The 144,179-nt window shown below is 33.7% G+C and overlaps 1 protein-coding gene across 2 annotated transcripts; it reads left to right on the top strand.

Annotated features, from left to right (window-relative positions):
* Positions 1 to 530: 530 nt before the first annotated feature.
* Positions 531 to 92,520, top strand: LOC149411552 (potassium channel subfamily K member 18). Of its 2 annotated transcripts, none has more exons than XM_089646964.1 (5): positions 531 to 1,773; positions 33,583 to 33,680; positions 34,794 to 34,950; positions 86,608 to 86,810; positions 89,009 to 92,520. In XM_089646964.1, exons 1-5 carry the CDS (start codon positions 1,326 to 1,328, stop codon positions 89,660 to 89,662), a joined length of 1,560 nt encoding a protein of 519 aa, XP_089503090.1. In that variant the 5' UTR covers positions 531 to 1,325; the 3' UTR covers positions 89,663 to 92,520. The 2 variants fall into 2 exon arrangements, with proteins under 2 accessions (XP_089503090.1, XP_089503089.1); XM_089646963.1 differs by lacking the exons at positions 531 to 1,773; positions 33,583 to 33,680; positions 34,794 to 34,950 and adding exons at positions 81,383 to 81,703; positions 82,075 to 83,099; positions 83,236 to 84,364.
* Positions 92,521 to 144,179: the final 51,659 nt, after the last annotated feature.

Genomic DNA, 144,179 nt, shown 5'->3' on the forward strand with positions numbered 1-144,179 from the left:
CCTAACACTTAAAAAATATTACAGACCGTTGGGAGTATTTCCTTATTTTTTACAGATTGAAGGCTATTTCTTGGCTCCATAGCTTATTATGGAATTGACGTTGCGAGCAGAGTTGCGTTCGAACTATATTTATTTAATTTTAGAAAATTAGAAAAAAGGTTGGCACTAGGATTTTATGTATCTGTTTCTTATAATGAGGCAGTTTGAAAAGTTTTATGCCTAAGCCGGAAGATGCCGTCTCTTGTAAAAATTTCTAGCACCGTATTTTGGTTTGTAAGATACCTCTTGAAATGTTAGTCTTTTTAGTTCCAGTTAGACATAAGTATTAAAAAAAAGTAAAAAATATTGAATATTTCGAGCATAGCAGCCAGCACTGAGTAAAATAATAATTAGTCAATTAAAAAAAATTGGCTGAGAATAAAATTCGCCAATCGCACTAATACGCCCCTGGCAAAAGCTACTGGCGGGAGACAGTACGTTCTTTTTTTAAATTCTCACGTTCAGTCGTCTTCCCTAACCGCACGCAATCTCATATGGGGAATATTTGAATATCGAACGCGCTCCAAGTTCCTTAGAAAATACCGCGATAGATTATTTAATTGTCGATTTGTGGTGGTTGTGTGTAAATTTAAAGTGCCTACTTTAGAAGAGCGGTTTTTAATCATTTAATGGGTAAACTGTGGAAAATCATTCCAATATAGTTTTAAAAAGGTGTTTTATGACGTAAGTTGTACCTAATTGAATTGATTAATAAAGATAAAGTAGTTTTATAAACAAAAACAGTGTAATTTTTCGACAAATAATAAGTTTATAAATAAACAGTTTTGAGATATTTAAAGATAAAATTATTGACTTTGTTATAAGAGCAAAAGTGGCACAGAAATAGAAATAAGTGTTTAAAAACATTTCATCTGGGAATCGTATGAATAGACAAATGTTTAAACTGTGAACATTTTATCTGTAAACAATCGTTGATTTGGAATATCATTCATTTCTGCAAAAAAACATACTTGTAATAGTTTATTTTTACTTTTAAAACCAGTATTTAAGTGATTCCATGATAATATGTGCGATTTGTACACGAGGAAAAGTTGTTTTAACACCAAGAGCAAAAAACACATTTTAATTATAACAGAAGGAAGAGCTATCAACAATTTATTGATTTTAGTACTACAGCTAATGAATAACCACTCATACTCTACGAATATTTAAAATAAAGTTCGGCGGAAGAAAGACGCTACATTCCAAAAGATATTTTTTTATTTAATTTGAAAAAATTTGAAAAATTTGAATTTGAAAAATTCTAAAATTGAGATACTTTTAAAATGGAGACAGCGCCGAGGGTACCACCAAAACCGAAGATCACACTGCAAATGCCACCTCCCCAAGCACCAGGAGTCATGTATTATGGACATCAAAGGCCTCCATCGACAGCTGGAACCAACAGCATGCACAGCAATCCAATGTACCCTCCAAACTTCCAATTTAACATGCAACCAATGACCCCTGCTGCAGCAAATAGCCAATACTACAACCCTTTGGCCAATATGTACCAAAGCAAGGCTTCTGAATACATGTTCAAGCAGTTTGAAGGGTTCAAAGACTTCACCATGAATACGGCCACTAGTGGACTCAGCGTTGGGCAGAAGTCGGCTTTTTGGATGTACAACAAAGTTAGCAAATGGTCCAAGAAATGGTTCACACATATTTTCTTGTTTATTGTCATTGTTGCCTACACAGCTGCTGGGGCTGCAATATTCGTGGCTGTAGAAGGTAAGATGTTGGAATCACGAATATTTTGATTGGACCTCTTCTACACCTGCAATTTTATTCCTTCCTGATCCTTCATCCGCATACTCCAAAAAAGGTATATATACTCAACTAACCTTACCTAAACTGGTTACGACACTAAAATAATAATATTAAAAAATATATAAATATATATATATATTTAATAAAAAGGCAAAAGCTTCGTCAATGTTGTAGCCATATAACTATATTTCTTGTTGTTAAAAGCCTCGCCAATGTTGTAGCACAATAATTATATTTCTTGTTGTTAAAAGCCTCGCCAATATTGTAGCACAATAATTATATTTCTTGTTGTTAAAAGCCTCGCCAATGTTGTTGCACAATAATTATATTTCCTGTTGTTAAAAGCCTCGCTAATGTGGAAGTACTAGTAATATTTCTTGTTGTTAAAAGCCTCGCCAATGTTTTAGCACAATAATTATATTTCTTGTTTTTAAAAGCCTCGCCAATGTTATAGCGCAAAAATTATATTTCTTTTTGTTAAATTACAATATAAAATATATTTTTTAAAAAATTCCACACGAATTGAATTTGTTGAATTTACTCTAAAAATGTGAAGAATGAAAGAACCACAACATGTTAAAAGCCTTTACATTTAATATTTTGATTGCTGTAAATATAAAATAATATGTGAAGTAATTAAATTATTTTTTATAATAAATACCGCGCAAGAGTTCCAACAGCTCCCAAACGTCTGGAACAAGTAAGACAATGGCATTCACAAGGAAATGGTAAAAAAGGTAATTCTGATGTGGTCACCAAACACGGAAAAAGTCAGTTCAAGCTACGTTTCAATCCTGAATGGTGGTCTTTCACAAGGGCAATACTATATTGCAGAGTATCTTCCACTCTCGTTAGTAGAAAATACGCCCATCTTGGATTTTTCATAAACTATAAAAGACACATAAAATAAAATAGAATTTTTTATTTTTTTTATATTAACTCCACACAGGAGGCCCTGAAGAAAATAATTTCCCTCAGGGCCTATGTCATCTTTGGGGATGCTGTGTGGAGGGTCTTTTTGTGGAGAGGAAGGAGTGAACATGGGTCTTGAAGAGTCCCATGTTGTAGGAGGGAGGAAACACAGAGGCCGGCAGTTCGTTCCACAGCCGAGCTGTTGAACTTAAGAACGAATCGTAGAAGCGACCCGTTCTCATGTGACAAATGTCAACTGTGTACAAATGTTGGGCGCGCGTTTGGCGTGTATCCCGACTACACACCGGTGCCGAAGGTTGCCGAATTTATTGAATAGAAATAATATTTATTGAATAGAAACAATATTTATTGATTGGAAACAATATTTATTTATTTGTAAGAAAAAAACAGCTTTTACATAATATACAATGATAGATATAAATATACAAGTTAACTAAAGTCAAGCCACAGAAGTTTCTTATGCTAAAATTCATAGGAAATGAAATTTTAATATCTTGAATTTAATTTAATTTATTGAATAGAAACAATATTTATTGAATAGGAATAATATTTATTGAATAGAAACAGAATTTATTGAATACAAACAATATTTATTGAATATTTATGAATAATATTTATTGAATAGAAACAATATTTATTGAATAAAAACTATATTTTTTTAATAGAAACAATATTGGTGGCAGTAAAAATATAGTAATACTGGAAGATTATTATTACCTACTAAATGACACGTACCCGGCGTTGGTTTGGGTTATGAATGCTTTAAAATAAAGGTTTGAAGTTGTGAATTCTAGTGTACCTGAAAACTGGGTCTATTTTAAGGTGGATATAATATTATTCTAAAGAAGTGAGAGGTTTACTTTTATGTTTTTTTTTGTTTCTGTTTAGTATTGAAACAGTTTTGGATAATACCTACTATCATTTCCCATTCATATACTATCATATCTACTATATATTCCCTTCCTTAAAACAGCCTTACCCACATTGGAAAGTATAAGATGATTTATGATGAATTGTAAATTGTCGCTCGTCAGTCGAAGTCGTGTTGTATAACAAGAAGGTACAATCTTAGTATCCTCGTTGTATTATTCACATGCTTTGTACTAAATATCAAAATCACATCCATTTTCCCGTGATTTATTCAAAACCAATTGAATGAGCTCTTTACTGTCGTATTTTATTGTGGATGTGATTTAGGGTTCATTTTACGTGTAATTGAACACGTTACAGTTTCACTTGATCGTGTCACGTATTCCGCCATTCACTACTATATACCACATTGGTACTAATAAAAAACTACATTATATCGAATTTTATTCGACTCCGTATCTCATTCTAGTGCAGAGATGATGTGTTAAGTCTTTCTCGGGCATTCCCGACTTTTTATACCATTCAAACCACTCTCCAAAAAACTCTTTGCAATATAAAAACAATCTGAAATTTTCAGCAAAATCAGTCCAGTAGTTTAGAGTCTATAGGGGACAAATAAACGAAAAAACATTTTGATATATTTTTAAAGATTTGGCTTTATTTAAATATTAAAGGGATTCTTAAAAGCTCTTTCATAGATGGCGCTAATTAGATTGTGTTGAATGCAAATATATTGGTGATTCAATAAGAAACTAATTTATTCATATTCATGTTGAGCATTTGCACGCGCATGCACATGTATAGGCCATAGGCATACGAATAAATTTTATTAATAACTTGTAAATACAGATAAGTAAATTAGTAGAATCAAGTAAAAAAGATAAATAATGCAACACTGAAGAATATAAACCGATAGAAGTGTGTTGTGAACGTGTCCGTGGGGCAGAAGTGATGTAAATTTATTTTTTACTTTCACAAATAATCATTTGAATAGAAATAAATTATAGTGCACAAATATTTAGAAGTAAATAAATATAGTTTTGAAACTTTATCAGAAATTTATCATAACCAGAATTAAAGTTCACGACGCAAAACCTTAAAAAAACGCCTCTCAAACACTCCTGACCCCGAAAAACGCGAACCGAGTTGTTATTGATGGAATATATCCTAAATTTAAATTAAATATATCAATCTTTGTTTACATACTACGTAAGCTAAATATCCACATCTCTAGATCAGATGTATAGTTTTTGTACTTACGCCAATGATTCCGTCAGTACCTACTCATTGATGATCCCACGCAAGAAAAATAAGTTCTTAACGACGTTAATTTCCTAGCACCAGCGCCATGCGGTGTTAGAAACATGCAACAGTTTGACAATTTGACAGTTCGCAAAGCAACTTATTTTTAACATTCAATCTAAACTAATCCTAAATATATATAAAGAACACAATTTTAAACTTTTTTCCACTTGTTTTTTATTTGACCGTGACCGGTTTCAGCCTGTTAGGGCCATCTTCAGACTGGTACAATTTTGTCTTAAACTAGGGTTTATATACATAGGCAAATTACATTGAGGGGAGGGGTTAACATAGTAGGTTGATTTGAATTATGAGGGGTTTTTTGTGAAATATGATATTTCCCAAATAAGTATTGTTATTAAAATCAAATGAATTTATCTGTAGAACTATGATAATTATGCCTATTAGGACTATCAATTTAAGGATTTACCCAACATAAAGCTATCGGTAATCTATTGTGTGGTTAGGAAACATATTTTAATGGATTTTATATAATTCAAATACATATTTAGGATAGGTGACACACTGATTATAATGGGTATAGCAACGGAGATTTAGCAACTGATTCTAATTTTGTGTTCATAACATTGTTGGAGTTTACTTTTTTAGTTAGGCGGGTTATCTCTAATGACTCTAGCCTATCTAATTTATGACCTTTGTCGCAGGTATGTAAAAATTTTACATCTCTATCCTTGTCAAACGAGTGTTTATTCTCAAGTAAGTGTGCCGCAACATTCGACATTTCTCCTTTGTCATTTACCCAGCTTGAAAAATGTTCTTTTATGCGGGTTTTGAATGATCTACCTGTTTGGCCTATATAGTAAGACGGGCAATTGGCACAGTTGATTTGGTAAACTCCTGAGTTTTCCATTTTATCCCTTTTATCTTTATTATTTATTAGGATTTTACCTAATGAATTTACATTATAGAATGCTGTTTTAAAATTGTCTTTATTGGTTATCCTAGATATTTTGTTGGATATATTACCAATAAAAGGTATTTTAACCCATTGTTTTTTTGTGACATCCTTTTCATTGTTGATTGTAAGACCTTGTGATATGATTGCCAGTGTGAGTTTTTTATTCTTTTTCTTTAATAAACTATCTATAAGTTCACTACTATATCCATTATTATTTGCTATGGTTTTAATAACATTGAGTTCATTATTATAATTTATACAATTCAGGGGTATATGTAAGAGTCTGTGAATGAGTGAGTTAAATACTGATAACTTGTGAGAAATGTGGTGTCTAGATGTGTTATGTATAATGTTGTCGCTGTATGTTGGTTTTCTGTAAATTGTAAATTCTAATTTATTATTAATTATTTCAATACCTATGTCTAAAAAATTAATTTTATTTCCCCCCATTTCCATTGTAAATTGGATGGCTTTGTTGATTTTATTAATTTCTTCTAGAAAATTATCTAATTGTCTGTGAGTTCCCGTCCAGATAATTAAAATGTCATCTACGTATCTACGATAGAAGGTAACATTTTTAAATGATTTTAATTTTTCTATCTGTTCTTCCATGTGATCCATGAAAAATTCGGCCAGCACCGGTGATATCGGGCTGCCCATGGCTAGTCCATTAGATTGAATATAAAAATTATCATTAAATCTAAAGAAGTTTTGTTCTATACATGTATTTAGTATTTCAGTTATTTCTTTCCGTTCTATCAAATTAGTATTACGTTTTTCCATGTAGTTGTTAATAATTATCTTTAATTCGTTTGTCGGTATGTTAGAAAATAGGCTGACAACATCAAACGAAACCAGAGTGGCATTGTTAGGTATGTTTATGTCTTTGATGAGGTCTATAAGTTGTAGGGAATTTATTATGCCGTATTTTGATTTAAAATTGAGAGTGTTTTTGATGATTCTATTTCCAAATTTTGCTAATTTATAGGCAGGAGCTGAATTGTATGATACTACTGGTCTTACTGGCATGTTATTTTTATGTACTTTAGGTTGTCCATAAAGGCGTGGGCATTGGGGGTTCATAACAGATAGACTATTTTTATGGAATTTGTTCTTAATAAGGACTTTGCTAGAGTTTAAGATTGAGTTTACATCAGATGCGAATTCCACCACGAAATAACAGTTTCAAATATTAAAATATTAAACTAATCCTATTAAACAAATAGATTACGTGATAATTTTTTAAATTTTCTACTACAGTTCATCTTATGATTATCCAAGACCTAAGAAAAATGGCAGATAATATAATGACTCTCATAAAAAAGCATAAGGTTTTTAAGCCCATACTTTAATTATTTCTAAAGTTTTCAAAACATTTAACAAAAATGACCATGTTTACATGCAGAAAAAAAGCACGAGCTTTCATCGAAGTTCACTTTAAGGAATAATTAAGAGAACCTGGGCGGCACAGAACTTGATGGGCTAGCTGAATAAAACAGAACCTTTTCAATTCTTTTGTTAAGGAACAAAAAAAGCGAAGAATCTTTTCAAGTTTACCTAAAAACCTAGAAAAATGTCTTAGAATTTGACGGAAAATTGAAATATTTTCGGGACTCTCAAATATGGCTAATATTTGATTATATATAAGAACCCAAGCGCTCTTCAAATATAGCTAATATTTGATTATGTAGAAGAACCCAAGCACTCTGCGTAATCATGTCTGAAAAGGAAAGCGAGTTTCACCATGTGAAACATATGGCTGCGTTACGAATGCATGCAGGTCTAACTGCATTTGAACATTGGGTGTTTTGGCTATACCACAAGATGACATTTCTCTCGAGGAAGGCTGAAACCCACGTATTCTTATTTGTGATGATGATGACATATACAGCCATAGGTGCGGGTATCTTTATGGGCGTTGAAGGGAAAGAGGAAAGTAAGATTGCCAATTCTATTCATATTTTCCATATCAAATTCATATTCATTCTACTGCATTAACTTAAGGCTCCGTAGTAGGCATTCAAAAAGAAGAAGAATATTTGAAGGGGACGTATGTAAATAAGAATTTTACATTGAGCGCGCTAAAATTAAGAGTAAGCAAAAATATTTCAAAAAAGCATCTTGTCATCAGTAGCATAAAGAAACACAGTAATTTTTTTCATACCTATGGTATGTTTTAGAACCGAACCAAATGTATTTTTTGTTTCTGAGTACACTTTGCGATTTTTTTCCACCGAGGGAATTTCAGATAATTACTTTTTCAACTCATCAAATGTTAAGAAATTATTTTCAAAAACAGAATTTTTTTAAATAGCTTAAAACTGAAAGTGCTCAGTGGACATTCGGAATTTTCAATAAAAAAATAATTTTGTATTCGTGGCCAAAATAAACATCGAAACTTGATGACCTTTTTTGTAAATCAAAATCAATAATCATTGAGGAATAATATAGTATAGCAAATATCTAGTAGGCCTCATTAGTATTTTTTTATTTAGGTTGTTTTAAATTATGGAATAAAATTTAAAATATTATCAGAGACTCGGAATCAGAATTCGGTTGCATCATCCAATTTCTGAAACAAGTTTCCAAATAGTTGTAATCACAAAAACTACTTGAAAGCAGATTAAGACATAAAATTAGAAAAAAAATACGCTCTTCAAATGACACAGTATACTATTTTTTCTGTATTTTAATACAATTTTTCGACATTTCGACATTGAGTTTGACTAAATATTCATTTAAAAATAATCAATTAAATTTATAATTTTAATGGAAGAAAGTTGTCACTGCTAGAAGATATTTCATTTACCGAGAGATATTTTTTTACTGTACTGTACTCGTATGTATATCGAAATCAACGTATTTACGGATTGATTTACGTCAATCGTTATCAACCCCCAACCATCTCATATTCTTGTATCCCCTCTCTATAATTCACACTAATCTGGTTTGTTCTGGATATAATAGGGTTGTCAAAAAAGGTGTACCACATTTTAAGTTAAATTTCACTAAATGTTTATTAAAGGTGTAAAATTTATTGATTCACCAAAACACGCAGAAAATCTTATTTTTTTACATTACTTGACAATTTCGATAGAGTTCCCCCGGTTGCACGGTCAACTAAGAGAGAGTCGACCTCCCTCTAGGGCATCGATTCTCCAATCTAGGCCGCTCGCAATCGCCGTCGAAAGTACATAAATTGGTCGAAACTCTTATTCTTGAGTCTCGTTGAAGGTACATAATTACAAACGCCAAACGTTAAAAGTCATTCCACTTGTTGTTCTAGTGGAATGACTTTGTCAAGTATCGAGGCCCTGGTACACTGTATCATATCAGGGGTCACATTCGCAATTGCCGCATGGATTCTCTCACCTACAAGCATTGATGTAACTTCTATTGAATTTTTCATGTGTAGTAATCTTAAGAGCTTATTTTTACTTAAAATTATCTATCCTCTAATTGACAGCCCTGAATTATCGACATTCATTTATATGAATGTACCTGCCAGACTAACTCGAAGCAAAGACACTTTTAAATGTAACAATAACCTCAATACTAACTACTGATATTTATTCACCAATTCCAAGAATTCATCACCTTGCAAACCAAAGCTGTGAACTTATTGATATGTTTTGTGTTAATAATATAGTGGGTTTCAAAAGGCAACTAATTTCAGACCTATTGGCCCGTTATTAACTTTCATCATTTTTAAATGTTGTCTCTATACCTTCCTACGAGTACATTGCATAATCCTATTTAGTTTGATTTTGTTTTTAACACACATATTAATAACTGTATGCATGTATGAACATACTTAATTTATAAATTGCTTTTTTTTGTTGTTGTTTTAAAAATAAAATTTTCTGTTGGCACTGTATTATGCAGTAAAATATGTATCGTTTAAAATCCCATCAGGGCGTTTAAATAAATAAATAAATTAATTATTTACGCAAACAAAAATCCGGGATCTGCAACTTAAGAGAGAGAATCCGCGTGGCATTTGCCATATGATTCGTCGTACTTGTAGGGAGGTCGAACATCGTTTGGATGTTTTGTCATGCAACGTGCAGGCGGAACTCATATCGAAATTTTAAAAGTAGTTTAAAAAAATAAGATTTTTTGCGTGTTTTAGTGTAATAATTAGCGTACCTTTAATATACACTAGGTTATTTCATATTAAAATCACGGACACTTTTTTATTCGGACTGTAACAAAACATTTCAATGTCAAGTTGTCGTAAAATCGTTACTTTTCGTTTCAATATTTCTCGAGGGAAGAGAGCGCATTTTTTACATTCCGAAAGTATTTCATAATACGAGTGTTATTTTTGCGTACAATTTTTTTGCAAGTCGCACGTAATATTATAGGCCATTTCCGTACTCTTCGACACGATTGCCAGCAGCTCCGCAAATCATAGGTTAAATAGACTCGAATAAAGATGAATATCTGTACACTTTCTACTTTACTCTAAGTTACTTCGTATCTTTTGTAATGACTAATTGGTTTTTGAAAAATCATGTTCATGATCTCTTTTATTTCAAGGTTATTTGGACTGGTTTGAAAGTCAGCAAAATAGATATATTTCATGTAGTAGAAGATTATGCATGATAAAGTTGCTAAAATTTCACGCAAAAAACTTTTATCCTCTGAAAATAATGATTAAGGCGATGCACTAAGTCGTGTAATATTTTAAATTGAGCCGCTATCAATAACAACCCTTACGTAGATGGCGATAAGGTATAAATTCCCGCTTAACACCATCCGCCTGTTTTGATTTATGCATGAAAAAAACATGGCCTAAAAGTGCCTTTTATTTTATTTTGTCGATGTTCAGGCATTAATTTTTTTTTCGATCATTTTATAAATAACTTAATTTGCCACATTATACAATAAAATCATAACCGAAAATGGGTTCGTAAATAGGAGATTTTGAACTTTAAATCAGTTTTCATAGGTCTTTACACTATTTTTTTCTGGGCTTATAAAAAGATTTATTTAAAAATTACTCGATTATTTCAAAGGCCACGCTGTATTCTAATCGCAGTATTTACTTAAAGCATCTGAAACATTTCTAGGCGACCAAATTTTCAATACAAAAACACATGATTTTGCATTACTACGTATAGCATCGCCTTAAATGAAATTAAAAAAATATACATCATTGGTTTTGATTATATTCGTGTGGTTGTTTTTATCATCGATAATGATTATTTTCAGAAACAATTTAAGTTTATCGTATAGTTCTGGCGGTAAATACAACCCGCAATTTGATCGCTTTGCAGGAAATAGTTGGCTTTTAAAAACAATTTTATTGTGTCCTGACCGCGTGGTCATCATTATGAACGCCTATGTTTTAACTACCGTCATAAGCAGTTATCGTAGAATGCATAAGTTGTTTTAGAAACAGTGTTTTACCTGTGTCCGTTAAAATATTTGTAATATTTGATTTGAAGTTTGTGTCACTGCGAGGAATATTCCATTTTTGGTATTTAGCTAACATCAAGTAAAAAAATCTAACATTAAACATAATACAACGTAATATACATAGCTTCTAACAGTAAATGTAAATAATTTTACTCCCTCGATATTGTTTTCATAGATTGCTGTTCATAGCTGCGATACACCCAAAGTTTAAAGTTAATGTGAGATGTAATTTTCACATTAATTAAATATTTTATAGTAGGGCAGACCCGTGAAAAACCATAGGAGAACTATTATAAACGTCTAAGAACACCCGTTTCCTATATCGCTGAATTTAAGTGTTTTTTATGTGCCATTCTGGAAGTTAAAAAAAGAATATAATATACATCCTAATTCTTTGGACGTATTATTGACAAGCTTGAATACGCTTATACGATGGAATGTTGGCAACTTTACATCTAAAACGCCTTAAATTCGTTATTTTTGCGACTACACCAAAAATAACAATCCCACAGCATTCACAAAATACCAACAAGTGTTCATAACATCGCATTTATTGCAAAATTCCACCGCTTTCGCTAAAAAAAAAACAGAGTTTTTCCCAAAAACAAAGCGACTTTTTCAGGTCCTTGTAAATGTTTTTAATTCTTGCCAAGACTAGCTCGTGCTGTCCGAACCCCAATTTTCACAGATTTATTGACAACTGAATGAAAACATTTAAAATCTTCAGGCCGCCTCAAGAAAGGAAGCCCCAGTGAGGAGGGCTGTTAACACTGCGACATTATTACTATACGTACTGCTTCTGCTTATGCTAACTTAAGTCATGATCATTTAGAAGCTTTGATTAAATATAAACTATTTAAAAAAGTCATAATAACACAAAGTTCCATAAAAAAATCACTAGAATTTTATTCCCCACCAAACGATGATGTTGAAAAATATGTAATTTTAGAAAAGCGACGTTTTGTTTGATGTCGCACAGTCATGAGGAGGTAGCTTTGTAATAAATCAAATCCATGGCTGTTTCAGTGAGAAATATTTCAGGTGAAAAGATTAATAGTTTCAGCCAATGAAGCGAATAGGAATGGATAGTCCTGTCACAGAGATCGGTCGGGAACAAGACAAACCCATTTATCCATTTCAAGTCTGCCCGACACATATAATAAATACAAATATTTTTCTATTATTTCATAGTGTTGAGAATCGTGATGACGTTTTAATTTATTTTTATATGTGACTATTAGTTTCTACCTTTCTTCTCCCAGGTGTCAACACTCGTTTTGTCATTGAACCTCATTTGCCACTAGCTGTACCCCGCCACGCGTTGCTGTAGCCCATTCAGTCTGTACAGATATATTAACAATAGCGCGTGTCGCTTTACGTCCAACAGTATTAAATTTTAATTATATTTTTTTAATTTCAAAAGATTAAAATTTTGCTGATTTTCTCAACTCGTACATGATTTATGTAAGAATGACAAAATAATATTTTGTAATACAATAATAAAACATAAGGGAAAAGGAAATTTTATATGCAAAACAAAAATAAAAAAAAAAAAAAAATTGTAAAAAAAAAAATTAGAAATAATAATAAAACTGATTCATAGAAAGATATTTCGGAGTAAATAGAAATAAAAATATCAAAAGTAAGGTTAAAATAGATTCAAAATTAATTTTCGACTTTATGTCCGGGTTAAATCTTCCCCATAGGAAAAACTGAACCCTTCCACACCCTTTTCCACAAATGATCATCTTGTCAATCCACATTATGCAAGTGCATTATATAAGAAAAATAAATTAATACAAGAACAACATGTCATGTCAACTCACCAGAGATCAAATGGGAAAATAATTCACATAACAGAGGGTTCGGCTCGGTAGAACTCCTAACAGGGACTATAAAACCTACTGATCCCTCAACATAAATATTTAAAAAATCTTTCGTAATCCTACATGTATTTAAAATGACTGAAAATTCATCATGAATTTATCTATACAAAAAAAATGTTTATACAGTGTTAGGAACTAATTTATTCTTTAAAGAAGGTTCGTCCCCTTTCAAATACCCAACAGATGGCGCTGTTTAAAAAATACATGTTTTTTACTGTTACAGGTGACATCTATATAAATTAGGTATATAAAAAACACGCGTATCTTGAATATACAAGATCTGTGAATATTCTATCCAAGTTCTGTTATTATTTCATAATTATGTTTTGCAGTAAATGGAAAAATTCGCGTTATGGCTGAAATCCCCTTTTTTCACATAAATATGAGGAATTTTTCGCCAACGTCTACTTTTCATGTATCCACTCATATGTAATTAAATCCAAAAAAATGATTCTATTATCAGTAAAATTTACGGAAATGTAAATGCAATGTTGTGGAAGAATGCGTGGGAGAATAATGAATGGAACGGATGATGTTAAGATACCCAGAAATATTCGTGTTCGAAGAATTTGGCAAATTGTCACAGTACCTACTCGGCATGAGTCGTACTGACTGATTCTAAATTTTTGTAATTGCAATACATATATATACTACAGGGTTTTCCAATAAGAGGTGTTATTTTGATATTCAAAGAAAAATACCAGTTTTTAATGTAAATGATCGAATGTTTATTTCATTAAAAAGAAGAAGGAAAAATAACATCATTCAAATGACCACCACGACCACGCCTACAGGACCATATCCTTTTCATGAAATTTTCCATAACCAAATCGCAAAGTGGCTGCCTTATGTCCTCGATGGCCTCACGAATTCCATCTTTGAGGTCTTGAAATGACGCTGGGCTATTGGCGTAGACCTTCTCTTTCATGTGGCCCCAAAGGAAGAAGTCGCAAGGTGTTAAATCACAAGATCTCGGTGGCCAATTGTGATCACCTATTCGAGAGATAACACGGTCCGGAATCTTTTCCTGTAAAAGCTCAATGGTTTCGTTACTTGCGTGACACGTAGCACCGTCTTGTTGAAAGTAAACGTTGTCCAGATCAATACCATCCAATTCCGGCCATAAAAAAATCATTAATTCTTTAATTAATATTCAAAATAACACCTCTTATTGGAAAACCCGATACTATCTACACTACTTACTATCTACTGGCAGAGCTTCTGGTTTGAAAACCTCCTTGATTATGCCAATGCGCTTCACAAACAACACAATCCGTACGCGTCGTTCCTGAGACCCGCGTCGCCATCAACCATTGTCGAATTCTCGAAACGCCAAAACCAGAACGCTCTCATAAACTCACTCATAACCAAACAGTTGCTGTTACGCTATAATTTTTTACATCCTATCATTATTTAATAATTGTATTGTTTCTAGCATTGATCTAAAGCACAACACCCACTGTTACAAAATATCGTAAGTTTGCAAAATTTTAGCAACGTTTGACTGTGTATAAGCTTCCGCACGGATGTATGGCGGCAGTCGTCAAGATACTTGAATCGTCATGTATCGGATATTTTCGTATCCCTGTGAAAGAAGGGCCTTAGGTTATGATGTTTTATAGACATTCAAACTTGTCATCAAATGGCCAATCAGAACCTTTTTGTTTTTTCGACCGCCATTTCTAGGTTTGTTTCGGCTTCGAAATTCAAAATTGGAAAAGTGATTGTGTCGGTACAAACTACCAACCAATAATCAGAAAATAATTTTACTTTTATTTCATTATTATTCTGTGTTCGAAATGTGTAATTGTTTTTATTTAAATATTTGACTTAACTAATTATTCCTAAAAGTTTGTCAGGAAACAGCCAGCAATCCCGTTTTTAAACGGATTACCAATAATTTGAAGAGATTTTTAATAAATTACATTTTTTTTCATTTTCCATTCGGTAATAAACACATTTTACAATTTCCGACTTTATGTCCGGGTTAAATCTTCCCCATAGGAAAAACTAAACCCTTCCACACACTTTTCCACAAATGATCATCTAGTCAATCAACATTATGCAAGTGCATTATATAAGCAAAATAAATACAAAACAATACAAGAACAATTCAACCCACCAGAGATCAAATGGGAAAATAATTCACCGACTCCAGATACTTTCATATCAGAGGGTTCGGCTCGGTAGAACTCCCAACAGGGCCTATAAATCCTACTGATCCCTCAACATAAATATTTAAAAAATCTTTCGTAATCCTAAATGTATTTGAAATTACTGATTTTTGCATTTTTATATATAATTTTTTTGATAGATCTAATACGCCTAAATTTTGCATGAGAGAGCTAGGTATAATGCCAGTAGTAAATAACAAATGGTTATATTTTTATAGTCTGAGAATGCCAAATTCTTTTTATCTCATTTCCTAAATCTTCTTATATTTTCACTAACAGATTTTTGAATATTGCACGAATTTGGAATAGCGACATCATTAATTTTATTATTAACAGTTAGCATATTATTATTTTCGAAATAGAAGACACGCAGATTTTTCGCCACCCTGTACTTTATGTGACTACTAGTTTGAAATGGTATTATACGATTTTACATACGTTATGTAGGCTTTACAGACTTCCGTTGCAGCGCTAAAATAATTGGCATGAATTTTTCATTCATTTTTCACGAACGCTGCCAGTGTTATAATGGTGACTTTTATGTTTAATGGATATAAAAAATGGTTTTTCAACTATTAAATAAATAAACAAGAACAATTTTCTCAAATTAAGATAACTCTAGCTCTTCCTTTGACGTCAGACATTACATAAAAATGCACGAGCAATGTATGTATTTTGCGTCAACGTTTTCAATAATAATAACTGCTCGGTGGTCGAGTGGGTAGCGTTTTTGCTTACCATACCTAATATTACGTGGTGAATTCCCAAGGGCTGTATCCAGATTCTTAAAGGAAATTTTTTTGACCATTTTGTGAAAACGTAATCATTATTGTATGCTCTGTTTTAAATATAGGGTTTTCCAATAAGAGGTGTTATTTTAAATGACCCGCTATTTCGGTAGGTGTTACTTTTGAAGCTGTCATTTTTTGACATTTGGCAAGTAAAAACTAAGCCATTAATAAAAATGGAACGATACATGCTTCAACAACGCATTGAAATTATTAAAATCAAATGAAAATCATCTTGAGTGATGAGGCCCATTTCCACCTCGGTGGCTTCGTCAACAAGCAAAATTGTCGCATCTGGGGCTCGGAAAACCAAAGAATTATTGTTAAAAAGCCTCTTTATTCTCAACGTGTGACAATTTGGTGCGGTTTATGGCCCGGCGGAGTCATTGGACCTTACTTTTTCGAAAATGAGGCTAGAGCAACAGTTACGGTGAATAGATTGCGCTATAGAGAGATGATTAATGATTTTTTATGGCCGGAATTGGATGGTATTAATCTGGACAACGTTTACTTTCAACAAGACGGCGATACGTGCCACACAAGCAACGAAACCATTGATCTTTTACGATTGAATATCAAAATAACACCTCTTATTGGACACCCTGTAGTACAGTTAATCGAACCAAAGTATCTGGGTGATTTTTTAAAAGTTTGCATACTGTTGGAAAATGACCCATTCTTTTTTTGTTGTTTGATCAAATTGAGCAGTATTTAGTACAAGTGGAATTCACAACGTATAAATATAATAAAATTGACAAAAAATAATTCAACGGAAATATTAAATGTGATTCGTAAAATTTTATAAAACATTTCCGATTTAACCTGTTTGTATAAAATAATTAATTTAATGTTTGATACCCCTGACTTATTATATGTAATCTCTTTTAATACTCCAAGCAGGTCAGTTACAAGACAGTAGCTACCATATTATTGTAGCAATTCTATATCAACGTCCCAATATTACACTCCTATGCGACGGATTCAACAGCTAGGAAACAAAACACTCCGATGTTGTTGATTAATTTAGTACATCAATTTCATTATATAAGCACACCTTATTGAAGTTTTTTTCATCAAGTAGGGGACATTTTGATAAAGCTATTTAAATTGACAGTATTACAGTATTTTGCACATTAACAGTATTTTGTCGTCTGAAACAAAATTAAATATTTTGAATTTTTTATTTTTATATTTTGAACCTACATACTGTGTGGATCAAATTTAACAATATTTTTATTTATATATGTGTTTTAAACAGTCATTTCCTGCTCTATTTACGAGTATAATTTCGTAAATATTGTGATATATGTATGTAAAAGTCGGCGTTAAATAAAATAAATAAATAAATAACAACCTAAAACAGTTCACTTTGGGAGGCGGGTTTAGGTACCGCCGCCTCGGAAACCATTGCTTGGATAACCAACACTTCTGCCATTAGTCACCGCAAGTGGTTCGTTACGTTTGGTGATTTAGCTGGGTGCCCGGGTTCATCGGGTGAGGAGTGTTCACGATGCGCCTGCCCATAAGTTACTTGACCAACTTGATACTTGCCTTGACCCATCGTCTTGAACCGCAGCGTGAGAGATAGATCATATGTCCGTCACTCCTGGATACACTGATCCCTAGATTCTTACCCATCCCTCATACCCTTTTCCTTCCCAGAACTTCCTCTTCTTCTTTTCTTTAAAAATACATCACCCCCACCCAAAAAACAGAAACGAAATAAGCAAACTTCATAAAATTTCATATTTATTTATTTATTTTATTTAAGCGCCCATAAGGCTTTTACATATAATAATGTACAACTTTATTTTTCTTAGTTATACAGATTACATAAAAAATCTGTGTTAACAAAATATATGTTACATAAAAATTATCAGAGTTAACAAAATATAGGTTACATAAAATATAAGAGTTTAAAAAATAAAGGTATTATAGAATACAAATAAGTTTGAAAAAAAATAGAAAATCTGCCGAAATCCTCCAAATCAACGATAATGATAATAAGAAGGTATAAAATTAGTTGATAACAATAGTTTACAAAGTAGGTAGAAATAGTTCTCACATACTCCGTTTAAAGTTTGCCAAGTTCAAATTATTGTCAAATTCATTTATATTGTTTAAGTATTTTTCACCAAGACTGTGTAAACGTTGTATTGGAGAATGAAAACGATAGTTGGAATGAGATGTATGTACATAAAATGTTGATATTTACCTAGTTGTTCGTGTAGGTATGTGTAGATTTATTAAATGCAGGAGTTCACAACAATTGAATTTAGAGTTCAATAATTTTAATAAAAAGGTTAGGTCGTTTATTTTACGGTAGGATTGCTTGGTTTAAAAAAATAATGCACATTGTAGATTTTTGTTCGCAATAACACAATTATCGTAGCTGAGCGGAATGGGAATTTTTTAATGATCAAGTATAAAATTAGCAATTTAATTTTTATTTATTATCTAAGTCAAAGTGGACAACATAAATAGAAAGTACATTTTGAAACCTTGCATTAACACCAAAATCTATGGTAGCCATCTATAGCTAGTTGGTAGTTTTTAAAAACTTTTTTAATGAATCTGAAAATACAGGGTTGAGAAACGCCTAAAATGCAGGAATGCCGATTATATTTTTCAGTTTTTGAATAAAATAACCAAAAACTATTAAAATGATGCATATTTCTAAAACGTGTATTTTTCTGGCTTTAACACATAAACACGCTACAAGGTTCACAGGAAACTTATTAATCCCAAAAGCAAACAAAATTGTATTTCAAAAAGGATCACACTACACGGCCATTAAAGTATATAACAACCTTCCACGTAGCATCAAACAAATAACCGACGTACTTAAATTTAAATCATCACTAAAAACATTTCTTTTAAACAAATGTCACTACACTTTAAATGAATACCTTACATAAATTAAATACCTCTGTTTTTTTTTATTTATTATTTACATACATTTGTTAACATGTAATTGTTGGGTTATGTATTATAATATGTATTTGTTGGGTTAGCTGGAAGAAATAGGATGTAACCTATAAACTATACCCTTTGTACTCTGTATTTTTGTGCAATAAATATTTTTTTGAATTTGAATTTTGAATTTGAACTTTAAAATTTCAAAAAGCATTGCTAACAGAGAAGCTAATATTTAACTTTATTATTATTTTTATACTGAGGAAAATGTGAAATTAAATTATGCGAATTTAAAAAAAATCACCAATCTTTCTATTTTGTAAATAATCTTGTATGTACATATCATTCTTCTGTTAATTATTACATTAATAATTAATAAAAATATTAATAAAAATGTACATGTTCGTTTGTTCAAAATCTTAAATCTCTAATGCTCCTCTCCGATTGCATTGAAATTTCGACACAACGTTACATTTGAATAGGCGTGTATTTTTATTTACCTATATTATATAGGGTTCCATGATAACTCAACACAGTGACAATTCAACACACTTTAAAAAGTGATATAAAGTCATTAGAAACGTTGAAAAGATTTTTTTTAACCTAACCTAACCTCACCTAACCTAACCTAACCTAACCTAACCTAACCTAACCTAACCTAACCTAACCTAACCTTACCTAACCTAACCTACTTAACACAGTTAATAAAGTTTTTGTTTCATAACTTTCCATGACTTTATATAACTTTAAGATGTGATGAATTATCATTGTGATGATTTATCCGGCCACCATTATATAGATGTCACCTGTGACAGGTGAAATGTGTAGGCGGGGTACAGCTAGTTTTCCATTCCATTCTGTGCAGTAAAACGGGTATTATTATGCCCTCTAACAAATATGAATGTTTATTGCACTAATATAAATTCACATGTATTCTCCTATTAATTCTAAGCCACCATAAAAATAATTTATATTAAGTACCTGACGGCCATTTCGTTTGCTATAAAATAACAATTTTCGCGAGAAGTAAACACGCGCATAACTTTAACATTAAAACACATAGGAGTTGTCAATGTCCAGAGCATTCTGCAACCATTAGATGCCCACAATATTCGGTCAGTTATCTCAATGAACCGCTGGCTGGCAGCATCTTCAGACGAATTATAATCAGATGCAGATTTTAGCTTTGAGATAAAATTATTATTAGATGTTTGCTTAGACTTTCGTCTGGAGTGCTGCAGGTGCACTGAATCTGTGATTTTCAACTCTTAGAAGCAAATGAAACATTTTTGTTAAATAACTAATTAAATTGAGTTTTTGACCATTTTCTGAAAACGTAGGTAATCATTATTGTATGCTCTGTTTTAAATAGTACAGTTAATCGAAACAAAGTATCTGTGTGATTTTTAAAAAGTTTGCATACTGTTGGAAAATGATCCACTCTTTTTTTGTTGTTCAAAATTGAGCAGTATTTGGTACAAGTGGAATTCACAATGTATGAATTTAATAAAATTGACAAAAAAAAAATTCAACGGAAATATGGAATGTGATTCGAAATTTTTTTATATAAAAATGCAGAAATTATATTAAATAAATATGATTGATTTTTTAATACACTTGAAGGCCAAGGGTATAGTTCAAATCCATATTTCACAATGTATTCACTTAAAATAATCAATAGTCTATGTACTGCAAAAAAAGAAAGTCACAAAATTTTTTTGCATATTGCAAGCATACTGTGGTGAATTTTTTTTTGAGGTACAAAAGTTGGGTCAAATCTGACCGAGAGAGGACGTAACTCCAAAAAATTACACTAAACACGCGCGCACCAACATTGTAATGTTCTTTGGGATTCTGTGTGACTAAGGGCCAGTTGTTTAATAGATTTAAAAAAATCATCAAAATTCAAAATTAAGTTCTGTGAAACACTGGTACATAATGAAATAATAACAGAATATGAATGAAAATTTGGTCGCCTAGAAATGTTTCAGATGCTTTAATTAAAACTGCGAGTAGAATACATCCCGACCTTTGAAATAATCGAGTATTTTTTAGATTAGTCTTTTTATAAGCCCAGAAAAAAATAATGTATAGGCTATGAACACTGCTTTTAAGTTCAAAATCTCCTACTTACGAACCCATTTTCGGTTATAGTTTTATTGTATAATGTGACAAATTACGTTATTTATAAAATGATCGAAAAACATTTAAATATTTGTGCCTGAAAATCCACAAAATAAAATAAAAAGCACTTTTTGGCCATGTTTTTTTCTTGCATAAATGAAAACAGGTGGATGGTGTGAAGCGGGAGTTTAAGCCTTATCGCCATCTACGTAAAGCATGTTATTGATAGTGGCACGATTAAAAATATTACACGACGTAGTGCATCACCTTAAGTGTAAAAAAAAACTCAATTTGTAAAAATGTTAGTTAGCCACTTCTTGCTCTTAACCGACGATATTGGCATTTTAATGTCAGAGAAAGTTCTATCAAAATAATTACGTACTACGTTTTATAGGTAAATTTTATGGTTTTCAAAATGTGTCTTGTTAAAATCGTCCGCCTTCGTTGAACGCTTGTTGTTCATAAATCTTACAGCCCGTTGTTTAGTGACAAGACGGTTAGGGGAGCTTATTATTTTTTTTCTTTTGTCAGCTGTTTACTTCAAGTTGATCGGCGCGATTCCTCGTAAACAGTTCACAAATTAATGGATTCGTCGTGTTAAGTGTTTACCAAGCCGTCTCAAAAACCGTTCACTTTTTTATAAATTGGCGTCCTTACTTTCATATGATTTGTAAGTTTTTAAAAATTTAATAATATCTAGTTTTATTCATAAGTCACTCAAAGCAATTGCGCATGGTTTTGACCATAACCAACACCTCTGTCATAAGTCACTCAAAGCAATTGCGCATGGTTTTGACCATAACCAACACCTCTGTCATAAGTCACTCAAAAAAATTGCGCATGTGCGCATGGTTTTGCCCATAACAAACACCTCTGTCATAAGTCACTCAAAACAATTGCGCATGGTTTTGACCATAACCAACACCTCTGTCGTAAGACACTCAAAGCAATTGCGCATGGTTTTGACCATTACTAACACCTCTGTCATAAGTCACTCAAAACAATTGCGCATGGTTTTGACCATAACCAACACCTCTGTCATAAGACACTCAAAGCAATTGCGCATGGTTTTGACCATAACCAACACCTCTGTCATAAGACACTCAAAGCAATTGCGCATGGTTTTGACCATAACCAACACCTCTGTCATAAGACACTCAAAGCAATTGCGCATGGTTTTGACCATAACCAACACCTCTGTCATAAGACACTCAAAGCAATTGCGCATGGTTTTGACCATAACCAACACCTCTGTCATAAGTCACTCAAAGTGGTTCACTACTTTAGGTGATTTACCAAGGGTTCCCGGGTTTATCGGATGAGGTGTGTCCAGGATACGTCTGTCCACCAGTAGCGTAGTATGCCAGATCGGGAGAGGTTGGTTTGGGGAGACCCTTTGACCTCTTCAACTGATCTCTTGACCCATCCCCTCACGCCGCAGCTCGAACGATAGATCATACGTTCGTCACTCCTGGACACACTCCTGATCCCTAGATTCCTACCCATCTCTCATAGCTTTTTCCTTCCCAGGACTACTTCTTCTTTCTTTCCTTAAAACCTCCCTAGTAACGCCATAGACCCTTACTTAAAACCTATTAAATAAAATAGGAATCAACCCAAAACGTCTTCTCATTTAAAAAATATTTTATTTAAACATCCCAACTATTGACTGTGGGCCTTCGGTGACTTTGAAAAAATGCCGAGCAGAAAAATCATACATAAATATTTAAAAACCGTCAGAGACGTTGCGTACTTCAGTTAAGTAGTTTCCAGACTGATATTTACCTCAAGCGATTGTCTATAGAGCCTTTAACGGTTAACGGTTAAAAACCTTTAAAAAATCCTGTATTTAGTGAGAGGACACTGGTATCCAATTGATAACTTTTCTATGAGTCACAATAAACATTCTAACATGATATTGTCATGAGATACATAATATATATACCAATGAAAATAATCTACTAAAAATTATTATTATTTTTTAATGATAAACTAAGGTTTATAAGACAAGGTTTCTTATGCATAGCACAAAGAATAACAAATGATTATAAGCAATAATTAGTCAATAATTATAAGTAATAATTAGCTTTGCTGTCCTTTATGCTATGCAAAAGAAACCTTGTCTTATAAACCTTAGTGTATCATTAAAAAAATAATAATATTTGAAATTTCAAAATATTTCACCAACGAATGTAGATAAAATATATCTCGACGCCATCTAGTGGGAAATTTAGCACTAACAAAGCCTTTCACCAAAAATAAAGTTAGTTGTTTACAGATGAAAAAAATATAAGCAGTAATTGTTGATTGAAGTACTAGTACATATTGAATTATTTGGCGTGATGGAAATAAGCCGACGTAGCTCAGTGATCCAGAGCACCTGATCGGACATCAGAAGGTGCGGGTTCAAATCCCGTCGGCGGCATTTATTTTTACTCGGGAGATATTTTCAATTTGTGGATATTTCAGGCGACTAATTATTGCTTATAATAATTTGTTACTAAAAATTAGGTGGAAGAATAATTTTTCACTTTGTTGTTAAATAAATTATAGGCAATGCACTACGTCGTATAATATTTTAAATTGAACCGCTATCAATAACAACCCTTACGTAGATGGCGATAAGGTTTAAATTCCCGCTTAACACCATCCGCCTGTTTTGATTTATGCAAGAAAATAAATGGCCAAAAAGTTCCTTTTATTTTATTTTGTGGATGTTCAGGCATAAATATTTAATTTTTTTTCAATCATTTTATAAATAACTTAATTTGCCACATTACACAATAAAATCGTAACCGAAAATTGGTTCGTAAGTAGGAGATTTTGAACTTTAAAGCAGTTTTCATAGGCCTTTACATTATTTTTTCTGGGCCTATAAAAAGACTTATCTATAAAATACTCGATCAATTCAAAGGCTAAGATGTATTCTACTCGCAGTATTTAATTAAAGCATCTGAAACATTTCTAGGCGACCAAATTTTCAAACCAAAAACACATGATTTTGCATTGCTACGTAGTGCATCGCCTTCATACATATGTAAATAGAAGAAAAAAAATCATAAAAACAAATAAAGTGAAGAGATTTTTGTTTTCATTATAAAATAATATATAAAGTAATATTGTATTACTACGTATGGCATCGCCTTAAAGATCCGATGAGCGACATGGTCTGGCCAAAACTCTTCGATTTTTAGAGTTGTGTAACCAATTGAAACATTTTCATTACAATTGTAAAAACATATTTAGCAAATTTTCCGCTCTAGTAAGAAATCTTTCGGTAAACGTAGTTAAACTAGAGACATTAACGTGTGTTATTTCAATATAGTGTCGTAAAGATATCGTTGAGGTTTGTGTTTTCTTTGGACCCTGAACAAAGATGTTACATTCTCCGCATGTTGTTTTAGTTTCCGGTCCAGTAGGAGACAATAACACGGATTTCTTTGACACTTTATTTCTGCTAAAAAATTAAAGCGCTTTTTTATTGTCACATTTTCCGAACACGTAGGTACTCGTACTATATCAGAATTTAAAGGATTAAAAAAAATCATAAAAATAAGTGACTACATTGAAACTTCGAGCATCTGCGGAAAAACTATTACTTTCTACAATCATTATAAGTTCTAAAAAAAAGTAAAAATGTTTAGGAGACATCTCAAAATTATTTATTTATCTGTATACACGGTGTCCGGAAACTCGTAGTACAAGCGGGAAACTGGAGAATCTACACCACATGGGGAACCCAAAAAAACATAAAGTTTTTTGATTTGAGCATTTTCAAAAAAAAAAAAAAAAAAACCAAATATAAAAAAACAAAACCAGAAATATTTTATGATTACACCGGGTTAAATGAAGGGTGATTTCAAAATAATGCTTCAAATCCGAGTTTCTTCATTTGTTTTACTTTCAAATAGTTTTAATTAGTTGGGTACTTTGATCTTCAGTAATAATTTATAAGAATTTGATTAAAAAAAAAAAAAAAAAAAAAAAAATCAACTTCAAACTCGATTTACTCGATAACGAAAGCTCAAATAAAAAAAATATATACTACAAAATCGACTCCAAATGCGATGTAGATTCACCAGTTTTCCGCTTGTACTACGAGTTTCCGGACACCCTGTATATTATTCGTCAAACTTTACAAACATGGAAAAAATAATTCAATGGAAAAGTAATCAAAAGTAAAATGTTGTTATTTTTGTCTTCTTGTAACCATATTCTGTGCAGTGAAACACATCTACAATTTATGCGAAAGAATTGACAAATGCACGCAATCTAGGTACAAGCGAGTATCTAAATGACTCGGTCCTGATATTATTGTTGCGAATAAAAATAATTTTCGATCGAGTAGTTCTAGTTGGTATGCTGAATAAATCAGGTCTGTCTATAATTCTGAGTCAGACACAAGTCTTCTATCCGATAAAAGTATGCAAAAAACATTGTAAAACTCGACATATCCACCAAACTAAATAGAAGTCCATGTAACTAACAGTTCCGTTTCTCCCGGATATACGTTTCATGTTCCATTTTGTCCGTACTTTTCCTAATTTATTTATTTATTTATTTTGTAAGAAACAAACAGCTTTTACATAATATACAATGATAGATATAAATATACAAGTTAACTGAAGTCAAGCCACAGAAGTTTCTTATGTTAAAGTTCATTGGAAATGATGTTTTAATACCTTAAAATTAATTTTGTGTTAAAGGAAGGGGAGAGGAAGAGGTAAATAGGAAGAGGATAGGAGATGCTCCCGATACATTCCATACTCTCATATTAATAATCGATCGTACGCATTACTACATATCCATATTTCTTTAGGTTATTACCAAAAATGTCAATTCTGTAAAAATTTGGATTATATTGTGCACATATACGAGGAATTGGTTAATTTTTTCGAATGTTTGTTCTGCACGAGGGTAGATAAAATAAATCAGATTGTCGGGTTGATCTAGACGGAATATAAAGATTTATTAAATTGGTAAGTTCCGGTGAGTCCAGACCATTATTTAGGATTTTAAACAATAAGATTTGATCAAAAATTAGACGTCGTGTTTGAAGGGAGATAAAATTATGAAATTTAATGGATTCGGTATAATTTGAGAAATGTAATAAAAGACCTAATTATTTTCATATAATATTATGCAAAAATACAATTTAAAAAATGTGCTTTTATGAATTCAATTTCAGATTTCCAAAATTATCAAACAGATACATATTGACACAATGAATAACTTTTTGAATACCGTAAAACGTTCCTACTTTGCTCCTGCGAGGTAACTGTGCTCCAGTAAAATAAAAAGATTTGACTTTTTCTAGATGGAAGCACTCGCGTATTTTAGTCATTTAAAAAGTGAAATCGGTAAATACTATTCTTCCTTTGGCAAAACTAATATGACAGATTGCCGGAAGTCGAACTTTTTTTGACATTCTCTGTCATGACCTCTGAGTGTGAGCTTGCTGTGGTTTACGTTCTCCGTCAAAATCCATTTGCATCTGAGAATTTTTTGAACGAATAGAGGTGAGTGTTATCTCATTTTATAAGGAATTTCATAAACTAATTGTGGACAAAATATTTTTTTAATTTGGTGTATATTTTTGGAAAAATAGGATATTTTCGAGATTGGGTATTCTTTGCACATACTTTTGGGGATACAATGCTCCTGGAGCAATGTACCCCAATGGAGGAATTTATCCCCTAAATATGCAACCTCTCTTAGATCGACTTCCCTGTACTGGTCCTATAGATAAAGAGGCCATAAACAGTTCTTTCTTAGAGAACCTTCATAACAAAAGAGTCGAATGGACTAACGGCATCAGCCAGAAAGGACGTAAAAAGCTAAAGTTAGTGCCAGGAATGAGCGTTGCGGAGCAATTACTAACAGAACCAGAAGAAAATATTGTGCAACAGATTTTATCGGAAACGACTGGGGAAATGGTAAACATCATGCCCAGCACGAGTTCCAGAAAAACTCGTAGCAATCATAGCTGTAGTGAGGCTAGTGATAAAATGTCATTTAGAGATTCGTCTGAAGGACTTTCTGATTTGGAAAATGAACCACCTAATGCTTTCGAAGGCCAAAATCAACTAGATTTGCAACCGTTAGTGAGAGAGGTGGGCCGGTATGTCGTGTTTTTTATACGAAGGAGAAATGTTTCCAGGGGTAATAACAAAATTCGATGGGAATGGTCCCACTATTTCGGCAATGGCCCGTTCATTAACAAATTGGAAGTGGCCAAAAGCTAAAGACGAAATTATATATAAATGGAGCGACATCCTGGGATGCATAAATCCACCAAAAAAAATGGGAAGACGCGAGTTTTACTCTGTACCCGAGTTAAACCACTTATGGGGGGTTTAACTCATAAATTTGCAATGTTAAATGTTATTTTTTGGAAATTTTATTGCGTTTTCTACTTGATTACCAAAGGACCATGTCTTGCTTTGTTGAAAATTACATTGAAAGTTATTTTTGAATTTAACCAAGCATTTTTTTTTACTATGAACCAAAGTTATGTTGATGAATCTCTCAAAAATATGTGATTTTCATTTATAATTGCATTTTTCTTAATCCTGGGTCATCTTCCGATAGCGCAAAGTAAAAAAGTAACATATTTTATTGCTCCATAGCATAAATAAACGTAAAACTTAAGGAAAGACAAAGTGGAGCAAAGTTACCCTTATCAAAGGAACTACTTTGCTCCAAAAACAAAGTTTTAAAAAATCAAAACAAACCATTAAACTTAAAAAATTTTCCTGTCTTGCTAAAGCTTAAATGTGCTTCTGATCGGTCAAACCAATAGAAGAGATGTACAATACGCCTTTCTCAATTTACAATAAAATTTATGAAAGTGGAGCCAAAATTGGTGCAAAGTAGGAACGGTTTACGGTAACTATGTTTAAATCACTGTGGAACAATAAAAACTTCAATGACAGAACTCAATGAGATATTAAATATGGTAATGTTAAAGTTAACACAGAAGGTAAATTCGTTTATGGTTATTTATAAATGCCACAATAAATAACTAAACTTGGATAAGTACCGCCGTGTGTATAAATTAAAATTTAACAAAAAAAAAAATTTAAAAAAAACATTGAAAATTCACCAGACCAAAATTTTATTTAAATTTTTTACTCCAAAGATTGTCCGGAATATCTGGTTAAAGTAAGTCAAGTTCGTCCCTTGACAATCTGTTTATGAAATTTTTACCAAATACATTTTTCTTTTTTCTGCTGCGATCTAATTAAATCATTTGAGATGTAAATGTATATTTACAAAAATCAATTCGTGTTTTAATATCGCTAATAAAAATTAAGATATCGAAACATCTGATCAAAGATGATTTTTTTTAAAGCTGCTTGATGTTGTTTTGGATTTTATAGCTACGCCTTGACAAATCGTTTATTCGTACGAATCGTAAAAGTATTCTACAGCCCAATATAAATAAACACGTTTGGAATATCTTAACCTCGATGACGAATAGCTTTATTATTTATGCTGTCTTCTAACCAGACAGTTCGTCTTGGAGTAAAACTATTTGAAGACCATTGGGGAAAAACAGGGAATGTCAATTCACGATAAATTAACATAAATCAAGTTTGTATATTGTCAGTGACGTCCATTGTTAATGTCCTTTTCCCATAATCGTCAGTATTAAGTACGCGCATGATTCTTGCTTGCCATAAATAACCAAATAAACCGCTTAGGTTTTGACAGCAATGGTTGTTGTTAAAACAAATTTGCAGCGTGAAATATACATAGCAATGCTACTAGGTGGCACTGTTACTTCAATTTGGAATTTTGCTGCCATTCCTTATTTCCCCCGTGACTGTAGACCGGTTATTAGCTGAGTGTACACTAGGGTGTATCGATTTTTAACTTTTTTTTTGTTTTCAAATTCCAAGTTGAAATAAAGTTGCTACTAGGTACCACAACTTACCACAATTTTTTTTGGATTTTTAAAAAAATGTTTAGGTCTCCCGCACAAGGCCTAAAGTTTTAATTTTTTTCAAAAAATATCAATTTTTTTTTTAATTTAAAAAAATAAATTCATAACTTTTTTGTTTATTCCAAGTTAAAAAACAGTAATATTAGGGCATAAAAATAAGTACGAAACGGTTTTTTTTAATAAAATATGGTATTTTGGTCTCCCGCACAAGCCCTAAAGTTTGTTAATTTTGATGAAATTTTGTAATTTTGTGTACATATATGAACCATGTTTTTTTTAAGTTTAAGCCACCGGAATTAATTATACTTTTCTTACAGAAGGCATAAAATGAGACAATATATATATACATAATTCTTATATACATACAGTAAAAATATATACCACATATATACTATATATATATATAATATGTTTTATACCTGAAAAAAGATAGTTGGACGGTGTAAATTGTATGAGAAAGGTGTTGAAAGAAACTAATGTTATTTGCTATTACTGTTGTTTTTTACAAAAGTATAAAAGGTTATAACATGTCATAAAATGTAGTATAAAAACTAAGTACAAAATGTTGCTGATTACTTTCCATACGACATGAGTGGCAGTTTTCTTGTTCTACTGCAAATTTACTGACTTGTTTAAGTATTCGTCCTTTCATCTTGGCTTCAAAACCTTAAATCAAAGTTATGTATAGTTTTTACATAGGCCTAGTGAAAATTTTATAAATGTTATTACAGTTCCCAAATGAAATTTCAATTTAATATGGAAGACAATTCTATTGCTGAAGAGTTGGCCAAACGAAACCCCGGCAACATCTCGCACGCCAGGTGGCTTACTCTGGCAAATCGAGTCCTTCGTTTGTATGTAGCCACCGATGATCCGACCCCTCAGCTAAGAAAGCTTGCAGAGTTCATAATGAAGGTCTACATACCATCATGGTTCTCAATTAAGTGCAATCCCCAAATCCCGCAAGCTTCCATTCATTTTTTAAAAAGGATTCTTTTCCGCAATTACTTGGAAGATGAGCTAAGAAAAGTCGCCCATGCAACGTTACAGAGAAATGCTTTCATGGCTCATCCAGAGCATGTTTTGATAGCTATGCTGTTCGATGAACGAAAACATATCAGAGCCTTGGCTTATAAGGGAATCCAGAAAGCTCGCGCAACCGAAAGGAAAGGGGTAAGGGTATTTAAACCCCCTCAGATCAATTTTGATGCCGAAGACTATATAGATATGATTGACTGGCGATCCACTTCAGTAACCGAACCCCTTCTTGTTACTGATATGAGCCTAGAAGAGTTGGAGTCAATTGCGGAAACTGGCAAAAGTGGAAGGGTTGAATTTAGAATTCCTTCTCACACTCAAGCGGTGGAACGAATTGTCAAGAAAGTCACAGAAGCTTTAAAGCGAGTATGTGGGCTGATCGAAAGAGATGGTTTTATCCGTGCCAGACTGGAAGACCGTAAAGAGCTACCAACGTTCGAGACCAAGAGCCAGTACAAAACCTCTGCAAAGGATTAGAATTTAAGTAAGTTTTTTCGACTATTTTGTAGTTATAATGTTTCTAAATAACGTCTTTATCATACTGTCTTCTATATTAAATTGAAATTTCATTTGGGAACTGTAATAACATTTATAAAATTTTCACTAGGCCTATGTAAAAACTATACATAATTTTGATTTAAGGTTTTGAAGCCAAGATGAAAGGACGAATACTTAAACAAGTCAGTAAATTTGCAGTAGAACAAGAAAACTGCCACTCATGTCGTATGGAAAGTAATCAGCAACATTTTGTACTTAGTTTTTATACTACATTTTATGACATGTTATAACCTTTTATACTTTTGTAAAAAACAACAGTAATAGCAAATAACATTAGTTTCTTTCAACACCTTTCTCATACAATTTACACCGTCCAACTATCTTTTTTCAGGTATAAAACATATTATATATATATATAGTATATATGTGGTATATATTTTTACTGTATGTATATAAGAATTATGTATATATATATATATTGTCTCATTTTATGCCTTCTGTAAGAAAAGTACAATTAATTCCGGTGGCTTAAACTTAAAAAAAACATGGTTCATATATGTACACAAAATTACAAAATTTCATCAAAATTAACAAACTTTAGGGCTTGTGCGGGAGACCAAAATACCATATTTTATTAAAAAAAACCGTTTCGTACTTATTTTTATGCCCTAATATTACTGTTTTTTAACTTGGAATAAACAAAAAAGTTATGAATTTATTTTTTTAAATTAAAAAAAAAAAGATATTTTTTGAAAAAAATTAAAACTTTAGGCCTTGTGCGGGAGACCTAAACATTTTTTTAAAAATTAAAAAAAAATTGTGGTAAGTTGTGGTACCTAGTAGCAACTTTATTTCAACTTGGAATTTGAAAACAAAAAAAAAGTTAAAAATCGATACACCCTAGTGTACACATGCGTTGGGTTCCAACCCAGGCGTCGCGGTTTCAATCCTTTGCTAGCCTGCCTTGTTCATTCAATTTGGGATTTTAACTGACATTACTTGTTTTCCCGTCATCTTCATTTGTAGATCGGTTAGTAACCGAGTGTACAAATGCATAGGGTTCCAACCAAGGCGTCGCGGGTTCAATAATTTGCTAGCTAAGTTCTACATCATTACAGGAGGAACATATTCTGCAAAATGTGAATGTTTGTCTTTCTTTTAAAAGCAGTGGAAATAGCATTTTTTATTTTAAATTAAAAAAAGAAGTTATTCACCCACAATAACTCTCTGCAACTATATCCGAAAAAGTTGTACACCTACAATAACTTAATCTCAGCAACTAAATCTGAAAAATGTTTGATCTTCCAGACTGCATCAGAATGGTTGCTTAGGATTTTTTCTAAGAAATTGAACTAAATGTATTTCAAATCTATTTAATTGAAGCAAGACTTCGCTCCCAGATTTATTTTTATTGGATCAAAGCAATGTTCCGCCATAACATAAAATTAATGATACGGAAAATTTCACGCCCCTTTGAGATGACTCGTCACAAATCATTTGAATTCTGTAATACACGCTCTTTGGACCAAATTCAACGTTTTATTACTCAATATAAGTGATTTAAAGCTTTTAATTTTGAGATAATTATGCAGTTGATGTTATAATCTAATCCAAAAATTTCCAATGATGATTGAAATCTTATTAATATACCTTTTTATACATTAACCCCACACTTGTCTTCTTTTGGGATGTTGTGTGAAGGATCTTTTTTAAGGAAAGGAAGGAGAGAAAGTTCCTTGAGAGTGTTGGGTAGTGTGATCTAGGAATCAGCGTGTTCAGGAGTGACGGACACATTAATATATCCCTCCCATTGCAGTGCAAGGCAATGGGTCGAGAGACAAGTTGGAGACGTAAAAGGGTCTCCCCAAACTAGCCTCCCAAATTAAAGATCTACGACGGACACATTTTATATTACTAATAGCAATACTAATTATCTTGAAATGTATTTATTAGAAAAAGCTGTAGCACTTTTAATAGATTAAGCTCAGACATTGATTTTTTTAGTAACCCCACTAAATTCATATTATTCTTAAAATTATTTAACTAATACAAATATATGTTTTTTTCACAATTCCTCATTTTTTCTTGTTCTGCTTTCAGTTTGAATTGAAAAAAAAGTTTGAATAGCAGATAACAGTACAATTGAATAACAGCAGTTTTGATTGAACAACATCACTTTCTCTCATTGTCATTATTGATACCCACTCGATGTTTATATGTGAACCTAGAAAATTAAAAAAAAAAAACACTTATTGCAAATTTAAGTATTTGCATTTTATCAGAACTGCATATATTATATTGTTATGTATTTTTCTATAAACACAAATATGAACCCTTTTGTTTCACGCTGACAATATAAACACAAATATGAATCCCTTTGTTTCACGGTGTAAATGTAAACACCAATATGAACCCTTTTGTTTCATTGTGTCAATGTAAACACAAATATGAACCCTTTTGTTTCATGGTGACAATACAAACACAAATATGAATCCTTTTTTTTCATGGTGTTATTAAAAACACGAATATGAACCCTTTTGTTTCATGGTGTCAACGTAAACACAAATATTAACCATTTTGTTTTATGGTGTCGATGTAAACACAAATATGAACCCGTTGGTTTCATGGTGTCAACATAAACACAAATATGAACCCTTTTGTTTCATGGTGTCAATATAAACACAATATAAAACTTTTAATTTTGAAAAGAGGAGCGTGAGGGGAGAAAATGGTAGTTAAAATAATCCATTTGCACTTTTTAAAGGTACATAATCTGAATTAACTATTTTATCCTTATAAATAATATTACATGACTTTTACGGAAGTTTAAAAATTGGAAAACATAAAAAGTTCACATGGATAAAATTTGTTTAAATTTCAATTTAACATGCAACCATCGACTTAATTAACATAATTAATTTATCTAATACATGAATTCCTTTTATTTCAGGGGTGAACGAAAAGATTACATCAAAAGATATCAAATTAAGAGAAATGGAACTGGTAGAAGAATTGCGAGTTATGACGAAGAATCCAGTGTTAATGGAGGTGAGTGCCTAAAATGTTCTCATTCGTAAGTTAAAGTTAAAACCCATGACATTGAAATCGTTTGAATCGTTTCAAGCAACTTCTACATAAATTTTAATAAAGTTAAATTATTGAGTTGGATTGTTATTTACCTTAGTAATATGGTGCTTAGCATAAAAATTAATTCTGTACAATATTATATATATGAGGCCACGAGTGGGGTTCCTCAAGGGTCCCACCTCGGCCCCATATTTTTCTTATTATTCATCAAAGATATTATTAACCAATTAAAATATGTTGAATTTCCTACTTCAAGCAATAAGTAAGTACTACTATTTGCAGACATCTTAATATAAATATATATAAAAAAATACAAAATGTTTACAATTGCCAAATTTTACAGACTAAGATCAACTTCATCAATGGTTTGAACAAAATGTTTATTTTTGAACATTCAGAAATGTCAAGTAATATGATTTTCCAAAACTAATAATATCTTACATGAGTATACATTAAATTAATATTAAAAATTATATTAATTTTAATAATTTATATTTATTTTATCAAAACAAATTTATTTATTTTCGTTTATTACAACCTTTGAATACTGTAACATTTCACACTGTTTTACTGCATTTGTAGTTATTGTAACGAACGTACGACTGAATTCATGTACAAGAGAGAAAACGATAAAATCTTGCAAGGTTTTCCAATATATCTTCAATATCGTCCATCACCCAAGACAATGTGTCGTGTTAATTACAGCCTATTGGCTTTTTTCCGCCATTACAGATTCATCTTAAATCTAGAAGGCCATGTTAACAAAAGCAATGAAAAGTTCATTGTTCATATACGTATAACAAATTCAAGGAGCTATCGTAGTTTGTTCTGATCCATTCTGTGTTATTTTACTGTGTACTAATATAGATATCAAAAGAAAAAAAAAACTGAAAAGATAAAGGACAAAAAATATATTTCCCCACAGGAAATTTTTACGATAATTCACTGGACTCTGTACAGACTCTTATACGTCTTATACGTAGAGTAACCTAAAATTGGCTGAACACCCAAAATGTAATTTTTAGGTTGTTCATAGTATCTTTATCATAATCAAATAATCTCGTTTACTCTTAGGACCCGGAGATGTGGAGTGGCGAAGCCCTGAAACGGTTGGAGGCCTACAAGGCGCAGATCACGGAATGGGTGAAGCAGGGCTCCACGGACAAGGGCAAGAAGGTTTGGTCCTTCTGGAACGCCATGTTCTACTGCGGCACTATCTACACTACTATAGGTGAGTGTTTTTGAAAATATTACACTTTAGTCCCAGCACTCCTGGAGGTGTCTAGTTGCAGCGATGGGTACCCAAACCATGTAGGATAATGGGAAAGAAGATGATGTTGAATCCTGTATGTATAAGTTTATTACATTTTATTTTATTTTGTGAGAAACAGCTGATGTAATAAAGAGATATTCATAATATTCATGAGCCTTAATAAGATTGAGTTGCATAAATGTTCGCGATTTATTATGCCTAAAAACTGCTCCCTATACACTTTGGACTCATACATTAAGTTATGATCTTGCGCGTTACTGAAGGTTATTGCTAAGAATATCTACATCAGGAAATTTTGTGTAATGCTGCACACATATACGGGGAATTGGGGATTTTTTTCTAACGTTTGTTCTGCTCACTGCACGTGTCCAAATGAAAAAATCGGTTTGATCTTGAAAGTATGTGATTTTTTATAAGATTGATAAACTCAGACCATTTAGGCTATTATTTAGAAGTTCGGATAATAAGTATTATCAAATTTTTTCTTAAAGTCGTGCTTGAAAGGAGTTGAAGTTATAGAATTTAGGTGTAATTTATAAAAGGCTAGTTTAGTTAATACTGCATGTATTTATATATGGGCTTACTAGAAAGGTGTCCAGATCGGTGTAGAGTGGGCGGATATATGCGATGTAAAGGGAGTGCAGAGTATTTGAGCTCTATGTTGCTACAATGAATCAGTTTCGATTAAAATCCCACGGTTCTATAGTCATGATTCTAACTCCGCACCTTTTTCAAATCCCGCGGGATAGAATTTAGTAATACCGCGGGATTTGTCACAGTAGATTTGGTATAAGATTCGTGATAGGATCTGTAATTTTTTAAAGTGGTTTGATGTGAGATTAGTGATAGGGTTGCGTTTTGGTGTGAAATAGGTGATAGTGTCCATGATTTGTGATCATGGAATAATATTCTATGTTTGTGATAGTGGGTATGGTGTGAGGTTGGTGGAAGGGTCTATGATGTGTTATACCTTGATCTTCTGCAATTTTACCACTTTACCACAATTTGGCCATCAGTAAAATTAGAATGTGGAGGAAGGAAGGGTACCAGACTTGCGTAATGATGATTGAGAGACATGTTACGTTGCGCTGAAGCTGACCAAGCCGTTAATTCCACCTGCTAGTGAAACGTGATTTACTCAAATAAGATTGGCGGGGAGTCAAAATTTTAGGTGAAAAATAACAATGTCACAAATAACTAACTAGATAAAGTTCTCAAATATGTAAATTACGTAGTTAAATATAATTGAAAAATGAAGAAGAGTGACAAATAAGATCCATTAAGTACATAAAAAATTAACAAATTCTTATTTATAAAACTCTGACTAATTTACAAAAGTTTCCAGTGATAACTATTGACGAGAGATATATTTTAAAAATTAGTGGTTCATAAAACGAAAACACGCTAACACCTTCAGTATGGCTAGACGGAAGGAAAATGGATGTTAGTCGTAGCGTCAAATACCTGGGAACATATCATCACAGATGACGTGAAAGACGTCGAGGATATGGAAAGGCAAAGAAGAGCGATATCCGATAGGGCAGGTATGCAGGCAAGGCGTTTTCACTTTTGTAGTACAAACGTGAAAAAGATACTATGTAATGCATTCTGCACTTAGCTGTATACGTCAGAACTATGGATGGATTACACTGCATCACAATGGCATAACCTAAAAGCAGCTTACAATAATGCTTATCGCCAACTATTCCGCCTACCGAGATACTTCAGCGCTACGGAAATGTTTCTGGAGGGACAAGTGCACTCTTTTAGAGCGCTTTTCCGCAACCACAAGCTTATGGCGCAGACTACGCTAATCAAGTAATATAATCATCACTGCCATGGTTGCCTGGATGGAGTCCCCCCTGATGACCTTCTGAAGATGGGAGATGTCCAAATATCCTCCATAAACGGCTGCTTGCACACATTTTTGTGTTTATCTTTTTTCACTCAAATTCCGCAATTTTTTTGCCTATCTATGTAGTATTATTTTTCTTATTCTAATTATTTTATATATTATTTCAAAATATGGAATGTATTGCATTGCACTATCCCTGGATACATTCTAAAATAAATTCTTATTATTATACAAAGCCATTATTATTATTTTAAGTTTGTAATAATTGTCGAACATTAAAGTGATAATACAGAGTTTTCCAATAAGAGGTGTTATTTTGATATTCAATTGTAAAAGATCAATGGTTTCGTTGCTTGTGTGGCACGTAGGGCCGTCTTGTTGAAAGCAAATGTTGTCCAGATTAATACCATCTAATTTTGGCCATGAAAAATCATTAATCATCTCTCGATAGCGCAATCCATTCACCGTAACTGTTGCTCCAGCCTCATTTTCAAAAAAGTAAGGTCCAATGACTCCGCCGGGCCATAAACCGCACCAAACAGTCACACGTTGAGAAAAAAGAGGCTTTTTAACAATAATTCTTGGGTTTTACGAGCCCCAGATGCGACAATTTTGCTTGTTGACGAAGCCAGCGAGGTGGAAATGGGCCTCATCACTCAAGATGATTTGCATTTGATTCACTCAAGTGAATTTTAATAATTTCAATGCGTTGTTGAAGCATGTATCGTTCCATTTTTATTAATGACGTAGTTTCTACTTGTCAAATGTCAAAAAATGACAGCTTCAAAAGTAATATCTACCGAAATAGCGGGCTATTCAAAATAACACCTCTTATTGGAAAACCCTGTATTAATATTAGGGTAGAGCTGTGTTTTAAAGTGGATGAAAGATGTAAAAAAACTTCCGGTGAACTAAATTTTGACTATAAATGGGCTTAGATTTTGTCCTACTGAACTTAAATAGAATTTTCAGAGAACTAAAATTTTAACATTGAAATTTGTTCAAATTCTGTAAAACAACTCATCTTTAGAATTTTTCATCGACCATAGTCATGACAATGCTTTTAATTTGCGAAAATTTATTTAAATATTAGTTTCTAGTCGTAAAAGTCAGTCATCCATAAGCGCCTCATAAATCTTCTTTTCATTTAACATACTTCTGCACGGATGGTGCTCCGCATCTCATCGCGGTTTGCGAGAATTAATATGTGCGAATTGAAATAGTGCTAAATCCATCAACAGCTCTTAGTTCCATGGCTCTAAAATGATAGGTGCTATGAAGGATGAGTGTATGAAGCCAAATTTCTTAGAGCAGTAAGACCTGGTCGTTTAATTCGTGGATCAAAATCTGTGCCGTCTATTAAAATTGGTTAAGTTATCATAATATAATCACTGCTTTAGTTATACCAGGGTTGAAACAACCAACCCTAAGTCATATGGAATCATTAAGTACCTACTTATTGTTGTTCTACTTGAAAAGACGTAAATTATCATTTTTGTATTCATTCATGTATCAATAACTATTGTTTTTATAGGGTACTAACTGAAGTCCCCGGCGCTGTTCGTACTCTGCGCAGAGTTTTTCGAAATCAGATTTACACAGTCATTTTCCTCTTATTTTGAACGTCAAGTGTGCAAAATTCCATCATGAAGTATCAAAATTCTGCTTTAAAGGGTGGGAAAATTCGTATGACGAAGTTTTAACATCATGTTTTTAAAGATTCCATTTATCTTAAGATGTGAAATGAGAAATGGCCTCGACACCTCGTATTTAAAAACTAGATAATGTGAAGTTAGAAGTCTGTCAACCTAAAGTAACGATATGTCAATATTTTGACAGTGTATATAATTCTAAACTTCGACACCTCATGTTTCAAAACAAGGTTTACCTTGTTACACTTTAGTGTAGTTCGAACCCTGTCCAACTAAATGACGAAATATCACTATTTTGATAGTGTATATAATTCGATATTTACTTATTATGTACTATGAAAATGTTTAGTGCCTACTCAAAAAATAATCGATTGTCAAAACTAGTGACGTGATCTACTTTCTGGAAGCTTCGCTGTAATTTACGGAAGATGTCGTCAAACAAAAACGTCTGTAAGCTATTTTCGTTTGTGCAGGCGACATCTACGATAATAATAATTTAATCTGTCGGTAAATATAGTTCTGTGGGGAATATATTTAAACCTCGGGCGAAAGAAGAATTCTTAGAATACTTGAGGTGACGAACATACTATATTTAAGATTTTTTGTTGTTGTGCTTTCAATTTTACACTTGTAATTTGTTTAGTGTCAAGAAGAAAACTAGTTTGGTTTTTTTTATTAAGGACGTTATTATTAATTTGCAAAATGATAAAGGTTTTAGTCAAAAGCTTTACTTGTAGCCAAATATCAAAGGTAACTAACCCAATACTAGTAAACCAATAGATAGTAATGAAAAAAAAGGCAGACGTACATAGAATACTTCGTTATCTATATATAAAAAAATCTGTTTTGAGCGCCACGTATAAGTGACACTTTTTAAAAACATCTTTTTTAATTTCAAACTCGGCAGATGGACTCGTTGTCGATGAAAGCGCATTAAAATTTGATGTCAGTCACGCGGACATCGGATGACATTACAACAGGTAAATAAATATCGGTCCTACGCAATCGGCATTTGGCAAGGTCAGTAGCGCAGTTGACTCTGGTCCCTGGGTAGGAAGTACAATCCTCAGTCAAACCAAAAAAACATTTTTTTGTTATTAAATTATTATAAGCAATAATTAGTCACCTATAATATCAATATAAATTGAAAATATCTCCCGAGTAAAAATAAATGCCGCCGACGAGAATTGAACCCGCGCCTTCTGATGTCCGGTCAGACGCTCTGAACCACTGAGCCACGTCGGATTATTTCTAACCCGCCAAATAATGTACTAGTACTTCAATCAACAATTACTACTTATTATATTTTTTCCACCTGTAAACAACCAACTTTATTTTTTATATGTATTATTCTTTGAGCTATGCATAAAAAAACTTGTCTTATAAACATTAGTTTATCACAAAAATTTTTTTTCCTTAGTTTTAAAAGACATTTTAAAATAGACGTATTAGAGTAACAAAACTTTTTTAACGGGTTATTTTTTATCTGTCACCTAATTTTCTATGGATATTTTTATATGAATCAATATTTTCTATCAAGATGTTTGTTCCAGTGATGTGTCAATTCATTGAGAGTATATTGGGTCACGAATTATTTCTCTCATTACTATGAAATCAGCTAACTTTAATAGCCGGTTCGATAGGGATTTAGATCAAAAACAAGGATATACAGCACTCGTCTTGCTTTTCAAAAATAAAGATGCTAGGATCTTAGTTTATACTACTGAATATCGGTTAAAATTCTGTAAAATTTTACACAGAGCTAGTTTTAATAGATATATACGATATTTTTTATGTTTCGAGCAGTATTTAATAACGTGATTTGACCCTAAAAAAAGCTTTGTTTGAAAAAATTCACTAATTTCTGTACTCAGTTTCGAACATACAGGGTTTTCCAATAAGAGGTGTTATTTTGAATAGCCCGCTATTTCGGTAGATGTTACTTTTGAATCTCAGTCATTTTTCGACATTTGACAAGTAAAAACTACGCCATTAATATAAACGGAACGACACGCTTCAACTTAAAAATTAAATTATTAAAATTCACTTGAGTGAATCAAATGCAAATCATCTTGAGTGATGAGGTCCATTTCCACCTCAGTGGCTTCGTCAACAAGCAAAATTGTCGCATCTGGGGCTCGGAAAACCCAAGAGTTATTGTTGAAAAGCCTCTTTATCTTCAACGTGTGACTGTTTGGTGCGGTTTATGGTCCGGCGGAGTCATTGGACCTTACTTTTTCGAAAATGTGTCTGGAGCAACAGTTACGGTGAATGGATTGCGTTATCGACAGATGATTAATGATTTTTTTATGGCTGGAATCGCTGGAATGGACAACGTTTAATTTCAACAATATGGCGCTACGTGCCACACAAGCAACGAAACTATTGATCTTTTACGATTGAATTTCAACATAACACCTCTTATTGGAAAACCCTACAGAATAGATTCTCGAGCGAAAATACACAGTACAATATGTTTAAATTACCGTTATTACTGTTAAAAACGGGAGTGCAGGCCTTTAACGAATAAATTGAAAGGTTTCTTAAAAAAATCGATAAAACACAAATATGTTATTAGGATGTCGGAACACGTGCAAAAAATCATCAAGAAAAGCGCAGCTCCACGAAAACTTGTTCTGATATATTATGAATTGATTGCAATAACGTTTTTAACAGGTTTTTAATAAATCAGCTATGCTCATTTATCATCGTGTAGGCGTTTTAGGATAACAATTTAGCTATGTCTGCTCTCTATTTATATAAATACGTAATAGTAATAACATTGGGATTCTCTGATCTGTGTGAATTAAACACAACATTTAGTTGAATTAACATCACTTTTGAAATGTTTATTCGCAAGACGGCGTTGCGTCTGGTCCTGCTCTCTGTTTATAACTTAGGTGGAAGTAGATACAACTAGTTTAAATGTCATAAATACAAGTGAAATCTTTCTTCAGAAAACTGGAGCGATTGAAAATGTTCAAAGACTGTGTTGTGGCTATGAAAAAGCAATAATATCGTACAGGTTTATGACTAGCAGCAGTTTTACTGCTAAAATTGTGCAAAAAAAAATCGTAAATAATAATATCAAATGATGCAATAATAACAATGATGTGATCGTACAAACAGATCTCCTACTCGTCTTGGAAGGAGTTTAATAACAAAATGGTTCATTTATATTAATCAGGGATTTATTAATACTCCACGTACATTATAATGGTGAAACGAAGGTCGACCTAACTAAGGTTCTAGTTAGGCTAATTGAAATTTAGGCCAGTGAGATTCTCTGAGAGCCTTCCCACTGGCCCTGGCGACTACTGGCCACTGGCTCCATCTTGCGGACTTCCACGCAAGCTCTATGCACTGCCATCTGTGCGCGCATCTACAAAGCTTCCTAACACTCGACTGAAAAGATCTTTTCTGTTCTATAGTATCAATATTTTGAATAATGATTTTGGTATGTTGTAAAAGGGAAAGGAGGAGGGAGAGTTTTTTTAACAATTTTTTTAACACAGGAGGTTCTAAAATAATTTTTCTCAGGCCTTATGTAATTTTTTGGGATGCTGTGGGGAGGGTCGTTTTTAAGGAAGGGAAGGAGAGAAAGTTCTCGGAACGTAAAATGTATGAGGGTTTGGTAGGAATCTAGGGGTGAGTGTGTCCATGCAAACAAGCCTCCCTCGATCTGGCACGCCACGCAGTTGGTGGGCAGGCGCATCCTGTACCCACCACACCCGATGAATTCGGGCACTCCTGTTAAATCACCAATCGTTGCGAACCACATGGCGTGATTTATGGCCGAGGTGTTGGTAATCAAATAAACGGTTCCCGGGGCAGCGGTACCCAAACTCACCTCCCAAATTGAAAAAAGACAGCTAGAGGACATGGCTATTCAGATTAGGTCGCCATTTGCCACATATAATCAAATGTCATTTTAGTTTTTTTTTTAATTTGTTAAAAATGTACGAACCATTAGCAAAGTTCACCACCAGTTACTTTACAGGCTCCTGCCTAGCACCTAGCGGTCAGAGGTAAAACTAGGGCTAACAGATAAAACAGATGTTTTGCCTTATCAATTGGCTTTCTTTGACAGTGTTTGTTTACAATTAGCTTGTCAATGTATTTTACTTGGTTAGATTATAAAAAGCCTCGCCGACTGGATTCCTTCTTCTTCTCTCCTATAAAATAGTAACAAGCAGTCATTATGGTCTACAGACCATTAGTAAAAGTGTTTTGTCCGGGTCGGGAATAATTTAACTCTTTGTAACATTACATAAAGTGAAATGCAGTTTTGTGCAGTAAAAACAACAACAAAAAACATGCGTCTGTTATTGAAGACTTTATCAAGCCCAAACAAATCTTAATAACACAGGTCTTCAACGTTTTTTTTTTCTTTGAAATAATAGGTAATTCCCATGTATTTTTGGTTGCTGAATTCGGGAAAATTATCAAAAAAATTCCATCACGTAAGGTTTTTCCGCAAAACGCAAAATATTGTGGGATTGCCTATCTTAAGGCGCAAAACGGGGTTAATTGCCGAAATATATATTTTTTATTATTTACAACTTATTATAAGATAATATTAAGTTTTATGGACTGAAACAAAACATTTAGTAACTCGAAAAGAAGTATAAAAGCTGTTTTACTTCACAACGGGAATAGGTACGCATCAATACCCGTTGGTCACTCAGTGCATTTGAAGTAAACTTATGGTAACTTGGCATTGATCTTGGAAAAGTTAAATTACAAGGAATTCGAGTGGACAGTGTGTGGGGATCTTAAAGTAATTTCTATGATACTTGGACAGCTTGGTGGTTACACAAAATTTCCCTGTTTTCTTTGTGAATGGGATAGCCGTACCAAAGCTAAACACTGGAACCAGAAAGTGTGGGCGAAAAGAACATTGAAGGTCGGAGAGAAAAACGTGCACTTTGAATCTTTGGTTGATCCTAAAAAGGTTCTTCTACCACCGCTCCATATCAAACTTGGGATGATGAAGCAGTTTGTGAAGGCATTGTCAAAAGATGGCGAGACATTTAAATACCTTTCAAGCAAGTTTCCTGGTCTGTCTGAAGCAAAGCTGAAGGAGGGAGTTTTTGTTGGTCCTGACATTTATAAGCTGATGAAAGATAACAACTTTGAAAATGTGATGAACGATGTTGAGAGGTCAGCATGGAATTCTTTTAAAGATGTAGTTACGAAGTTTCTAGGGAATCAGAAGGACCCAGACTTTGAAAATATCGTAGAAAATATGTTGTTCAATTTAAAAAATCTGGGATGCTCAATGAGGTTAAAACTACATTTTTTGAACTCCCATTTGGATTACTTCCCGGAAAATTTTGGTGCAGTTAGTGAAGAGCAAGGTGAGAGGTTTCACCAAGATATCAAGGAAATGGAGAGAAGGTATCAAGGTCGATGGGATACAAATATGATGGGCGTCTACTGCTGGATGCTGCATAGGGAAAATATAACGTCCCACAAACGAAAAAGCACAAAACGAAGCTTCCAAACTAAAAAAGCAGATTTTATAAAGATTCATAATTGTATATAATGTAAATAAAATATATTTTGCCTTAAAATTAATTAAATTTGTATAATTTTATGATTTTTTTCTTTTGAACATTCCCTACAGAGGTAGTGTAAGGCGGGTTTTGCCTATATTTTAATTTCCACTTTGCGGAAAATCCTTACGTGATGGGTCAAAATGGATGGCATTCTCGAATTCAGCATACCGAAATATATATAATTCAACCATTACCATTTAAAAAAAAAATTAAAAATGTCAATTTGCAGACCTGTGTAATTAATGACCACTTGAAAATAAAAAGTGAAGTAGATTATTCACAGTCCTCCTCACTAGGGATTCCTGTTCCGAGGCGGTTTGCAGGTAGTTGTTTTGGTGTTACATCATGATTTCCTCATCTTCATGATTGTTGACTATGTTTGTTAATTTCCTCACCTTCATGTCTGTTGGTTTCCACATCTTGATGTTTGCTGACTGTAGGTTGTGTTACGTCATAATTTTGATGATTTTCTCATCTTCATGTTTGTTAATGTCCTCACCTTCATGTTTATCGGTTTCCACAACTACGCGTTTCTTGACTGTAGGTTGTGTTAGTGTTTCGTCATATTTTTGATGATTTCCTAATCTTCATGATTGTTGACTTTGTTTTTTAATTACCTCACTTTTACGTTTATCGGTTTCCACAACTACGCGTTTCTTGACTGTAGGTTGTGTTAGTGTAACGTCATATTTTTGATGATTTCCTAATCTTCATGATTGTTGACTTTGTTTATTAATTACCTCACTTTTACGTTTATTGGTTTTCACATCTTCATGTTTGTTGACTGTACGTTGTATTAGTGTTACGTCATATTTTTGATGATTTCCTCGTCTTTATGTTTACTAAGCCTCATTTTGCTGTTGTTTAAAAACTTTACTAAGTATTTAATGCTTGGAATGCTGTGGGAATGAGATACCTGATGCAGTTGTCAGGATTCGAAAATAATGCGAGTTGGATTAAGAATGAAAGAAATAACGAAGAAAGGATCTTATACAGAGTATATAATTCGAATGTTAGAAGAAGTCTGGGACTCCCGAGGAAGACATGGCACGATCAAGTGTTCAGATCCTTGAGTCAGGCCATATCAAGAGTCAGAATAATATAAGAGTACGTAAACATGTGAAAGACGCAAGGAGTGTGTGTCAAGACAGAGTTGTTTGGCGGTCCGTCCTCTCTGTCTACCCCTGCGGAAAAACGACATGATGGTTAGTTAGTTAAGCTATTTTATTATCAGTAGGTAAGTGAAGTTAGAAAACTTTTAAAAGCTTTTAAGTAGGCCACCACACGGGATTATAAATAAGAACCTGTACAGAAATTCCACTTAAGAAAGTAGTTTTCCCTTCAAGAGCCAATATATATATTTTTAAATCTTGTACAGAAAGCGAGAATTTTTAATTTTTAAAAGTTTTACAGCCCTTAACCGGAAAATAATCCTAGCTGGATAGCCAACACTTTTCTTAAAATTGAATTTTGTTGTTTTCATTTGTATTAGTATCAATTTTCATTTCACTTACAAAAAACAAAACAAAAAATTACGTTACATCAGCAGGGTAATTTTTTTCGTCTAAATTAAAGGTATGTATGTGTTTTAAATTTAATACATCCATCTCCGCTTAAAACCATCTTCAAACATACTTATTTCAGTTGTCTCTGATGTGCCTTAGTTAGTTCTGCGTGAAATCTCGTTTAATGAACTCAAACTTGTTTTGAATTTAAGTGTCAATTTTAGAAATTGTAATTGATTCTTTGAAAAATTCAGACAAACGATAAAATACCTAACTATAACATAATATTTTTTATCAAAAATCATTTTAGCTGCCATTTCCAAAATTAAACCGATTTTTAGAAAACTCAGCCTATTCCGTGATTTTTCACGGGTCTGCGTTGGTTGTTATATACTAGGCATAGTATATAACATATAATATATTGCGGTTTTTGCATAATTGGAGTGTGCATTGTTTTTAGTGTCTTTAAAAAAAAAATAATAAGCATGCTTAAAAAATGTTATCCATTTTATATTACACAAGATAACCACAATATGACAGGTAGAATTTCTCGGCTGTCACCTTAAAAATGTCGAAATTGAAAGTGAAAATTTACCAAGAATTCAAAAAATTATTTTAGACTGAAGCATGATTTATAATTCTAACAGTAAAATAATTTTCGTAAACAAAGTAGATATAAAAATTCCTCAGGATAACGAAATTTTCTGAGAATATTTTGAAGCAATAATTATTAGTCTGAAACACCTATATAAATTGGAAAAAATCTTCCGAGAAAACATACAAGCCGCCAACGGGAATTGAACTCGTAGCCTTTTGATTGACGGTCAGAATTTAAGCAAAAAAAATAGTGATATTCTGAGTCACTGGGTAATTATTTTTGGTCCCATTACACATTTTTAAATAACTCTACCCGGTAGGCCTCGAGGAAAATAATTTCCCCCAGGGCATACGTCACCATTGGCTATGTTGTGAGGAGGGCATACGTCATCTTTGGCTATGTTGTGAGGAGGGAATACGTCATCTTTGGCTATGTTAAACCACTTGGAGGGTGACCTACGGCACAGGTGTTGGTAATCCAATTAATGGTTCACAAGAGAGCGCTCGGCGATATCCTTACACGCCTCCCAATTGATATTTAACTATTTTAATTATTATTAAAGTTATTTACGCAATTCCCTGGAATTTCAATTGACACAGTGAATTTCACATGCGTGAGCCAAATGAAGATTACTTTCTCGAAAGTTTAAAATACACATTAAAAAAACAATAATTTATCAATTTTCGCATCATAAGTCAAAGTTTTAATAGCATTTCTCTTGTATTCGTGACGTACCTACGAATAATAATCAGACTGTTAATAGTTTGTTACGTAGTTTTCGGAATGTAGTTCTATATAATTATTTTATTATTTATTAAGCACAATCAAACCACCTGCTTCGTGAGGAACGAATTTTTAATTTTTTTAAGAATCAAACTACTATTGTCTTTAAGATTGTTCTTTCATCACTAAATAATTTTCTATTCCGTAGCTTGTTTTTATATTGATATTGCATATTTGAATGTTGTTTACCTTTTCAGCAATTTGCTAGACACTAACACATTAAAGATATCTAAGTTTTGTCACAGTGTTGCCAGAGATATAACTGATGCAAGTAAAACTGAATTTAATATTAGATGTCATATTAAAGTATTAATTTATTAAAAAAATTAATGGCAACGTTGGAAAGATATTGAATTCTGGAACAATAAACATTTTGGGAGGCGGGTTTGGGTACCGCCGCTCCGGGAACCATTTATTGGATAACCAAAACCTCTGTCAGAGGTCACCCCAAGTAGTTGGCTACGTTTGTTGATTTAGCAGAGGTGCCCGGGTTCATCGGGTGAGGTGTGTTCAGTGTGCGGCTATCCACCAGCTATGTGGCGTGCCGGATCGGGAGGGGTTGGTTTGGGGGATACCCTTTAAACTCTCCAACTGATCTCTCTGGACCCATTGCCTTGTGCTGCAGCAGGAAGGAAAGATCATACATCCGTCACTCCTGGACCCACTAATCCCTAGATTCCTACCCATCAATTATACCCTTTTCCTTCCCAGAACTTCGCTTCCTTAAAAAAAACCCTCAAAGATGACATAGGCCTGGGGGAAAATTATTTTCCTCAGGGCCTCCTGCGTAGGGTTAAAGAAAAAAAAATCAAATGATTCATATTTAATTCACAGGCTTAATTAGATATTGATATCTAGGTAAACCTTTTTTAAAAGTAAGTCTCTATTTTGAAAGAGGTTCGCTTATTGCCTAATAAGTACACTTGTGGGAGATCCCATACACTTTTTATGCTCCAAAAGCGAGAACTTCTGCCTATCAGCATGCGCCAATCAACAGAGCGACTCATTGACAGTCGATATTTTCAATTTCACTTACAGACAGTTCAGCAACTATCTTGCTGGTGCATCGCCCTCATGATTTTTTTATACTTATATGTACCTCAAATTTGTAATCGTCTCAGTAATATATTGGTTTAACACATTGAGGAATATAGATAGAGTCAGCTTTGGCGTTCGGAGTATGGACAACGCATATCGGATCATTGTCCGATGTGAGATATCAAGGGCATCAGTCGGTATCAAGCGCTTGCCGGGCACAGGTCTCTGGCGATAACTTCAAAATGGCGACATGCACGCTGAGATATCGTACAAGTCATATTGGAAAATAAACGGAGAGCAATGAAATAACCTTTCATCGGCAAGTAAGGTTTAGCCATAATCATTAGTCGTGTAAATTGACTTAATACTGAAAAAAATTTCGTGGAGCATTTGTACCTTCGACTCGTTCGTTGATTCGGGCGACATCGACAGCCGCCACACCCCCTTCCTACTTCCCGCACTGAAACAATATTTCACACTGATATTGAAAGAAATGTCGTCTCAATTTATATATAACTCAATGGTATAAAACCGTTTTATGGTGAACACGAAGACGTAAATAAATAATATATTTTAAACGTTTGCCGTTGAGCTTGATGATTGGTTTGTTGTTAAGCTTAATATGAGGTTTTTACACGACCTTATATTCCCAAGGAACATTTTTGTACTATTTGTTATTGCTATTCATGTGTTTACTATCCTTTTTATGTATTTTTCTCTTTTTTATCTCAATTCGTGGGACGCCACATTATCAATGAAATAAAACGCTTTTTTATTTATTTATTAATCTTCGGGAAATATCATTTTTTGCTTGACGTGTAGTATAGAAAAAATAAATAAAAATACAACCAATTTTAATTACACCCCTAATAAGAATTTAAATTATTGTTCACGAAAACACGTCATGGACACACCAAAAAATGTTATTATTCATTAAAATTTACTGTCACAATTCCACTGCAAGTTATTTGAACATGTAATTTATGATTTACAAATTTAAACGGTACGCTAAAATACTTCAGAAGAATCTTCTCAAGATATTATCTAGGAATACACTGAGAGGAAATGTATTTGCTAAATGTGTACATTCTATTACTGTGGGGGCAATAACCCTTAAGTATGCACATTCCCCAGTGTTGAATATTTACCCAAGAGAAATTTACTAAAATACTGTAGGTACTCTCACACGAAACATATAAACAAAACGCAATGTGGCTGTCGTAGAATGGCTTAATATTATTGCTTACGTAGTTTTAACGGTTCCATGATAACTCAACGCAGTGATAATTCAACACACTTTTAAAAAGTGATATAAAGTCATTAAAACAATGATTTTATTTAAATTTAAACCTAACCTAACCAAACCTAACCTAACCTACTTAACCCAGTTAATAAAGTTTTTGTTTCATCACTTTCCATGACTTTATATAACTTTTTAAATATGTGATGAATTATCATTTTGACGAGTTATCCGGTCACCAGTTTTAACACCCCAATATATATTAGTTTTTCGAAATGAATACTTAAAATAAGCACAAACAATAATTATGGCGTCGTTTTTATTTACCCTTGTTTTGGACCGAATTCAAGGATTATTATGGAAATAAAAAATGATGTTGGGAAATGACATAGTTTTCAGTAATAGCAATGGAGTCAGAGCTCACCATTTGAGAGTTTATTAGAAACCATATTTCTGCTTAACATTAAGACAACTAAAAAGGTGAGATTCATATTTGTTAAAAAAAATGTGGATGTGAACTATTTTATGTTATTAACTCTTGACAGGCCAAAAGCCAAAACAAAACGTCTGTAACCAAGTGGGTCTTCCGACGACCCCATGAATTTTTCTATCTTATGGGCTTTTAAACTAAAGAAATCTCAATTATTCAGTAAATTATTAATGATAACTTATTAGTCCAGTCAGTGGGGAGTTTTACCTTGCAAAAGGTTAGGTAGTAGCGATTTTGATATATGTTGTTAAGATTGGGACTCTAAGGAAAAAAAAAAGTTTTCGACCTTGGGAGGGTCGAGCTCGACCCGCCATCTTGGATTGAAGGTGCCAAAATTTGTTTTTTTCAAAATAATTGTGAAGTGGTCGTTTTTACAACAAAATTGTTGAATGCAAACTTAAAGACAACTGAATTACCTACATTTTTTGTGGAATTTTTTTTTTGTTAGTCTAAGGCTAGCATTACACTTGTAAGTTTTTTCGTAAATTTACGACTTCTAGCCAATGGGCATCTTGCATTTTGAAAATCCAATGCGCCCATTGGCTAGAAGTCGTAAATTTACGAAAAAACTTTCAAATGTAATGCTAGCCTAATAGGTAACGAGTTACAGTGGCGGAAATGTGAATATTTTTCTGAAAAATGATGAAATTCCCAACTTTGTAATTTTTTCGGGTTATTCATTACATAATTATAATAATTTTGTTAATTCATTTCCACACCACCATAAGGTAGAGAACATGGCGCATATTTTTATTGTGGTATCCCCAGTAGGTCTACTTCACAGATATACCAGCGATGGTAGATTTCGAAATTATGTTACATTACTATGAATTATGTTACTATAAATTATGTTACTTAATAACAGTCTTCGTCATCATCTAACTCACTGCCTATGATACTGAGATTCTGGGCTTCCATTGACAAAATCTCTTCTTCTTCGTCCTCGACATCGATGTGAACCTTTGGCGAATTTCGGCATGTTTGACCATTACAGCACCCACATACAATAGAACACTTCAATCCAGTTTTCCTGCAGCTACATGCAACGCCGCATCCCTTTTTACAATTGCATGAAATAAATTTTAATAAAGTCTCGGGTGCTGGTTTCTTTGTCATTCTTATTGGAACAAGCCCGTTGGTGTCACGTTTCCAGCCCCAGTTTCTGGATTTTTTTGGATTCCATACCATTTTTGGACTTGATGGTACGTTCTAAATGCATGGTACCGTGCAGCGTCGTTCGTTGGTGGCAAAGAGGCAAGATTGAATTTGCTTTTTGTTGTCGACTTTGCGAAACGTTTGTAGCGGACTTCTTCCAAGGTTTCCTTATCCATGTCACCCCCTTACAAGCAACAAGAAAGCGTGTTCCTGCAACTGCTATGTCTTCTGGTGTTGCATCATGTTGTTTGAATATTCCTATCATGGCATTGAGTCTTGTGTCGTTTTGCACAAGCGAACAAAATTTTGTTTTTCCTTGGTTGAAGAAGGACGATTTTGTATCGCAGCCGCTAAAGGCATGAAGAAACAGAATATTCTCAGCCGCCTCTTTGTATTTCACACTATTCGCGGAATACAGTCTTTCAAAAGTTTTGCCTCTCCCGGGTTTGCGAAGATATATATACTACTTTTGGGTGGTGCTAATGCTGTCAGCAGAACTAGGAGATCAACGTCTTCGCCAATAATGAAAACAGCGTCATATGATGAACACAAGGAAATCGCAGTATTGACAATCAACTCATCAGCATCTTCTTCAGCCTGCTTAACTGTAAAATCATCCTGTATAAATTGCTTTGTAAGCATCGAAATCAGACGGACTTTGTTATTTTCATTGGCTAAAAATCGTTCTTGTGAAACTTGAACTGGCATTGTTTCACCGAAAAGAACATCTGCAGACATGAGCATCCAGGCAACGTCCTGTAACCAGGACTCAATCAGTGTTGCCAAGTCAGCTGTAGACTAGGATCCCACTATAACAAATCAACGTCATCGAGCACACGGATGATGCTATATAAGTATATTGTAACGTAGAAATACGTTAAAATGATATTGTGTAATATGTTCGTACAAAATTTATAAAGAAAACTGGGGGTTTTACAATTTTTTGTCGAAATTTTCGTCTTTCAACCGCTGTAACTCGTTACCTATTAGACTTACAAAAAAAAACTTTCTATAAAAAATGAGGGTAATTTAGTTGTCTTTAAGTTTGTCTTCAACAATTTGGTTTTAAAATCAACCACTTCATAATTATTTTGAAAAAACCAAATTTTGGCACCTTCAATCCAAGATGGCGGATCGAGCTCGACCCCCCCAAGGTCGAAAACTTTTTTTTTTACTTAAGTGTGCCAATCTTAACAAAATATGTGAAAATCGCTACTACCTAACCTTTTGCAAGGTGGAGCCCTTTTTTATCCCCCACTGACTGGACTATATGTATTTGCTCAGAAATAAGTAAAATACTAAAATGATATGTCAAGTATTTAAGCTAATATTAAGAGGATTGTAATTTTCGGTACTATCTACTTCCCCACTTAGCTGCGGGATAATTAATATCCTCTTGTATTTTTTTAAAACCATAAAGTAGTGTAGCAAGCTCTGTGAAAGGGTGTTGTAATTTTAATAGTAAATAATTGGTGTGAAACTTCGCTAAGAGCTTTCAGAAAACGTTTAAAAACGACCCGCGCCATCTGTGTGCTTTCAGGAAAAATATTATTTACGTCTCAACGCCAGACTCCCAACTACGTGTCACACTACCAAATAGGTTCTGTTTCAATATTTGGAACACAGGGGTATTCTAATTATTGACTATTCTTAGGTTTGAAAAATATTTTTCCCTGTCTTTGTTCCTGTTTTGTGTAATATTAAAATTACTATAACTGATTTCATTTGTTTTCCCACAATTCAACAAATTTATTATGGACTATATGTATATAATGTTAAACAATCGATTACTAAATTCATATTCCCTTATTTTTTATAAGATTTTCCTTTGTCTGTTGCGTGCTTTCCTTAACATTTGTTTTGAATAAGGTAGAAAACAAACCAACATGGTAACATTCTACTAACCTAGTACATATTAAATGGACAACCGTCATTGATTGGAAACATGATTTTTTCAAACGTGAACAATTTTGTGTTGATGAATTCTGTGTTTCCTCGTTCCTATAACAAAGTATTATCTTTAAAATCTAAAATTTAAAGGCGTACCTTTTCCTCAAAAAGATCTGCTACACAGTATAAGAAGGTTCCCCTATAATTAATCTTAAAAAAACGTGTGCATAATATAGACCGGTTCTAGGAATTGAATAAATTAAAAAAAAATATAGGTATTTGTTTTACATGACAAAATTAAAAAAAAAACTTATATCATTGATGTAGCTATTTCAAATTACTGTTATATTAAAAAATCTGTTTCTGAAAAAATAAGAAAATACATAGATTTAGGAAATGAGATTAAAAGAATTTGGCCTTCTCAGAATATGACCATTTGTTATTTTGGCTACTGGCATTATTCCTAGCTATCTCATTCAAAATTAAGGCGTATTAGATCTGTTAAAGAAATTATATATCAATGCAAAAATCAGTAATTTTAAATACATGTAGGATTACGAAAGATTTTTTAAATATTTATATTGAGGGATCAGTAGGATTTATCGGTCAAATTAGAAGTTCTACCGAGCCGAACCCTCTGATATGAAAATATCTGGAGTCGGTGAATTATTTTCCCATTTGATCTCTGGTGATTTGACGTGTTGTTTTTGTATTTATTATGCTTATATAATATACTTGCATAGTGTGGATTTACTAGGTGATCATTTGTGGAAGAGTGTGAGGAGGGGTTTAGTTTTTTCTGTGGGGAAGATTTAACCCGGACATAAAGTCGGAAAAAATATTATAACTGCTTTAATTAAAAAAAACCTAACCCAACCCAACCTAACCTAACATAAGCTAACCTAACATAAACTAACCCAACCTAACGTAACCTCACCTAACCTAACCATGTTGGAAATATATCAATAAAACTTCAATTGTTAATAATTTCTCTTTTCCTATATTATCATTCTATTTTTATCGTTGTTTTAAGTGTGAATTCCGCACAAGAGTTCCAACTGCTCCTAACCGTCTGTAGCCAGTAAAACTATGGCACCCAGCAGCGGCTCGTGGCATTTGGGTATGATAGAGTGCTAAAGTTTGAAAAATTCGACATTATTGATGTTGTTTAGTCCAAAACGATTTTATTTAGAAAGTTAAAATTTTTGTATGAAGAGTTTCAGTAAATTTCAGTTTGGCCGCACGAATTTCCTGAAAATCTTAATAAAAAAAAAATATTAAAAAAATGACGTTTTGGGCCACAAGAACATCAATAATGTCATTTTTGTAATATTAGCATTCTACTATACCCAAAAGTCAGGAGTCGCCACAGATGGCATCCCCAATTGGGGTTCGTTGTGAGGCTGAAGATAGTGGGGAGGGGTATGAGATAGGGAAGAAGTAGGTGGAGAAGTACATGGCTATTCAGACCTGGTCACCAAATACAGTGAAAGTCATTTAAAGCTACGAAATTTTCAATTATAATAGTCGATTGAATTTAGAAAGAAACTTAACCTAAACTAATTTAACTTAACTTAATCCAAATCTTCACCTTACCCAATTCTGTAGTTTGTTGAAAGAAGTTTTCGAAAACAAGAAAATTATACCCGGACAATGGGTTATATTGTATGTTACGATTTATACTGTTCTTCAATTAAAAGCCTTTGATTGTGGACGGAAGAGGAGTGTACATTTGGGAAAAAAATATCATTTTAATATTTTATTATAGTACACGAGTACATTTAGTGAAAATCTCTGTTCGAAGGATTAAAAAAAATGGTTACATCGTAATCATAATTATGAAATTAAAATATTAACATGTTACGTATTAAGAGAGAAAAAATATTTCGTGCAGGATAAATAGAACAATACAGGATTGTTTGTGCGATTTTCAGGTTGGAATACAAGAAGCAGTATTTTTTATGATTTTTCTAAAATATTTTTTGATAGATTTTACAATTTATATTTCATCATTAATGCTTCTTCTTCATCATTATGCAGTAATTTTCTAAAATTTTTTTCCTTGGTGTGTATAGTGCTGTTAGGCAAAAAAAGTGTTTATCGCATTCACATACGTATTTAAGTTTAGTACAATTTGTTTTCTTTATTTTGAATAATTGATTTTTTACAAATAATTTTTAGATGTAGGAGGTTTGAATTCTTCGAATACGCGTTCAGTGAGGAAGTCTGTAGGTTTTATAAAAAAAACTTTTTATACATTTCACTTTCAATTCCCATCTCGTATTTTATTGGACCATTGACCATCAATATAAAATAATATATAAGAAAAAATATATTATATTATTGTATTGCATCGTGTTTAATGAGGCGGCCAATTGAAGTAGTAATAAAATTATGTCAAATAACGGAGGTCAAACCTTGGAGCCATGCCACAAATCAATCAGTTATTAAATAGGTACACCTTCTTATTCAATGACAGGTTTATAATGTTAACGTACGTGTTATTCGCATTCATACGTATTTATTTGACAGTTCAGGATTAGACACAAGAAGAAATTAGCTTTGTGGATGCTGGATCGAAAAAAATAAACAAAACTCATTTTTTTCACTCTCCCATTGTCCGGAACCAATGGGACTGGGGAAGAAAAGGGGAAGGGGAGGAGGACATTTGTGAAGTACCTGCAAATGCAGATCTAGTTACCAAACAGGGCTAAAACCGATTCGATTCTAATTATTGGTATTTCATCAGAGCAATATTAAGGGTTAAAAAAAGTTTAATTTGTAGAACTCCATTTTAATTTGAAGTTTTTCTTTTATGTACTTATTCAATAATTTTATCATTCAATAAAAAAAAAATATATATATTTTTGAATAAGTTTTGCTCTGTAATTATTAATTTGCGTAACAGCTGTTTCGCCTCCTGAAGGCATTTGATAATGTCAGTTTGATAATGCCTTTAATTTTTTTTTTAATAATATTATTAATAAATAAAAGAAAACTTTATAAATTACACATGTATTACTTAGTGAATGTGATTTAACCTTAAATAAAAATAACACTTAATAGTGGAACAATATAATTTTGGCTGTGATGTATACCTTTATAAAATGAAATATTTTTTTTGTAATTTTTTATTTTCAGTGAGTACAATTATTTTTAACGTTTTTTTGTGAAAAATCGTGAATTCAATTAAATTTCACAAAAATTACAATTATTAATAACATACATACACGGATAAAACTTACTGATCTAAAATATTGTAAATTAATTAAAAATCTGGTCAAATCATTAGTTTTTCTGTTAAAAATGGGACTTGAGGTCTATAAAGAATGATTTGACAAACTATCAGTAAAGCGCGAATGTGCTATGAGGAAATCGGAACACGTGTACCTCGGCAAGTTACTAATTTTATAGTTGAAATTTTAAAATCGTTTTACCTCAAATATTATAATGGTAAGGTCCTGTTTTTAATGTTAAATATAAATAACTTACATCCGCAGAGATCCATCTAGAAATATTTGAGATTTTAGTAATATGTTCATCAAAAATAATTAAATTGTTAGCGTCGAGCAAACTCTCGTTGTTAGACTCTTATGTTGCCTTAACATTATTAACCGTTTGGAGTTACAGTTGAGAATGAGAATTTATGTAAGTTTAACATTGTTGGTTGCTTATTCTTGTTTATTACATGTGCGGTAAATTTCCCCTAGACTAAACGACAAAATCTTTATACCTGTAGTTCTGTGAATAGTAGATGTCGCATCAAAAAAAGAAAATAATTTCTCTCATTTAATAAATCATTAATTAAATTTCCTCTGAAATCATAAGATAAGTAAATAAGTACTTAAATACCTACCTACTGGGTACCAATCATAATTTTTTTTTTTATTGGTGCCCTTTTTTACTCATTTAAAGTACGCTCTAGCGTGTTTAAATCGCACTTTATGGAACGCGCGTTTTTTAAAGTTACCATGGCAACATCAACAAATCAACAAAATGTGAAGTCTAAGGACGGGTTGTTTCGGAGAATTTGAACAATTCATCAAATTTCAACTTTCATTTTCGGGTTCTGTGAAAGCCTTATTCAAGGTTCTGATATGATATTATTATAGGGTAGTTGCTTGACAGGACTGAAATAATAACAGAACTTTAAAAAATCTTACACAGAACATGAAAATCAACTTTGAAATGTGAAGAATTGTTCAAATTCTCCGACACAAGGGGTCCTAAATGTCAACTTTTAACTATAAATCTGACAGGAATATTAAATACGAAAAATCGCGCGTGTTTTAAAGACCTGTTTATCCACTTATACTTTAATATACTATTATTGAACATTTATTTTCATTTGTTTCCAAAGAAATGTAACTTATTTACTATCTCAGTGACTATTCTTTTTCTAAATACGTCTATTTGAATTTCACTTTTCTTTTCTTGAATGAATGAATGGATGAGGAATTCTAAAGTGGAAATTAACCTATTTCCGGACATCCGATAGAGTTGAAGCGCATTATCATCGTTGTCGATGACAATGCGTATCAATCAATTTTTGTGGCAATCACGCATACACAGGGAACATATACGCATTTTCTCACTAAAATTGTATAATACTACAGCGGTTAATAGACGAAATAAATGTCAGTCCTACCCAATCGGGATTTGGCTCAGTTGTTAGCGCGATTAACTCAGTCCCTGGAGAGGGAGATTGAATCCTCAGCCGAACCAATGCAAATATATAATATATGTAATTATTAAAGACAATATTAGCGATTCGAAAATTTACTCTGAAAAAATTTCTGCGTCAATTTTTTTCTGATTTTTGTATTGTAAAAGCCCGGCCCGAATTGAAGTTTAAAAAAAAAAAAAAATTGTCTTTAATAATTAAATATTACAATTTGAGGTTTAACACATTACGTTATTCCAAAAAATAAGTATAATATATATATAATATAACCTAATTTTATTATACAGAGTCATGAACAACCTTATTGACAGCCCTGCCATCGTTGCTGCTATTAAACTCTATGTACCGACAAGAAATACTAGACAAAATACAACATTCTTTTGCGACACATATAAAACCAACTATCAGTCAAACTCACTTACCAATAGGATGCATGATTTGGGCAACAAGTTTGGTGGTATTATAGATATATTCCATGATTCCCTTTATAATCTTAAATTCAAATTAAACCAACACTTTGTGGAATCATACAAATTATTGTAATAGATTTAACGATTAGATATGTTATTGTAATGTTTTATATTATATTTTGTTCTTTGTTATTGTTAAATATTATGTTGTTTAAAATGTTTCTTTACGCCATATTCTTCAAAAACTACTTGTATATTTTTTTAAAATTCTTCACTTTTATAACTCTTAGTATAAATTCTAACTCGATAACTTATGTAAAACTTATTTATAATCTATGTAAAACCCCCTATGGGCGTATAACAACAACAATAATAGCTATTGTGTAGTTCTACACCGTTGTCGGAATTTTTTGTAATCGTAATTTTTAGAATAGACTAAAAAAAATTAAATAAAAAATTATCAAATTAAAAAATTCTTTCTTGATCCGAAAATCAAATTCATTGACCTGTTTGTAGCGTAGGAAGGGGATGAAAGGTTTATGTGAATTGGTGACATCTGTTTTCTTTCCAATTGGCATATATCACACTTCAAGGGACAGCCAATTTCAGAGCCGAAAAATTCACAAAAGAAAAAAATATTTTTGAAATTTTCCAAAAATAACTACATTTGTTCAAAAACTACCCTCTGTGTCATCTCTGGATGCTGTACGAAAGTTTTCTTAGAAGGAAAAGAGTGAACCCAGATATTAAAACTAACGTTGAAGAGAAAGATACATAAAATCTGACAAGTGGTTCTGGAACCAATCTGTTTAGCATAAGAACGAGTCCTTAAAACGACCCGACCCAGATCTAGATTTATTTAAGATGAATAATATTGTACGTATTTCCATGTAGATTGATTGGGCGTATATTTCTGTCAAAGTTGTTCATTTCTCATGCTCATTCGGGCGTCGCGATGCTTGTCACGTAGGTATCGTCACACACATTATTCAAAATTAGAACGTTTAAAAAAAGACTACTTTTTATGTCGTGTCACTCTTAACCTAAATTGAATTTGATGGTGTAACATTCGGAAACACTTATTTATTTAAGGCCAGGCGTACACGAGCAACTTGTGTCGCGGCGACAGTTGCGTCGCTATCTTCCCAATGAGCAACTACTGTACCGTGTCACCCTTCATTCCGGCAAATGATTTCAAAGATACAGCAGTGTTTTATGCTCTTATAAAATGCACGAAAGAGAGATTACTGGGTAAATCCTATTAGTGGTGAGAGGCTCCTCAAGAGAAAGTTTTACACTTTATGCGAGAACTTCCGAGCCTGTCTTGAAATGTTTTTTTCATATCTTTGCATGAGTGCCAAAAGTTTTGACGGGCCATCACATCGGTGAAGTTTTGGAGGATTGGTTATGGACTGAATGTGATTGTTAGCTAAATGATTCTGCGGTTCTCCAAATCCGCAGAATCCGAGGTTGCGTGATTACCTTCAGTGTGAAATAACGAGAATTTGGATAATTCTAATTTAGTTTTTTATTTTTACAAAACTCACTTATGAACTTACGAACAAATAAATCGCATACGCTAGAATAGGTTTAGGGTCAACCCAACGGCAAGACTGCTGCAGACAGAATAATATTATTTACCGCGCAAGGTATCGCGCGCAGGTTTACAATGATACCAGCCTCACAAGAATGTGGGTAAAAATAATATTGTAGTTATTTTCGGGAGATGCAAACTCCCTATAATTTACCCTACAAAGTTATTAAATATATTAACGCTGAGTTTTTGTATGATACAGAGATATTTTTAAAAATTTTAAACGGAAAATAAACAATGGCTCCCACACAATGCTCCTAAATTATCTTTGCTACGTCATAGAAAAATATCACTTAATTATTTATGAAAAATGAAAATCTATCAAAATTTAAACATAGGTCAGTATTTTGTCCTCACGCCACGGCGTCTTACCGGAGTTATACCAACTACCCTATAATATTAATAATAACTTTTGAAATTTCCCATACATTCTGATGTCAAATGCTACAGTAGCGCCTCCTAGCGGCATGAGTTGAGCGCCTTGGTTTTCTTTCATGCGTTTTAATCGATTTTATTTGATATATATTCTTTATTTTACGTTAATATATTACAGAAATAAAAAAAAGTTTAGGTAACCTACATAAGACGTTACTGCTGGTTTTGTTCATACAAAAAACTATTAAAACAGCCATTAACTCTGTCTTTTATGGTTTAGAAATGTAATAATTTTTGTTGGTTTGTTAAAAATCTTAAATCTCCGAAAGTTCTACACAGATTGCTTTAAAATTTTGACATAACCTTTCAAAACTCGCTATTATTTCTCTATCTACACAGGCAGACTGAGCCACAGCAATGCTTAGCAGGATACGGCTAGTTACTTATATTTATGTAAACTTGAATGAGGACTTATATAATTTGATATTTTCACGGCCAAAAGTACTATAGTGATTTATTATTACAGTATTATGCCATGTTGCGCTACGTCTTTCTATAGTTAACGTTTCGGACAGCATGCCCGAAACATTGGCTAAAAAAGAAGGTAGAACAACACGAAATAATACCCAAAAATAAATAATAGGTCCAAAAACAAACTAAACATCGCCCTATTGTCACGTCGCCATGTGGATTTGAGTGATGCAACCGTTGCCGCGACACAAGTTGCTCGTGTGTGCTTGGACTAGTAAATATATTATGCAAACGACAATAAAGTGGATTTAAGAAAAAATAATTCAAACATAATATGTTTGTAGAGTAGTCTATGGTATTTTCAGCCTTCCAATAGGTACATAAAATGATTACTCCGACCTTCAACAATAAACTCAGCGTGTCGTTCGATGGTTATCAGGATACTTATAATTTTATTGTACTTAGATAAAGTTCATCTTTACTTAACGGGGTTAACTTTTCTATAAAACGGAAAATCTTTTTCACGATTTAAGATGTAACAAAATCTATTGAACGATGATCCAAAAAATTCACAGCTTTTCACGTTAGGTCAACTATTTTCAATTTGCAAGACTCTTTCCAATAACTTCAATATTTATTTAGTTTAAAAAAATAGACACGATGTAGTATGGTTATTGTTTATCAATTTTACAACTATCCAATTGGTATAATAATTCCGAAAAAATAACTCAAGGCAATGGCGGTAACTACTAGTTTTATCAAAAAATCATGTTATTTTCTGACTAAAAGCTGTCTTGTGATGATATTTCATAACAAGCGTATTGTAGACATAAGCAAAGTAGTAAAATTATAATGCTGCGTCGAAAACGTGGCATCACTAATAAACACCGTTCAAATTTGATTGAAACACTGCGCCCGTTTTAAAACAGCGCCCTTGGCACCGCTATTAATCGGACATGCGCTAATCCACTCCTGACCTTGGCTGAAGTACCGCTATAATAATATTAATATTGAAGGAATCCTAAGTGTTTTAGAGAAGGAAGATAGTGCCAACATCCGCAGCATCTCAGTGTCCGCAGATTATGTACCTAACAGATCACTACGATTTTTGAAACTGTTCCAAGTGTATTTTCTCCGCCCGGTTTGTTTTGATAGTGTTTTTTCGTATTTAAAAATAATTAATGGACATTTTACTGGAGTCGGTCCGTCATTTTGAATTGGTTCGTGTTCTAACCAAAATCGTTTGGATATATATTTTTATACAAATAAAAGCCACGAGATTTATCTCCATAAACCATTCTTTTGAAATAAACGAAGTTAAAAGTTGGGTTACGATAAAAATTTCTTTCCGGTGTATTCTGATAATATTACTATTTCGAAATAATAAAACTTTAATATCATACGTGAAAAATGCTGTCAAAGACGCTAACCACATTTTTACTTAATTTTTTTTCAAATCATAGAAAAATTGAGAGTTCTCGAAACTTCGAAAACACGTTTGTTTTGTTTGGGGATTTGTAAGATAGCTGATTATTTTTCTTTCCAACGCCAAAAATGTTATACTTTTTTGCATGATAGAAAAAATATAAAAATACTTTTATAAAATATGGAAGCCCGGTCATATATGACCATCAAACCCTGGAGGGGTTAAATGGCTTAAATTAAAATGTTTATATGTATTTCAATGGTGTTAGTCAAAAATACCATATTTTTACACATAAACATTTGAGTTCTCTCTAGTACAGTCTGTAATGGTTCCACCCTTCTTACATTTATACCTATATTGAAATGATGGTTATTTCTCCTGTCTGATCTGCAAAATGTTGTAACATCCTGGTCATTGCCCTTCGATTTTCCTAAGCTGTTGGTGGCGCCCTTAGAGGACTACCTTAAGAAGAAACCCTAGCTAAGTCTTTCGACCCCCGTATGGAACATACGGCAGAAGATCTTAAGATTTAATTCGCAATAATGCCCCTTTTTCAGCGTTGTGTATTTTTTGGTTTTGAAATTCATATGAGATATGAACGGGCTATTAATGCATATATTTGTGGTAATCCTGGTTCGTTTAAATTAGAGTGAATGATCCCTTTACCATTGAAATTTTAAAAACTTTCTTATAAGACCGCGCGTTTAGCCTACTCTCGTCTCCTACAGTACCCCTAACTCTAATACAGTAGTAATCAATTGTAAACCTTTCCTTTTAAGCTCTTTCCTACCTTAAATAAATCCGAGGACATGAAATAGTTTCGTTATTGCACAAATTAGTTTAGTATGGTATTGACATGCATAGTGCGACGGTTTTCACCATCTCAGCTCCGGGGTCGCCTCCATTCTGTTTTACAAATATTAATTTTGTTATTCGACACTTAATCTTATATAGGGAAGGGACGAGAGGGGGGGGGGGGGGGGAGAGGAAGGGTAAACTATGTGATCGAAATGTTTTTTTTTTTGCAAATTACGTTGTAACACGGCTTCGATCGAGCCCAAAGCGCGGTAGCAAGATACTTAGGTATATAGATTTCAGTTATAATTTGACTTTAATCCGAGGCTCCATTGAAGCTCCCAATTAAAGATTTATCACTTTCGTTTAATTTTTTCCGAGAAGAATATTTTTGGTTTATTATCTTTTGACCACAATCTTTTGTTTATGATCCGTGACTCTAATTGAATCCATAGCAATCGCGCTCAACTTTATTCGAGAAGAAATTTTAACGCTTATTAATTTTAATACAATTCATTTATAATCCGTGACTTTATTTGAATCCATAACAATCGCGTTCAACTTTATTCGAGAAGGAATTTTAACGTTTATTAATTTTAATTACAACTCGTTTATAATCCGTGGCTTTATTTAAAACATAAAAGAATCGCGTTCAACTTTATTCGAGGAGGAATTTTTAGCGTTTATTAATTTTAATTACGACTCGTTTATAATCCGTGGCTTTATTTAAAACATAAAAGAATCGCGTTCAACTTTATTCGAGAAGGAATTTTTAGCGTCTATTAATTTTAATACAATTCATTTATAATCCGTGACTTTATTTGAATCCATAGCAATCGCGCTCAACTTTATTCGAGAAGAAATTTTAACGTTTATTAATTTTAATACAATTCATTTATAATCCGTGACTTTATTTGAAACATAAAATCGCGTTCAACTTTATCCGATAAGGAATTTTTAGCGATTATTAATTTTAATTACGATTCATTTAGACCAATTAAACTTTTCAACCTGAATTTAATTATTACGTCAAGGACACTGAGTCTAATTTCTTCAAACACTGAATTGAACTGTATGTTTTTTTTTTGACCAGAAAATCTCTAAGTCCAGGATAATGACCAAAGTGATAATTCCTCTTAGCGTGGCGCGTATACTCCCTTAAAAGGTCCTCCGCGACTTGTGACGAACTATCTCGATTTGTGCCCGCGCATGATGTCTTATAGCAGTAATTAACTACGCTTGTCATTGCGATCCAACCTTTATTGAAGCGTTACGGTCTTATATTTCTCGCACAATATCCTCTGTGTGACTTAAAACTTATCAGACTTACCCTTCTGCGTTTCTCAGAAAAAATGGGCATCTGCCGTCTCACAACACAGGCCCGTACTGGTGAAATTCTGAAGTTTGCCCCATCCTGCAGGTGCCTTATAATCCGTCAAAATTGACCTGTTTTTCTAATTTAAATTTTTCGCGTTCCTATTTGGTCCGTGATGTGTGTTCTGATGACCTTTCCTTTAGTGCGCTAAGACGTCCCCTTACGCGTAACTAATCAAAATTTTCCTCTTAACTTTCCGTTTTCGTGGATATATCCTACAGCCTACCTTTAATCTTCTTTCTCCCGTGTGGAAATAGAACTCGCAACTCGCCTTTTGTCGAATTGAATGCTGTACACGTCCGTTCCTCCCTTTACATCCCGAATCGATCACTTCTGACAACCATTCCCCTTCCTCCGTATGATAAGTCCCTTGCGTAAGGTCGCCTCCTACATTGCACATTTATTCACCTTCCCCTTTCGTAGTTTAGTATAATAATCACACTTTTCACTGATTATTCCAAGTTCCTAAGGCCTTTTCGGTACTTGTTCTAGTTGAAATGTCCCAGTACACATCATGTCGCTCACCCTTTGCCTTTCGTCCGAGATCGCATCGGTTTGATAACCTGTTTATTTCTTTGGCCAGTTTCATTTTAAGAACTATTACTGAATTTTCACGATTCCTCCCTGCAATTATGGGTGTTGGCCCAAATGATTTTGTCACACGCCTATCTTCTCTCTCCGTCCCTCAACTCGTTTCGCATCAATCAGAGGTCTCAAGTTCCCTTCATAACAAACCCGTATGTACTCGGTCATAATTCCTCTGCCAAGCGTCTATACATTAATTTTAATGTATTTTCGTCTTCCATAAGCCACGTATAAAATTAAGTACTTTCGATAATGGTTATTACCGACTAAATGACGCAGAACCATGTTCGAAATTTTCCCAAAAATCAACTCTCTCAAGTGTCTGAAATTGGCAACCCTCTTACTTCTTTTAACCTCGAGTAACAGGCCTGTCGCTACCAAATCTCGCTCCGTCCGAGTGAAGTTATGCGTTCAAAAAAGGTTGTGAACTCCTAGAATGTCAAGTGATTTAACCTTGATCCTAGCCCCGTTCGTTCACCTATTCATTTTGTGGGAATATTTCCAAGGTCGATGCTATATAAATCAAAACCTAAACACGCCCCCTATCTGTAATCCCCTTTGTCCTGTCAGAAAGTCACGCCTTCTCCTTTCGTCGCAACCCTAAAGGAAACTCCCCCACCTTTGTATGCAGTTCCCTGTAATTCATATGCGACTGTGCCGACAGATAGCGCTACTATGACGGATTATATCATCTACCTCGGGAGAGACCTTGATTCATCACAGCCTCCCTATAGGTCTAAATCCAGCGGGTAAGACTACAGGTGTTAGTCGGTGGGATTAGACCTAAACATAGGTAACTTTTCTTCATCTGTTTTTTTTTTCAATCTTCCGTTACTTTTTTGCTTATTTTCTTCTCACGAAGTCCGCCCCTGTACGTGTCTTGACTCAAATGCTTTTAAACAAACGTAAGGTACAATGCCACTCACACATCTGTCTTTTCCTACCACTCGTGATTTCATTAAGGCGAAACACGGTCTCATTTGTCACCAAACCCGTAACTTTGCATTCATTTCTAGGCGCTCCGTTAATAACCGAGTTTCCTCTTAAATACACATGGGACCCTGTCATTCCTTATCTCTCCGGGAGATTTATGACTAATTTTGTTGCACCCTCAAAGGCCTAAGCAAAGTTCTATGGGTACCTGACTGAAGTTTGGTTGTATGTGTTTTTTTCATGATGATACATGCACGCAACTTGAATCTATTTAAAACGCGTAGCTATTTTGCATGTGGGTTTTTTTCCTGTTTTTTTTTTTCAAGCGTTCCTCCCTAAAACCTGAAACAACTGTTCTTCACCTTTACCTGTTAATTGTTTCTACCGAAAAGTACGCAATCTTTGATTTGTCCACCATTTTGAATCTTCGCGTGACTTTAACCTTTTTTCTTTTCTTTAATAAATATTAGTCCTTATGTGTGGCTGGTTATCAATAAAGCCTTAATGAAATCTGAATAGGGTTAAATCTGGTTTATTGTATTGGACACGCCCCTCGACTCGCGTGTCCCAGTGGTTCTCAACCTAGTTGGACCAGAACCTCCTTTACATATGATCAAATCAAAGATTGTTTAAATCTCGCGGTCCTACTTGACCATATGGCTCACGGAAGGTTGGTGTATGTGATTTGAGTGTCGTCTAGGCTTATTGCGACCTCCTTATGAATACGTGAGTGTCTCACAAATGTTTTTATATAAATTTATTGATTTAGAAGAAAATTATATATACATATCTATGTATATATTTCCAACCTGCCCGTATTCCATTTGGTATACATGTTTTTAAATTTTTTTTTTCTTAAATATTTCTATCATTCCTTTCTTTCAGCCCTCCCCTTGTGGTCCTTGTTCATGATTTCTTTCACCATTTCTTCCTCTTTCACCTCCCCCCTTCTAGTGACATTTAGCTAGATTGTTCGCGAAGTGTTTCTCCTCCCTTTTCCGCATAATCCCTTAAACGAAAATTAATGTAACAAGATTGCCTAAATTTTAACGTATCATCTCAAAGCCCCTTTATCCTTTACTAACTCCTACGCAGCCTAGAAAAGTTGAGGAAAGACAACTCAGAATTTTTCTCCTCTCCCTATATGTACCTTAAATCTCAGCGTTGGTGTAGTAAAATATTCTAAACATGATCATAAGAATATAACCTCAGAGTCCGACCATAAAACTAAACCTCACCAAGACACTATTCTCTAACATGATATATTAATTACCTTACACTTATAATGCGATTACAAGAAACCTAAATTAGTAAAATGAACTATTTTCTAACATAACATGCCTATCCCCTGTCAGTCGACCTCAATCAAATCTATTTGTTTCGGTTGCTTTTCTGCCTCGCTAAGGTAATATCTTGCCAGGTGTAAGGCGCTATAATCCCCCCTTATCTCCCGCGTCTTGGGGTCGACCAGCGTATAGGTGTTATTATATGGGACGGCAGCAATTACATAAGGTCCTTCATATATTAACGCGAACTTCTTTATTTCCTTTCTCAATAAGTTTGACTGCGTGCACCGTTTGAGCTTTACCAAGGTGCCTATCTCGTATGTAACTAACCTTTTGCCTATATTATAAAATTGTTGCCTCTTCTCGGCGCTATTGACAATATTTTTTCGTACCGCACCTCTTACCTCTTCAGCTGTCAATTTCGGTATAATGCTTTCGCGCATGTATTTGTCTAAACTATACTTCGGTGGTTTCCCAAAAGCTACCTCGTTCGGTGAAAATCCGGTCGTACAATGCACTGTATTATTATATGTTTTCTCTATGTCGTTGAGGATCATCGGCCACTTGGTATGTTTCTCATGACAATATATTCTGAAAATCCGTCCCATCTCCTTATTCACCCTCTCCGTGATATTTGGACCGGGGTTCCGTACTGATGTATGCATAACTTTTATACCTAACCGTTCTAAACCCTGATCCCATTTTCTAGATGTGAATTGAGACCCATTGTCCGTTAATAGCGCATCCACCCTTAATTTCTTTATGAACCGCTCTACGCAATTCAATACCGTCCTGGTACTCGCTACTTTAAGTTTATATAATTGAATGTACCTACTGAATGAGTCTTGTATTACGAAGATAAATCGCACTCCCCCAATGCTTCTCGGTAATGGTCCATATAGGTCCGCCATTGCGAGCTCACCTACCTCCTGAGTTATGATCGAACGTCCTGGTCCCACCGTTGGCCGAATTTCGCGCTTCGCCAATTGACAAAGACGACAAGTCTTAATAGCCGTTTTTATTTGCTTAGTCATACCCGGCCAAAAATATCTACTTTTCAATGCCCGTCCCGTCTTAAGGCCACCGGCGTGCCCGATTTCCTGATGTATTAGTTCCACCAGTCCTTTTGTCAAACCGTTTGGTATTGCCAGTACCGTACCATAATTTCCCGTTTTGTAGTAAAGCGTTTTACCTCCTAATTTGTAATTTTTCAGATACCTATTTACCCCTTTCGTGGGCGGGCTATGGAGACCCCCTTTTAAGTGTCTGATTATCTCCCCAAGGAAATCATCTTGTCTCTGCAAAAGTTCTAGATTTTCTAAGTGTGATTTTATCAATCGTTTCCCATTAACCACGAATGAAGCGACTTCGGGACAATCTACCTTCTCTTCCTGTATTCGTACGGCATCGCTTGAATAACGTGATAAAATATCGGGCCCGATGTTTTCTTTGCCCTTTACGTATTCCACTTTGAAATTAAACTGATTTAGGTAAAGTATCCACCGCGTTACTCTCCCGCTATACATCTTCCAAGTCTTTAAAAATGATAAAGCCTGATGGTCGGTCCTTATCACCAAACGTACGCCGCGCAAATAGGTCTCGAATTTATGTAATGAATATATTATGGCATATAGTTCTTGTTCCGAAACGGTCCACTTTAATTCAGCGCCCGACAGTGCTTTGCTGACAAACCCGATGACGTGGTGATTACCATCGCTATCTAGTTGGTATAATTCCGCCCCTATCGCGAAACCAGAACTATCAGTCTGCAAATAATAGGTGCTGTTTGGATCATGGTGATGCAATACTACAGATTCTATAAATAATGATTTTACATTGTCAAATGCTTCTTGTTCTTTATCGGTCCACCTCCACGGCCTATTTTTCTGTAACAAATCGCACAATATTCGTGTGGCCTCGCCGTACTTCTTCGCGAACCTTCGATAATAGTTCACTAAGCCTAGGAATCCTCTCACTTGTTTTACCCTCTTGGGCGCAGGGAAGTTTTTTATCGCAGAAATTTTTTCGGGATCCATCTGTATACCGTATGGTGTTATTATATGTCCTAACATCCGCACTTCTGTGAATAAGAACTGGCACTTTTCTAACTTGCAAGTCATGTTGGCGTCACGCAACCTCCCTAAAACTACACTAACGTGCTCCAGATGTTCTTCGAAATCTCCGCACGAATATATGACCAAGTCATCTAAATAATTTGCACAGAAATCTCTTACTCCTGGGCCTAGTATCTTGTCCATTGCGCGCGAAAATGACCCGACGGACGTCTTTAAGCCTTGCGGTAAAACTCTATAAACAAAGGACTTCCCGTTGTACACGAAACCGGTGTATTTGCGGCTCTCCTTACTAATAGGTATTTGGAAATACGCATTGTTGATGTCTAAAGTAGTTATATGTTTCACACCGTGGAACCGCTGCAAGATTTCCGATGTCAACGGCGGTTTCTCCACTTCGGCTTGCATCCTAGAATTTAATTCCCGCGCGTCAAGTAAAATCCGAACTGAACCGTCCTTTTTCAGGGTAAACGTCAACGGGCTCGAAAACTGGGTGGCTTCCCTGCTGATTATGCCTAAGGTCTCTAATTCACTAATTTTCGCGTCTACCTTGTCTCTATAAGCGAATGGGACCGGATACGATCTCTTCACAAATGGAGTTTCGTCAGTCATTTTTATAATGTGTGTATATTTATCGGTTAAACCCGGCCTTTCGCTGAAAACGCTACGATGTTTGTTCAAAACTATTTTCAGCTTCTCCCCCTTTTCCGGATCTATAGATAAACCGGCCACGGCGTTTTCTATCTTCCGTTCGAGACTTTCCACATCTTTTAAACCTGCGCTACCTTCGATGACGTTGACGGAATTGGCGGTGTTATGTACAGCCTCCTCACAAAACTGCTTACTTGGCTCGATTTTCACGACCCCGGAATTTAATACTTCTATTTTCGTTTTACCCCGTTCTGTCGTAATCACTAGCTCCCTTCTGCTACCGCATTTCACCTCAGCTGAATAATTATCTAGCCAATTTATCCCCAGAATAATCGGCCTAATTAATTTCGGTACTATTAAGCATGACGTGTTAATTTGAATCTCCCCGAAACGTAGTGGTATTAGGACTAAGCGAGATATCTTCATACTCTTTTGTCCCATCGCGCCTTTAATCTGCATTGCGGTCACAGGCATGATCGGATACCGCGCTTGATCACGCAGGTTGCATTCCCAAAATTCCTGCGCGACACATGTTATCTGACTGCCCGTATCTATCAAACAATTCACCTTTATATCATCTACGTGTGCCCTAGCCTCGGGTAATTGCGGTAACGCACTATTCCCTTCCATCTCACTGTAGTTTTCATCCTCAAATATGGTATTGAATCCGATGTTTGTTCTCTCCCTCTCTCTTTCCCTCATCTCTACGGCACTCCATACGTCACTTAAATGTTGCAGGGAATTCACGCACGCGTCAACTTCTATTCTCTCATTCTCCCACCTTACATCCTCACTTTCCACTCTGCGCACGGCTTTATTTGCCTTAATAGGTATTTTTATTCCTTGCTCATTCTTTCTTATCCCTTTGTCGCATCCCAATTATACTTTAACATTATTTTTAAGGCTGTGTTGTGCCTCGGTGTCACTGCCCTTGTTTCTTCAGGAGTCGCAATCCCCAGAGCTACTGGACCGACCCGCTTCCGTTTCCCGCGTCTTCAGCCAAACATATCGCCTTCTCGCTAGCCGCAGTATTGTTCGTGCTATTTGTAGCCTGTGCGCTTGCCCCTCGGCACATATTGCAGACGGATGACGTGTGCGGTCCCTCAATCGCTGAAATCTTAGGCCGCACTGCTTGCCGATTATCCTTGTACCTCCCGTGTTCCTCTCTTCCCTCTCTGTCTCTCTTAACAGCATTCCTATCCTGCGGTGCGCAAACCATGTTGTCTAGCTTCCTTAGGAACTCGGCGGCGTCCAATTCGGTTCCTGGCGATCGGGAGAACCACAAAGCTTGTGTTTCTCTAGGGAAATGCCGCATAATTTCGTTCACAACCCCCGATTGTGTGTCCGTGATTTTCAACGCTTTCGCGAGCTCCCAATATTTGGCAAAGTGCGCTAACATAGATGCACCCCTTTTTGGGTCCCACATATCGTCTGAAAGTTTTCTGCGTAAATTTTTTTGATGAATATCGCCCCAAAAATTCGCAAGAAAGTCCCTCTCGAAATCGTCGATAGTCTCCCATCGGCTCCAATATAACTTCATCCAGCTTCGTGCACTTCCTCGGAAACTCTCCTTTATTTGCATCATGATGTCGGTCCGCTTCGTTCGCCTAGCATAGTCCTTCAAGTCCTCCAGGAATGTAATCGGGTTCTGGGTACCTCCACTAAACGTTGGCTTCTCTTGAGCTGGTAACATCTCCACGAGTTGCAGAATATTCCTCGCCTCGACTTGCTCTCCCACTGGGGCGGGCGTCGCCACAGGTGCTCCCTTTTGTTTCTCAATTTCCTGAATCCTGTTAACCAATGGTCCCAATGCTTGTTGAATTATTAGGGTTATCTGCCCTATGTCCATTTGCGGAGCCCCACTCGAAGTGCTTTCCATGGCAGCTGACATCTCCAATTCTCCCTCGGCCCTCTTTTGTCGCGTTCCAGTGCGGCGTTTATCTCCCGACATTTCTTCTCTTTTCTCCGAAACCTACCGAAATGATTTAAACGCACTGACTTTATGTTATTATTTTTATTATTTCATAAATTTGTATCCCTTTTTTTCTGAAATAAGGTTGATCCACGCTATTTGTCTTTATCTAGGTTAAATGGTTACGCTCCCATCGATCCCGCGTTCGACAACAACTTCTTTACACGATCGTTGGTTCCGAAGCACATTCATCACTTTGTCTTATCGGAGGTTAGGTAACACAATAAAATTTCCCTTTTTATCTATTTAATTAACTCACTTATTTTTTTTTTTTCCGCAGTTTTGTATTTACAAATAATAAAGTTATGCGTACTTGAAGTGAAACGACACCTAACTGTGCAATACAAAATAAACGCTATTACTATTTCTAACGGGAACTAGGGTAACCGTTTATACCTGATTTTTTTGTCCCTTTTTTTTTCAGTGTAACCTATTCATCGGCCTTGCTATGACCTAGTTATGAGGTACAATGAACTACAATGTCATAAATCACGATACTAATGGTTTGTTTATCTTCCAGTCTACCTTTTTTTTTTTGAACTTGGGTTATTGACCTCGTTTTTTTTTCTTCATATTTCTGTGTCGTATTATACTCGTTAGTATTGGAATGTCTAATCTGTTTATTTTATCCCGTTTTAAAAACTATGTTCGCGAGTCTTAATGTTTTTTTTTTTCAATAGATAAGAAATCATTCATCTTGTATTTCTAATTCTCCCTGGTCACATGGCGCCAATTGTAATGGTTCCACCCTTCTTACATTTATACCTATATTGAAATGATGGTTATTTCTCCTGTCTGATCTGCAAAATGTTGTAACATCCTGGTCATTGCCCTTCGATTTTCCTAAGCTGTTGGTGGCGCCCTTAGAGGACTACCTTAAGAAGAAACCCTAGCTAAGTCTTTCGACCCCCGTATGGAACATACGGCAGAAGATCTTAAGATTTAATTCGCAATAATGCCCCTTTTTCAGCGTTGTGTATTTTTTGGTTTTGAAATTCATATGAGATATGAACGGGCTATTAATGCATATATTTGTGGTAATCCTGGTTCGTTTAAATTAGAGTGAATGATCCCTTTACCATTGAAATTTTAAAAACTTTCTTATAAGACCGCGCGTTTAGCCTACTCTCGTCTCCTACAGTACCCCTAACTCTAATACAGTAGTAATCAATTGTAAACCTTTCCTTTTAAGCTCTTTCCTACCTTAAATAAATCCGAGGACATGAAATAGTTTCGTTATTGCACAAATTAGTTTAGTATGGTATTGACATGCATAGTGCGACGGTTTTCACCATCTCAGCTCCGGGGTCGCCTCCATTCTGTTTTACAAATATTAATTTTGTTATTCGACACTTAATCTTATATAGGGAAGGGACGAGAGGGGGGGGGGGGGGAGAGGAAGGGTAAACTATGTGATCGAAATGTTTTTTTTTTTGCAAATTACGTTGTAACACGGCTTCGATCGAGCCCAAAGCGCGGTAGCAAGATACTTAGGTATATAGATTTCAGTTATAATTTGACTTTAATCCGAGGCTCCATTGAAGCTCCCAATTAAAGTTTTATCACTTTCGTTTAATTTTTTCCGAGAAGAATATTTTTGGTTTATTATCTTTTGACCACAATCTTTTGTTTATGATCCGTGACTCTAATTGAATCCATAGCAATCGCGCTCAACTTTATTCGAGAAGAAATTTTAACGCTTATTAATTTTAATACAATTCATTTATAATCCGTGACTTTATTTGAATCCATAACAATCGCGTTCAACTTTATTCGAGAAGGAATTTTAACGTTTATTAATTTTAATTACAACTCGTTTATAATCCGTGGCTTTATTTAAAACATAAAAGAATCGCGTTCAACTTTATTCGAGGAGGAATTTTTAGCGTTTATTAATTTTAATTACGACTCGTTTATAATCCGTGGCTTTATTTAAAACATAAAAGAATCGCGTTCAACTTTATTCGAGAAGGAATTTTTAGCGTCTATTAATTTTAATACAATTCATTTATAATCCGTGACTTTATTTGAATCCATAGCAATCGCGCTCAACTTTATTCGAGAAGAAATTTTAACGTTTATTAATTTTAATACAATTCATTTATAATCCGTGACTTTATTTGAAACATAAAATCGCGTTCAACTTTATCCGATAAGGAATTTTTAGCGATTATTAATTTTAATTACGATTCATTTAGACCAATTAAACTTTTCAACCTGAATTTAATTATTACGTCAAGGACACTGAGTCTAATTTCTTCAAACACTGAATTGAACTGTATGTTTTTTTTTGACCAGAAAATCTCTAAGTCCAGGATAATGACCAAAGTGATAATTCCTCTTAGCGTGGCGCGTATACTCCCTTAAAAGGTCCTCCGCGACTTGTGACGAACTATCTCGATTTGTGCCCGCGCATGATGTCTTATAGCAGTAATTAACTACGCTTGTCATTGCGATCCAACCTTTATTGAAGCGTTACGGTCTTATATTTCTCGCACAATATCCTCTGTGTGACTTAAAACTTATCAGACTTACCCTTCTGCGTTTCTCAGAAAAAATGGGCATCTGCCGTCTCACAACACAGGCCCGTACTGGTGAAATTCTGAAGTTTGCCCCATCCTGCAGGTGCCTTATAATCCGTCAAAATTGACCTGTTTTTCTAATTTAAATTTTTCGCGTTCCTATTTGGTCCGTGATGTGTGTTCTGATGACCTTTCCTTTAGTGCGCTAAGACGTCCCCTTACGCGTAACTAATCAAAATTTTCCTCTTAACTTTCCGTTTTCGTGGATATATCCTACAGCCTACCTTTAATCTTCTTTCTCCCGTGTGGAAATAGAACTCGCAACTCGCCTTTTGTCGAATTGAATGCTGTACACGTCCGTTCCTCCCTTTACATCCCGAATCGATCACTTCTGACAACCATTCCCCTTCCTCCGTATGATAAGTCCCTTGCGTAAGGTCGCCTCCTACATTGCACATTTATTCACCTTCCCCTTTCGTAGTTTAGTATAATAATCACACTTTTCACTGATTATTCCAAGTTCCTAAGGCCTTTTCGGTACTTGTTCTAGTTGAAATGTCCCAGTACACATCATGTCGCTCACCCTTTGCCTTTCGTCCGAGATCGCATCGGTTTGATAACCTGTTTATTTCTTTGGCCAGTTTCATTTTAAGAACTATTACTGAATTTTCACGATTCCTCCCTGCAATTATGGGTGTTGGCCCAAATGATTTTGTCACACGCCTATCTTCTCTCTCCGTCCCTCAACTCGTTTCGCATCAATCAGAGGTCTCAAGTTCCCTTCATAACAAACCCGTATGTACTCGGTCATAATTCCTCTGCCAAGCGTCTATACATTAATTTTAATGTATTTTCGTCTTCCATAAGCCACGTATAAAATTAAGTACTTTCGATAATGGTTATTACCGACTAAATGACGCAGAACCATGTTCGAAATTTTCCCAAAAATCAACTCTCTCAAGTGTCTGAAATTGGCAACCCTCTTACTTCTTTTAACCTCGAGTAACAGGCCTGTCGCTACCAAATCTCGCTCCGTCCGAGTGAAGTTATGCGTTCAAAAAAGGTTGTGAACTCCTAGAATGTCAAGTGATTTAACCTTGATCCTAGCCCCGTTCGTTCACCTATTCATTTTGTGGGAATATTTCCAAGGTCGATGCTATATAAATCAAAACCTAAACACGCCCCCTATCTGTAATCCCCTTTGTCCTGTCAGAAAGTCACGCCTTCTCCTTTCGTCGCAACCCTAAAGGAAACTCCCCCACCTTTGTATGCAGTTCCCTGTAATTCATATGCGACTGTGCCGACAGATAGCGCTACTATGACGGATTATATCATCTACCTCGGGAGAGACCTTGATTCATCACAAGTCTAGTAACTAGTTTATTCGTAATTTTCGTCAGAGTTTTTAATTTATTTAAGTGATGAAGTGGAGTCAGCGGGACAAAGTTGGAAATGTTGTGGGGTTGAAGGGGGATGTTTGAGTAGTTCCTGGCTATTTAGATATGGTCATCAAACACATTCTCGATTTGTGAGACAGGTACAGGTACCGCCGCCCCGGGAACAGTTTATAAAACCATTTATTTAAAAAGTTATTGTCAAGCGACGCCTTTTACATTCCGAATGATGGTTTTTCACCAGGGCTTATTGCTTTCTCCCGCATGGGAAAAATGCATTTTTTTACATTAACCCCCACCCTGGAATATAATTTCCTTCATAGCCTATGTCATCGTTGAGGATGCTGTGTGGAGGGTATTTTTAAAGAAAGGAAGTTCTGGGAAGGAAAAAGTTGTGACTGGTAGGTAGAAATCTAGAGATCAATATGTCCCGGAGTGAAGGAAATATGACCTATCTCCCCCATTGCAGCGTAAGGCGATGGGTCAAGAGAGACCAGTTGGAGAGGTCAAAGGGTCTCCCCAAACCGGCCTCTCCCGAACCCTATGGGCAGGCGAATCCTGAACACACCTCACACATGAACACAACCACCCCTGCTAAATCACCAAACGTAGCAAACCACTTGGGGTGACCTATGGCAGAGGAGTTGGTAATCAAATATTTTTTATTTTATTTATTTATTTAACGCCCAGAGGGCTTTTACATGGTTGGTAGTATAATTTTAATTTGACAGATACTTTGAAACATAAAAAATAAGAATAAAATTACATTTGATAAAAGCTATGCAACAAGTCATACAAACACAAGAAACAAAAACGAAAATTACAGCTACAGGTTTACATGATGTGTTTAAAGGTATGGTTGAAATAAATGTTTTAAATGATCCACAAAACTTGCCAAGTTGGTATTGAATATGTCAACATCACCCAAGTTATGATTTCCCATGGTGTGAAGTCGTTGTATCGGAGAGTGGGATAACATAACATTTAACCATACAAATCGAGAATTGTATTGTTTTTTTTTTATTATTTTTTATTATCAATATAAAGTTTTTTTACAGGTTTTTTTTTTCGATGTCTGTCTCACTAGGATAAACCTGTGTCGAGACAGACGTATTTGATACATGAATTAATGTTTACATATTTTTTGATACATAAAATATTTCATTACATTAAATGACATTGTGAAATGACAAGTGTTAAATGGTTGTAGAGTTTTTGTCGGCATCTGAGTTATTTTTAAATCACATAATCTTTAATTTTGGTTATCAAAGAAAAATTATTGGGTAATATTATCCTACTATTTGACTACTGGGTAAGTTAGTATCAGATGATAATAAAATCTGCTATAAGAAAAACTGTTCTACCTCAGTACAATACAAAATCACAAATATTTTTATTTTGTATTACTACAGTTTTGATTATAGCATTTGAAAGCATTTTGAAACCCCGGTAGGTATTTCACAGCTTTTTAAGTTAAAACCGCTAAAATGCTAAAAATTATAATATATGAAAAAAATTGATAAATTTTAACAGCAAACTGTCAAACATGGTAAAAATTTTGACAAATATCTGGAAGTCTGCGATGTCGAAAATTTTTTTTCTTTACACCTTGGTCGTGTATAACATGTAACAAAAACTAAACTACCCCATTTGATTCAAGGTAACCCCCATTTAAGTTATAAATTTACAGTATTATTCGGGCGCTACGTGATTTTTACTTTGAAGTTCATAAAGACCATCGATTTTTTTTTATGCTAATACAAAATACTTGATGAACTCAGTGTACCTACATGCATAAGTATTATTTTAAAACGAATATGTGTCATATTAAAATAGTATGTAAACAAAATTCACCAAAACACTGCCGGCTGGCGGTCGATGTAAATTATTCACATTTGCCTGAAAATTTGCCAAAACCTGTAAACACCGCTGAGTCGCACCAGTATTTTGCGAAATTCCCCGCTCAAGGGCCGTTCTGGCTGGAATACGTTGTTTTATTTATTCTGCTTAGGTATGAAGCTATTATTATTTATGACCCTTAACAACTCCGTTACCTAAGGGCTTATTATGTCACATTGCCGCTGAGTAAAACTCCTTTGTAAGAAAGGAGAAATTGGCTTTTGAAAGAAATTTGCTTTGCTTTTATTGGCGGCAGGTGAATTCTTTGCCTTGCTGGTATAAAAATATTGCAATTATTTACACGGTAATCCCTCGTTATCCGCCGGTATTAGGTTTCTTCGGTCCATGGCAAAGGATTATAATGACACTTTTGTAGCAAAAACAGCTTTCTATAGCCAGAGCTTTCGACTATATAATAGTAGCGAAATCTGAAGTTAATAACGGATATCCGATTATCCGGTACCAGGTTTCTGCGGATGGATAATGACGACTTTGTAACAGGAACGTCAAAAAAATACTGATGCATTTTGCACAACTCACATACTTTGTCTCATACATAAAACTAGTAGTTTTTTTTTTATTTTTTTTATTGTTGATACATTTTTTTTACAATATTTCATATTTCAATTTAGTAATGTTGGCCTCACTGGGTTGTTTACCCGTGCTGAGGCCCCCATTTTATAATTTAAGAATTTATACAATTAAAAGAAAAACAACAGTTCTGTCAACAGTTGACCTTGCGTCCAAAAGAAGAATTTTTATAATTCTAGTTGTTACTTAAGAGGAAGCTACAAGCCAAAAATGTGTATATTCTTGGTATACCATATATCGTAGGTAATAGGCATTAAAATTGCTTGACAAACGGAGTCTTCGAATTCAAGCAAACAACTGGTTTTTACCTATTTTGTAAATAATTTTATAAGAAAACAAAAAAGTTAATCAAGCGAAACTGTCACAGATAATCTTAGCTATAAAACTGTATTTTTTAAAAGTTGTTTCCTTTATGCGTTCATACATTTCCATTGAAAAATATTTTTTGTAGTAGTTTGAATTTATATTTTTTATTGAGTAATTTATTTTTTTAGTTATATTCTACTCAAGCAAAGCGATAGGAAAACCTTCAATTTAAATAAAGCATATTTTTTGGTTTTCATAATGTACACCAATTCGTTATAAAGATTAATCAAAATAGTGATTTGGCACTAAGCTTCGCCTTAAGCATTTACCTTTTGATTTTAAAGCGCATATAATATGTTACATTAAAAAGTTTCAAAAAGGGAATTGCATATTTTGTCCAAAAAACGGCACTATCTCAATTAAAATTATTTTTCCAAACTTTTCTTAGGCATGTAGGTACCAAGATTTTGAAAAAATGCAAATTAGAAAATCTGAATAAACACGTTTATTTCACTTTTGAAAAAAAAAATCTTTGGTGAACCATCAAAACGGCCACCATCTTGAAACGGAAACAAAAAGCCCACATTTACCGACACACGAATTGCAAAAGGGTCGAGTTAAAACAGGATTTCAATTCGTTCAGTCAATAAAGAAGAGCACTAGGAATGTCTATCATGTGATTCGAAACGATGTCACCACGCGCTCAGTCTCTCTTACACTTGCCTGAAATCGTATATCGCTATCCCATTTGAATTTCATAATTATGGTGAAACTCAGTTCTGCATATAAAATTTAAGCAAAGAATGATCAGAATTTTGGGATCACAAAACACGCACACATGGTATTTATTGTGTTCATTTTATTCTACTGTGTCCAAACAGTAGATCGACCATAAAGAAAACAATGATTGTGATAACGCAAATTGCTAACCTTCCTGGTTGCTGGGGTAGGTACTGCACCACGGACATTCTCATGGACTGCCTCGATGGACACTGAACTGTGCATTCTCAACCTCTTTTCTCTCTTTCTATCTTGGAATAAAGAAGATTCTAAAACAAAAGGGTTCCCGAAAAACTTGGAATCCTAATTTAAAGTCCTATACCTAATTGTCCCGAAGTAGGAAGACTGTTTGAAATAATGCATTATTAAGAATGTAAAATATCTCTAGACGTCTCATTATCACAGAGAGGCAACATGTTATTGGAACCGCTAACAACTTGTTCTTCCAAAAGATATAGAAGAACTAGTGGCCTTGTTTTTAAAAACAATTTTTTTATGTGAATACCTAAGACAAAATTTCCAAATGCATCCAACCTTCTAGAGCCAATGAGACTATCGCATCCCCCAATTGGAGTATGTTGCAAGGCTGAAGTTAATGGAGAGGGGAAGGAGTTGAGGAAAGGAATGAGGAAGATTGGGAAGGACGTATCTAAAACGGCTAATATGATTTTCCAACTTGCAAAAAAAAATCGTAACGTAATCAATTATCGCACTATTCGACTATTATATGTCTTCAAATGTTGACGTTACGTGACAGTACACAGTTGTTTTAACTACCCTTCCAAAACGTAGATATAATGTTATCGATGAAAATCTTCGATGGGACACTCACGTAAATAGCATTACAAAGAAACTTACAAAACTCATGCACTACTTTAGAAACTTACGCAATATACTAAATAAAAATTATCTATATAAAGTCTACTATGCTCTTTGCCAATCACGCATATAATATGGAATTATTGGATGGGGATCTGCCTCAAACCTTCACATGAAGTAGCTCGTTAAAACACAAAAAGTAATAATAAAAATAATCCTGAAAGTACCCATAAGTACTCCATTAAAATATTTTTTTTTTAAATTTAACGTGTTCAGCATTATAAAACCGTACTCAAAAAATGCACTACTCAATTTTAAAGAAAAATATGAGTAGGTACCTTACTAAACAACACACTACACTACAAGGACGAAATCCTCAAATCTACTAAACATTCCAAAATTAAATACATCTTTCGGCCAGAAAAACCACTATTTCCATGCTATAAAATTATATAATGCCCTTCCTATTGAAATTAAAAACACCATGAATATAGAAAAGTTTAAGAAAAACATCAAATTATGACTAACTAAACATGAAGATGAGGAAATCATTAAATTTATGAAGTAACCCCAACACAACCTACAGACAACAAACATAAATACTTTTTGATATTTTGTGGGAACCAACAAATAAGAATATGAGGAAATCATGATAAACACAAATACAACAACCTACAGTCCGCCTCGGAACAGGAATACCTAGTGAGGAGGACTGAGAACAAACTACATCACCTTATATTTTTATTTTACTTAATATTGTATCTTTTTTACTTTACTTTATATTAACGTTAAATTAAAAAAATATATAAAAATTAAATACTATTCTAAAATGGTTGATAAAAGAGAAATAAGTAAGTGGATTGCTTTGAACGCTGGGGAGATATATATTATTAAATACACACACTAATACTGTTATTGTCGTTTACTGACGATTCCCTTAAAACACCCAAAAACTTATTTTAAGTCAGTAGTTCTAGTATTAATTGTTTAAGTAATATATTTGTACAGCGCCCATGAGGTGATTTTTTTAAAAGATGGCGCTATATAAAATTAGCCAAATATTTTTATTATTATAAAAAATCATCACAAGAATGTTCAAAAACTGTTGTGCGATCGTGAGTTCCAAAATGGTTCTTTCCTGAGCTCTAAATATCTCTTAATACTGCCGAGTCTGTTGTTACATTATTTGTCATGATGCACATTTGTGCTCAAGCGTGTCTACAAAATGAAGCATCTTTTATTTTTGTTTTCTTCTTTTATTTCTGAAAATTCTCAGAAATTTGGAGCATCGCACCTGAATTCGTGGAAATCTTTTCATAAAACGTTAAAACAACTTTACAAAAATATATTACTTACTATTATCCAGTAAAAGCTGTATATAACCGAAAAAGCACCAGATGCCGGTAGTTTTGAAGAGATCTAAGAGGCAAGACGATGGAAAAAAAAACACATTTCAGAATAAGAATAGAATTTATACAGCTCGTTCTTATGTGGCAAATGTCAATTGCACGTACCGAAAAAAATAATAAACAGTTTCCTACGTAAGTGAAAAACTTATTATTTCCTTCGTGTTGTTAAATAAAATAGTTCTCCCGCGCTATTCGCAGAAGTTTATTTCTTTACAACGCAACGCATCGGTATATTTTTAGACGTGTAACACATTATTAATATGTGCCGAGAGCTTCGAGCTTCGCACGCTAGTGGCGCCTCGGTCTCAAAGTTAATTTAATGGTGGCCAAAGAGGTTGGGGAAAAAACCCTACAAAACAAACGAAAAAGACTTAACTAAGAAACGAAAATACGACTTAGAGTTTAGGATAAGTTTATATTGAAGTGTAGTGGTGTGGTCAGTGATGGTGTTATCCAATGTGAACTTGTACAGAAGCAGTTTTCCAATGGAATTATGAAAGTGAAAATAGTTTTCCGTGTGGCTAAATTTAACACTCGTCGACTTTGTTCAGTGTTGGAAGCTTTTCAGTGATTTTAGTTCAGCGCAGCGGAGGAGGTGAGCTTTTTAAATTTCAAATGTAACTTATCATTTTGATAAATATTATTGCTTATAAAATATGTTTTAAAAGTTCTTCTACACAAAGTAACTTATATTTTCATAGTTTTTTCTTTTTATTTTGAAATCACTGTTTTTATTTTATTATCAAAACTCAATTGTGTTAGATAGATATTATTTAAATTTTTTGTTGTCTTTTTATCTGAAAGTTTTCCTAATGATTTTAATTTAGTATAAAAAATATTTATTGAATTTAATTTCTCGTTAATTTGCTTAGCTTTTTTCTTTCTTTAATTAAAAAAAAACAATAATAATGGTTTCAAAATATAGCGGTATAATTCCCGTTTTAAATAAACATTATATTTTTATAGAACTTTGGAATTGCGCAAAGGGAAAAATAATATTCAGAATGGAAGGGGCTATTCCCAAGAAGACTGGAACGAGTGTCAAGAAGAATTCCAGTGTCAAGTCGGAATCAGAAACCCAAACAGCTGTTGCAGTACGCGTGCCTTCCTTAAAAGTTAAACAACCCCCTGAGACAATCTCAGCTGCAGAGAAGATGGTTACTCCAGAATCCATACAGACTGCTTCCATGGCCAGAAAGCGGAGAATGATCACAAAAAAGGCCCAAGGAGTTCGCACCAGAGAAAAAACTCCAGAACCTAGCAGGACCAGCGTGCCACACGAAGACACCACCACTACAGATGATGAAGATTCAAGGTCATCCAAGGCTACTGGAGAAACAGAAGCAGATGATATTTATGCAGAGATGAGAAAGAAAATCGAACAAAAAGTCAAAGAAAGAGATCACGATGATTTAGATATAGATGCAATAAGAGAACAGCAAGTTATCGAAGCCAAAGAACGCAGACGTAGAAGTATTTCTCCATTTGCGCTGCCAACCAAAGAAGAAATAGAAGCGTTGCAGTTGCAGAGAAAAGGAAGCTTCATTGACCCCGGCAACAAACTCCTGACAACTCCACCCAGTTATCCCATCACCTTTAAAGATGAATTTGATCCTCTTATAAGGAAAAATTCCTTGATCGTGGCCGATGCTGAAAGATTCAGAGAATCTATTTCTGTTAAATCCAATCCTTCTTCCCCCGTTCAGAAAAATACTTTCCAGTTTTCGAATCCTACTACTCCCACGAAAGTGCCTAACTCACAGCCCGAGAAACTAGTAAAGACCTCCAGCTTTACAAACGTCCCTTACAGAGACAACAGCTCACACGCACTTCCAATTAAACCCGACCCTTTAACAATGCAGCCCAGTAAATCCAACCTTAAAACTAGCGCCAGTTTTGGAAAAAACGACAATAACTTCCAAAACTACCCTCCCTCAAATGAAGGACCTCCAGTTAGACCGAAAAGAAGCAAATCGGGAACAAGAAGCCAGGTAAATGCGTTGTCTTCCAAGTGTGTTATATTATAAACACGAGTTTTGTCACGTGTCTATTCTTTTCTGAGATTGGTTTCACGTGATAAAAAAAGTCTAATAGACTTTCCATTAATAAGAAACGTAAATATTTTAGGGACGAACGAGTGAAAGTGAGATGAGTGAAGATCAAAGTAAATCCTACTCCGAACCCGAACCACAAAAAACACCGAAACCGAAAGAAAGAAGAAGAACGATTGCTGCAATAAAACGGCAAGTACGAGAAAGATCACCAGCTGTTATGCGATCAAAATCTGCAACACAGGTTTTAAAACCTTTAAGCACAGATGGTATAGAACTAACGGAAACAAGTACTGATATTATAGAATTATTACAAAAGGCATCTAGAAGAAGTGTTTCCATTCCTGGCGATGAATTCAAAACTTCGAGTGAAAGCCGAAAGCTTGAAGAACGTCACTTAATGACGCCAAAAAGAATGCCATCAACTCCAAGAAGAGGAATCTCATGTCCAAAAGAAATACAAATTCTCAGCGCTGAAGAAACATTAGAAGTCTTTAAGCAAGTTCAGAGGAAAAGTGTAGAAATGGAAAGGAGTAGATGCAGTTCTGGATACATTGATGCAAGCCAGTCAGAAGTCACTAGTTCTTGTTATTCCTCATCTTACAGTGAAGATGAATCAGATTTCGATCTTAGTAAGAAGAGCGCAGAGCTTACTAAAAAACTATCTCTCTTACATAGTGAAAAAGAAAAAGAGAGACTTAAAAACGAAGCGAAACCCGAACAGCTAATCGAAGAAAAAACTATAATAGAAGAAGAAATTATTTTGACAGGAGAAGAGAGTAGAATGACACTCTTCAAAATCATGCTGAGAAGTTCGAGAAAAATTTGGAGGCAACTCAAAATTGAACGCAAAATAGACTGTGAGAAAATGAAACTGCTCAGGAATAGATGCTTCAGCGATCTGATGATCTTGATCATGTTGTGTGGGTTCGGAGGTGTGGTTTTCCGATATACGGAGGGAGCTTTTGAAAATTTTTACAAATGTGGAGTGAAGAGGGTGAAACGCGACTTCATCGACGCCCTTTGGCAGACCAGCCACAACCTGAGGGAGGAAGACTGGAAGTCCGGCGCCAGGAAGAGACTCTGGGAGTTCGAGACGCAGCTGCACACGGCTCACGAGGCAGGCGTCCACTCCTACAGCGGACAGAAGTCTTGGTCTTTCATGAACTCGGTGGTATACTGTTTGACTGTTGTCACGACTATTGGTAAGGAAGAAATAAATATCTTCAAACTGGTTGTGTTTTTATTTTTGTTTTGATTTATCTTGAACTGTTGTTATTTTTAATATAATTTAAGTTTCTAATTGTCAGGATGTTTGGTTTTTGGATTATTCTGAAAGAAATTAATAAAATTCTCAAAAACTGATTTCTAAAAGTAGAAAGAGCCATAGTTCTGACAGTGAGAGCTTCTTTGTGACCAGTGCTTAGTTTATAAGAATGTTGAAGAGGTTGGAATGGATCTATCAACGTTGTGCATTTAAAAAAATATGTAGCTTTATTGTGTTAAAACATTAAAAAATTGTCACAATGTTGAATTCTCAAAACTCATAATCTGAAAGAGAGATTACATTTTATCGCTGTGTTTCACATTTAAGGAAGAGGAATCATGTTTTAATTTCAACTCCATGATAAGATATCAAAGGTAAGCATCAATGGAAATTGAAAGTAATATATTTGGATTTGATCTGTTCATAGAAATTGAGATGTGAATATTAGAAAAAAACTGTTATGAAATGAAGCTAAAAACTTGAGTAAACATGAATTTGAAAATTATTAATAAAACAACCATCAGGTTATTTTCATCCGGAAATTCAGAACGATAAAGTGGTCGTGGCACATTTGCTCTCATTTAATCTGGAGTTTTATCATTAGTTTTGCTTATTTTTGTCGTTTTAGTCATAGAAGAGTGGCATAAATAACGTGACAAAAAACACGATATCAAACATTTTCTCATTTATCCCAACAGATATAATCTTGGCTTCCTCTGACGCAACAGGTAGTATCAATATTTTGCTGACGCAATATGATGTCATCTATTTGATTTATTATGACAGACTTGGAAAACTAAATACGTTTATTTAGCAGCATTTATCAAAATCTTGATGAAAAAAAGGTGTATTTCTACATTTATCAGAAGTTTTCGAATTATTCATTAAAATAGATACTATTCGAAATTTTATCTTACAAAGATAGAAATGAACACACTACATCCTGCCGTACTTTTAAATACATAACTTTATATTGTTTTTAAAGCTAGTATCGTTTAAAACAACGTGCAAACTTTTTACGGTTGGGTAAAAGGAAAGAAGGTTAGGCTCAATGTTTCGATTAACTGAACGTATTGATGTATTTCAAGGAAATGAGATTAGACAAGTTGAAAAAACCGGGGCTAAAAAGAAATGTCCCAGGAAGACATGGCGCGATCAAGTATGTCAAACACGTGAGTCGGGTCACGTCAAGGGTTGGAATAGAATAAGAGTTCGTGTATTAGGGAAAAAGTTACTAGGCGTTTTGAAAATTGGTTAAAGCCAAGAGTTTTGCTAAATATACCTAAGTATTATTTAAACATTAATCAATAAATTAACTAGAACTACGTAATTAATTTTATTTTATGAATTTGTATTACTTCACTATTTATTAATTTAAAAAATATATACAGTAAACTTGCGGCACGTTTCAGGGTAGAAGGTTCTCTCAGTATCGCCCTGGTGTAAGACCACCATCCAAATGATGGGTCAGTGGCTCAGTAACATCGCGTTTGGGTTCGACTCAGTCGTAGTGTGTTCAATTCCTCGGCTGGCTAAGTCCTCCATCACAACACAAGCAATATTTTAAGCTTTCTGTGGTGGTAGTAGGAGATATTCAAATATTGTCAGGTTATTCGTTACCCGGAAATGTTTGCCTTTCTTTAATAAAAAAAGGCTTTATCAGTGTTTGGTGACTAGATCTGAATGGCTAGGTACTCCCTCACCTTCCTCTTTTCCATCTTCTTCCCCCCCACCACGTTCAGTCTCACAACATACCTCAATCGGGGATGCCATAGTCTCACCGACTCTAGACGTTTGGGAGCAGTTGTCACTCTTGTGCGGTATTCATATGAAAATTAAAAAAATATATATAGTGCAGGTTTGTGTTATTTCGCTTGAGTTAAACTGTTAAACTCTGACCTTCTGACCCCCTCCTACCATACGAAAGAAGAAGACGAAGAAGAAGTTAAACTACCATACTCGTATGACTATACTATTCTAGTGAGAGCTCGTACCTACATTATAACGTCTATGGACGATCGTCCTCTTCCTTCTCACACGTCTTATATGAAAACGAAAAAGACAGAATTGTTTAAATAAATCAATTAAAAAAACAATCTGTGCATATCTTTCCGACAAAAGAGAGACTAGACAAAAAATGTATTTTTTCGGAATTTTCGCTAATATTTTCTATTTTTTTAGGTTATGGTCACATAGCACCATCTACCACAACCGGCAGAGCTATAACCATAGTTTATGCCATCATCGGCATCCCTCTCTTCCTCATCCTTTTGGCTGACTTTGGTAAACTCTTCACGAGAAGTATCAAGTTCCTCTGGGCTTTCGTCAGAAGAGTTTACTACACCGGCAGCTGCAGGAAAGTCAGGAAGACTTCGCAAGTTCAGGTGAGAGAAATATTTTTTTTCTTTTCTGGTGGAGGAAAGATTGTGAGGCTCAAGCGGAATGCTAAGGTTTATCCATCCAATTGACAGCATCGGGATATACGAGTACTTGGTTCTGTGCAGATGTGCCCACGAGGAACTTGAAAGCCACACACTCTTAATATTACTGGGTTGGAATTCGACCTCCTCCAGTTATATTTGTTCTCTACAATCTCCAGTCGCTATTTCCAAATTCAAATGTTTTTTCATCTGGGTAGGTAATTTTTACACCTGCTTTGTAATATATATGAATATTCATTTAATTGTTTTTATTTAATTAGAGCTCTGTTTAGTCTTTAATTATTTTTTATATGGCAACCATAGTTTCCAAATGCTGATGGAACATTTATGCAAGATAAGGCTTCCTGCCACAATGCCAAAGTTGTGTTAATATCTTTTAAGATACGAAAATACCAACGCTCCCATGGACTGGTAGCGCAGATACTTATAAATATTGTCTATATTTAATGAAAAAAATGATAACCACTTATCGAAGAACTCATTCAAATATGACATTAAAATTAAGAAATAAATTGAAAAATAGCAGGCTGAATTTGGTGTACAACGTGCGGACTAAATTGCTTCTTAAGAGCAAAGACCTCTGTGGTCGACGGGTAAGGCTCTTGAATAGCCAGCTGGAGATTGCTAGTTCAAATCCCGGCGTGTGCAAGCAATTTTTATTTGATTAATTTATGTTATTTCACAAATTACTAATTTAAAATAATAAGTACTATATTTGCGGCACGTTCCAGAGTGGAATATACTCTAAGGACGGGTTGTTTCGGAGAATTTGAACAATTCATCAAATTTCAACGTTCATTTTCGGGTTCTGTGAAAGTCCTATTCAAGTTCTGTTATTATATCATCAAAGGCTGGTTGCTTGACAAAAAAGAAATAAAAACAGAACATGAAAAAATCTTTCACAGAACCTGAAAATGAACGTTGAAATTTGATGAATTGTTCAAATTCTCCGAAACAACCCGTCCTAAGTATCGACCTAGTGTAAGACAACCATTCAGAATTGAAACTTCTCTTGAAATGGCTTTGGCCGAGTTTGGTAACCAGATCTGAATATCCAGGTACTTCCCCACCTTTATTTTATCAATCTCTTTCCCCTACCCACTACCTTTAGCCTCTGAAGATACCCCAAATGTGAGATGCCATAGTCTCAGTGGCTCCAGACGGCTGGGAGCAGTTTGGACCCTTGTGCGGTTTCACGTAAAAAAATAAAAAAAGGAATATTCACCAAATACAAGATATAAGCCAATGTAATTTAAGTAATAATATATGTCACGTTTGAAAAAAATCGTTTGATTCTACTTATCTGCACAAGACTGTAGTAGTCAGTCCACACATTAATCGGTTCGGTACTTGCTGATATGGTAGCTTTTATTGGGACTCACTCTTCTTCATAATTTTCAGTGTCCTGTTGTTCCTTATTCTTTTCACATGGCCAGCTCATTGCCTTTGAGATCTACATAAAATTTTAAAGGTCCTTACTCAGATTCCCTAGTTAATTCTTCCCTTTGAGTTCAGCGTACAGCCGGTAAACTTTATGGTATTCCTGCGTTATGCCTTATTGCTGTATTTGTCCACTGGCGTAAAAATTACGCAATATTTAAAAAGATCTTTATTTCTATCACTCGAATGTTGGCAGTTGAGACTGTTTCGAATTTCCAAAGAACCTTTTTTTACTGTCATGTCACTGTCATTATCGATACCTAAGAAGACGGTTCTGCCTCTTCAAAGAATAAAAGTTTAAAGTATTTATCTTCTTTATGTTTATTTTGCAGAAACTCCAAAATCATTAGCAAATTTCGTAAAAATATTATTATTTATACGACGTAGGTACGGTTTTACAGCATTTTAACACGTTGTATCAGATTTACCTTTCAAGGAAAATATAAAAATGTGTTAATGGCAGGTGAAACAGTTAATTATTATGCGTAACGCACTAAATATCTTTGTCACACGTAACTACCTTCGTCTAGTATCTAAAAAGCAGTGAAACAAAAGAGTTTTTAAATGTTAAGCAATAAATATTTTGATATATGAATATGTTTATATAATGTTGGGAGTAATTACTTTCAAAGTAGGACATCAAGATCCTAAACATGTTTTGCATATTCCGTAAATTCTGAATCGTATCTCTCTCTTTTCAGGATGCGATGAAAGGACTCAACATGCTGTACACGGCTGCTTCCAATTTCAGGAGACCATCAGAATACGCCTTGGATGCAGAGAACGGTCCCAACCCACCCCTGCCACCCAAACCTAACCCGAACCTCCTAGCCGTCCCAAAGAAATCCATGACACAAGAACCAACCAATGAAGACGCAGTCACTGAAGACCTCCAACAACCACAGGACCCCACAACACCAGCACCATCTGTTTTTGAAATAGACGATGAATTCAACCTACCAATTTCAGTTGCGATCACCTGTTGGATCATCTACATCTTCATGGGTGCTTCAATCTACGTCGTCTGGGAAGAATGGAGTTTCTTTGAATCTTTCTATTTTGTCTTTATCTCAATGTCCACTATTGGTTTTGGTGATTTCGTACCAAATCATCCAATCTACATGATGGGAAGTATTGTTTACCTTGTGTTTGGTATGGCCTTAACTTCTATGTGCATCAACGTCGTGCAAGTGAAACTGTCTGATTCCTTCAGACAGGCAAGCGCCAAGATTGGAGCCACCATTGGGTTGAGGGTATCTGATGAAGATGGTAGTTTGGCCCCCATCACTCCTCCTCCAGTAGAAATGCCAGGAGTTCATGGAGCGCCCAAACTCGACGCTCCTGTGCATGTCTGAACGAATTGCATCGAATTACATATTATCAATTGTTAAGATTTTTGTATAAAGTTGTAAGTTTAATATGAAATTAAGGAAAATAATGTAGGTTTGTCTTTTCACGAATACGATGTAATTATCAGAAGACTTGCGGATGTACGTACAAGTAATCATTATTTAATATGTTTTGTATTGTATTATTATATAACTTTATATTTAAGATCTTGCCTTCAATGCTTTAAATGACTTAATCTCTTAAGCTACCTTTTAAAATACACTGTATAATTTTTGTATGAAGCAATGTGTAAACTGTTTCGCCTTAAATTGATATATTACTTGTTCGTTAGCAGTTAACCCGTGGCTAGCTGTGATTAAATTAATATATACATGCTTCGTTTAAAACCACTTAATGTATTATCTTTGTTTAAAACCACTAAATTATCAAATGTATTTATCGAAGATTCAAACTAAAACTAAATTACTTACCTACCATTTTTAAAGATAAAGTTTATTTAATGGCGTTGTTATGGTTATATTCAACGTGACTACGATATAATTCTTGTTGTTGTTGCTTAGTGCAAACTTTTAAGTTTCTTTTAGTCATTTTATGAAAAAGTGAAGATAGAAAAAGAGTTAAATAATGTTTTTGAGTCGGTATATAAATCTAGTCATTGTAGCAATAAATATCTTATTTAATACATCTAATTTTAACGATACTGATTTTTTATTGGTTTCTTTTACTGTTACGAATTCATCAATATATTGTTGTAGAAAATATTATTATTAAATTTATATGTTATTTGTGGTGCTTTCTCTACCTAATGTTTAATTAAATATTTAATGAATTTTAGTTGTAACGTTAGGTTTATAAATATACAAATATTACTCAAATATCTTCGAAAATTTTCGCTAGCCCGGAAGAAAAATGTCACAAGTCAGAAAATTTTTCACAAGTTTTCATAAGTGTTTAAATTTTGTTCTAAATATAAAGTTGTCGGAGTAATTGTGACTTACGAAAATGAGTATTGTTGGTTTAACTAAAAATAGAATATTAACATCAACTTGACCTTTAAATACATTTATTGTTATTAAGTTTTATTTGTAGAACTCCATTTTAATTTTAATTTTTTTATATATATTCAATAATATTGTTATTGGGTTTATAAAAAACAGTTTATTTTTAAACAAGTTCTGCTGTTGATAATACCTTCAGTTTGATAATGCCTTCAGAGGGCGAAACAGCTGTCAAGCGTAATAATAATTGCACAGTTTTTATAAACCCAATAAAAATATTATTGAATTTATGTAAAAAAAATTGACCTTTAAACTTTTCTTGCCACATTAAATTTTTGTCAGACTTTGACTTCTAACGTTTTCTATATGTATATCGAAAAAAAAACGTTAATTTTATTGGTTTTCCTTGAAACAGCTTTAATTTCATTTACTTTATTTTAATATTTGATATTATCCTTTTGGAACTTCTCGTCATTATAAAAACGACGCAACTGCTATCTGCTGAACGCAACTTGAACTGGATTACCTTTTTTTTAAACATATATAGTATTTTCGTAAAAGTTTTTTTTTACTTATGTCGATTTTCTTCCGGAAAAGTAATTAGTTTCGTGCTTAGAAAGATAACGCGAACCTTGTGTTTATTGATTATAATCACTGTTGATAACGAAATTATAGGGCTTTTAAGTTATTGATATTATATTATGTTCAATGCTGTAATAATATACCGAATTCGAATTTGAAATATATCGACATATACTAAGGACGGGTTGTTTCGGAGAATTTGAACAATTCATCAAATTTCAACGTTCATTTTCGGGTTCTGTGAAAGTCCTATTCAAGTTCTGTTATTATATCATTGTAGGCTAGTTGCTTGACAAAACTGAAATAAAAACAGAACTTGAAAAAATCTTTCACAGAACTTGAAAATGAACGTTGAAATTTGATGAATTGTTCAAATTTTCCGAAACAACCCGTCCTAAGACTTAGATATTAATTCATTAAACCCTGAAATTTCCCAAAATTAATAGAAATATAAGAGACCACTAGAGCAAGAGTGGCATAACTCCAAATATAAGAGGCCATTGGGCAAGAGTGGCATAACTCCAAATTAAAAAAAAATAAATGAGGCCACTAGAGCAAGAGTAGCATAACTACAAATTTAAAAATTGCCGTAATGACGATTGAAGTATTATTTTCGGCTGATCCAATTTTTTAATGGTTTGGTAAAAGTCTCATTATGTATGCAACTTTTTTACCTTTGTACACATTTTTAGAATACTAACCACGTTGACAGATTTGAAGATATATGGCTTTACTAAAAAATATGTTTTAAATTTTACACGATAAACAACCGTTATACATGGTTGTTCATCAGTTGTAATACGTTTAATAAGAGGCCATTGGGCAAGAGTGGCATAACTCCAAATTAATAAAAATATAAGAGGCCACTTGAGCAAGAGTAGCATAACTCCAAATGTAAAAAATGCCATAATTAAGTAAGGAGGCAAAAGCTTAAGAATTTTTTATAGATAGACCAAAAGCATTGCTTATGGCATCAATTTTTTTTTGTGGAATTGAGATTTATGATATCTTCTGTTATAATATAATATTATGTAATAAAGATGGGATCAATAACCTAATTTCTCAAAAATTGTAAGATAGACCACTCTTGATCTAGTGGCATCATTTTTTTCTATTATAAATACATAGCTCCTTTCGTTGAATGTATAACGGATAATGTAATATTTTAAATTTGGTAGTTATTTAAATCAATTTACTGTCTAGATATTTAAGTGCTTGCAGTCGATATTATGTGAATTTATTTAAAATGATCTGTAAAACGTTGTTATATTATTGTAAATAAAAGTTTGTAATTTTTAAAACAGAATTTTATTGAGCCCTAGGTATAATCAGATTTCTTGGGATTTATAAAACTAGGGCAAATATTCTCGGGTTACAAAAAAAATCTCAAAGATTTATTATACGCAATCATTCAAATGTCAAAATTTAATTGGATGGCCAAAGACGTCAAAAAATAAATTTAAATGGAATTGTACAAATGTACAAATTTGGTAACAATTTGCGTACTGGAATTGTCCAATTGTGCTAACGCCTTGTCCAAAGAGAAAAAATGACGATTTTCATAAATTTTACGTAATTTTAATTGTCTAAATGGCGAAATTTAGCACATTGAACTTGCCTTATAAAATCCAGATTAACCATTTCGATGAAATTTTTCGTTTTGGATTCCGATTGGATAAAGTGTTCTGTCCAAATTGACAAATTTCATGATATTTTAAACATCGGAGTTTTTATTTTCTTATTCTTATTATTATTATATTTCTTATTATATCGTTCTGCCACGTGGTATACATAGCAGGTCATGGTGCCGTTCCTGGCTGTAGTTGTTGGGTACGACCAACTTATAGCATTCCAGAAGGTATGGGCTATCTATTAAATTATTAAGAATTTTGCACGCCGTTACTGCAAGGGCCCCACTCCTCCTCGAGTGGAGACTTTGGTAGCGCGTTTCGGCAAGCAAATCTTCGTGATGCATGAATCGCGGGTACTCTCCGTGCATTCTCAAATACATGTATCTCAAAAACTTTTTTTGAATCTGTTCTAATTTTTCAATGTATTTTTGTTGGTATGGGGCCCATACAGCGGAGGAGTATTCAATTTTAGACCTTATAATGCAGTTGTACAAAGTCATCATTGCCTCGGGATTGGAAAATTGTTTGCAGATTCTTATGCCAAATCCGAGAAGCTTGTAGCATGATGTCGTCAACTGCAATATATGGTCCGAAAACGTAAGTTTGGGATCAAAGACTATCCCAAAACCCCAAACTTCTATCTATGTGTATGAAATGTTAAGAAGTGTCAATAAAATGTAATTCCAAAGTCCTTCAAAGTACTAATATGTATAACCCTTGGAACACCAGACACTTTTTGAGGGAAATCACAAATGAAATCGATAATTAACTCTTGTTAAATTAAAGTGCTTCAAGTGCAAGCAATTCTGTTGAAAAAATATGCATTTATCATGGCAAACAGGTTTAAATCGTACATAAAAAAATCACAGCTGGGGCGAAATTCCAATGACAGTAGCGCATGAACGGTTTGTCGGCGGGAAAAAATTCTTGTCACCGGTGCACGAATGGTTTTCCAGAAGTTAAGAGAAGAATTGGACATCTTGTAGTAAAAAAATAATACATAGTGTTTGGTAGACACATAATTATTGAGAATTATAAAAAAACTAATTTATTGGTACGTCTTCCATTCGACAATAGAAGTCATTTCGATCCAAAGGCAATTTTCTAGGGATCTGATTTTTAGAAATAGCTTATCATCAGCCAATAGTAAATAATTATAGTACTTCAATTTGGGAGGCAGTTATGGATACCGCCACCCCGGGAACCATTTATTGGATAACCAACACCTTTGCCATAGGTTACCCCAAGTGGTTCGCTAAGTCTGGTGACTTAGATTGGGTGTCCGGGTTCATTCGGTGAGATTTGTTCAGGTCTTAGAGGCAGATGCGCCAGACTGCCGACCAGTTGGATGGCGGGCCAAAATGGAAGAGGCCGGTTTGGGGAGACCCTTTGACTTCTTCAGCTGGTCTCTCTCAACCCATCATATTGCATCGCAGCGGGAGGGATGGTTTCGTACGTCCGTCATTCCCAAACTTCCTTCCTTCCTTTCTTTGAAAAGATCCTTCATACAGCATCCCCAAAGATGATGACTTCCTTACGGCTTCCTATATGGGGTTATCGTAAAAAAATAACAAAATATCAAAAGAAATTGGTCCATTTGGTTCTTTATAGAAATAAATCTTAGATTTTCAGCATTACTTCAGGAGATTTATTCTTAAGAACGTTTCAATTCTGTTCAAGACATGGCTGACAATTTTGTAAAACGTGGAAAATTGGAAAACGTTCGCAGTGGGACATTCTTTATTTGACAGTAGAAGTGTGCGGACTTCGTTGGTAAGCAAACCATCGACATAACAGTTGCTAGATTTAAGTTCAGTTTTAACCTATCCTAATCTTTCTCAAAATTAAATATACTGAACATGAATAAACAACATGATAAAACAGAACATGGCTAAGCAAAATATGATAAAAGAAAACTTGATAAAACAGACCATGGTAAAACAAAGCACGATCAAACATAACACAATAAAACAGAATATGATAAAATAGAACAGCGAAAACTACACAACAAAATAAAACCTAATAGGTATACCTAAATATGAAAACATAATGTAAAGTTTATTTAGAAAAATTAAATAATGGTAATCTAAACTCGAATTGTGAAAACATTATCTTTATAGATTTCTCACTAAGGTTTCTAATCTCCAGAATTTGGCTGAATTTAAACGAGCTTTCAAATCAAAATTACTTAATAAATCCTACCATTCATAAATCTTTTCAATATTTTATAATACTCTCAAACTTCCAGTAAATGTTTGGTTTCGGTTGCCTCCTTATTGTACCTTTTTTAAATGTCTACTCAGAAGATTCTCATTTCTGCATCTTGTTTTACATTATGTTTTAGTTTTAATGATCTTTTTTTGTCTTTTCCTGCTGTTATTGTTATTCTTTGTTTTGTCATAGCTTTGCATAAACTGTACATTTAGTGTTATATTATTATATCTGTATTGAGTAAGGCACCCTGTAGGAATAATTTTAAGAACATGACCACTTATACTAAATTACCGTTTTTATGTTTGTTATAGAAAAGCACACTTGAAGTGAAATGAAACTAAACTGCGCTACATAAAAGCCATGTTTTTATTATCACTCTTATTATGGTTGTTTTAAATTTAATTTGTTCAGTCAGCTCAAGTTAAAATTGTAAAGAAAATTAGATTTTTATTATTTTATATTTTTTTTTAAAAATCCTGTTTTTAAAAAAAGTCCTGCTGAATCCGGCTGGAGAGGTCAGAATCTCTCCCAACTGGCGTATCCCGATTCCACCCGCCATGCAGCTGGTGAGCAGACGTATCTGCAGTCAAAACCTGGGCAAACCTCACACCATGAACTCTCGTGTGCTTTTGTTAAATGATTCGTGTATTTTACCTTAAAAATTTGGAGTTTAATTTAAACAACTACTAAAAACACACCAGCTTCCCTATCGCAATCTCTAATATTTCAAAAGGACCGAGAATACTTCTGGGAAATATTTAACTTAGAAGAAACAAACAAAGTGGGAATCTTAAAGACGTAAGTGAAGAAGGTGTACACAAAAAAATTCAACGCGCGGCCTTGCGTAATGGATGGACCTACGGTCGAATTTGCTCTGGCAGGCCTGGAAAATTGATTTTCGTGGAGCTTACTTTAATCAAGTTATAAATGAATAAATTTATAAATGAATAAATATATCGGAAAGTTATTAAAATAATAAAAATTGATGCGTACCGCTAATGTTGTAGTTGAAAAACGTTTCATAAACTTTTCAAACCATTTTAAGTACTGTTTTTTATTAATTTTAAACATAGGTAACTTACATCCGAGAGTATTGGTTTGAAAAATGTATTTTAGTAACAAATTCATGGGAATTTATTAAAATGGGAGCCTAGAGCAAACCCTCATTATCATAGTATTATGTCGTCTTAACACGGGTTATCTACGGTTAATTCACTCGTGTGATTTCCTAATACTTGTTATATCAACGTTTGTATTGTATACAAGAATAAGGCACTTTTTCATTCTGCAGCCTTTCCAAACCAGGAATTTAACGGTCAGTGAATAGCCTTTGAGCCAGTTTTGTACACGTTTAGGTTTTGCAGGAAATTCAACGAAAAACCTACTGCAAACAGAAACGCCGGTAATGGCTAAAGTGATATGTTCAAATTCAATTCTAAAATATATTTTTTTGTAATTCAAAGATTACGGGTTCGATAGTCCACGCAGTAAAATATATGATATTTCTAAATAAGCTATTTAAAAAAAAACTAAAACAGAACACAAACGGTTTTAAGCATAATAACAAAATGCTTAATGAAAAACCTAATAAAAGTTTTCCCCCATTCTGGTTGAATTCATAATAAAAAATACTTCGACAACCTATCCGAAAATATCAGAACAATTGAAAACGATAAACACTTATTAAAAGCGATTAAAGAGAAGTTCAATGTAAAAATACCAAAATGTTGAAACTATCTTCTTTATTAATTATAATGTTTGGGATCTCGCGCCCTTCGTTGACAGTTAACTCTTATCCTCTACCTTCTGATAAATTTACGGTTGTTCCTTGTAACTTTAAATGTGGATCGCTGACTTACCTTCAGCGATAGAGATGCCCATAGATTATCTGACTCCAATTTACAAATCAAAACACTGATTGAAAGAAATCGAACTTTATTGTTAATTTAAAGTTACAAGGAACAACAGCTTTAACTCGAATTTCATGGCACAATTAATTGGCGCCTACCCAATACACGATCCTGCAATCTTCAGTACTTTTAAGCCATGCAGCTGGTCTGAACTCGAATTTCATGGCACAATTAATTGGCGCCTACCAAATACACGATCCTGCAATCTTCAGTACTTTTAAGCCATGCAGCTGGTCTGAACTCGAATTTCATGGCACAATTAATTTGCGCATACCCAATACACGATCCTGCAATCTTCAGTACTTTTAAGCCATGCAGCTGGTCTGAACTCGAATTTCATGGCACAATTAATTGGCGCCTACCCAATACACGATCCTGCAATCTTCAGTACTTTTAAGCCATGCAGCTGGTCTGAACTCGAATTTCATGGCACAATTAATTGGCGCCTACCAAATACACGATCCTGCAATCTTCAGTACTTTTAAGCCATGCAGCTGGTCTGAACTCGAATTTCATGGCACAATTAATTTGCGCATACCCAATACACGATCCTGCAATCTTCAGTACTTTTAAGCCATGCAGCTGGTCTGAACTCGAATTTCATGGCACAATTAATTGGCGCCTACCCAATACACGATCCTGCAATCTTCAGTACTTTTAAGCCATGCAGCTGGTCTGAACTCGAATTTCATGGCACAATTAATTGGCGCCTACCCAATACACGATCCTGCAATCTTCAGTACTTTTAAGCCATGCAGCTGGTCTGAACTCGAATTTCATGGCACAATTAATTGGCGCCTACCAAATACACGATCCTGCAATCTTCAGTACTTTTAAGCCATGCAGCTGGTCTGAACTCGAATTTCATGGCACAATTAATTTGCGCATACCCAATACACGATCCTGCAATCTTCAGTACTTTTAAGCCATGCAGCTGGTCTGAACTCGAATTTCATGGCACAATTAATTGGCGCCTACCCAATACACGATCCTGCAATCTTCAGTACTTTTAAGCCATGCAGCTGGTCTGAACTCGAATTTCATGGCACAATTAATTGGCGCCTACCCAATACACGATCCTGCAATCTTCAGTACTTTTAAGCCATGCAGCTGGTCTGAACTCGAATTTCATGGCACAATTAATTGGCGCCTACCCAATACACGATCCTGCAATCTTCAGTACTTTTAAGCCATGCAGCTGGTCTGAACTCGAATTTCATGGCACAATTAATTGGCGCCTACCCAATACACGATCCTGCAATCTTCAGTACTTTTAAGCCATGCAGCTGGTCTGAACTCGAATTTCATGGCACAATTAATTGGCGCCTACCCAATACACGATCCTGCAATCTTCAGTACTTTTAAGCCATGCAGCTGGTCTGAACTCGAATTTCATGGCACAATTAATTGACGCCTTCCCAAAACACGATCCCTAAGCAGCTTGCATGAACTCCTGTTGAAGGCACAATTGACTGGCGCCTATTAAAACACGAACCTGCAATCTAAACTACACTTCTAAGTTAAGCGGCTTGCATTATGTCCTTCTATAGATGAAAAAAACCGATTGTCTTCGAATACAAATTTAATAATATTTGCTTAAAAACTGTTACATCTATTAAAGACCTTGGTGTCTCTCTTGATAGCAAGCTTTCTTTTCGGGATCACATAAATGCAATAGTTAATAAATCCTTCAAACTACTAGGTTTCATCACTAGAATCACTTCGGACTTCAAAAACGTAAATACCCTTAGAACTCTTTACTGCTCCTTGGTTCACCCCCATCTTGAATATGCTTGTGTTATTTGGTCTCCTTTTTATGCTGTCCACATTCGACGCATTGAATCTGTGCAACATCATCGGTTCTTAAGAGGGATTGCTAGGAGGCTAGGTTTAGAAAAAAGGCAAATACTCATATGATGAAATTGAACTAACTCTAAACCTCTCTCCTTTGGAAGTCCGTCGGGAAAGAAATGACCTCATTTGCTTCTTCAAAATTATAAATGGTATTATTGATTCACCTACTCTACTGCAACTCATTCCCTTCAATATCCCCTCGCAAAGACTCAGAAATAATGAACTGCTCTTCCTCAACCATCATTCGACAAATTATGGATATTATTCACCATTGTCCAGAATGTGTAGACTGGTCAACTCAAGTCAAAACCTTAACTTTTTTGGGATAAATCTGAATGATTTTTGCCAGTCGCTAAACAAGTGACGGAATATTATAAGTGTCCCGTGATCCTGACCCACGGCGTATTCTTGACTTGATTCGACTTGTCACTTTATTTTTTTATTTTATATCTACCATATGTCTTTGCTTTCATGTACCTTTGTCTACTCCTGTATTTTTCATTTTAATTTATTCGTGTTATTATTTTGTAATTTGGACGATGTCGGTTAGTAAATAAATAAATAAATAAATTAACTCCTATTTAAAGGCGCAATCGACTGGCGCCTGCGGGGAAGGGGTGGAGAAACGAACAAGGAGGGGTTGTAACCCCAACGAAAAATTATTTCACTTTATTAGGTATTATTAAAGGTATGTTCCATGGACAAATTTTTTTCAAATCATTTTGAATGAGTTAAAATGTTAGGTTCAACCGGTGTAAATTGTATTTTTATGTTCATACCGCACTAGAGTTTCAACTGCCCGAAACCAAAAGGACTGCGGTATCCAATTTTGGGCTAAGTTAAAAGAGATGTGGCAGAGAAAGATTGGGAATTCTTTGATGTTCGGATTTGGTCACCGAACACGGCTTATGTCATTTAAAGCATCTCTTCGATTATAAATGACCGTTTTATGTATTACTAGCTGAACTCCCGGCATTGCCCGGACTTTACACAGAGTTTTTTTAAAATCATATAGAAAATAATTTTTCTCATATTATGAATGTCAAAATTCATAAAGAAGCTTCAAAATTCTGCTTTAAGTGATATTCCCTTGGTTTTGAATGTTAAGTGTGAAAAATTTCATCAATCTCAGAATAAAACTTAAGATTTGTATGATTAACAAAGTCAGAACACGCGCCCGCCAGCTACAGATATAACATAACATAACATAGATAGCTGCAAGACAGTAGAAATACATAAATCTAAATATTTATTGGAGTATGTATGATTTTTTTTTACATTAACCCCTCACAGAAGGCCATGAGGAAATATAGGGGTTTCCAATAAGAGATGTTATTTTAATATTCAATCGTAAAAGATCAATGGTTCCGTTGCTTGTGTGGCACGTAGCGCCGTCTTGTTGAAAGTAAACGCTGTCCAGATCAATACCATCCAATTCCGGCCATAAAAAATCATTAATCTTCTCTCGATAGCGCGATTTATTCACCGTAACTGTTGCTCCAGCCTCATGTTCGAAAAAGTAAGGTCAAATGACTCCGCCGGACCATAAACCGCACCAAACAGTCACACGTTGAGAATAGAAAGGCTTTTCAACAATAACTCTTGGGTTTTCCATGGCTCCAGATGCGACAATTTTGCTTGTTGACGAAGCCACCGAGGTGGAATTGGGCCTCATCACTCAAGATGATTTGCATTGATTCACTCGAGTGAATTTTAATAATTTCAATGCGTTGTTGAAGCGTGTATCGTTTCATTCTTATTAATTGCGTAGTTTTTACTTGTCGAATGTCAAAAAATGACAGCTTCAAAAGTAACATCTACCGAAATAGCGGGTATTCAAAATAACACCTCTTATTGGAAAACCCTGTATTTCCCTCAGAACCTATGTTACCTTTTTTGGTGCTGTATGGATGGATTTTTTTTAAGGAAAGGAAGGAAAGGAAGTTGTGGGAAGGTGAAAGGTAGAAGGGTGGGGTAAGAAATCTAGGGATTAGTGTGTCCAGGAGTGAGGGAAATATGAATATATCCCTCCCGAGGTCAAAGGGTCTCCCGAAACCAGTCTCTCCCGATCTGGCACGCCACACAGCTGGTGGCAGGCGCATCCTGATCAACCTGGTTACCCCTGCTAAAACACCAAACGTAGCGAACTACTTGGGGTGATCTACAGCAGAAGTGTTGGTTATCCAAAAAAAATTTCCTGGCGCGGTGGTATCCAAACCCGTATCTCAAATTGAATGAATGCAGAAAATAAGAAAAAAAAAACTAATTAAAAAGCTATTTTTCGTAGGTATTGCTCAGGAGAACTGTTCCTTATCGGTGAATTATGTTGAAACAAGAGATTTTTCTTGTTTTATCATAATTGGACGTCATTATAATAAAACATTTTCTGGAAAAAATAATGTGAAACTGGGTTTCTTGTAAATGATGGAATTTTTAAAATGATTTCTTAAATCTTCACAAGTCAACAATATCATCACATAATTAAAACTACAATTACAAAGGTTTTTTATTATGTCTGCATTAAAACTCTGTAATGTATTTCGCTTCTTGTAAATTTTGAAATCTGTGTATGAATATTTTAATTATGATTAATTCTTCGAATAATGTAATTCAGAAAAAGAGTAAAAATTAAATTACATTTGGCATTTCACAAACATTTGGTTCCTCAGAACAGGCAATCTGCCTAGCTAGGAACTAAATTCAACCTAACAAAACGTAATAACACTTGTACCTACTCATTTTAAATATATGCTCTCATAATGCTATGTTATTACTGTTATGTCTGCTTAAAATGTATCTAATGTAAAAATAAATAAATAAATAAATAAAAGAAACCAAATAAACATAACCTACAAAGCACTTGCATATTACAGTCTGATTTGTGACATTTTACGTAAATATATATACATTTTATTTATGACAAGTCTAAAATAATTTAAAAATTATGTATGATGTAAGGAGTGCAATAATGTATACGTTAATAATTTTTTTATTAATTAACACTTATTTTCGGAACTTTTCAATTTTTTTTTTTGCGTTTTCTGAAAACTGTGTTTTTGTAGATAGGCTCCTGTTACACGAAACCCCCGTATTCCAAGTGCATGTATATGGAGTACATTCAAACGTAATTTGAAATAAGTAATGGTTTGAAAAAGTGTAGATGTTATCTATTTTTATATCTTTATTATAAAAAAAATGAGAAATTAAATTTGTAAATGTACATTGTTTAGCCCCCGCATTTGGAATTTCTACCGATTTATAGCACGTTTTCTTTAAGTTTTTAAGTTAATTAGTTATTTTTGAAGACAATATCTATACATTTGTAGAGCCGAAATGGTAATTATCTAAAATTTCCTCGATAGAAAAATATGGCAAAGTGTGCTCCAAAATGTATTATCAACACTTTTTGGTCTGTTATATAATATGTTATAGGCATGAAAAAATTACAGTGTAGCTTTAAACACAACTATTGCATTTGACGAAAGATTTTTTACTTTATTTTAAAGTTGTGTTTTATTAAATATTTTCACAATTTTCGCTTAAATATTATCGTTCTCAAATATTAGCGCACTCTTTTCAAAATTTGTATTAACATATTTTCCTTTCAAAATATCTTCTTCTTCTTTTTGAACTCTAACTACGGAGACTTAAATGATTATCGGAGTCCGTTTGAAATACATAATATTTTGCAAGTCTTGAAAATATTTGAATAAAAAAATATTATTTCAAATCTTATTGCTACAAATATTATTTTTCCGTTTATCTGATCTTACGTAATATATCAGAATGCCAAGACACATATTCGCTAAATGAGTGAATAATAATCATATAAAAGTGATACCTAAATTTCAATATTTTAAAAAGTATTACTACTATTATAAATAGTTTTTTTAGTATCAACTGTTTTTGCAATATACTGTGATGCCACACCTGCCGATCAACACTGTCAATCAATAGAATTCCTCAGTTTTTGGTGATGCCAGTGTTAAAGAAAAGGAATATAAAACGAATTCTGTTGATTCTTAAACTAAAGAAAGTGTTCATTTAAGATAAAATATATTTTTTTAATTCATTATGTTTTTTTTGTTTATTTATTAATTTTTTGAAATTAATAATTTTCTTTTGTTACATGCCTAAAAATATAATTACAAAAATCAAGTATTACAAAAACAAGTATTACATTATTAAAATTATTATAGTATTACAAAAAGCATTTCATTCACAGGTAAAGAAGGTACTATAAAAAATAAAAAAAAGGTAGCTTTAAGAAAGGGAAAATAAAATGATGCAATTAATTAAAAAATATAATAGAACAGTATGCATATATACCAAAAAAAATCCCCCATAGGCATCGCCAGTTCGTGGGTATACTTATTTTGTTTAGTGCAGTTTATAAAAAACAAATAATTCCGTTTTTACAAATTTAATTAAGAAAAAAAGGTTAAAAAATAGAAAAATAGAAAAATTAAGGATTTGTAAATTTACAAAAGGTAGGATGTTATAGCAGGTATTTGTGTCAATGGTAGTGATCAAAGTCTTTATGTTAAAACATCGATTTGATTTCAATGTTGGGTAGGAATTTTCCGCTTTTAAAAAATATATATTTTACTTCAAAAGTACTATCCAGTTAAGCTGCAATTAAGCAGTTTGTCAACAGGTTGTTTAATTACAATATAAATATAAGTATACATAATATTAAATACACAGATTATTATTATTGCTATGCAATTTGATATATAATTAATTGTTCATATACTTGAAACCTCAAGCTATCTCACATCTCTTTTTGATATTTGCCACTTGATTTAGTTATCTGCTGCAGACATTCCATTACCCTTAGGATAAGGTGCATCGAAATGCAAAACCACAAATTATTTTTTTTCCCTACTGTTTTGTTTTCTTACTTGACGTTCCTGCATGTACAGAGTGTTCGGGGGTAAATGTAGTAACTTCAGAAGGTACATATATTATATTTTGAAAAGTAAAAAAAATATAAAGACGTGTATAGAATTTCAAAAGTTTTTTTCCACGCTACGTCAAGTCATACATACAAAAAATCTGCTGTCGAAAGGTAGAACTTACCCGAAGAGTGGTAACGTCTAAAATCGTATAAACTTCAAAAGGTCTAAACGCCTCTGAAGTCATTCTATCCCAAACGCGACGCCATCGTGGAGAGGACGAAAACTGTGACATTATTTTAACCTTATTCTTATAGAACCTCCTTAAACTACAAATAAAGTACACGTTTAAACATCCGGAGTTGTTTAAAAATTCGGAGTTGCTTAAACATTCGGAGTTGTAGATACTAGATGAATCGCCCTGGTGAAAGACCAAGAGTTCAGAGTCAAAATTTTGCTTGAAATGGCTTGAGCCGTGTTAGGTGACCAGTTATAGTAGAATAACCAGGTAATTCCTAACCTCCCTTCACCCCATTTTCTTCCCTTCCCTATATAATTCGGCTTATCAACATACACCAAACGGAAATGTCATAGGCCCACTGGCTGCAGACGCTGGAGCGGTATTCACATAAAAAAGTTCCAATTTTTACGAGACAAAAAAAGACAATCTCAGGAAAATGTATCAAAAAATCAGATTTTTTTTTACCATAACACATATATTTTTCATTTTTGTCCAAGTTTCACTCTCCGGCTAGTAGACAATTTCAAAGATTTTTTTTGTGTCAGATCAATGAACCTTCCTGCCCAAGGATTTCAGAGAAATGCGTATATATACGTGATTGCGACAAATATGTGTAATATCACGTGAAATATAAATAGATGTATTAAAAAATTACATTAAGGTTTGATGGTGAATAACCGGTATTTTTTCATTCTCAAATTGCGCTTGGTATTTCATTTTCACAACAGATTATAAATCTAAACCTTTTCCAAACCTTCATTTGCTCCAATCCATTTTTCTTCTAAGCCGGGTTTCCCGCCAATAATCCACCTGTCAAAACCACTTCCAACGCTTTTATATACCGCCCTAAAAATCAGACGCATTCAAATATCAAGAATTATTATAAAAAAAGTCCAATTTTAAAATAGTACCTACCCGTGTTTGTTCGCCCAAAGTAAGCTCAATTTTCATTAGTTTTCTTTCAACTCTATATTGTAGATCACACTTTTTTTCTGTTCGCTGATTATGACAGAGCAAAATTTTCTCCTTGAAATTGATAGCTACGACTCTAAGGCTGGATATAGTGTACCACGCGTACTGTCAGTCGACCGAGAACGTTGCACTGACGAGCTGGACCGATGGTCATCGCATGCAGACCGTAGCGAATCTCTTGGCACTACAGCTGTGCATCCGTTCACTTACATATTATTACCGCAAGCGATCGATGTATAAAATGTTAGCAATATAAATCATCGACGAGCTAAAGTCATCAATCGATTTAAAGAAGCAACTTTTGTCGCAGCGACAGTTGGGCGATTCTATTTTAAAATTAATTGCGTTATCGATATGGATCACGCATGTGGCGACTCGACACTAGGGCGTTTTAGAAAAATAATAATTGCCCAACTGTCACCGCGACACAAGTCGACTGTGTGCGCTGTGCCTTACTTATATTTTTTGAAAACGATGTTATAGTGCTTTGCAAAAGATGGTAAGAATAACTTAATCAAAGAGAAAACCAGAGTGGTAGATATTTTAAGTTTCGCCAAGGTGAAAGATCACCAATAACATTCGAAAGGTTACGTTACTTTAAATGACGTCAGACGTGTTTAGTAATTCAATCTGAATATTGTTGATCTCCTTACAATCATCATAATCTCCCCACTCCCCACAATATAACAAATACTGTCTTACATGTAGTATTGTTTTAGTTTCTATATTATTTGATGTTACTGTTACATGTTTTACTAATATTGTTTCATATTCAGTTTACTGTTAAATGTTTTATTAATATTGTTTTATATTCAGTTTATCAGTTTACTGTTATATGTTTTACTAATATTGTTTCATATTCCTTTTATCAGTTTACTATTATAACATGCTTTAAATTTTTTTTGTATAATATTTTTTTTTTTTTGCGATATAACGAAACAAATTTAAACGGAACCAACGTTATGTGGATAAATAAAAAAATGGGTACAATAGTTTTTTTTTGAACAAAAAAAGATTCAAGTTATAATTTATCACAACAACAAAAAAGATTTAAGTTATAAATTATCACAACAACAAAAAAGATTCAAGTTATAATTTATCACAACAACAAAAATATGCACGTATAATTTATCACAAAAACAAAAAAGATTCATATTATAATTTATCACAACAAAAAATACAATCCCTTGTAAAATAATGTATTTTATTTGCCTAGTTAAATATCAATAATCACCTTTATATATATAAATGTGTAAACCTACCGTTTATGAAATAATTTTACAAAACGGTCCAGCTTGAATCAATTTATCTCGACAAAGGAAAGGCATTTAAGCAACAAAATAAGGCATATTTTCTAAATCAAGTGAGCCTACAGATAGAAAAAATAGGTATCTCCCCTCTTTTACCTTACGACTTCCACACCGCCCACCGGGAATATAAAGAAATCATTTTCTTCTGATGTGGAGGAAAAATTACGAAATTTTTCAAAAAAAACAATTTTTTTCCATAATATTTTTTATGGAGATTAAAAAAAAAACAGATCGTCATCATAAAAGTCCACAATGTATTTTATTGGCTTTTAGTGATCAGATTTATATTCATTTTATAGATCTTCCTCTCTACCATTTCCTTCCTCAATACACTTCCTTCAGCTTCACAACATATTTCAAATAGGTTATTTTCACTGTTATTATAATTATCCGCAGCCAAGTGGGGGATAGGATATATTAAAACTAGTCATAAAGTATGAATTAAAATATATTTAAGCAGCCATGGATTGGGCCTTTGAACGATGAGACCTAAATTTGGGTTATCACCGTTTGACTGATCAGCAGCCACCTGTAACGGTTCTTAGGTCATACCATTTAATAGATACCTAATAATTTAGAAATTAATTATTTCCAACAATAGTCAAATTTTATGTTTTTTGCTAGAAGATCAAAATTTGGAAAAATAATAAAATATTTTTTTTAAATATTCATCACGTATTTGAAAGTATCCCTCATATTTGAAAATACCACATTGGGATGCCCACTGGCTCGTGGCAGTTTTTTATGAGGTTTTAATATTACCAAAAATTTAAATTATCGTAAAACAAGGAGCAATTAATTTTCTGTATGGAAGATGGGTGAGGGCACTGACGCCTCGTAAAATACCTCTGCAATATGTCACCATAAGTGGTTTGCTACGTTTGGTAACTTAGTAGGGGTGTTTTTCAGGTTTGTCTAGGCGGCGGATACATCTACCTACCTACTGCGTGGCTGGCCGGTTCGGGAGAACTGGTTAAGGAAGACTCTTTGATCTCTTCAACAGGACTCTCTTTCACTCCTGGACACACCAAACCCCAGATTCTTAAGCATCCCTCACGCCCTTTTCCTTCCCAGAACTTACTCTCCTTTATCTCCTTAAAACACCCTAAAAGATGACATAGACCATGGGGGAAATTATTATTCTCAATTCTCGTGTGGAGCTGACGCGAAATGGAGTACATTTGTAATCAACAACACAACAACAAAAACATGCCCACCCCTTCTGCGTACAACCCCCATCCCTCAGGCGTGGGTTGCCCGCAGTAAGCAGGTCAGATTAAAGGCTCGCACGGATTAAACCGAACATATGTACGGTGATCCAGGCTGATGGGATATTATCCCGGATGTGTGGAACCTTTGGACAGTATTGATTTACGCGATACATTACACACTAAAAGCTTTCGACGGTAACAAAGTACAAGTACAGCACTTACAAATTTACAACACAAAAAGTGCCCTTATTTTGGATTAGGAAGTTGTGACCCGTAAAATCAACATTGTTGTATTTTGTTGATAAATACGAACGACATTGCTTTTATAAATAGTATTATTTTATTACCAATTTAGTCCATAGTAAGTTGAGCAGTTAGGGGTAGTCAGCGGCGTGAAAAAATTAGTGTTTTAAATTTTAAGTAAATTGACAGTAGTTTAATTTATTGTTTTAAAGAAATACTAAAAAGTTATTAAATTATTTATCTATTCATTTTCGGGAAATCCACAGTTTACATTTAATCAGTTTGTAAAAAAGTATTATATGGTAAAATAAAACCAATTATGAATTTCCTCCTTGTGACTTTACCTCTACTGAGACAGCATAATATGGAATAAGTAAATTAAAATTGTAAGAAAGGAATATGAATTAAAAAAAATTATACAAAACAAAAGATTATATAAAATGAAAAATTTACAATACAATACATTTATAGCCATGGAGAGAGGTTGAAGATAAAAAATCAAATCATAATGGAGATATAAACAATAGAGACATAAACATTATTCATAAACCATCAAAGAAATATTCTTTTATGGACCTCTTGTATTTGGTATGTTCGCAACTGAAAATATCAACCTTGGATAATACTCTATTTTAATTAAAAAAATACGTTTATTGTAGACCAAGTTATCGCCATATTTGTTGGACTATGTTTTCGCAAGTCATTGACCGCTGTAATTCAAAAACCACTGGACGGATTTGAATTAAATTTATAGAGCATATTGAAAGTATGAAAAACTAGTGCCTGATCCGAGAATTAAATTTTTTTTATATATTTATGAACAAAAAACTAGCGCTTTTTTCCTTTAAAATACGCTTGTAAATTATTAAAGGGCGCTTTTTTGTTTATTTTAAAATAAACAAACTTAGATCAAGCACTAGATTAATTATTAAACTAATGATTTTTTTAATTTGATAGAATTTATATTAATCAGAAAAATGTTATGATGGTCACTGCAAAGCCAAATTTTGGAATGGGGTCCGACAAATATGGCGATACTCTACAATAAATATATACACATAAATATTTTATGTCAAAACATAAAACAATAACTTTGTTTTATAAAATAAATTACAATACTTTCATTTAAAAAAATAATAATCTATGACTACCCTAAGAAGCGTTGAATATTATGTACACAAAAAAAGCATTGACAATATAGAGTATTCAACTCAATTCTAGAGACACTCATAACAATTAATACGTCAAAAGAAAATCATCTATCTCTCTTTTTGCCGTTTCTCCTGAGGAACTACTGCGACTCTTTTTCATACGTCGTGTTCCATATTTCGTCGTGAACTAAGCCAGAGATAATCTGTATAAATCACCAATGCTTGCAGTTAGTCTATCGATATTTTTATTTACAAACTTACAGACTTACAAACTATTTAACATTTAGATTTGAGGCCAAAATACTCAACAAAACTGAACTTTAAAATTAAAAGGTAAAGCTAATATCTAGTACCGCTGTGAGCAACTTATTGAAGACAACCTTGACAATTATTTGTGAGTTAATGACTATAATTAAAAAAAATCTCTTTTTATATATGTAATATCTTTATATATAATATTTGTTGATGATTGTGACTCATATTTTCTTCATTTAAAATAAGAATGAAGCTTTTCAATGATATAAAGATTATACAGCCAAAGTAAAGAACTCATTTAATGGAAAAAAAAGTTATTGCGAAGTGATGGTGATGGTCGTGAATTTTGTAATGGTGAATTTGATAGTTTTCTAAGACAGAAGGAAATAAATCATCAAAAGTCGAATCCGTACACACCTGATCAAAATGGTTTAAGCAAAAGGATGAACAGATAGGAGTTTATTTATTATTGATTTAATATCAACTATTATCAATTTAATATAATATATATAATATTATTTATATATTGTCCTCTTCCCGTATTATGTTGATCCAGTAAGAAGTTGTTAGACTAAGTTGATCCACCTTTAACACCATATAACTTGGCTATTATGGAATACATCTGAATGAATTGACAACAGTGGTACAATAATTATCAATGTTGCCAGTTTGCCAGAAAAACCATTTGATATACTGTTAGTAAAATTTTCAAAATTTGTATGGAAATCGGATGCATAATTTATGTTGATCTACCCAAATTGGCATACTTATGTTGATCTCATATATATTGATCTATTCCCGTAGTATGTTGATCTACCCAAATTGGCATACTTATGTATGTTGATCTCATATATATTGATCTATTCCCGTAGTATGTTGATCCAGGTAAGAAGTTATTAGACAAAGTTGATCTGTGTCCCTTTATATGGTTTTACTAAATGAACCAATCAAGGGGCAATCGGTAGACTGTTCATCACAAGGTTTTATGTGATTCCGTAATCTTTTGTGATATTGAACTCAAAGTATTAGTCTCTAGAGTCGAATATCGCATGAAATGACTGTGAAATGGTACCGTTTCAAATCAAAATGACGTGTGTTGCTTGAATTGTTTATAAGAAATGTATGCGTATTTAGATTGAAACGAAACTTTCGCAAAAATCAAATCCATAAAAAATACCTACTGCGTGGCGGGCCGGATCGAAAGAGACTGGTTGAGGGATACCTTTTGACCATCAAAATCCAAAATGGCGGCAAAAGGCATAATGTTATATGGGAAATTTTGAACTTGCATCTATTACCATCTCTCCTGATTACGCTTCGTGACTTAGTAGGGGTGGCCGGGTTCTTGGTTATAATGGGTAATTAATGGATGATTGGACGAGGTTGGAGCTAACAAAAAACTGTCCAAAGAAGCGAAGCTAGCAGTCCACAATGGAGTGCTGGTACTTACCCTAATATACGGAAGTGAGGCATGGAACTGGCAGAAGAAGGCTGAAAGTAGACTGAATACTGTAGAAATGAGATCCCTGAGGCATATGTACGGTAAAATCATGTATGACAAAATGTGCGTATGCTGTGTCTATTCTACAGATATTTTATTAGAGCCTGTTAAAAGGAGCTAGCAGCATTGATTCCCGGTGCACCGTGCACGTGCTTAATACTCGACGGACCGAGCGGAATACACGTTCACATTTAAGTTGATGTTATCTATACATATATGAACGGGTCGTTTCTCCGACTCGTTTTATCGTAAGTCGGCTCGCATGTGGAACGAGCTATCAATATAATCCGGGCCTCTTTAAGACCCGCATTAAAAAATTCATTCCTACAGCCCCTACCTTAACCCGCCTCATAACGCTGCCCAACCGGTTGGCGACATAGTTTCTATGTATTTAACGTGTAAAGACAGGGGCGCTCTAGTGAGAGGTGTCACATAAAAAAATCATACCGCCGAATTTGAATATGGAGACTTACAAAAACTTCCGTCTGGAGCCAGTGAGACTATGGCATCCTCAAAGGAGACCTCAAAGGAGATGACGAGGAGGAAGGTGGGAGAGTACCTGGCTATTCAGATATAACCAAACACTAATTGTAAAATAGTGCAAATTAATTTTAATAAAATTTATTTGGACCCGCGACCTACGGATTGCTAGTCGAGAGCCACCTCAAGTAGTTTGATATTTTTGGTGACTTAGCAGGAGTGCCCGGGTTTATGGGGTGAGGTTTGTTCGGTTCTTGGCGGCGGATGCGCTTGCCTACCAAATGCGTGGTGGGCCGGATCGATTAATCCTCTTTCAACGCATCGCCTTGCAACGCAGTAGGAGAGTTGGAATCTTATGTTTATCACTCGAACACACTGACCCCCAGAATACTACCCACCCATCCATACCTATTTCCTTCCCAGAACTCACTGACCTTCCTTTCTTTCAAAATACCCCCAACACAGCATTCACAAAGATGACATAGGCCTTGAGGGTTACGATTTTCCTTAGGGCCTCCTGTGTGGAGACGATGTAAAAAAAATACAAAAAATAAACAACTATCTCGCTAAATCGTTGGCGGTGACTAATGGTAGGTGTATTGGTTATCTAATAAATGGCTCCCGGGGCGGCGGTACACATAATTGTAATAATTCTCGAGGGCTCTGATGTACAAACAGTATGGCTCCTGTTGATTGACGAACATATACTAAAACATCGTTGGTTGGAATCGGTGCTTGAAATGACTTTAGCCATGTTTAGTAAAAAACAAATTGGAATAAATTTTTCAGCAATTTCAATTTAAAATTTGAAAAATTAAATTCTCACCAATCTAATCACCGCAATTTTAGTAGGCACATATTATGGATATTACGCTTTGTTTCAACTTAATCATTACAAGAAACTTACGTCGGGAGAGATGGTAAAAGATACATTAAAATAAAATTTTATTCAATCAATGTTCAAAATTTCTCTTATAAAATGACTTAGACAAATCTCACCCCATAAACCCGGGCACCCCTGCTAAGTCACGAAACGTAGTAAATGATGCATTAAAATTACATTTTTGTTTAATCAAGTTCAAAAGATTTTTTAAGCATGAATTTGACGTTTTTGAAAGTTCCATTTCAATATAAATACGCGTGAGGCAGTCTATCCTCTTTAAGTACAGAGTCATTTTCATAGAATATGGATGTTCTAACGGAATCTAAAAAGTACCACAACGCGCGCGAAATTGGCGGTTACAAATTACAACGCATGCAAGCCGTCAAGTTTGTCAGAAATATATAGATCAACAAAATAAATCGTGTAAAATGTATATGCGACCGAAAAATGGGCGTGGCTTACAGCAAAATCTCGATGACACAAGTTGATCTGTAGGGATTTACATATGTATGCCAGCTTGGGTAGTGGATCAACATATCCGGGGTGGATCAACAAATGCAAACGGATCAACATATACCTGGCGTACCGTCGCGCGAGATCAACATAGTACGAGAGGGGATAAATATATATATATATATATATATAGGTCCCACAACATTTATTGCGTCCGTGCGTAAATCCGTCTTTGGGCGTCCAGCACTTCTAGTTCTTTTTTTTAGATTATTTTTGTGAATATTGCACTATGTTTTACTCACGATAATCGCTAATATCTTATTTTTTTAATATTCATAATAATGCAGGTTTTGATGTTTATTACACTCTCATACATTTCTAGCGTCACGTACATACTCACGTCCGGGTGTATATTTTTTGTATATTGAAGGTTCCTTTTAATATAGGTTTCACGTCCGTTCACTCTAATTTAATTGTTACGTCTGCCGTATATTGCTGACTATTCTAATAAAGGTTTCACGTCCATACTGAATAATATATTCTTGCGTCCGAGTGTATATTATTTGTTTGTTACATGGCGTTTTGAAGGTCGATTTAATTTTTACGTCTTCCGTATATACGGCCCTTAAGACTCTTGGATTTGTTTTGAGAGTTTCAAAAGGTAAATTTAGGCCGTTGTTATGCCCCTTATATTATTAAACCCCTTAGGATTACATGACTTATTCTGATATGGGAGATATATTTCACCTTAAAAATAATTAATATAAATATTGTTTATTTTAATTCTTTTATATATCGAGACAAATAGACATCTATAATTTTTGCAATCTTTTCTTTATTTTGAATATCTACTTATGTGAGAGTTCTTATCATTTTTACCAATGTATCTTATTTTATTAAACGCTTTTGTTGTAACATTTTTTTTTTCATTCTATTTTGTTTTCTCTATTGTTTTAATTTTGAAGAATTTATAATAACTGCGATACTCAACTATTAAACTAGAATGTAAACGTCTATTAGGTGTAATAAATAAATTAACAAATAAATAAACAGCACAAAATATTTCTTACTTTTCTAGTGAAGTTTTCACGTTCATAGTGAATTAATTAATTAATTACAGCATCTGTGGTTGAGAGATAAGACTCTCGACTCGCAATCCGAAGCCCGTAATCTGACGGTCAAACCCGGCGTGCGCAAATAAATTTTTATTTGTTTGTGTTATTTCACAATTAATACATTAAACATAATATAAAGTGTTTTTGCAGCACGTTCCAGAGTGAAATATACTCTCAGTATCGCCCTGGTGTGTGACCACCATTCCGAATGGAAACGTTATTTCCAAGCTTTTGCCGCGTTTGGTGACCAGATATAAATAGCCAGGTACTTTTCTACATTTCTCTTCCTCATCTTCTTCCCCTCCCCAATACCTTCACCCTAGTACTCAGATTGGGGATGCCACAGTCTCGCTGTTCTAGACGGGAGCGGTTGAGACTCTTGTGCGGTATATAAAAAATATATGTATATATATTTATGTTTTATTTTTTTGACATCCAGAAACACACCAGACCTGACAACAAACTGTCTATTGATAGTGAGAACTTTTAATGAATATCTTGTTGCACCTTGTATACAAACGTACCTACTGGGCGCAGGCGTGCGACAATTTTTTTTACAACGATATCCTTAGTAAAAATGTATCATTTCATAACGCGCCAGTTCGCTCCATTGCAGAGGGCGGTCGGACATTTTTAGGTCGGGATATCAATTTACCGTCCACTGTAAACCATCTTACAAAAATGTCCACCCGCGCAAGGCGCTTTTTAGTTCTGAGTGCTAAGTGGCAACGTTGTAAATGAACTGAATGTTGCCAAATCTGGGGTTTTGCTTCACCAAGGACTCAAACAATACATAAAAATGTACAAATTCGCCAACGGCCATGGGGACGCAATACTATCGACGAAATGCGTGGACGCAGCACGGCCGTCGTTATGTATACAAAATAATATCTACTCGTGATTGGTCACGAGGATACAATACCATCGACGCAGAACTTCTGTCGTTACGTATTCAATATAATAATATCTGTTTTTATATTTAACTTAATTAGTTCAACCTCAAATTGCAATATTTTAATTAATGAGTTAAACTTATTAATACCATTAAGTTCAAAATAAAAATATTTTATTTATTTTTATTTCTTAACATCTTTAGTGTTACAATATTTACAACATAATATTAAATAATATTTAAATCACTTTTCTGATAAGTAAGATGCTTGGACAACAATATATTTTTACATATTTATATTGCAAATATTATTACAAAAACTATTAATAACCTTACAAGAAAATACAATAAAAGTAATAAAAACAGGTTAGTCATAAATAATACCAAGGAATGATAAGCAGAAACATAATATATGGAGTTTATTAAGCAGAATTGATTTGAAAGTACCTACACGGCACATACGCTCATGTAATCTAGTAAAATAAAAATGCTTGTCTTAGAAGAATATGTTCAACATATGTATAACAACATTCTCTCTGATTCTTTCTTCGATGTAACCAAAATAAATATAAAAACTATATTAAAAATGTATTAAACGTGTACCAAACTGCATAAAATGTTATTATATTATGTTATGACATATATTATGTAGTATTACGTTATAATAATCTTCTGTTTTAATAATCTCCTGTTATAATAATCTCCAGTTAAAATAATCTCATGTTATAATAATCTCCCTCTTGAATAACGTTATATTTTTTACAAAATGAAACAATACTATGTTTTAAACCACTTTATATTTATTTTATACAATATTTGGGTCCAATCCAATCCAAACCGGTCGACGAAATATAAATAAAAATAAAGTGGTTTAAAACAAAGTATTTGTTTCATTTTGTATAATGTCAAGCCACTAAGTGTTTGCTTTCTTCGATAAATTTAATATTTTTTAGTTCTTGTAAGTATAGTTTTTAAATTTTTACATACATAATAGAATAGAATATTGCGGAAATCTGCAATTGGTTTCTCAGTTAGGTAAATTACACGTGTATAAATGAACCACATTGTAAACTGTTGATTTCCCTGAAATAAAATAAATAAATAAATAATTTAAAACAATAAGAAAATTTATTAGGTGGTATTAGAGAATTTTAAATTGTTTTTTTTTTGTAACTGTCATAATTTTCCTCAGATATATCCAGGAGTAATTTATTGAATAATTTTATACCGTTAAATAAATAATGATGTTTTGCTGTTGTAGTTCGAACTAGTGGTACGGTTAGTCCTCCAATATAAATAATTATTTAGCTTAAAATTAATTATGGAATATTATTTTTATCAAATAAATCTTTACGTAATTGAAGTTCTTAATGTACGAGTATTTTTGTCATAAATTTTTGTGAGAAGGGGAACCGGGAAACCTTGGAAAACATTTATTGTTGGATAGTTATATGGCTTTTTTAAATATGATTTTTATTAATATTTTTTGAATTGTCACAAGTGGACGTAGGTATGATTTATACGCACCCCCCCCCCCGCAAACCACGATTTCATATTGTAGTAGTGTAGAATGTGCAAGTGCAAAATAAATACCTTTAAGTATTTTTAATGATACAGTATTTCTAAGTCTAAAAAACATAAAGATGAGTTTTCTCATTCTGTCTACTGTGGAGTTTATTTGACTTTTCCATTTGATGTTATTATCGATAATTATTCCAAGATGTTCACAGCCTAAGCACCCTGATCAAGTTTCTGAAAGAATCGCTTGGGTACCTACTGGATTATAAGGGTATAACGAGCTATGTATTCGATACATGCGATTATATTAATTGGCTCATTATTTAGATTCACTAATTGACAAACAGTTTGCGTTACATATTGGTATTTCGTTAACATTGATATCAGTAAATTTTTCTTTAGCATAGACTACAATTCCACTACTTTTATTTTTGTGATAATTTGTGACATATTGTTTGTAGTTTGGAATACTTATATTTTTATGTATTGCATGCGAGTGTGCCTCGGATAGTATTAAAAAATCTGGTTGTGGACATAATGTTAAATACATAGGTATACCAGAAGTTCGTCCATGTTTCAAATTATAATCCTTATGTTTAAGTGCAAGATTGTTAGTAGATTTATTATAATGTTCTAGATTTTAGTGCATTCGCTGTATGTTTCACATACGTATTCTTCTATATTTTGATTTTTTGTTGATTTCATTTAAGTTAAAGTTTTCATTGCATTTATGAAGGTGTGATAAAATATATATTTATAATTCTATGAATAATTAATAATAATCCTCACAATTTGTGTTACGATATTCTTGCTAGATTTCAATTCATATCTTGAGGTTTTTATTTTATTCTATAAGATTTATTTTATATTCAGATAATATTCGGGAACTTATAAATTGTTTGTTTAATTGACAAGAATATTTAATTTAAAATAAAACAATAACTTTGTAAACACCACTTTTATTTTTTATACTTTGTGCCGACCGGGTTTCGCTCCCAAAAAAAACGCTTTTTCTTTTAAAAAAATACAACGGACGCAATACTACCAACGTAATGCGTAAACGCATCACGATCGTCGTTATGCATTAAAAACTACGCAGGATGCTTCTTAGTTCTTAGTGTCAAGCGGCATCGTTGTAAATTAACCCAACGTTGCCAAATCTAATGATTTACTCAACCAAACGCTCAAATAATTTATAAAAATGTACTCGTGAATGGCCATGGGGACGCAGTACTATCGAAGTAATGGGTGGACGCAGCAAAATCGTCGTTATGCATTAAAAACCACGCAAGACGATTCTTAGTTCTGAGTATCAAGCGGCATCGTTGTAAATTAACCAAATGTTGCCAAATCTGATGATTTACTCAACCAAACGCTCAAATAATATTTAACAATGTACTCCGAATGGCCACGAGGACGCAGTACTATCGACGTAATGCGTAGACGCAGCAAGACCGTCGTTATGTATTCATAATAATATTTCAACGTGATCGGCCATGGGGACGCAATACTATCGACGTAATGTGTGGATGCAGTACGACCGTCGATATATATATAAAATAATATCTACTCGTAATCGGTCTCGAGGACGCAATACTATCGACGTAATGCGTAGACGCAGTACGATCGTCATTATGAGTTAAAAATAGTATATTCTCATGAGCGGCTACGGGGACGCAGTACTATCGACGTAATGCGTGGACGCAGCACGACCGTCGTTATGTATATAAAATAATATCTACTCGTAATCGGTCTTGAGGACGCAATACTAACGATGTAATGCGTAGACGCAGCATGATCGTCGTTATGTATCGAAAATTATATTACTTCGTGGACGCGGCAAGATCGTAGAAATGAATAAAAACATACACTGCTCGATATATACATCGTGTAGCGAACCTGTCGGCAAAATGTCAAACGTTCAATATTCGTTTCCAGACATTCTGAGACATTTTTTGCTTCCACAAAAATTTTTGCCATACGATTCTACATGGGGTAAGCATCGTTCTGGCCAATTTTGAGGTCAAAACATTGCAGCGTCCGTATATCGGACGCTGTAAGTCGGTGGACGCTGCAATGCTATGGAGTTTTTAGGGGTCGGACGCAACAAATGTAGCGGGATATATATATATGAAAAAATATTTTAAAGATAAACTTACAAAAAATAAAAATGTTTCCAATTGAATTAATCTTAAGAATTACTCACTTCAAATAAGTTTAAAATCATTTTATTTTTAATTACTTACTTATTGTAATAAAACAATGTACACTCCTCTTCCAGCCACAAGCTAAAATGCTTCTATGGAAGAGGAGTCTTGAAATATTTGAAATATATATATATATATATATATGAATATATATATATATATCCCGCTACATTTGTTGCGTCCGACCCCTAAAAACTCCATAGCATTGCAGCGTCCACCGACTTACAGCGTCCGATATACGGACGCTACAATGTTTTGACCTCAAAATTGGCCAGAACGATGCTTACCCCATGTAGAATCGTATGGCAAAAATTTTTGTGGAAGCAAAAAATGTCTCAGAATGTCTGGAAACGAATATTGAACGTTTGACATTTTGCCGACAGGTTCGCTACACGATGTATATATCGAGCAGTGTATGTTTTTATTCATTTCTACGATCTTGCCGCGTCCACGAAGTAATATAATTTTCGATACATAACGACGATCATGCTGCGTCTACGCATTACATCGTTAGTATTGCGTCTTCAAGACCGATTACGAGTAGATATTATTTTATATACATAACGACGGTCGTGCTGCGTCCACGCATTACGTCGATAGTACTACGTCCCCGTAGCCGCTCATGAGAATATACTATTTTTAACTCATAATGACAATCATGATGCTTCCATGCATCACGTCGATAGTATTGCGTCCCAGTGAACGATCACGAGTAGATATTATTTTGAATATACAACGACGGTCATGCTGCATCCACGCATTACTTTGATAGTATTGCGTCCCCCTGGCCGATCACGTTGAAATATTATTATGAATACATAACGACGGTCTTGCTGCGTCTACGCATTACGTCGATAGTACTGCGTCCTTGTAGCCATTCGGAGTACATTGTTAAATATTATTTGAGCGTTTGGTTGAGTAAATCATCAGATTTGGCAACATTTGGTTAATTTACAACGATGCCGCTTGATACTCAGAACTAAGAATCGTCTTGCGTGGTTTTTAATGCATAACGACGATTTTGCTGCGTCCACGCATTACTTCGATAGTACTGCGTCCCCATGGCCATTCACGAGTACATTTTTATAAATTATTTGAGCGTTTGGTTGAGTAAATCATCAGATTTGGCAACGTTGGGTTAATTTACAACGATGCCGCTTGACACTAAGAACTAAGAAGCATCCTGCGTAGTTTTTAATGCATAACGACGATCGTGATGCGTTTACGCATTACGTTGGTAGTATTGCGTCCCAAATAGATATTATTTTGTATATAAATAATATCTAAATGTATCTAATATTGTTGTCAATTAAACAAACAATTTATAAGTTCCCGAATATTATCTGAATATAAAATAAATCTTATAGAATAAAATAAAAACCTCAAGATATGAATTGAAATCTAGCAAGAATATCGTAACACAAATTGTGATGATTATTATTAATATATTTATAGAATTATAACTATATATTTTATCACACCTTCATAAATGCAATGAAAACCTTAACTTAAATGAAATCAACAAAAAATCAAAATATAGAAGAATACGTATGTGAAACATACAGCGAATGCACTAAAATCTAGAACAATATAATAAATCTACTAACAATCTTGCACTTAAACATAAGGAGTATAATTTGAAACATGGACGAACTTCTGGTATACCTATGTATTTAACATTATGTCCACAACCAGATTTTTTAATACTATCCGAGGCACACTCGCATGCAATACATAAAAATATACCAAGTATTCCAAACTACAAACAATATGTCACAAATTATCACAAAAATAAAAGTAGTGGAATTGTAGTCTATGCTAAAGAAAAATTTACTGATATCAATGTTAACGAAATACCAATATGTAACGCAAACTGTTTGTCAATTAATGAATCTAAATAATTAGCCAATTAATATAATCGCATGTATCGAATACATAGCTCTATTATACCCTTATAGTCCAGTAGGTACCCAAGCGATTCCTTCAGAAACTTGATCAGGGTGCTTAGGCTGTGAACATCTTGGAATAATTATCGATAATAACATCAAATGGAAAAGTCAAATAAACTCCACAGTAGACAGAATGAGAAAACTCATCTTTATGTTTTTTAGACTTAGAAATACTCTATCATTAAAAATACATAAAGGTATTTATTTTGCACTTGCACATTCTACACTACTACAATATGAAATCGTGGTTTGCGGGGGGGGGGGGGGTGCGTATAAATCATACCTACGTCCACTTGTGACAATTCAAAAAATATTAATAAAAATCATATTTAAAAAAGCCATATAACTATCCAACAAATAAATGTTTTCCAAGGTTTCCCGGTTCCACTTCTCACAAAAATTTATGACAAAAATACTCGTACATTAAGAACTTCAATTACATAAAGATTTATTTGATAAAAATAATATTCCATAATTAATTTTAAGCTAAATAATTATTTATATTGGAGGACTAACCGTACCACTAGTTCGAATTACAACAGCAAAACATCATTATTTATTTAACGGTATAAAATTATTCAATAAATTACTCCTGGATATATCTGAGGAAAATTATGACAGTTACAAAAAAAAAACAATTTAAAATTCTCTAATACCACCTAATAAATTTTCTTATTGTTTTAAATTATTTATTTATTTATTTTATTTCAGGGAAATCAACAGTTTACAATGTGGTTCATTTATACACGTGTAATTTACCTAACTGAGAAACCAATTGCAGATTTCCGCAATATTCTATTCTATTATGTATGTAAAAATTTAAAAACTATACTTACAAGAACTAAAAAATATTAAATTTATCGAAGAAAGCAAACACTTAGTGGCTTGACATTATACAAAATGAAACAAATACTTTATTTTAAACCACTTTATTTTTATTTATATTTCGTCGACCGGTTTGGGTTGAACCCAAATATTGTATAAAATAAATATAAAGTGGTTTAAAACATAGTATTGTTTCATTTTGTAAAAAATATAACGTTATTCAAGAGGGAGATTATTATAACATGAGATTATTTTAACTGGAGATTATTATAACAGGAGATTATTAAAACAGAAGATTATTATAACGTAATACTACATAATATATGTCATTACATAATATAATAACATTTTATGCAGTTTGGTACACGTTTAATACATTTTTAATATAGTTTTTATATTTATTTTGGTTACATTGAAGATAGAATCAGAGAGAATGTTATTATACATATGTTGAACATATTCTTCTAAGACAAGCATTTTTATTTTACTAGATTACATGAGCGTGTGTGCCGTGTAGGTACTTTCAAATCAATTCTGCTTAATAAACTCCACATATTATGTTTCTGCTTATCATTCCTTGGTATTATTTATAACTAACCTGTTTTTATTGCTTTTATTGTATTTTCTTGTAAGGCTATTAATAGTTTTTGTAATAATATTTGCAATATAAATATGTAAAAATATATTGTTGTCCTCTCCTAAGCACAAGCATCTTACTTATCATAAAAGTGATTTAAATATTATTTAATATTATGTTGTAAATATTGTAACACTAAAGATGTTAAGAAATAAAAATTAAAAAAAATTTTTATTTTGAACTTAATGGTATTAATAAGTTTAACTCATTAATTAAAATATTGCAATTTGAGGTTGAACTAATTAAGTTAAATATAAAAACAGATATTATTATATTGAATACGTAACGACAGAAGTTCTGCGTCGATGGTATTGTATCCTCGTGACCAATCACGAGTAGATATTATTTTGTATACATAACGACGGCCGTGCTGCGTCCACGCATTTCGTCGATAGTATTGCGTCCCCATGGCCGTTGGCGAATTTGTACATTCTTATGTATTGTTTGAGTCCTTGGTGAAGCAAAACGCCAGATTTTGCAACATTCAGTTCATTTACAACGTTGCCACTTAGCACTCAGAACTAAAAAGCGCCTTGTGCGGGTGGACATTTTTGTAAGATGGTTTACAGTGGACGGTAAATTGATATCCCGACCTAAAAATGTCCGACCGCCCTCTGCAATGGAGCGAACTGGCGCGTTATGAAATGTTACATTTTTACTAAGGATATCGTTGTAAAAAAAAATTGTCGCACGCCTGCGCCCAGTAGGTACGTTTGTATACAAGGTGCAACAAGATATTCATTCAAACTTCTCACTATCAATAGACAGTTTGTTATCAGGTCTGGTGTGTTTCTGGATGTCAAAAAAATAAAACATAAATATATATTTTTTATATACCTCACAAGAGTCTCAACCGCTCCCGTCTGGAACAGCGAGACTGTGGCATCCCCAATCTGAGTACTAGGGTGAAGGTATTGGGGAGGGGAAGAAGATGAGGAAGAGAAATGTAGAAAAGTACCTGGCTATTTATATCTGGTCACCAAACACGGCAAAAGCTTGGAAATAACGTTTCCATTCGGAATGGTGGTCACACACCAGGGCGATACTGAGAGTATATTTCACTCTGGAACGTGCTGCAAACACACTTTATATTATGTTTAATGTATTAATTGTGAAATAACACAAACAAATAAAAATTTATCTGCGCACGCCGGGTTTGACCGTCAGATTACGGAATTCGGATTGCGAGTCGAGAGTCTTATTTCTCAACCACAGATGCTGTAATTAATTAATTAATTCACTATGAACGTGAAAACTTCACTAGAAAAGTAAGAAATATTTTGTGTTGTTTATTTATTTGTTAATTTATTTATTACATCTAATAGACGTTTACATTCTAGTTTAATAGTTGAGTATCGCAGTTATTATAAATTCTTCAAAATTAAAACAATAGAGAAAACAAAATAGAATGAAAAAAAATAAAATGTTACAACAAAAGCGTATAATAAAATAAGATACATTGGTAAAAATGATAAGAAGTCTCACATAAGTAGATATTCAAAATAAAGAAAAGATTGCAAAAATTATAGATGTCTATTTGTCTCAATATTAATATTGATTATTTTTAAGGTGAAATATATCTCCCATATCAGAATAAGTCATGTAATCCTAAGGGGTTTAATAATATAAGGGGCATAACAACGGCCTAAATTTACCTTTTGAAACTCTCAAAACAAATCCAAGAGTCTTAAGGGCCTTATATACGGAAGACGTAAAAATTAAATCGACCTTCAAAACGCCATGTAACAAACAAATAATATACACTCGGACGCAAGAATATATTATTCAGTATGGACGTGAAACCTTTATTAGAATAGTCAGCAATATACGGCAGACGTAACAATTAAATTAGAGTGAACGGACGTGAAACCTATATTAAAAGGAACCTTCAATATACAAAAAATATACACCCGGACGTGAGTATGTACGTGACGCTAGAAATGTATGAAAGTGTAATAAACATCAAAACCTGCATTATTATGAATATTAAAAAAATATGATATTAGCGATTATCGTGAGTAAAACATAGTGCAATATTCACAAAAACAATCTAAAAAAAAAGAACTAGAAGTGCTGGACGCCCAAAGACGGATTTACGCACGGACGCAATAAATGTTGTGGGACCTATATATATATATATATATATATATATATATATATATATTTCAAATATTTCAAGACTCCTCTTCCATAGAAGCATTTTAGCTTGTGGCTGGAAGAGGAGTGTACATTGTTTTATTACAATAAGTAAGTAATTAAAAATAAAATGATTTTAAACTTATTTGAAGTGAGTAATTCTTAAGATTAATTCAATTGGAAACATTTTTATTTTTTGTAAGTTTATCTTTAAAATATTTTTTCACAGTGTTTATTATTTGGATGTTATCATTAATGTTTCTAATTTCTTCAGGTAGTCGATTGAAAAAAATTCTTGCCCGGTAAGTGTAATAATTTTGTGCAAAGGAAGTGTTTAATTTTGGGCATGGAAAAATATATTTAAGTCGAGTACGGTTTTTAGTTAGAAATTGATACTTGTCTTTTTCTTTTATGATTTGAATTAATGCATTTTTAGTATAACGATCTTTAAATGAAGGCACTTGAAATTCTTCAAATAATCTATCCGTTGGGTAATCGGAAGGTTTTCGTAATATTATTTTAATTATTAACCTTTGTACCACTTCTATTGGAGTAAGGTTAGTTTTGTATGTGGATCCCCAACTAATGATACCATATTGTAGCGTTGATTGGACCAAGGCATAATATATTAAATATAGGTTTTTTAAAGACATAAAATTTCTAATTCTTGAAAATACATATATCAGTTTTCTGATTTTTTTTACAATTTGACATATTTGTTCCTTCCAATTCAAATTTTTATCGATAATTACTCCTAGATATTTGATTGTGTTTTTGTTTTTTAGTATTGTGCAGTTTTGGAGACAGTAATTTTTATTATGTATTTTGGAATTGTCATGAATAATAATGTTAAAATTTTTAGGGATGTCTTTTGTGTGTATTGCAAATGGAATTACATATGTTTTATCGCTATTTAGTGATAGCAAATTAATGTCGAAGCAGTGGCGGATCCAGGGGGGGGGGTCACGGTGGTCATGACCCCCCCCCTGGGCCCCAGCCCAGGGGGGGTCATGACTACCTAGGTCCTGGGCCCATCGGCCCATCCAGGACCTAGGTGGACCACTAATTAAAATTGTTAAACATAATGTTTTTATATATTTTTTGTCACAATATAAATTTTATTTAAGTACTTTCAATATTTCATTAATTTAATATAATGCTTTGTTTGACGGCAAACGCATTATTCGGGAACGAACGCATCGAAAATTCGAATGTTACCGCGTCACCGCGCACCGCCACCGGCGCGCGCTTCGGCCGCCACCTTTCATATTATTATGACACATTTCGTGTAACCACGTGTGACGCTTACGCGCGCTTTGTTTCGACTAACGTCTAGCGTCTAGCAAAACCTAACCTCAATCGGAACGACTAAACTTTATTAATAAAGTGTTTACTTTTATTTGTTTACTATATTAAAAAAAATAAGTTCCAATATAAGTAATAGTGTTCTTAAAAATTGTTGCTGCAAATTCAATTCATTACAAGAAATGGTAAGTAATCTAATCAGTTTCTTCATTATGCCAGTGTATGTGTGTTTAAACTCAAATGTTATTTGTTAATGTTCTAAGGCTGGGGTTAGACTCGTAAGTTTTTTTCCTGTAAATCGCTCTTGAAGGCGAGTTTGGCCAAATTCCCAATGTAAACGACACCAAAAGTCACTTAACGTAATTTTAGTAAGTTACAGAACTTATTCTTTCGGAAGTTTTTTGACAGGTCTGGACAGGTCTAACGCGCCCACGCGAATTACCAGCCTTCCTATACTTCCTAAAGCAATTCTTAAGGCGAGACACAACCTCGTTCATCGAGGTTTTGCCCAAGGCTAACATTTTAATTTATTTCGGCGAAATTATAATTGAATTTAAAAAAAAGAAAATTATGCCGCACGAGGGATGCAAGTTATTTATATTTTAGATTAATAAAACAATACCTTACAATTAATATATTTTACGTTCAACGATTTTAAAACTTTATAACCCGTGTATAACTATAAAGTTAGCGGACTTAGCGGTAAGTACCAGATTTAATTTTTCTAGATGATGAATTAATAACTTCGGAAGTGGACACATTTTTAATATTTGTAACAAATTTTTCAGAATCAATTAAAATGAAGGCTAAAAGTGTGGATAGATTTTTTTACTAAGATTACGAAAACGTTAGTAATTTTTTTTAGAAATGTATAGTATTATTTTTAATGATGGATTTTGAATGATTTACATGAAAATGTTCCGTCTCCGATTATGTTCCCTTAATTTTGTAAAATTGAAAACTGATTATTTTTTTTATACGGCAACACTTTGATATCCGGCGAATTTTTGAATTTGACGTTTAGCGTTCACTAGATTTATTGTTTGTTCTCTGCGAACTTAACCACTTAACCTTTGATTTGACTTTTTGCATGAGTAGGTGGTTTGGTATATTTATGCTTTTTGCTAAAGATGGCGGTGTTTTGACAGATGTTATGAACAGAACTCCGTACAATTTCATGCCATTTTTGTGACATTCGTGTGGAAAACGTTCTTTTTTAAATGACTTTCGGCTAGTTAATTACCGTTTTTTTGCACATATAAAATTATGTCCCGTCTTTCCGGTTTATAAAAAATGGTCTGATTTTTCGAGTTGAAATTTTAAAAAAATCACCAGGGTTTCAAAAATACGATTAAAAAAAAATACGGAACGTCTTAGAATATTTGCCTAAACTGGATTTTTTTAAATGTGATGCATGTGGCCTATTATCGGTCCAATCCTTTCTAATCCTAATGTTTCTGTTTTTAACATTTACGTATTTGAAATTTTGAATACGAAGCCGGTTGCCGTCAGCAGATGTCAGGTAGGTAGCTGTCATTCGGATAAAACGAAATTAATTGTCGCCTTTGACGGAACAAAAGCGCATAGATAATTGTTTAATTAAAGCCAAAATCTATTTCAACACTTTATTTGGGCCTTTTTGTCTTTCTTAACAAAGAAATAACGGTCAACAAGCTGTTATTATTTGTCTATTTTGTCGTGACAAGCAAAGTGTTACAATAATAATGTCGAGTCAAATTCTGCAAATGCAGAATGCTACGGATATGGTTGGCGAGTGGAAACGTTTTAAGCAATCATTTCTTTGGTAATTATTTACCTACGACTACCGTTTGAGAAAATATCCGTACATGTTAGGTTAGGTTGGATTAGGTAGAATTAAATTACAAACCAGTCTATACAAACCTAGCGTAGCCCACAAACTACTTGAAAACTGGGATATAACTCTAAAGGGGACGCGAGCAGGCGTTATTAAAGGGGCAATTTTTTGTAGTAGTAAAAACGGTAGTCGTAGGTAAATATTTACCCTTTTATATATAATGGCGAATAACTACAACGAGGAAAAGGAAATTCAAAAAGTTGCAAGATTCCTACTATGTTGAAGACACACCTGACACCATGTTATATTGTGGTGAAATAAGAACACGATAAATAATTGTAATCTGTACTGTATTGGTTGACAATTGACATTACACGAGCCTACGCGGCCCGGGCTTGCGGAGCAAAAGACAATCTTAATGATATACCTAGTGTTACCATATCCAACAATACCTACTTTTTACTTGTATATATTAATATCAAAATTAAATTATAACTTCTTGTAACTGTAACTGACCGGACCTAAGTCCTCCATCACAACACAAGCAAGCATTTTCGGCTTTCTGTGGTGGTGGTAGGAGTTATTGTTGGGTTATTCGTAACCCGGGAATGTTTGCCTTTCTTTAAAAAAAAAAAAACTTGACCACGACTACGTGACCCCCCCCTGGCGCCAAAGCTGGATCCGCCCTTGTGTCGAAGAAATTCTTAAGAGTATTGATGTCTTCAGTAACTTTAAGTATTACGTTTTCCCAAGTTTTTTCGTTATATATATATATATATATTATATTTTAAATCAAAGGCGTAATTGCGTTTCTCTGTAAAAACAAAAGATTTATTAACAAAACGTATTTACAACTCTTAGGACGGGTTGTTTCGGAGAATCTGAACAATTCATCAAATTTCAACGTTCATTTTCAAGTTCTGTGAAAGACTTTTTCAAGTTCTGTTTTTATTTCAGTTTTTTCAAGCAACTAGCCTACAATGATATAAAAACAGAACTTGAATAAGTTATTCACAGAACTTGAAAATGAACGTTGAAATTTGATGAATTGTTCAAATTCTCCGAAACAACCCGTCCTTAACCATCACATTATCTGTTAAAAAAAGATTCACTCACCTGTAAAAACAAAAGAAACAACATTTAAAGCCCTTATTTCAGGTTTCTTAATAATGTGAGATGTTATATTCAGGTGTATTCAGTGTATTTAATGAAATAATGATGACCCTTTTACTCTTCATATCTCGCTTTTATTCGCTAATGTCAAAGCTGTCATCAGTGACATCTAGTGGGCCACCAACTAACTTGTCGGTAACGCAGCAAATTCAAACTTAAGGAAAGCACTCCTAAGTGGTTTTCTTTACATACATATACCATAAACTGTTATTACATGTCACAGAATAGCAATTAACGGTGGCATAAGATCATAAAATGACGACAGAAAGTATATCATACAGAAAGTATAATATTATCAATAGGTAGGAGTAGACATACGTTATATTAGTAATGATTTAGAAGATATGATACTATAGCCTTCTTGTACCTAGATTCTATGCAGTTAAACAGATCCGCTACATCTGCGTACCTATTACTAACTTCATGTAATCTAGGTACAAGCGATTGTTTGAAATGCTCAGTCCTGGAATTGTTACAATTAAACAGGGTTTTAGAAAGAGTAGCTCTTATGGGTATATGAAATTATTTAGTTAATTACAGTACTTTGAAGATTACAGTGCTTGGTAAATTGCAAATTCCCCAAAAAGTGGAACTCTTGCTATGTGTAAGTGCGTGCTTAAAAAAATTTTTTAAACGGAAAATAACATTTATTATTGTGCCAGATTAGTTTGCGAAAGGATAGAATAAGAAAAGTGGTATTGATTATATTGAGACTTTCTCCCCTGTATTACGACATACTACTTTAAGGTTATTATTTGCTTTAGCTTTGCAACTTAATTTAGGTACTGTCTATTTAGTTGTGAAAACTGCGTTTCTTAATGGAGAATTGGAAGAAATCATATATATATACCGATGCCAAATCGTTTTTAGTTCTAATGATAAAGTTAATGTTCTTAAGCTGAATAAAGCTATATATGGTCTCAAGCAATCTTTAAGGGCATGGCATAAGAAAGTTGATAATGTAATATTACTTAGTGGTTATAAAAAATCTAAATTGGAGTCCTATTTGTGTACAAAAATTGTAAATGGTCTCTATTGTGACTTTGTATGTCGATTATTTTCTTTAATGATAATAAGATTTTGTTGACATCATTGTTAAAAGAAACTTTGAGTAGTCAATTCAAAATCATAGGTTTAAGGCAAATTAAACAATGTCTTGGTATAAATGTGAATACTGATAAAGAGAATAAAGTTGACACTTTTAGTCAAGTCTTTGAACAATTGTTGTATAAATTTAATATGACTGAGTGTAAGACTGTTGATACACCCATGGAGGCTATTTTAAAATATGTAAAAAGTCAAGATGTAAAAGGTCAGAATCCGTATCAACAGATCATAGGGAGCCTATTGTATTGTGCTATACTGACTAGGCCAGACATATATTATGTTGTAGGATACCTACGTCAATTTAATAACCATCACAATAATAAACACTGGTTATATTCTGAAATAATATTAAAATACTTAAAAATACAAGATATTTAGGTTTAAAGTAGTGTAAAGGAGAGAAGCGACGAGACCCTCTTCCCTCGTGAGGTCTTCAGGGCACCGAGGGGGAGTCAACTCTTCCGCCATGGGGCCTTCAGGGAACCAAGAAACAGAAGACTCCTTCGTTGCGGGGCCTTCGGGGAACCAAGGAGGAGTGGAGAGGAGAGACGAAACCCTCTTCTATCCCGGGCCTTTAGGGAATCAACGAGGAGTGGAGAGGAGAGATGAGGCTCTCTTCCCTTTTTGGGCCTTCAGGGAACCAAGGGGATTGAAGAGGAGAAATGAAACCTGGGAATACACATTGTGGAACCAGAAGACATGGCCACATATCCAATAACAACCCTGGTTAACTTTATAAACGGGAACGGGTGACTGTTAAAGGAATGATGTAAAATGGGAGATAACACAATGGGCATATGGCCTAAGTAGGGAACTATATGTAAACCGTCTCCGCTCTATAAAAAAAATGTAAAGGTTTGAAATGTTAATATTGAGGGTTATATTGATTCTGACTAGGCAAATAATTCCTTATATAGAAAATCATATTCAGGTTTCTGTTTTATGTTATCAGGTTCAGTCATCTCATGGTGTTGTAAAAAACAAACAACTGTAGCACTCCCCAAGATCTGGAATTAACAAGGAAAAAATACATTATCACTCGTGTTAAAAAAATAAATTATGGAAAGCAACTCGAGTCCCTAACCCAAGGCCAATGAATAATAAGAAAGATAATGTTTTAAACATAAGTCAAATCCGGCTCAGAAGTCTCCCGTGAAATGGCAAATGAAACAGGGAATGGACCAATTTGCCCACGGCAAAGCACTTATTTTAACAAAGTGACTTTGAGATCGAGAAACAATTAACAACATAAATCTTAGCTCCGTTAATTATTTGCCTTTGGATAAATTACTAGAATTAATGAGGCGCCCTTTTCTGAAGCAATTAAATCGCTGTTTATTCTGTCATCTCGGACTGGAATGCCAGCTGTTGTCAAATTTTAATTGTTTTTCAAGTATCCAATTGTGTTCAATTCAAATTATTATTTGAAATAAACGAAAATTTTCTTTATGTGTTAAAATATAATATACACATATAAGAGAGAAGATTATAAAAAAAACACAAAAAAATATTTTTATTTGTGAAGATGAATGTTTTTACAGTAAAAAATATTTGCATCGGGATCATTTCCTTTCAAAACAAGAAAATTACCTTTCGAATGGAAGTAAACTTGAAAACTTGGGAGATTTATTAAACGACATTATGAAAATGCAAGACACATTATATTCATACAAATCGAACAAAAAATGTAGCACCGCTTATGAAAATGATAGCCAATGAAATAGCTATATGAACGGCCCGCTAAAGTAGGTTCAGTGAACATAGTTCAGTGAAACCAAGCACGTTATCTCAGTAATTCACTCTATTAATGCTCTTTACTCTAATTATTCACTTAAGCATTTGCGAAAATTGAAACAAAAGAAATACACATTAGAATTAAAAATATATTAACTAATAAAATAATTTTGGTATCAGACTTTATATATGATTTATACTTATGTATCAGTTCAATTTTGAAAATTAAAAGTTCATTGAACTTGAATAATTTTACGCATAATTCAGAAATACAATTTCAAATCATGCACTAACTACCAATGTATTTTAAAAATGATTGCTGCTGTGTGAACATTATCATGTTAACGTAAACAAAATGTACGCTAATCTAACATCAAGAAATTAAGCTATTGTGATGTATGGTAATAAGTTGAATATTTAAGCGATAGATGGCGCTAGTCATAAAACTTACTTCAGAGTCCGACAGATGTCGCTAGAGTGTAACAATTACTTGTGAGATGACATTGACAGGGAACAAGCTTCTCGAACCAGAGAATTACCAACCCTCGGGTAATGAAAAATGTAGCTAAATCCAGACCTATTTATTGTAACGTAAATAAACACAATTATAAATAGAACCTTTTACTTTTTAACAAAGAGTTCCCAACACATAAATCTGCAAAGTAAGAACAGATATAACAGCTATCAATTAACTTTTTTTAAATTAGAGCAGTTTCAAAGAAGCGCCTTTGTCTTGACTACAGGACGAAAGAATGATGAATCCCAATTTCATTAATTTAATAAGTTATTAATTTTGCTATGATCCTCATAATTAGATTATTTACGGTTTGCAAGTTGGGGTGTGATATTATTTAATTATCACTTAATCAACAAAGAGGTTGTATTATTTTAGGGGTTGTTTGATATTCCTCATATAAAGGGAGCGCAAAGAGGGGAAGATTTAAATAGGACATTTAAGGGGAGAAAATAATTGATGTTAAAGAACGTAGGTAAATAAATACAATTATTTAGTTTTCATTAAAATTATTATATTATATTAGATTTTGATTTGACATTAACGATGGTTAAGAATTCCTGAATAAAAAAATAATACATACCCAGAGAAAAAAATTACGTGTGAAAAATAATAAAATCAAAAACATGTTGAATTAAATATTTGAGGCCAATGGTGAATTCAGATCAATTTTCTTATATTTTATTTGGATATAAAATTTTACATTAATTTTATGTCTAACAGAAACAGGCGGTCTGTTAGATATATTCCACTATCTTAAAAGGCGGATTGCAATATTTAAAGCACAGGCGTCAGGTAGGTATACTGCCTTTATTCTACCGGTATTAAATGGAAGATGCTCCGAGAAACTGGCGTCATTGACCCCTTCGGCATCGGTGCATAGTTGGGAAGCATGCCAAACACGCGCCCAACATATGTACATGTTTGACATGAGTCTAACGGCTATTAAGTTGACACGTGACGGCTATTCTCTTGGTAGGCATGCAAAAGAGACAGATAGATTTCATTATATGGTAATTATTTTGACTAATGTTAGCTTTAAAAGGTTTACTAAGTTTATTTTCATCTCTCTTCTGCCTGTTCCATGCTTCATATTAATACATCAAGGTTGGTATCGTAACTCCACTGTGGACTCGTTTCTTTAGACGAATATTTTCGACTTATATTGTAGTTCACTACTTGCTTCCACAAAAAAAGATATTCGTACAACATACATCGAAAGATTGATCTTATTTCCAAGAAAGTTCGTGCAAATCAAACATTATAATCAGTAGGTTGATGTTGTCTATTAGATATGATAATGGGATAAATCTATAAGTATGATAAATCTATAAGAAAATTGGTAGATCAGACATTTCTGTTTTTGCCCATGTACATACATACAACGTTCTACAATGTTGCTAATTGTATATGAAATTTCTACGTTGTTGCCAATGTACATTACATTTCTACACTCTTGCCAATACACATAAGACATTTCTACAATATCATCAACGTACATAAGACATATCTAATATACACACGATATTTGTGGCCATTAAACATAATACATTTCTACACGGTAACGAAGGTACATAAGACATTTCCACTGTAGCAAATAATGTACATAAGATATTTTAATACTCTCGCCAATTTACATAATACATACACACTCTACACTCTCGCAAATGTACATTTTTACGATGTCACCATCATAAGTAAGATATTTTAAAACTGTCACCAATGTAAATAAGATATTTTTACGCTGTCACCATTGTAAATAAGATATTTTAAAATTGTCTCCAATGTTAATTAGACAATTCTGCACTGTCGCCAATGTACATAAAACATTCCTACTTTCGCCAATGTACAAGGGATATTTTACAACTGTTGCCGATATATATATATATATATATATATGGGCAACAGTTTTTTTTTTTTTTAAGAACGACGAAAATTATTGGGTTCCAAATAACCTGACAATATTTGAAAATCTCCTAGAGAGGTTGCTATTGTTGTGATGGAGGACTTAGCCAGCCGAAGAATTGAACACACTACACTTAGGTGGGACCCAAAAACGTGTCAACTCAGTCACCGACAAGTTTGATATAATATAGGTAAGGAATTTCTACACTGTCACCAATGTAATATAAGACATTTCTGCTATTATCACTGTACATTCGATATTTCAACAATGTAGCCAATTTATGTAGGACATTTCTGTAATTACCACTGAAAATAAGATACCTATTTCAATTTTTATTTTTACTTTTTTTTTTTAATATTTTATTTTTATTTTGTTTTTTAGATAAATTTGCATGTTTAGAATTTTTTGGTCCAATATCTTTAAAAATAGCGAAAGATATTAAAAAAAATGTGGTCTAAATATTGCTTTTAAAACTAATAATAACATAGGAACTAACCTCAAAAACTCTAAAAGTAAAATCCCTAAACTTAAAAATAGCGGCATTTATGAATTAAAATGCGACCATATAGACTGTGATGCCGTTTATATTGGACAGACTGGGAGAGCCTTTTCAACTAGATTCAAAGAACATATGCGTTGCTATAAAAATAATTTTTTTTATTTTTTTATTTTTTATTTATTATAAATTTTTAAAGATACAGGTATATGCAGTCCCACAAAGCTGTCACACATGACGGTTTGTCTGTAGGTTCTACAAATAATATGTTTAAACATTTTTAATTTTTAATACATGTATGACACAAAATTATACAATAAACAATATCACAAAATAATATATATCAAAGTACCTACCTATATACAAATTATTTAGGCAGGTACGTTGAGATGTTCAGGAATACATCAATAATAAAGTTCAGAGATACATTGATTCGTCGCTTATTAGCCAACGCTTAGTGTTTTTGGGGCAGGGTCTCTCATTATTCTGAGGTTTAAAATAATTATTAAATTTATTGAAAATCTCTGGTATTAAATATTTAAGCGTTCGGCTTCCATACTTATTTGTTACTCTTGGAATAATGAGGCCCTTATTTTCAGTGAATCTTGTTGTGTGATTATGCACCGGTTGCTTTTTATATTTGCTATCTCCCTCATTATCCATTATAATAATGTACCAAAGAAGACAAAATAAAATTGATTCAAAATTCGCAGCTCACCTCTTGGAGAAAAACCACATCCCGCTTGACAACAACAAGTCTAAACCTTTACACATAGAAAGAAAGGGTTTTAGATTAAATTTAATAGAAAAATTAGAGATAAATAAAAGAACTAATGATCCAAACATAACCCTAATTAATAATCAAACAAAAATGATCAATTCTCCCCTGCTTAGTATTTTCAAAAAATATAATTCCTTAACATAATCACCCACGTAACTACAATAAAGAAAACCCTTAGGTCATTAATTTTAACAGGTGTGCAAACACTGCTGGATACTCAAATATTTTGGTTATTCCAATTCTTAATGAATCATTTTTGAACATTATAGAAATTTAAATGGGTGGGGATAAATAAAATCATATAAATAAGTCGTCGCCGTGTGGACATATCCACAGTTTGATAATGGCCTCAAAAGCCGAAACAGCTGTCACCTTAAAAAACTGTAAAAATAACAAAAACACTTGCAGAACTTAATAATTATTATAACATTATTAAATTTGATTTATTTTAAATTTATTTAAAAAAAAAATTAAATGGAGTTCTACGAATTAAACACCAAAACAATAAATAAATAAGATATTTCAACATTGTAGCCAAAGTATGTAAGACACTTTTGCTATTACTACTGTACATAAGGTATTTCAACACTGAAACCAAGGTATATAAGACATTTCTGCTATTACCACTGCACGTAAGATATTTCAACACTGTAGCCAATGCACCTAAGACATTTTATCTCCAAGACGGGCCAAAGAAATAATTTCGATATTTGAAAATTTCACCAGATGAAAGGAAAAAATGAACTCACTTTAGGCTTACGGACAAGCTAACAAATTACTTCTATATGTTTTCTATTATGTCTTCAGTTGTTAGTTCCTATTTCGCCGGAGTGATTAAACATCTATTCTCCTGGTACGCTTTTACATGAAAGTCATAAAATCCAGAATATAATCAAAGAAGAGTGTCCGAAAGGTCCAGCCCTTAATTTAATCCGAGGGGTAAATCAATAATGTGGGGAAGGTTCCGGCTCGTGTGACAGTTATACAGCCTGGCCTTAATGGAGGTGCGATGGATCCCAAATTGAGACCTAATTTCAAAATTTCATGTTCAACTACGAAACCAGGGCGGACACGGCTGAATTTCATTTTTATTTTGCACAACTTTATACCCTAATCACGCAATTAAACGCAAAACACAAATTTTCCACCCCTCAATAAGTGGGATCAACTACGAAATTAAGCCAAAACCGGTTGATTTTTGGATTAATTTTAATCGCTTCTACCCCTACCTTCGCATACATACAGCCGACACTACCTAAGCACAATAAATTCGACGAATTTTGAAAAAGGAGGTGGATCCAACGAGAAAAATAGGGCGGATTAGGCAATTATGCAATTTTTATTTTTATCTTTTTTCACATAATAAATAAGTATATTTTAATTGAAAATGCAGATGAATAATAATGGCTTTAGTGTAGTAAGGATTAGGCTATTTTTAATATAGGGGCGGAAACGAAATTTGTGTATGTACTGTCACTTTGATTTATGTTTTATTTGAGTAGTGCGTAAGAGTTCTCGGAGCAAGTGAGGGGAGGATGCGGAGATGGGCAAAATCACAGGTGGAAGGCACCGACTATTCAGATCTGATCATAAACATGGCTAATGCCATTACAAGATAGGTTTCGATGAAATTCTTCGTTACTTAAAAATTTATATAATAAATTGTTCGATGTTATATTTTTATTTTGTTTAAAAATGTTTATTTTTATTCTTATTTTGTTTGTATTATTTATATTACCCTTGCACAGGCAATGCTTTAGTAGGTTCTCTTAATTTTTTTTTATTTTTAATATTATAGTTATGGATTTTTTTAAATGTGTATAATTATGAAAAGCTATTTTATTTACATTTTACTTCAAAAACTATAATTCTTGGCTTTGATAAAAAATGATAAAAAACCCTAAAAGAACAGTCCGTCAAAATAGTTGGGAAATGTTCACTTGAACCAAAGTTTTTATTTGAAACATCTTAACCATCAAATATGATTTAAGATTTTCACGGCCAAAAGTATTTTTGTTATTTGTTTTTGGGGTATTATGCCGTGTTGCGCTAACTCCTTCTTTAGCCAACGTTTCGGACAGCATTGCACGAAACACGATGGTAGCCTAGGGCATACTGTATATAGGAAACCAACCCATACGAATCGGTACTTACACGCTGATTCGCACCACCACCCAGCGCAGAAGAGAGGACTTATCCATACATTGGTGACCCGAGCGACCAGAATATGCGAAGAACATAAAATCGGAGCGGAACTTACGAAGCTGACCGATGCACTGGAGCGTAACGGCTACCCAGCAAGTCAGACAAGGCAAATCATAAGAGCCAAATCTGCACCAAACGAAGACAGAGTTGAACAAGAGTCGAAAGGCTGTGCCTTCCTGCCTTATGTGCACAATGTGACAGACAAAATTGCCAAGCTTTTGAGAAAGGAAAATATCAAGACTGTCTTCGGAACAACAACAAAGATACAGGACTTACTGAGGTCTGCAAAGACTAAGTTTCCTCTGGAAACAGATGGAGTGTATAAACTCAGCTGTTCCGGATGTGACAAGGTCTATGTAGGCCAGACAGAGCGGACTATCTCCAAAAGAATTTCGGAACACTTCAGAGCTTGTAAACTCGGCCACCCTGACAAATCGGCAATTGCCGAGCATTTGATTGACACCGGGCATTACTTTGGATTTGTTCCTGAAATCCTGGGGAGACCGAAAACTTATAGAGCACGGCTGATTACGGAGGCCATTGAAATTCATAAAAATCCCGTAAACATTAATAGAGACGATGGAGCTAAGCTTAATAGTTCTTGGTATCCGGTAATTGACGGCTACACCAGAGCTAAACGAAGAAAACCACTTTAAATAAAAAAAAAAAATGATACGTTAATGTTAGCTCAGAGGGTTGGAGCTGGCAACACGGTATCACAACCTCATACTTAAGCTCACATTTCAACACAACCTCAAATAAGACATCTGCCCTGATGATGGACACTGCAATGCTGTCCGAAACGTTGGCTAAAGAAGGAGTTAGCGCAACACGGCATAATACCCCAAAAACAAATAACAAAAATCTTAACCATCGATGTTCCTAGACGGAACGACGTTTCTCGTGACTCGTTGGTTCTTTATTTGGTAAATTTTCTTATAAACTTTATGTATATTTGAATAATAACAAAATAATTATTTTATTACAAAAAATATAAAGACTTGTTTATTATCATTTTCACTTCATAAAGTTTTCCTTTTAAAAATTACGTTATTTTGCATTTGAACCATCTTGGTGTTGCCTCGTAAAACTATTAACCCTTTCAGATATGAATTAAAACGGGTAGTGGCAGAACATAGTTGATACTTGATAAAAATTGGTAGAGAATTTGAAAAATGATTTTTTTTAAATACTTTAGAAATAATTTTTACTTTGATTTGAAAGAGCTTCGATTCTCAGACGGCGTGTTTCAGATAAAATGTCAAATCTTACATTGAATACCAATGGAAATTTTAATAAATTTAAAAAATAAAATAAAAATTAAACATTGAAAAAAAATCATCAAGATCAAAATCAAAATCCAGAGAAATTAAATCACAAAAAGCAGCTGAAGACAGACTGATAGAACCTAAGCGCAAGCCAAATACTAAGTTTGGTGATCGCGCTTTCGGAGTATCTGGACCGAAGGCTCCGAAGGCTCCGAATAAACTCCCTCCGGAACTAAGATCCATAACAAGTCCGACAAAATTCAGGTCTAAACTAAAAACTTATCGTTTTAAGCTGTCATACCCTTAAATTAAATATTCCATTCCTGAGAGAAAGTCCAGTTATATCCAATTATTCGATTATGTCCTAAATCCTGTATCTAAATTTCGCTAATAAACAATTAGTTAATGTTAATTAAGTTTTAATCTCAAGTGACCTACCAAGTAAGTATTGTACTGTATATTATCTTCATATATAGTTAGTAATAACATAGATCATTGTAGAAATGTATTATAAATTTGTATTGATTACTTGAAGTGATTTTGCACAAAAACGGCGCTATACAAATCATCCAATTATTATTATTATAAAAATGGCTATCGCCTGAACCAGAGGTTAGAATTAAATAAACAAAATAGCTCACCATTTATATCAGCAATCGGAAAACAAAAACCGCAACTTTTTATTCGCTATATATAGTGAGGAAAAAATGTATTTTTAAATACACACGCGATCTGAAAGTGTTAAACGTTGGCAGCGCCCTCCATTTTTTCTAGATATTCTTAACGGACTTTACAAAATTCGTTTTGCTCCGAATCCACATTTTATTTTTTCGGCAGAAAGTTAAGTCATGAATCTTTCGGCATTTTATCTATCAAGCTGACATGCGAAGACATCTTTCTTTTCGCAGGGATGAACTATTAATCAAGAGAGACATGTCGTTACCCGTCTCACTTAGCACATGGTGTTAGGTGTTAAAGGGCGGCTGAATTACAGGGTTATGAGCCTTGATCAATTTCACATAGTTTATTTAATGTTCATGTGTGAATTTTAAATTAATATTTTGATATAGGACTTATTTATTATAATTCTAATACTATAACTGTATGTGTATCCCTTTGACATAATATGTTTCTGCATTCCTCTACCAAATGACCTGTCCCTGTCTGAAGTACTTTCATGACCTCAGTGATATTGTAACAATGTGTTATGTGCAGTGATCTATCTTACTCAATAAAGTTATTAGGAAAAATAAATATTCATTCTAGACTTGCAGAAAAGTCAACAGATGTCGCACATTAAAAATAAAAAAAATAAGATAGGTTTATCTAAAAAGACGCTGTCTGGATTGCATTTAGTTCGGGTATAATCTTGCGATCATACATAAAGATAGTTGCCAATAAAAATGTGCGGTGAAAAAATGAAGACAATGTTAGTAGTTCTTATTCTAAGTATGATACAGTTAAAAGTGACCGAGGGGAATAGGGTCCCATTAGCTCAGTTGGTAGAGCACTGTCCCGGAAAGACAAGGGTCCTGGGTTCGAGTCCCAGATGTGACCGTTTCCTTTTCTGATTTTTCTGTTTCAAATTTTCGTTTAGAAATCACTAATATTGTCTATATTACAATTTGAGGTTTTACTCAATAAAGTTATTCCGAAAAATAAATATTCATTCTAGACTTGCAGAAAAAGTCAACAGATGTCGCACATTAAAAATAAAAAATAAGATAGGTTTATCTAAAAAGACGCTGTCTGGATTGCATTTAGTTCGGGTTGAATCTTGCGATCATACATAAAGATAGTTGCCAATAAAAATGTGCGGTGAAAAAATGAAGACAATGTTAGTAGTTCTTATTCTATGGGGGAAATTATTTTCCTCGAAGTCTACTGGGTAGAGTTATTTAAAAATGTGTAATGGGGGCCAAAAATAATTACCCTGTGACTCAGAATATTACTATTTTTTATGCTAAAATTCTGACCGGCAATCAGAAGGCTACGGGTTCAATTCCCGTTGGCGGCTTGTATGTTTTCTCGGAAGATTTTTTTCAATTTATATTGGTATTTTGGACTTATAATTATTGCATCAAAATATTCTCAGAAAATTTCGTTATCCTGAGGAATTTTTATATCTACTTTCTTTACGCAATTATTCTACTGTTAGAATTATAAATCATGATTCAGTCTGAAATAATTTTTTGAATTCTTGGTAAATTTTCACTTTCAATTTCGACATTTTTAAGGTGACAGCCGAGAAATTCTACCTGTCATATTGTGGTTATCTTGTGTAATATAAAATGGATAACATTTTTTAAGCATGCATATTTTTTTTTTAAAAGACACTAAAAACAATGCACACTCCAATTATGCAAAAACCGCAATATATTATATGTTAAATACTATGCCTAGTATATAACAACCTTCGCAGATCAGTGAAAAATCACGGAATAGTCTGAGTTTTCTAAAAATCGGTTTAATTTTGGAAATGGCAGCTAAAATGATTTTTGATAAAAAATATTATGTTATAGGTAGGTATTTTATCGTTTGTCTGAATTTTTCAAAGAATCAATTACAATTTCTAAAATTGACACATAAATTCAAAACAAATTTGAGTTCATTAAACGAGATTTCACGCAGAACTAACTAAGGCACATCAGAGACAACTGAAATAAGTATATTTTTTTTTCGGAATAACTTTATTGAGTAATACCTCAAATTGTAATATTTAAATACTGAAGACAATATTAGTGATTTCTAAACAAAAATCTGAAAAAGAAAAATCAGAAAAGGAAACGGTCACATCTGGGACTCGAACCCAGGACCCTTGTCTTTCCGGGACAGTGCTCTACCAACTGAGCTAATGGGACCCTATTCCTAAAAAAATGAAGACAATGTTAGTAGTTCTATCTAGTCAAGGGTCCTGGGTTCGAGTCCCAGATGTGACCGTTTCCTTTTCTAATTTTTCTGTTTCAGATTTTCGTTTAGAAATCACTAATATTGTCTTCAATGTTTAAATATTACAATTTGAGGTTTTACTCAATAAAGTTATTCCGAAAAATAAATAAAAGATATTATGAAGAATAAAATGGCTGCGATTTGCGTTGGTGACGAACAAAGGCTAAACTGAGCACTATCGACCATAAAAGCTAAAAAATAAATACATACAAATGTGAAAATGCGTATATTTATTATAAATACGAGTATATATATTATAAACACCGTATCATCCGGTGTCCAACTTTATGTTGATTGGATATTTGCACTGAACAAAAACTCCTTAAAATGTGATCTATGATACTGATTTTGTATAATATATACTGGTTTTGCCAATTTACACTAGGCCTTTTAAATATAATGTACCTTTTGACTCTTAGCCCGATTGTTCACTAAGGAGCATCTATATTTAAAAATGTTAGGACATTGAAGGGAGGTCCCTTCCAAAACCGGTAGAACAATAATTATTAAAATAATGTGGTTTTAATCAAATTTATTTGTTTACACAAAACACTTCAGCATTGGTTAAAACCAAGTTTATCATTATTACATCGCGGACGTGTTTATGCGAATAATGCTTACTGCTAAAGATGCGTTTTAAATTAAGCGATTATATAATATAGTTTGTATAATAAGTTTTATCTTCCGATCCGATCTTTCGAGATACACTGCTGGTTTGCCGGAATGCGCATGCGTTCCAGTGTGGCGACCAACAAGATGTTGTTGCTAGTGTCTAAAATTAATAGTTCCCTTTTTAAGTTATTCTAATATAAATAATTGCATTAATCTATGTTTATAACATACACATCCCCAATATTTTTATCCAACACATGAATGTATTGCTTAGGAACACCTAAAATATGAATTTTTGTTTATTATATTAACACAGATATTGAAATAATAATTATAGACAAATAAAATCAGTTACGGTAACGAAAAGAAAGGGTTTTAACGGCATCTTATATTATTTGTCCAAAACACATATAAAAAAACCTGTTTTGTTTTCGCTTTCACGGTGTTATATTTATTATATAATTAAGTTTCATCATGGTACCCTCCCGCAATACTTAAACTTCTGGAAGTTGATGGTTGGTAGACTTAAGGCGGATGTCGAGCGGCTTTTTGTCTGACGGATGCCTGTCTAACTTTTCATCGCCTCTCAGCTACTCTTTATCTCAGTGACGGGGTCTTGAATTATTCGCATTGCATCACGCAGGTCTTAAAATATTTCACAATATATTATATAATCCATCGGAAATTGAAATAAGGTTATTCAGAGAATGCCCTGATTTTCCTTTGTTGACTTTGAAATATATTTTGTAGATATTTACTTTAGGTATTTCAAAATGATTTTTTATTACTTTTACAGTATAATTTTTGAATACACTTTTTTAAATAGTTCGGCTATTTTAACAACGTTGAATATGTCAATATTTTTTATGGGTCTTTGGGGATCTGGTGAGAGGCACGAAATGAAAGACGTGTCGTGAAGGTCACAGTGTTTATTGGTGAGTCAAGGTAGCCGTGATGAGAGATGACGTAGGACTGATGTTGTATTCTCCGGATGCAGACTGTGATGGCTGGTCAAGCGCGGGTCAGTGAGTCGACGCTGGGCGCTGGTGACCGGGACTCGATGACGGTCAGACACTGGCAAACAACGTGGGTCTTCAGGTACTCCAGTGCTGACGGGAAGGCCAAAGGTGCGGTGGACCTTGTAGGCGGTTGAGCGGGAGGTGCGTAGACCAGTGAGGATGCTGCGTGTCCTCGTGGTGGTCATGGTGCATGAATGAAGCGCTGGTCAGATGCGCTGGAACCAGGGCGCTATGATCCGTGTAGCGCTGGCCAGGGACAGTGGCCAAGGTGCTATGATGATGTCCCGATGGAGTCCATGATTGAGTATGGGCGGAGCCGGAAATATCGTCCTTTGCGCGAGTAAGAAGAGCGCAGGTTATCACTCGTTGATCCTTGTTAACTGACGGCTGATTGATGACTGACTGACTCGGGCTTATTTATACTGTACAGCCGACTGCAACAGTAGGTAGGTGAAATCGCAAACAAAACGGAGACACTCGCTCAGTCTGTGCCTTTTGGGAACTTTCAGCGGCGCTGCAATTACGCATAGGCGATAAATTTACCTTCTAGCGAGTTGGCGTAATGTGTCGGACCGGCTCGCAACGTATTGTCGTAGGTAGGTCGCGTTGTTATGATTAGTTCTCGGTAGTAATTTGTAAGTACCTAAATAGGTCGAGCTGTTTACTATTAATGAGTTAATCTGGATTCTTCTCTCGACGCCACAGATCTCTAAATACAGTTTTACGATAGGCAAGAACATCAGTTAATACGTCCATAGGTATACATTTCGAATGTTATAATTAGATCCGCTTGTGATATTAAAGTTGTGAAAAAATTGTGAAAAATCACCTCAAGTGCCCTGTAAATAGTTGATTGGCTTGGGTGGAGGGGAGTGTGAAAAATTGTTATTATATTATTAAATAATGTCACTGAAAATTAAATACAATTACCTTTTAATGACTTGTTTGGTAAAAACTTGGCAAAAAGTTTTAATCAAAACAATTTCTTATTTTTTATAGCTTAGTTTATTAGCATTTTCATGACCATTTGGCTAATTAGAACAAGCAATCTGACTAGCTAAGAAACTAAGAACTAATATCGACCTGAGAAGACATACGAACACTTGTACACGTTTGATTAAAATCATTCAATCAATTATTGACATAATATGTTATTGATTGAAATTACTCGGGTAATATGATATTAACAAACGTGGATGAGAATCTGTACTTTATAACAGAGTTTCTGAAATTTGAAATAAAATAACTAACTAACTAACTAACCATCACGCCGTTTCCCCATAAGGGTAGGCAGCACAAACAACTCTGTCTTGGCACATACTCCTTGCCTCATTAATATACACACATCATCTCATACATACTCTTCTATTATTCTGACTCTTGACATGACCCGACTCAATTATCTGATTCACTTCTGCTACCATTCACATTTGCATTGTATATTCTCCTTACATCTTCGCTAACTCAGGAATATTCAAAAATAAAGCATGATAATCCACACATGACCACAGCCAAAGTAGGTTCTCTGGATTAATAATAAGGTAGAAAAATCGAGTGTTAAAATTTTGTCG

This window comes from Hesperophylax consimilis, chromosome 25 (genome assembly GCF_061612785.1).
Source record: "Hesperophylax consimilis isolate HC1 chromosome 25, BYU_Hcon_1.0, whole genome shotgun sequence".
Taxonomy (NCBI): Eukaryota; Metazoa; Arthropoda; class Insecta; order Trichoptera; family Limnephilidae; genus Hesperophylax; species Hesperophylax consimilis.

Bases quoted from the DNA above. Each gene is read 5' to 3' on its own strand.
- LOC149411552 (XM_089646963.1), top strand. From the start codon at position 82,113: ATGGAAGGGGCTATTCCCAAGAAGACTGGAACGAGTGTCAAGAAGAAT. The intron at 83,100-83,235 runs GTAAATGCGTTG...TAAATATTTTAG, and splicing joins AATCGGGAACAAGAAGCCAG to GGACGAACGAGTGAAAGTGA. The intron at 84,365-86,607 runs GTAAGGAAGAAA...CTATTTTTTTAG, and splicing joins GACTGTTGTCACGACTATTG to GTTATGGTCACATAGCACCA.